Raw genomic sequence first — 144179 nt, 5'->3', positions numbered from 1 at the left:
GGCTATAAAGCTTCTAGGGCCAAAGCGCAATTGGTCCAATTGAATGTTAGGTATTTGGGATATGATATCCAGCAAGGGCAAAGAACTTTGGGACATGAAAGAAAGGAAGCCATTTGTCAATTACCAGCCCCAAGAAATAGGAAGGAATTAAGAGGCTTTTTAGGGGCAGCAGGATTTTGCCGCATCTGGATTCCTAACTTCGCTTTGTTAGCAAAACCCCTTTATGAAGCTACAAAAGGAAATGAAAAGGAACCTTTGCGATGGGAAAAAGAGGAACAGAAAAGTTTTTTAAACTTGAAACATGCTTTGACTCAAGCCCCGAGTCTGGGACTGCCTAATTTAGATAAACCTTTTCATTTATTTGTGGACACTAAACAGAATATGGCTGTGGGGGTGTTAACTCAGAAGATGGGAACGTGGTATCGACCAGTTGCATATTTGTCAAAACAATTGGATCAGGTAGCAAAGGGGTGGCCCACTTGTCTTAAGGCTGTAGCAGGCACAGCTTTACTTACTCAGGAAGCGAATAAACTTACTTTTGGACAGCAGTTGAATATCTACACCCCACATGCTCTTCGGGCTGTTCTGGATCAGAAAGGCCATTTGTGGCTTACCAATCCACGTATGTTGAAGTATCAGGGGCTTATTACCCATAACCCCCTCATCAAACTTGTTCAGTCATATGCTTTGAATCCTGCCACTCTATTGCCTGAACCAGACTCTGAGATCTCTCATGATTGTCTGCAAACTATTGAGGAAACCTATGCAAGTCGTCCAGATTTGAAAGATGAACCCTTTTCCGACCCGGATGCTACTCTTTTTACTGATGGAACCAGTTTTATCCATGAAGGTGTAAGAAAAGCAGCTTATGCAATAGTTACTCTTGAGGATGTATGGGAAGCTAAGCCCTTACCTGCAGGAACTAGTGCTCAGTTGGCAGAATTACATGCACTCACTAGGGCATTGGAATTAGCAAAAGGCCTACGTGTCAACATTTACACAGATTCAAAGTATGCCTTTCTTACAGTTCAAGTGCATGGAGCTTTGTACAAAGAAAGAGGTCTTATTACAGCAGGAGGAAAGGACATTAAATATGGACCCCAAATTTTGCGTCTATTGGACAGTGTGTGGTCCCCTAAACAAGTTGCTGTTATGCATGTACGAGGTCATCAGAAGGGGATTTCAACAGCTGAAAGAGGAAACCACAAGGCTGACCAGGTGGCAAGAGCAACAGCTTTGGATCCATTCTCCCTGCAAGCTAACTGTCTTACTTTGTGGATCCCGAACCAGAAAGATGAACCCCCCTCCTATAGCCACTCAGAAGTCCAGCAAGCTGAAGCTATAGGGGCAACACTGGTGAATGGGTGGTGGACTCTGCCGGACAACAGGGTGTTTGTACCTCAGCAGTTAGCATGGGAGGTTGTTTCTTCCCTGCATAGGCATTTACATTTAGGAAAAACAGCTTTGAGGAAGGCTTTGACAAGGGAAGTCTATATTAACAATTTGTCTAGTTTAGCAGCTGCTGTTTGTTCTCGATGTCAGGTGTGTGCTGCTAATAACCCACGTCAGGGCCCAAGTCTTCCCCCTGGGCACCAACCTAGGGGGGCTTATCCTTTTGATTATTTGATGATTGACTTTACAGACATGCCAAAAGTGGGATCGTACACTGCTATGTTAGTTGTTGTTTGTACATACACGGGGTGGCCTGAATGTGTTCCCACTAGAACGAAAAAAGCTTTGGAGGTAACTCGAACTCTGTTAAATGTAATTATTCCAAGATATGGATTGCCCTCACGTATCTCTTCAGATAATGGGCCTGAGTTCATTCATGCAGCCACTCAGAAGGTTGCTCAGGTATTGGGGATTACCTGGAAGTTGCACTGTTCTTTCCACGCCCAATCGGCGGGCATCGTGGAAAGGACCAATAGGACTATAAAGAATAAATTGGCTAAAATTTGTCAAGAAACTCATCTAAAATGGCCAGATGCCCTCAGCATGGCGTTGCTAGCCGTGAGGTGCGCACCCACAGGGGAGTTGGGTGTCTCACCATATGAGTTAATGTATGGAAGGGTTCCTAATTTGGTTAGTCCACAGGTGTTGCCTACTACTCAAGTGGCAGACACAGTGAAGATCAAACAGTTGCAAGCTTTGAATACTGTTGTGCACCAATTACAAAAATATGTGCTGTCATGTCGTCCACATGTGATTGTAACTCCAGTACATAATTTCTGCCCAGGACAGGAGGTCTGGGTAAAGGACTGGAAAAAGGTGCCTTTGGAACCCAGATGGTGTGGACCGTATACTGTTGTTATTTGTTCTCCCCTTGCTGTTAAGGTAGCTGAAATTAAGCCTTGGATCCATTGGACACGCCTGAAATTGGCTGCAACCTCGTGCGAGACTGTTTCCAAGGACTCTGTCCAGCCTCTACACCCTGCCAACAGGAGAAGACGGAAAGAGAGAGCCACCTCGCCTGCTGATTCACCGGAGGCAATCGCTCTACGGCCAGGTGGTGAAGAACCCTCTGCAGGTGTCGCTCCAGGTGCCGCCGACACCCATCGCACAGGCAACGCATCGCGTCTTCCGTGGAATCTTCGTCCCCGTCCAACGAGGAGAACCACCCATGGAAACCAACCGCCGTCTACGCCAGACTGCATGCATTAGGAATGGTCTGATCCCAGCAATCCTAGTTGTGATTTTTCTCTTAGCCATTTCTGTTCTTCTTAACTTTCTCTATTTCTATGCTGCCATGAAAAATGCTGCCATGAAGAATAAGATTGCTCCAGGGGCACCACCAGTGCAGATATGGGAGGTTTCCCCTGATTATGTAGACCCATTTCCTACAGGGGGGAATGAGGTTAGTGGGAGTACCTCGCAGCCACCATATATGAGGGAGGAGAGCACCCAACAAACACCAGGTGTCAGGGCCCTCACGGTGAAAAATGACTCCCCTGTAAAAGAAACTTCTGAACCACTGCTAGAGAAAATGGGGCCAGGACCTTTTCCTCTTTGTAAGCATTGTTTCTATAAAGTCCCGAGTACACAGGGACTGGGTTTTGCCTATGTAAAACGCTGGATAGTGGATTGTTATCCAGAGGAAGGGTTATCTCCCTGTTCCGAGGGATCAGGGAACTATTGGCAATGTAGATTGGATCCTAATGCTACTTGGGCACCAAGTGAATACTATAATTCAACCATAATGTGCCATACTTTGAGGCCTGTTCAGAGACCATACCCAGAGCCCTATCCAGAAAGGACAAGGACTCGGGGTAAGCGGACCCCCCTTGATTTTGGTTTGGACATGAAGTATGACATAACGAATGATCAGCTTCCGATCATGGTGAGGATATATTGTAAAATCATAGGAAATGTGAGACATGTGTGGTTGTTGCAATGGTGGTCAGGTGAAGAGAATTTGTCAAGTATGGAACCTCAGGTACTGAGCAAGACTCGGCACATGGGCGTAATACGTAACTATGATGAGAAATCTAGTTACTTGAAGGTCTGGATTACTCATTCTAATTACACAGAATCATACCAGTGCCGAGCTGTAACAATTGGTGAGATTGTAAGCCGAACGGCAACAGTCTCATTGACTGCAGAAGGAAAAGGGATGGTGGTTCTGGAACCGCTCTTGCAACCAGGTAGGAACCTCCATCCTACACTCGTTCTTCCAAGAGATGGGAAGGATGGATTAGATGGGAAGGGACCTGTAACCCCTGCCCCATTGGAATGCACTGAATGCCTAGTAGGAACAAGAGGAAATACTTTGAAGTTCAAAATGGGAAAACCAAAATCCTGTCAGAACTTCAATCTTCCGAATTGCACTTTTGGAAGGAAGCAACCCAGTCTCTATAGTCAATGTGAGGGATCTGAAGGGGTGGTATGTTATCTGCCTGCAACACCAGGGCTGGATGAGTGTGGCCCATGTCTTACAAAAGCTAAGGTGGGAGCTCGTACCATTGTTACAATGATCTACCACACTCAGGCCCCAGTGGACTGCACCCCTCAGAAAAAGACATGTGTATCTAACGGTACCATGTATAACTATTGCATTCAAAAGAACCAGCTTGTTTGTTATCAGCCAACCACTCCAGTTCGCATCAAAGTCAGTGTATGGGCCGGCTTGGCCTTACTTGACAACCCCAAGGAATCCCAGCTTTACCACCTCACAACAGTTACTGCTTTAAAACAAGGACAAAAGCCCATCACCGTATCATTTGGTGTATGTGCTGCAATGGATAGGGTGGCATACAGAAGCTGTGGAAGTCAGGGATGGAGACAAACTTATTACCACAATCATAAGTATCTCTGTCCCCGATCCCATGTCTACTGTCAAGGATGTAAGAATCCAAGTAGGGATTTGTATTCTCCTTGTGCAGATCGCATGGATGAAAGAAACCCGTGCAGAGGATGGGATTGTGTTTGTCAACATACTGGAGGAGGGTATCCTACTTCTCCTCATCTGGGATGTCCATATATTTCCAATTTTCGCAGCCTCCATAATTCAAACTCAGTTGCTTTTGAAGTGTCCCGTGATCACCCAGAGGAAGAAAGTTATGGGATAGGCATTGATGGCGATGGGGCTGACCCACTGGCGTACATTACAATAAGGGTGGAAACTTTGAAGGAAGGGGAGGTAAAATCATTAGGATGGTCTGTATATGACAACCTTAGGAAGCTAGAGGAACCTCTTCCTCTTAGCCCTAAGGCTGTGAATTTGTTTGTAGAAATGGCTGAAGAAGTAGCAAAAGCTTTAACTGTTAAAAATTGTTTTGTTTGTGGAGGAACTAACATGGGAGAAAAGTGGCCATGGGAAGCTCTCGAAGCAACCCCAGAGGTATATAACAATATGACCCAAAAAGGCAACCTTGCTCAACGAACACAGCATACAGGTATTGTTTGGACCCTAACTACAAATTTGGTGGGCCACAGCTGTTTCTCTCGAAATGGATCATACCCTGTGGGTCATCTAATTTGTTTAGGGGAATGGGATGATACTTATACCAAGTGGTCATCACCATCAAATCTCTCTCAACCCACAAAATTTGATCTCTCACTTTTACCATACCTAAAGGAGCCCCAGTATTCATCTGGGCCATGGGAAGCCCCTGAGAACATGTATTGGATTTGTGGCACACTTGCCTATGAAATTCTTCCTGCAGACTGGGCGGGATCCTGTGTTCTTGGATGGATAAAACCTTCTTTCTTTTTATTACCTCTCCAATCACGGCAAGTGTTAGGAATTCCGGTATATGACTCAATTGATCCCATTCGTCAGAAAAGAGAGGTGAACACAGCTTTCTCTAACTTTCCTTGCAAGGAACTTGCTGAATATGAGAAATCAGATACATGGAGTTCAGAGAGAATTGTATGCACGTATGGAAGAGCCACATGGGCTGAAGATGGGTCTTGGGGATACCGCACCCCGATCTACATGATAAACCGGATCATGAGGTTACAGGCAGTGTTGGACCTGGCTGGGGAGAGAATTGACAAATCCTTGAATATTCTCTCCACTGCCACGGACAAACTTCGTACTGCAGTATACCAAAATCGATTGGCTCTCGATTACCTCCTCGCAAGAGAAGGGGGAGTATGTGGGAAGTTCAACTTATCAAATTGTTGCCTTCAAATTGATGAAACTGGGAGTGTTATTAAACAGCTGACCACGGAAATGAGACAGCTCACTCATTTCCCAGGACAAGAATGGAAAGGGTTGAATCTCGCCTCATATTTTAGTTCTTGGTTGTCAAAATTGCCCGGATGGCAGGCTATCATTACTTTTATTGGCCTGATTGCAGCAGGATGCATAATTATCCCCTGCCTTATGCCTCTTTTTGTTCGTGCTATCAGCAGTACTTTATCTCTCATGGTGGAAAAACGGGCCACTGCCAAAGTCCTAACGCTGATGGGACACACAGGAGAGGAACATGAGTATGTGGGACTCATAGGCAATAGGGAGCCTGATACTTATGAAACTCCCCAATAATCTTAGGATTGGGTGAAGTTTCAACAGGGGGGAATGAAACAGCATGGGGTCCACCATTGAACCCCTAAATACTTAATCAGGCTACTTGTCTTAAAAACTGCAAAATCAAAACTCTGTGTATGCTCTTTCACCTAACGAACAAGAACAAGGAACATGCTATTTTGATTGAAACGCAGGAAACGCTTTTTGCAAGTAGGAGAGAAAACTTAACCACAAATCTTAGTCATAGGCACAGCTCATGCTAAGACAAAGTTCATGTCGTAAACAAGCTATAGGTTAACCATATTTTTAGCAATATCTCTAGGTGACATTCTGACATTTTCCTTTTTCTGCATGAATAGCCAAGATTCACTTCTCTTTTAGCTTCACTTTACTTCCCTATTGTGGTTTGGGAATCATGTATTGTAATTTTCCTTAAATATTTGTAATTTTACCCGAAATAACTTTGTGCTGATTTAGGTGAGGAGATGACCTGTATTAGTGCACGCCTATATGACGTCTGTATGATTTGTAATAACCATTTCAAAGGTATAAAACCTCTGTCAAAATGTACCTAGATCAGATCAGTTAGGTGCAAATCTGCTGATCTCTTGGATGCATCCAATAAACCTTTCTTCTTCTGGACAAAAAAGGCAATTGTCTCCTATTCTTACGTAAGTAGAAAGGCAGACCCTGTTTTTGCCATTACAGTCCAGCCTGTCATTCCCACAAAGAGCCTCGCTGCTCCTGTTGTTACTAGAAGTCAAGCAACTTCTAAGGTGGAAGTCACTGAGGACTTTCTTTCTAAGGCCCATACTGAGGATGAGTGGTTCCAGCAACACATGAATGAATGCACTATGAAGGATGGATTGCCTTGGATTGGAGCAAAGTTATACATTCCTGTGTCCATTAGAGCCATTGTTCTTCAACGGGCTCATGACTCCCGGATGGCTGGACACTTTGGTTTTGTCAAGACTCTACACTTCGTCAAGAGGCAATTTTGGTGACCCTCATTGAAAAAGAACATTGAGGCTTATGTTGCTAGTTGTCCCATTTGTGCCGCTGCTAAACGCCCTCGGGGTAAGCCCCAGGGGTTATTCAAGGCGGTGGCTCGCCCAGTGGCCCCGTGGAAGGAGATCTCCATGGATTTCATTGTTGAACTTCCAGAGAGTCAAGGACACACAGTCATCTGGGTTGTTATGGACTTATTCTCCAAGCAAGTCCATTTCATCCCTTGCTCCAAGATCCCTTCAGCTAAATATCTTGCTAAGATGTTCATCTCTCACATATATCGCTTACATGGGGTGCCCGACCGCATCATTTCGGACAGGGGTGTTCAGTTCACCTCCCTATTCTGGAAAGAGTTTCTGAAATGGATTGGCTCCGCCCAGGGTTAAGCCCCTCCCACCACCCTCAGACTAATGGGTCTTGCGAGAGGACTAATTCTGTACTGGAACAATATTTACGTTGTTTCATTAACTACCAGCAAGATGATTGGGTGGAATTGTTGCCTCATGCTGAGGTAGTTTACAACAATTCCATGCACAGCAGTACTGGCTTTACCCCTTTTCGTGTTGTGTACGGCCAAGATTTTGTACCCATTCCTGAAATTCCTCGCGAGCAACCGCAAGTGTCTTCGCTGTCTGAGTGGAGTGATCGCCTTCGGGACGTTTGGCCTTTGGCTCTCCAGACTCTAGATGCTGCGCACCGCACTCATAAGAAACAGGCTGACAAGAAACGGACTAAGCCCTATGAGTACAAAGTTGGTGATCAAGTTTATTTATCCCTAGATTTCTTCAAACACCCCAGAAGTCGAAGAAATTGGGCCCCAAATATGTTGGCCTGTTTCCCATTGTCAAGATCATCAACCCTGTTTCCGTCTGGCTCCAATTGCCTAAGCATCTCAACCGGGTTTACCCTGTTTTTCATGTTAATCTCCTGAAGCCTCTCCTCACTTGTTCTTTGAGAACACCTCTCCCTTCTCCACCTGAACCACTTTTGATAGAGGGAGAGCAACATTTTGAGATCTCTGAGATTCTGGACTCTCATAGGCGGTGAAACCGTGTCCAGTACCTGGTGGCTTGGAAGCATTTTCCCCGGTCTCACACTGAATGGGTTGACGGATCCCATGTTCGAGTGCCTCGTCTGCTCCGCAAGTTCTACTCTGCCTATCCTGAAAAGCCCTGATTGTTGGACAGTCTCCTAATTTTCCTTTCTTTTGTTTTTCTCCCTTACCCTTTCTCTCTTCCATGTGTTGTTGTCTGTCGGTTTGTTTGTGTTCTTTTCATTCCTGCAGGTTTGACCGCCCTTTTCTGGAGGAGGGCCGTATGTCAGCCTCTGCTTTGCTGCTGCTTCGGCTGCCATTGAAACGGGGAGGGGGGGCATGGTATTTGGGATGGGAATCATTATGTGCTGGAGGAAGATTCTAAACTCTGCCTGACCATCTTACTGCGCATGAGGAGGAAGGGAGTTTCCCACCAAGGTTAACTGTCCAGCATTCCATCCTGGTGATGTTTTTTGAAGATATCTCCCACCTGACAGTTGGGTGAATTATCATTGGACTATGGACTGGGGTGCCAAGGGGAGGGGATTGAATTATACATGATATTCTTTGCTTTCGCGCCTAATTAACCAGATTCAGCTTTGCTTCGCTACTGTTCACTTCTAATTAGTAAAAGTACACTTAATTTCAAACAAATGGAGTTGAGTGGTTTCTTTCCTGATTATTAAATGAAGTTGCACTGGACAAGGCCATTTTCCAAGGTATCTGAAGGTCAGGCACTCAGTTGTTCAAATGACAGGAAGCAACTGCTGAGCAGTGGTGAAATTCATTTTTTTTTTACTACCGGCTCTGTGGGTGTGGCTTGCTGGGCGTGGCAGGGGAATGATACTACAAAATCCCCATTCCCTCCCCACTCCTGAGGAAAGGATATTGCAAAATCTCAATTCCCACCCCATTCTGGGGCCAGCCAGAAGTTGTATTTGCCGGTTCTCTGAACTACTCAAAATGTCTGCTATTGGTTCTCCAGAACCTGCTGAATTTCACCCCTGCTAGAGAGGGATTAGATTGATGCCATAGATTACTTCAGCAATGATTAGTTCATTTCTATAGCTTGGATGTTTGCTTTTACATCTTGCTCTAGTCTCAATTTATCAATCATTAATTGACAAGAAGGGCTACTTATGAGTAAGGTCTAAAAAATATGAACTTTATTCTTGAGACACTATTTCTTGAAGGTTTTTTTAAAATTGTAGATATTTAGTTGGGCACACATATATTTAATTTATCTAAGCAATTAAATCATTGTGGCATTTAAACTATACAGTATTTAACTTTATAGTTGGAGGCTTCTTTATAAACTGCTTCATTATTGCCTACAGTACATCACATTTTTTCATAAACATTGATTATTCTATTTACTGAATTTGCTCAGCTATGACAGCCTTTTATTAAATCTTAGATTACAACATTATATTTTTCTGTGATCATTAACAAGTATTTCATCAAATTATAGATGTTTTATAGAATGATACTTGTCTTTTTTTCTTTGCTATAAAGTTTTCACACTCGTTTTCTTAAGTGATATTCATGTAAATCTCTGAGAAAGATAAAATTTTCATAAATAAAATAAAATAAAATAATATTTTATTAATCAAAATCAGATCATCACCTGAAGTAGAATGCTGTTAAAAATTTAGATATGACACATTTCTCAACCTTCACATCAAACTGTCAATTATTTCATCAAATGATACAAGCAGGAAAGTCACTTGATTTAATCTAACTTTAAGGGTATTGGACACCTGGATTTTGTTTTATTAAATACTACAGGTGAGTCATTTTTCCTTTGTGCAATATATTACCTAGGTACTATTCTTACATTGTGCTAAATTATAATCTCAATTTGCTACAATTTAGTTTACTATATGTAAAAATCACCTATGGTAGTTTAAAAAGCACGGTTTATGGTTTACTTTATTTTGAGAAACCAAGTCACCAAGGCTTGTATGGTTAAATTAATTTATTTTGACCTGGGAATTGGATTGCCAGGACTTTTTATGATTCTGAAATCAGAACAACAGTGATTTTATGTCAAAAGAAGGCAACTGTGCTCCCTATCATCAGTTTTCTTGGAAATACCTATTTTCTGTTTTTATCATTTCATAATTTGAGAACACTTGGCTGAATTCCTTACTAAATGTGAAAGCTGTCAGCTGAGTTGGTCCCTTGAAGTTTCTAAGAATTTGTGCCATGGCAGTGATTTTAATTATTCTAACATATTGCTTCATATTTGTCATAACAACATTTAGCTGTTCCAAATTACATTTCTCTGTCTTTATTCATATGTGAACTAGTCATCCTTTGGCAATGATACAGAGCCCATCTATCAAGAATGGAACAAGCCTGAAATTATATGGCTCTACACACTGAAATTATAAGAATATTTGTAAAATGTTGACATGGGGGACTTAGAATTTTTATACATCGTATCATGTTATAGGCCAAGTTAAAATATTTTCAATGTAAAAAGTTCTCAGCTGAATTCCGTGTGTGGCAGCTGATAGGGTCTCTTATGCCTTCAGGGGCAATGTTTCACTGGTGGGGAGGAAGGCAGACAAAACAAACGTCATTATATTTGAAATGAAATTTTATGATGTTGTGTATAATGTAAAGCATTGCAATGCATGTGACGTTGTCAAGTGAAGAAAAAGTACAGAACTGGCATTGTGATACACACTTTGTTATTTTGACATGAACATAGTTGGGAACAGATATCTATATTCGATTGTTTGTATGATTTTCATTTCAGCAGCATTTCCTTTTTCTCATACATACACACCACATTCATGCACACATACACATATACCCAAAAACCAGAAGTGGTATTCAGCTGGTTCTCTCCGGTTTGGGTGAACCAGTGGTGGTGGCTGCAAGAGGCTCGTCCCCCTCGCCGACATAATGCATGAGCAGTGTGCATGTACAGAAGGTGGTGCACATGCTCACATTTGCAAACCTATAGGGAAGGTAAATAATCCCACCACTGCCATATACTCACACATTCCTGGCAATGTTCCATATAATAGCTAGAACATATTTAATTACTTTTTAAATAGAAACATAAAACTATAGGGCTGGAAGGAACCTTGGAGGTCTTCTGGTCCAAATGTCCTATCCCACTCCACACATGCTCATATTGTCTAAGATTGCAGTCTTTATTGGTGCTTTAGTTACTTAAATTAATGTTCTCCTGGAGTCACCCATCACAGGAACCATGCAAACACACAAACTCTTCCATCCCAGATCACAGCACAAGTCCATCAGGCTCTCCCCACCAAATACTAGGTCCATTGACACATCCACAGTCCAAACGCAAATTACCAAGTAACAATCCAAGTATAAAGTTCCAAAAAGCCAAATCCAAAGTCCAAAGTCCAAAAGAGCAAAGAGTCAATCCAGTTCCAGAGTCAAAGCACGAATTCATGATGGCTGAACACACATAAAATGATTGAGTTGCTCCATTGCTGAGCTAAGTAGTTGCTGGCCAGTGCAACTTTTGCTGGTAGTCGGTGCACTCATTCCACCTCATGAGTAGCCTCACTGACTGTCTTCTTTTCACCCTGCACATCCACAGACAAAGTGGATGAGGCAATTCCTTTTCATCTCCAGTAGCAGCTGCAACTGAGCACTTTCTCCTCCCCGTGCTTCCAGTGGGGCCTCATAGCTCTCCAGCTGTAACTGCCTGTCTCCTGTTCCTGCTTCAGCAACCATTCATCTTCTGAGCTGATGTCATACCAACCCCCTGCCCAAGGTAGGAGAACTTATTGTATTCCAGACAAATGGCCAATCTTTTCTTGAAGATTTCCAGAGATAAGAGTACCCACAACTTTGGGAGGTAAGCTGTTCTACTGATTGTTCCTACTGTCAGGAAGGTTTTTCTGAATTCCAAATTGGATCTCTCTTTAACAAGTATCTTGACTTGCCTTCAGGTACTTGGGATAATAAGTTGATCCCCACCAGTGGTGGGTTTCAAAAATTGTTCGAACCTACTCTGTGGGTGTGGCCTCCTTTGTGAGAGTGGCTTGCCACCCCATGTGACCGGATATGAAGATGCCGATGACACTTGTCAGAACCACCTAAAATTACCTCACACACAGCACTGGCATGCATAAGAATATGATGTAAACTTCTTTTTTAAAAGGCATCTTTGGTTTGCGTTAAAACAACTTCAACACACGCAATGTTCTGATTGCACCACAAACGCAGTATCATCCTTACCTTTCACAGAGGCACTGAGTTTTATAAATATGAGCATGATAGTGTAGAATAATCATATCCAAGGACCAGTGGTGAGTTTCAAAATTTTTTGGAACCTCTTCTGTAGGTTTGGCCTGCTTTCCAGGTCCACTGGTGGAACCTCTTCTAACCGGTTCGTTAGATTTGACGAACCGGTTCTACTGAATAGGTGCGAACTGGTAGGAACCCACCTCTGATCTGCAAGTACCAGAAAGCAGCTATCATGTCACCCCTAATCCTTCTCTTCATTAGGCTAGACGTATCTAATATTCTTAACTGTCCCTAGATCCCTTATCACCTTTGTTGCTCTTCTCTGCAATCTTTCCACAGAGACGTCTAGAACTGGATGCAGTACTCCAAGTGTGGCCTCTTTAGTGCAGTATAGAGCAGTACTATTTACTTTTTATAATTATGATGTATTCCTCTGTTGATGCAGCCTAGATTATGTTTTTGGCAGCTGCAGTACAGTGCTAGCTCATAGCTGTTCAACGAGGGATCACCTATGCTATAGCTATACATTTGCAGGATCTTACATTTGTCACCATTGAACTACATCTTGTGGGCTAAAGCCCAATGCTCAAGACTGTTGAGGTCCTTCTGAACCATAAGTTGTATCAAGAAGTAATTGTCAAAATGTTGGCAATTTTCCCATTTTGATGTCATCTACAAATTTGATGAATTCTCTTTCTATCCCCTCATCTAGATCATTTATGAAAATGTTGCAGAATGCTGGGTCCAACACAGCACCTCACTGGATGCTTTCTTCCAGGTAGGTGTAGTTCCATTAAAGACTACCCGCTGAGTTTGATTTGTCAGCCAACTGCAAATCCATCTGATGGTGATACTTTCTATCCCATATTGTTCTATTTTATCAAGAAGTAAGTTGTGATCCATTAGGTCAAATGTTTTACTGAAATTAAAGTAAACTACGTTCACAGCATTTCCCTGATCCACAAATTTAGTCACTTTATTGAAGAAGGTAATACAATTTGTCGGGCATATTCAGTTTCATAACAAACCCATGCTGCCTTCTACTGATCACTTAGTTATACATGAAGTTCTATTATCTTTTTTGATGTCAAGCTGACTGGTATGTACTTTTCTGAATCCACTTTTTCCTCTTATTGAAGACTGGAATCACATAAGCATTTTTTCTAGCCCTTGTTTACCATGTTGCAGGAGCTGTGAACAATTTTGTTCAGTGGATTCAAGATCAGATTTTCCAGATCTGTCAGAACCTAGCACATAAATCACTTGATCTTAGCAATTTGAATTTACCTAAAGGGACTAGGTGTTTTTTTAATCAATTTCTTACCTATGTTGTTCTGTATTCTTGTCCTCCCTTCCCCTCCCATCATTATGGCTGCCTTGCATTTGTCTCCTATTTTACACCCAAGTTCCCCTTCTTCACATCACTCCCTTTTTCATTGTCTGATTGGTTGCCTTGTAGATGATGCTTGTGGTCTGACATTCTTCCCAGTTCTTGTTAGGTGTAGCCTCTTGACAGAAGATATTTATTTTATTTATTTGTTGAATTTATTTGCTACCAATCTCATAACAAAATGAGTCTGGGCAACTCTGGACTCTGGATGGCTATTTATTATTTTATTTAATTCACTTAAATTTATTGGCTATCTATTAAAACATCTATTAGTTCAGTTGCTAAGATGCTGAGCTTGTCAATCAGAAAGGTTGGCAGTTCAGTTGTTCAAATCCCTAGCGCCATATAATGGAGTGAGCTCCCATTACTTGTCCCAGCTTCTGCCAACCTAGCAGTTCAAAAGGATGTAAAAAATGCAAGTAGAAAAATAGGAACAACTTTTGGTGCAAAGGTAACAACCTTCTGTGCACTTTCGGCATTTAGTCATGCCGGCCACATAACCATGGAGACGTCTTCAGACGGAGATGAGCACCGCCCCCTAGAGTTGGGAGTTGATTAGCATATATGTGCAAGGGGAACCTTTACCTTTATTAAAACATATACTGCATTTTCTATATAAAGCAATATAACAGCATTTTTTTACACCTCAGGGAAAAAAATTCAGGCAATTAAACTATAGTCAAAAAGACCTCTAACTGGCAGAGATCTCACACTATTTTATGATTATAATTAGAGCTGCAGTACTAACCATTAGGCTTTGTCTCTTCTTACAATATAGCTGGAATAGAATGATCATGTGATAGTAGAAAATTACCTGGAAAAAGCTGAAACCATTTTCATCTTAAAGGTTATTTGAGAAACATATCCAACTGCAAAGAGGCAATTTCAGATGGTGAATCATTATGTAGCTCCTTGATGATAATTCATTTGTGAGTTAACCCAGAAATAGTCAAATGATTGGTACTATGTTTTTGAAGGTTCAAAAGAAAAAAAAATTCCTGTGTGATGATTTAATAGTTTAAAAATGGTTAGTTTTTTTTCCACCATAAACCTGTTAATCTCTTGACACAAAATTACTGAAACAAAATGTTCATGTAAGAAAAATGCTGGTTTGAAAATGGACTGTCTTCTTTCAGAAGCAGAAATATATGAATTAGGATGAACAAAATGAATAAGCTCTGAATACCTTATTTACTGATTTCTAGCAAAATTAAGTTAATTTGGAAAAAAAATAAGCCATGATCTATTTATTTAAAGGTCAATTAAGTCTGCATATGCTCATTAAGCTGTTAACCTTTATTTCATACATCATTTGATAATCATTTGCCTTTGGGAAAATACTAATATATTATATTCAGCTAACAAGAGGTTAATTTTTCTAAAGGTGTTTATTTATAAATCAACTTATTTCCAAATGATACAGTTTTCTATTTTACCTTGCAAAAAAGAGAACAATCAATTATCTATGTTTATCTGTAAAGGCCCCCAGGCAATAGTAGTCTATGCTATTAGAAACACAGAATAATAGAGTTGGAAGGATTCATTTAGACACTGAATCCAAATTCCTATTTTGTGTTTCCCTTACATTGTACTGGGATAAAATCAAAACAAAATAGAATGGAACAATTACTTCCTGTTATCTGGAAATTATATTTCTCTAGATGCACCATAACATGGCATTTACCTTCTTTACAGCCACAGCATGTTGCTTGCTCATATCCAATTTACAATTAACAACTCTTGCAAGATCTACTGCCAAGATAGGTATCCACACCTTATACCTGTGCATTGATATTTGTTTCCTAAATAAAAGACTTTGCATCTGTCCAAGTTAAAGTTAATATGTTTCTTTCAACCCATTTCTTCAACCCGCAAATATTGTTTTAAAATTTATTTACATTTTATTATTGTCTGAATTTGATAGAACAGCAACACAAAACCAAAATATCAGAACAGGTATGTGATGATTTCTCTTCATCAGGGCCAGATTCAGTTTGCTATTCATTTTCCAGAAGTACACAAATATTTTGATGCTGATAATTGCTTGATTGATTGTGTGCCTTCAAGTTAGTATTTACTCTTAGTGACCACATAGATATATTATCATTAGAATGATCTGTTGCCAAATTGGATTTTTAATAGTACTCTAATTGCCATGGTAACTGAGTCAATCCACTTTTTTTGGTTGTCTTCTTCTCTTTTTTTACTACTTTTCCCAACATTATAGATTTCTTCAGACAGCTAGGTCTTTACTTAATATGCCCAAAGTATAATAATTTTAACCCTGTCAGGGTAAACTCATACATCCTACAACTTTTCCAAATCCATTATTACTACTCAATAAAGTGCTAATGTGAGGTACATTTCTTATCTGCTGGTTGTTGATAATTTATCCTAAAAGGATCTACCACTTCTCTGTCTGTCTGTCATCTACCTACCTACCTACCTACCTACCTACCTACCTACCTACCTACCTACCTACCTACCTACCTACCTATCATCTATCTATCCTGTGGTACTTCCCAGTGCTCCAAGATTTTTGAAAGATATAGCAATAGCAATAGCAGATTTTTATATACCGCTTCATAGGGCTTTCAGCCCTCTCTAAGCGGTTTACAGAGTCAGTATATTGCCCCCAACAACAATCCGGGTCCTCATTTACCCACCTCGGAAGGATGGAAGGCTGAGTCAACCCTGAGCCGGTGAGATTTGAACCGCTGAACTGCTGATCTAGCAGTCAGCTGAAGTGGCCTGCAGTACTGCACTCTACCCACTGCGCCACCTCGGCTCTAGATATGGTACAATGGTTCTGAGATAACATCTGCCAGCTCCTTCAGAACTCTGGAATGTAATCTGTCAGGTTAGCTTTTTTTTTTGGTACGTTAAGCTATACTTTCTTTTTGTGTGAAGACTGATGAGAAGAATGAGTTAAGCAGCTCTGCTTTCCAAGTTGATATCTGAATAGTTAAAGTCTCCCATTATTACTATGGTATGCTTCCTACATAGATTTGTTAACTAGTTGGCAAAGAGTTCAACTATTTCTTCTGATTGGTTGGGTGGCCTGTAATATACACCTATGGCAATGTCACTCCCCCAACTTTTATATTGACATATATACATTCTGGAGGGATTTGTCTTTGATCATGAGCATTTCTGTAGATATGTAGTGATATCTTACATATAGTGCAACTCCTCTTTTTGTTGATCTGTTTGTTTGTTTTTTGAACAATTTATATCCATCCATCAATACATTCCAGTCATGGGTTTCATCCAATCAGGTTTCTGTAATGCCATATATGTCATACCTGCTGTCATGTACTATTGCTTCTAGTTCACCCCAGAGGTGGATTCCTACAGGTTTGGCCCAGTTCGGCAAAGTAGATAGTAAGTCACCCTGCCATGCCCCCAAACTGGTTCTATCAGTGGTGCCATAGGCGCCACCATCTTGTTTTTTTTAGTACTGTGCATGCACCCTGACCCACTCAGTGCCTGCTCTGCAGCTTGCCTGCCTGAAGCACTGCACCCCTGATCTGTCTGCCAGGTAAGGCTGTGATTCATGGATTATCTAGCTGTTCCTGCCCCCTTTCCCACGGCCCACAGCCCAACCATGCTTTCCTGCCTTCCATGCAGTCTTCCTGGTGTCCCCATGGCCAGCTTGCAAAGGCAGGCAAGCAGAAGCCCATGTAGAAGGCAGGGAAGCATGGCAGGGCCACAGGGAAGGGAGTAGGCTGCTTGCTCCCTTTTCTGCAGCCCTGCTATACTTCCCTGCCTTCCAAGAGGCCTTCCTGGCGATCCCCCATGTCTGCTTGCCTTCCAAGGTCAGCATCCCCAGTGGCCCTTGGTAGAAACACAGATGCTGCACTGGGGCTGATAGGGACTGCTGCGGCGGTGGTACGGGAGAGCAAGCAGACATCCTGAGGTTTCTCCCGGGAGGCTTCACCTTTGCTCCACTAGGGAGGCTTTTACTGGTGGGTGGGCAGGGGGAGCTCTGAGCCTTCTTGGCTTCAGGCAGAGCTAATTTTGCACCTTCTACATTTTCCCCGGCAGAGTTACATGCCTACCCACCAGCCAGCTTGTCTTATCTTACTCAAGTTGGTTTGCAGTGGGTGAAAGCCACTTTGGGGAAGGGACATTCCTTCTGCTCAGCTTACACACTTGAAAAAACCCTGTGCTTTCATGTCTGCAGCCAATCCTTGCCTGGCCAAAATGGTGCCTTTTTGGTCCTGGCAGAGCTTCTGGAAGAGAGCGGCTGAAGCGGCTTCTCTCTCCCCCTCCTTCCAGCTGAAGGAAAAGCCCCAGGGAGATGGGCTCTGCACTCTGTTCCAGGGGCACCAGCCAAAGCCTACCGTCTTCCCTGAGCAGCCACTGGCTATAAGAGGCATGAGGGGAGGCAGACAAGCCACAGCTCAGGGGCTGATTTGCGCCACAGAGGTGAAACGTCAGCCTTCATGTTGCAAAGGTGAGAGGCGCTCACCCACTTTGCTCAGCTTTGTGCAGGGGCACCTGATGAACCAAAGAAATTAAGTGTGAATGACTTGGCTCCTCTTGCACTGACTGTGGGCATGAGGGAGTTGCTGTGGGCAGACTCCAGCCTTGCCCAGCCGAGGAGAGTCAGCCGTAAACCTAGCCGGGCAGGGCTAGGGGAGGGATGAGAGATGCCCAGAGAAGAATTAAGAAATATATATTTGATAAATTTCAAATTTTAGAAAAGGGATTTTGCACTTGTGTAATAAAGATAAGGGTAAATATCTAAGGGAAATAATAACATGTCTACATATGTTATTGTATGTTTGGTCAACTAACCTACTTTGTATTCCTTCCATTTTATTTCCAACTTCTTGCTTTTCTGGATGTGATATAACCTTAATTGCACAGAAAAAATTAGACAAATTTAGACAAATAAGGCCAAGCGCTTATTTTGGGGTTCAAAATAAAATAAAATCCTATCTTATTTTCCGGGGGAACACGGTAGACATAAATGAAAAAAAGTATCTTGCACTTAATTTTTATTTTATGCTTTTGTGATTTTTTTAAAAAAAATGTGTAGGTTTTCACTTCTTTGCAGAAAGAATGATCAATATATTGAAAGCTGATAGAGAAGATCATAACATATCAACACTTCTCACTACTTTCTTGGATATCAATTTATGAATGTATAACAATCCCAATGATAGTTTGAATCCCAATTTGCTACTATACAGTAAAAGGTCTATTCAAGATCAATTCCAAAGCATGATTCATCAAATAGAAGTTTCATCTTACAGACTTAAAATAGTTTTGGGAGCACAGAAAATGTTTTACGATTTGTACTTTACAGGAGAATGAGATGAAATTGGTGAGCAAAATAGAAAATAGACGCTCTTCAATGATAAACTCATAGATGATGATAGATAGATAGATAGATAGATAGATAGATAGATAGATAGATAGATAGATAGATAGATAGATAGATAGATAGATAGAGAATGGGGCTTGAGAACTAATCACTTTAAACTCAATCTTTGCAGAAAAAAGAAGACTTTTTTCTCAATGTTTTGGTACCATGTAAAGTGATATATTATTTATTTCTCTAAGTATCAAACATTACCAATTTTTCTTGGTGTATGAAAGAGGTTTTGAAGAAAGAAAAAATGTTCTTTTTTATGGCAACATCTATGAAAACTAGCAATAGAATAGCTATAGTCTTCATAAGTAACTTGTCTACTTGCAGAAAAATTGAAATGATGCAGACAGTTTTCAGCAACCAATTTTCAAAGTAAATTTCGGGCTCGGAAAAAAGTGAACAATGTGAATTTGTTTCTTTGATTATATGCCTGGTTGTAATTTATGGCATCTTCTTGAGTCATCCAGTCACTATTGTGGTTCCATAAAAGAAATGTTGACAGAATGTATATTTCTTCAGGAACAGCTGCATACTGCTATAACATCTTGTAACTTTATGTATTTATAAATTATGGTCGTAAGTTAAGGACTACCTGTATTGATACAAAGTCTAGCTTTCCAAAGCTAGAAAAAATAAGTCTTTTTATGTCCAATATTCATTTCCAAATAATGAATATATTTTTATTGATCTGCACATATGTTCAAAAATTACCTTCTTCTGAACATTAATTATAGGCAGTGAATGTTGGAATGAAACATTACAAGCCGACAACAGTTGCTGGTAGTTAAAAAAAATAAAATATCTAAATAAAGATATCCTTGAGTAAGAAAAAAAAGACATTTTGCTTCTCATTCAAAAAACTTCATTAGTTCTGGCAGGATAATAGGAACTATAGAGGGATTAGTTCTGATAGGAACTAATTTAATACTTGCTGTTTCATTTCTTGAATCATTGGATGTCTTGAAGGTAAAGAAACAAACAAATTTAATAAAGCAACATAGATTGTTCGCCTTTTTGTGCAAGACTACATCATTTTTAACTATTCATATTATACCACTGCAATATTTTGGTGTTGTTTTTTACTCCAGAGATAAAATATGCCTTTTAACAGACTTTAATGTGCATGATTTTTAAATACATTTATCTTCCAATTTTATTTACAGTCTAAATTCATTAAGCATAAAAGCATTTTTGCCCATGTAGCTTTTCAGTACAAATATAATTTTATGCCAGGTATTTGAATTGTGCCGACCGTTGACCTTTCATCGTTTATTAATACATATTTCAGAAAGTGCAGATAAATGATGTTCTCATAAAAAGGAACTAAGTAATTGTATGCATTAACAGCCAGTATAGAACTACCACAAGAAGAAGAAAATCTGTTCATGATATGCATTTTTTTAATTAACACTATCTACATAATATGCCTTTAGAACAGTTATTCTGGCAGAGTTATAAAAGTAAGAGTAAAAGTAAGTGCTGTGAAAGGAGTTGCAAATTTTGCAGGGATTAGACAATACAAGGATAAACAGCCCACAAATGTACAGATCACAAATAGAAAAGAACATTGTGTGAACATTAAAAAGAAATGACTTTCTGGTTGAAATTGTTCCAGCCCTGTATTATACTATGTTAAATAAGAAACAGGTTGTAAATGCTAGATTTTACTTGGATAAGGGTAAGGCCCTGGAGTATAGTTGATATGAGAACCATGACTGCACTGCAGCAAGAGAATGTTAAAAGCACCAAAGCTTCATTTCAGAGTTCATGCAGGGGTTTAGAATGATTATGTACTATGCTTTCAACTATGGATCAAAGAAGATGAAACTGAATATCAATCCATTTGGATGTTTAGTACATCTCTGTAATTCTAATGGATAGAAATTGCAAAAGTCAAGTAGCACTTACCCTATCTGAGGTGATCATCTCTGATGGTTATAGCCTAGCTTCTTAAAAGATATGTAGGAAGTACCGCTGGCTGTGGCTGATCTCAGAACCATTTTGCAAAGTGAGAGAAAAATATTCTGCTTAAAATTAGAATTCTGAAGATGGATATGTTCCTCAAGACTACTTTTTTTTTTTCTGGCCCAATTGCAACCTTTTTGAAAACTATTATTTTTCCTTATCTTTCCCTTTCCATATCTATAATCCTAAATTGTGCCTGTTCTTGTATCTGTTAATCCATATTAGAATTCACCTGCCAAGGATCTTAATGGATTACCAAACATGCTGAGCAAAGAGAAGAGTATGAGACGGTTCATATGTCATTAAAATAGTGTCACTTTTAAATTATCAGTGGTTAATTTAACATGTTTTTATTTTCTGATTACAAATTCTGTGATACTAATTAGCAGTCTGTCAATCTTGCACATGGCTAGTTTTAATGTTTGTGTGACTAATCAATGTAATTTAAGTAAGTGTGTGTGTGTGTGTGTGTGTGTGTGTGTGTGTGTGTGTGTGTGTGTGTGTAGCAGAAAAATAGGAGGCTAGATGACTGAAGTATTTTTGAATAGTTTACAAATATACCAGGCATTCACATCTACAAGATAACTGCAAATATGTTCTACCATTTAATGACTTCCTTATGAGACAATCTACTAGGCAAATTCTGAAACTGTAGTGTGGAAATGATCTTGAGAGGCTTGAAGGGCAAAAAATAGATGCTGCCAAGGGAATAATCAGGTAAGAGGTGGTAGCATGCAACTGTATAAGGGGCAGAGAAAGAAACTCAGAAAGGATCCTCCCAACAAAAATGGGGAGAGATCAGGGGTAAAATTAAGCAGGTTCTGACAGGTTCTGGAGAACCAGTAACAGACATTTTGAGTACTTCGGAGAACCGGCAAATACCACCTCTGGCTGGCCCTAGAATGGGGTGGGAATGGAGATTTTGCAGTATCCTTCCTCTGCCATGCCCACCAAGCTACGCCCACAGAACCGGTAGTAAAAAAAATTGAATTCCACCAGTGAGAGATATTTATATTTTCAAACTTGCAAGATTCATGATAAAATGGGTGGCATATAAATTTAATCAATAAAGCAATAAAATTCTAGAAATATATCCTTGCAATAAATTAGAAATAGCTTATCTGATCATGTTTTCTGTCTGCACTACCTAGGATAAACTGACAAACAGTACAGTAGATGAGAAAAACCTGCCACTGTCACTTTCTGAATGATTTTAGGTTTATCTTATCACTTATCTAGCTTATCACTTGGAAAAAAGAGAAATTGATCTCTTCTCTGCTCTTCTCCTCTACTCTCTTTTCATCTCCTCTGTATTCTTTTTTCTCTTTGAAATAACTATTTATTCAGATATTAAACAAATAAATATTCAAAGTATCAATCCAACATCTTAATCATTATACTGAAGCATATATTTGAAAGGGAAATAGCCTACTTTATGAAACATTTATTCCACTCATTGATAGTTTTTTATTTTTATTTTTTTGCCATTAGGGAAATTCCTTCTAATATCAAACCTGATTTGTTTGCAATTTTAATCCATGGGTTAATCCATGAGTTCTGGTTCTGATTCTGGTATCAGAACTGTTGCAGCCCAGCAGCTGCCACCAGACTCCGACAGCGAGGGGCCCTCTGAGTCGGCTCTGGAGGATGTGGAGGACCCTGGACAGGGTTCCGACTCTGAGCAGGGCGCAGAGAGGCTGGTTGGCCACCAGGAGGCACCTAAGCCTTGGACCAGTGGGGAGGAGACAAGGAAGAGTGAACCGGAGGCCAGCAGTGAGTTGTTCCTGAATGCACGCCATCGAAGAGCTACTAGGCGTCAGGAACAATTACGCAATTACAGGAGGTGATTGTACTCAGCTGGTGGTCATTAGGCTTCTCTCCAGACTATAAAAAGCTACTTGTGCATACGGCTCTCTTTGCAGAAGTCAATGCAGGATTGAATGTCAGAGGACAGTAGTGGGAGCTTGGCAGGCTGGATTGCTGCCAAGCTTTATCTGGGTTTATTGCTGCCTGAGTTTGTCTGAGTTGCTGCCAAGGTCCTTATCTGTTTGTTTTGCTTGGCTTTCAGCCATCGAGGTTTGGTGTCTTGTTATTAAAGGACATTCCATTTAAGCTTGTCTTGACATTCGTAACTGGACAGAGGAGGGGGTCAGAACACAGAACAATAGAGCAAACCAAATATTTCTACATGTAAAGCAGTTAAATATTGGAATACTGACATTAGGTTTTTTTAAAAATCGAATATTATCTTCATTGTCACAGTGTTGCCATATCAAATATAAATTATACCTAGGCAATATACTATATATGAAACTCACTCCTGATATTTTTCAGCAATAAATATATTTGTTAATCTTATACTTTCCTATGTCCCTACATTATGTGTAAAATAAATATAGTTGTCAAGTTATATCTTACTAAAATTGAAGTATTATGTTAATTAATTTGGACATGAACTACTGAAACCAATCAGACCATGAGTAAATCTTTATAGGATCAATTTTTGGTTATTTTCCCTTTAAGCAAAATCATTTGTCATCATCAACTTACTTTAGTAAACAGTAATTATAATAATAATATAAAACTGTTTTTTTTTCTCCTGAAAATTGAATAAAATATTTAGTTTGCTTAAATTTTGTCATGAATTTGCTAAAGATATTATTAAATTAGAAGAATCACTTAACAATGCTTATATTTTAAATTGTACTTTTAACTAAATACATTATATGTAGCCTAATAAGCCTTTTAAAGGAATCTGTTCTGTATTTTCCATTTTATCCATATATTAGTATTTTATATTTTATATTTTGAGGTGGGATGGGGAGGGGTGGTTGTTTTATTAACTGTAATCATTGAAAAAGTGTATGTTTTTGTGAATCTTGTTTTTATAATTGTTTGTTATTTTTACAAGAAGAATAGAAAAGGCATGATAATTCAACTCATGTACTGTATATAAAAGGGACACGGTGGCTCAGTGGCTAAGACACTGAGCTTGTCAATCAGAAAGGTCAGCAGTTTGGTAGTTCAAATCCCTAGTGCTGCGTAACAGAGTGAGATCCTGTTACTTGTCCCAGCTTCTGACAACCAAGCAATTTGAAAGCAAGTAAAAAATGCAAGTAGAAAAATAGGAACCACCTTTGGTGGGAAGGTAACAGCATTCTGTGCACCTTTGCCATTTAGTCATGCCGGCCACATGACCATGGAGACGTCTTCGGACGTGCTGGCTCTTCGGCTTTGAAACAGAGATGAGCACTGCCCCCTAGAGTTGGGAACGATTAGCACATATGTGCAAGGGGAACCTTTACCTTTACTGTATATAAGACTCTTGTAGGAACCACAAAACCTAAGTAGAGGTTGTGTTATATCTTTTTATAGTATGAAATCTTGAAATTACTTGAATAGGTCATACATGGAAAGCTACTAATATTTAGATATATTTCTTGAAAAATGATATACTTAGATTAAATAAGTATGTACCTCCATTTCATAACGTGTATGAATGACACATTTAAGTATCATTACATTTGAGGAACTATCTATCATTCTCATTGATGATGGTCTAGTTAATATGACAGTTACAATAAACACATATTTTTCATCACAGCCCTGACTCTGTAGGTTAACTTGAATTCCTGTCATAATAATTGTTATTAAGTATATTGACTTAAATAGACTGGCTGTCAGGCAACACATCTGAGCCTTATTAATAACTTATATGTTTAATGAACTATCCAGTCTAGTATGACCTGCCTCCTGGTTGTTCATGTAGCATAACAATATTACCTAATGTATTTGGTAAAAAAATACTCTGAATAATTAAAGTTGTATCCTTCTATACAGCCATTATCACCCTCATTATTTTATTTTTATTTCATTTCATTAACTTATTTTATTATTTTATTGTTTTATTTTAATATTTTATTTTATTTTATTATTTTATTTCCGTTTTTAACAATAATTCTTGTTACATAATGGTTCAGTTGATGTAAATTAGTTAACAAATTATATTTCTTATTTGCTGAAGGATAATCAAAAAATTGTGCTCAGATACTGGAACTTTTGCTTTTAATTTATTTGTAAGGAAAACAAAAGCCAAAACTATTTAACTCTTGCATGATGACCATCAGTTTTTACATTAATGCTATTTCAAAAATACCATGACTGGGTTATTAGACAGAATCACGATATTATTTTACCTTACTTATGACATTTTTACATCACACTTTCTTTTTGCTACATCTTGTTAAAAGCAACAATTATTGATGAGAGTCCATTTTTATTTAATATTTCAGTAATTGTTTTATGTTCTGCCATTTGGTTAAATTTGATAGCAATTGTCCTAATAAATGTCTGGCTTATTATGTTGGTTCAGGCCTTGGTCATAATACTAATGCTATGAGACATCACTTTATATCATTAAAACAGCCATGGTGTTGCAATTGTACTGCAATACTGCAGCACTGCAGACTAATTCTGCCAGCAGTTCGATTCTGACTGGCTCAAGGTTGATCAGGCTTCTATCCTTCCAAGGTCAGTAAAATCAGGACCCAAATTCTTGGGGCAATATGCTGACTCTGCAAACTGCTTAGAAAGGGCTGTAAAGCACTATAAAGCAGTATATAAGCCTAAGTGCTCTTGCTGTTGCTCTTGCTATCACTACAGTAGACTTGAACTGCAGATTTTTAAAAGTTTCATTCCTTTCTTTGTGAGATACTGTACTCTATTGTAAGTTTAAGAAAAGGAAATTTCCTGATTTTTCATTTTATAATTTTGTTGAAATGATTAATTTACACACACAAGTTGGAATGGTTTTTAGGTTTTGAGATACCTCAGGAGTCAGTCATACTGATGTTTTTAAAACCATTTTCATGGAGCTTGAAAAATCCTTGCAGTAGTGTGCTGACAGACCTCAAAAAACATAACCTTTAAAAGTTAGTTGATAGAGTGAGATGCAAAAGAATTGTAAGTCTATTCTATTGTTTAAGGAATATTTAAACCACTGAAACGCAATATAATGCCTTGGAAACAACCTCATCACATAAATTATAATTAAAATTTAAATTTTATCTAATGCATATGTCTCCTGCCTTTAACAGGAAATTGGACTAGAAGACCTTTCAGGTCCCTTTCAGCCTAGGATTCTATAATTCTACATTTTAATACAGAAATTCTTTCAGATTATTTTATTACTTTTTTTAAAAAAAAGTTTTTCTCTTTTTATTTTATTAAAGAAGGAATATGATGTAATTCTGTTGCAAATTAAAAAAGAAATAATTATAAATTTATATCTAAAACCAACTTTTATACACTAGTTGGCAGCTGTCTTTATTTGAACAAATATATGTACAATCCTCTCCCCCACTGCCAAGATCCTGGGTCATGGTGTTGGGAAGACAGGATGGAAGTTTTTTCTCCTTTTGAATTTCTACTCTCCCTCTTTTCTGCAGTTTTGTTTGTTTCTTTTTTGTATAAACAAATTCTATTTTTTAGAAGCTGAGGCATTTTATATGTGGATTGGTATTTAAACCATTTCTCTCTCATGTCACATAACAATCTGGATAAATGTCATCTATTATTTCAAATTGCACTTTTTTTGAAAAAGGTTGCTTCTTTTTTTCTTCACTCATCAGTGTTTAATGTTCTTTTAATACCGGTAGTACTTTTTGGTACAGGATATGTACAGTGCTTTGGTCGCACTGACCGATGATCTCTGGAGAGCCAGAGATGGGGGCCAGGCCTCCGTTCTGGTGCTCCTGGACCTCTCAGTGGCCTTCAATACCATCGACCATGGTATCCTTCTGTGGCGGTTGTGAGAGGTGGGGGTGGGAGGCACCGTTTTTCGGTGGTTCTCCTCCTACCTCTCGGGCAGGTCGCAGTCGGTGTTGGTTGGAGGACAGAGGTCGACCCCTAGGCCCCTTAACTATGGGGTGCCACAGGGGTCGGTCCTGTCCCCCCCTCCTGTTTAACATTTACATGAAGCCGCTGGGAGAGATCATCCGACGGCACGGGATAAAATACCACCAGTATGCGGATGATACTCAATTGTATCTGTCCGCCCCGTGCCAGCTCAGTGAAGCAGTTGACGTGATGTGTCAGTGCCTGGAGGATGTGAGGGTCTGGATGGGGGTTAACAAGCTGGCTCTCAACCCTGACAAGACCGAGTGGCTTGTGTTTTTTCCTCCCACAAATTGGCAAGGTATTCCATCTCTCAGGCTTGGGGGTGAAATTATACGCCCCTCAGACAGGGTTCGCAATTTGGGAGTCCTCCTGGACCCACAGCTGACCTTAGATCACCATTTGTCGGCTGTGACCAGGGGGGCATTTGCCCAGGTTCGCCTGGTGCACCAATTGCGTCCCTACCTGAACCGGGAGGATCTTACAACAGTCACTCATGCCCTTGTGACCTCAAGACTGGACTACTGCAATGCGTTCTACATGGGGCAGCCCTTGAAGAGTGTTCGGAGACTTCAGCTGGTCCAGAATGCAGCCGCACAAGCGATTGTGGGTGCACCACGGTACACCCACGTCACATCTATCCTCCGCGAGCTGCACTGGTTGCCTATTGGTCTCTGGATACGCTTCAAGGTGCTAATTATTACTTATAAAGCCCTACATGGTATTGGACCTGGATACTTGAGGGACCGCCTCCTGCCAATTACCTCCCATAGACCCTTTAGATCCCACAGATTAGGCCTCCTCCAAATTCCACCTGCCGGCCAATGCCGGCTGTCGACCACCCGGAGGAGGGCCTTCTCTGTGGCTGCTCCGGCACTTTGGAACGAGCTCCCCATGGAGATTCGGACCCTCGCCACCCTTCAGGCCTTCTGGACAGCCGTTAAGCCCAGGCTGTCCCAGCAAGCCTGGGGTTGAGTTCCCCCCCCTACTCGAATTTGTTGTGCTTGCTGTGCTTTTTTAAATTGTTGTATCACTGTCCTGTTTGTCTTACTTTCTGTATTTGTTTTTCCCCTTCCCCTGGTTTTTGTTCAGCTGCCCCGAGTCCCTTCGGGGAATAGGGTGGCTTACAAATCGAATAAATACCAAATACCAAATACAATCTGGATAAATGTCGTCTATTATTTCAAATTGCACTTTTTTTGAAAAAGGTTGCTTCTTTTCTTCTTCACTCATCAGTGTTTAATGTTCTTTTAATACCAGTAGTACTTTTTGGTACAGGATATGTACAAATGCTATTGTTATTTTGTTCCACATTTTCATAAAATGCTCATAGTTCTGAAAAATAATAACTCCATGTGCATTGGATTTAATCAAATTATTATCAACATAAATAGTTATAAAGACTGTTCTAGAAGTGTTTGTACAATAAAAAAATAAAAAAATAAACAAAACATTCACACAAATTTACTTTTACCTATTTCACAAGTATAATAAATGCTGGGCTAAGCCCAGTAGCAACAATTTTAACACTTTTGTCAAAAATTTAGGGGGAAAAAATAAAAGCAGTTTATTCCCATCATGCTAAATGAGAATGAAAAAAAAAACATTTTTTTTATATTGCACAGAGATGAATATGGCAGAGACTCCATATTGTGAATTATGCCCTTGATGACAAATTGTTTCTGTTTAACATACCATTTTTTTCTTCTGTTTCAAATTGGATTACTTGATAGAATTTCACAAAGTATCTTTTATCCAAAAGGAAAATAGTCTGTGAACCAGTAAAAGTTTATATGTGTATGGCCAGGAATTACTTTTCTTTTTTTCCCTCTTTCCTTTCCTTTTTTCAATAGCTCAACAAAAAATAGGTGGTCCAATTTCACTCAGTGAAATGCTTTTAATGATAACATCACTTTTTCTGTACCTTTACTCTACCATTGCACACAAAGTCCTCATTAGGTTAATGGAAGATCTTCGGCTTTCACCTACAATATATTTCATATAATGAGGTCCTTCCTTTTTAAACAATAAGGGTTTATGAAAGGCAAAAATGTTGGTTCAGAGGGAAGAAATGGATGAATATATTAAGACTCCTGTTGGAGGAATTTATGATGTATATTTAGCATCGCAGACAACATAGTAAATCAATGCCACAGCCAATGTGAAAGATACATTAGTTGCCATTTGTTTTTTACTAGCCTACCTGGGTTCTGTTCAAATGCCATTCAAAAGATTTATACAGTGGCCTCATTTCTGTTTTATTAAAAAGGCTATTACACATTATTCTGAAACTCTAACATATGGAAGATTGTTTCACTTTTCTTTTGTAGTTTCTAACATTTGTGCCATACATACATATATAACAGTGATGATTCCATTTGCAATAGTTGAAAGGCAGATCACCATAGAAAAATAATTTTGAACTATCGTAAGTTTTCTTTCCCAGGGAAGTTGGATAGAAATACCTAAAAGCCACCAACAGGTCTTGGTTATAGGCTAGGGTGACCAGACGTCCCGCATTTGGCAGGACAGGCATGCCTTCTCATAATTTTTCCTGTGTCCTGGACCATTCCCAAATGATCCCGCTTAATTTTGGTGCCTTCTTCGACTCACTCCCCCACCCACCCGCTGCCGCTCGCATGGGCAGGGTAGCGTAGCGAGTGAGCGGGCGGATGGGTGAGGGAGTGAGCTCGCCTTTCCAGCCCCACTTCCGGACAAGCCGTGGGAAAGCCTCCGTGAAAAGAGCCACCTGGGGCTGCCGCTTCTTCTCTGAACTCAGAGTAACTAACGGGCGGGGTGAGTGAGCGGGCGGATGGTGGTGGGATCATCGCCCACTGCACTGCAGCTGACTCGCCCCGGGCTGGGTGGGCTGGGAGGCTTTGGCGTCTGGGCGGGAAGAGCATAGAGGAAGGCAGAGCGGTGCTCAATGCGACTCTGCTACTTCTGCTGGAGGAGCCCCTAGATAGGGAAGGCGGATGGCGGGGTGGAGCAAGGGAGCGCAAGTAGTGGATCCCGGGCTCATATGCAGACAGAGCTCTCCAGGCACAGGAGCGCTGGAAAAGTGCTCCGCTCATGCACCCACCGGGACGGAACACGCTCGCTCACTCGCTCCAGCCCTGCCTGCCGGCACACTAAAGTGCCGGCATGACTTTGAAGTGCTGGCTTGCCACTTGCCTTCCATGTCAGCCCACGCGGAAGGCAATCCAGCACTTCAAAGTCATGCCGACAGTTTAGAACTCGGCCGCCATTCAGCAAAACATGTTTCGGCTTGCCGCGTTTCCCCGGAGCGCTCGGGCACCTTCTCTGGGCAGAGTTGGAGCCTCTCCTCCTCCTCCTCCCAACGGAGGGGCGGCATCCTAAAAAAAAAAAAGAAAGGAGCCAAGCCGTTCCAGAGATGTGAAGGGAAGCTCCAGGCGAGAAAGCTGCTTTCAAAGCTCCGTCGAGCCCCGCGTGTGGATTTGTTTATTATTTGCTCGGGGATCCAGATCCGGGCCACCTGTTCCTCCGGGGGCAGCCCGAGCCTTTGAGCGGCGAGCGGAGCTTTCTCCCGAAACGGCGCTGCTGCTCCCCTTTGGCACTTCGCTCTGGGAGAAAAATGGAGTGCGACGGACTTTCCAGCACGGATCAAAAGCTGATCCGGGAGAGCTGGCAGAAAGTGAGCAACAGCCCCCTGGAGCACGGTGTCGTCCTGTTCACCAGGTAGGGCAAGATAGGTTGCCAGACCGGAGGGCGCAGGTGAGAACTCTTGAACAAGAGAAAGAGGGGTGGGGTGGGGGTTGTGGTCGCCTGGTCAAGTTTGAGGCTGGGCGTTTTAAACATTGAAAGTAGCCCACCGTCCTCAGGGAACTTAATTCAAAGCTCCCTCTGCCAGGAATGTACCCTCGTGGATTGACCAGCCACTGACTTGGGGCTAAAGCCTTGGTTTCCTTCCCATTTCCCTTCTTTAACCTAACCCCTCCCTGTATTGGTTTGGCTTCGGGTGGGGAGGGCAGGGGAGGGAGGTAAACATTTGTAAAAGTTTTTTTTCCTCAAGTTTTCAATAAAAAAAAGATAGGACGCGATGCATTGCCACTTTAAAAGGAAGTGCATGATAAAGAGGAGGAGGAGGAGGAAGAGAAGTTGACTTGCAAAGAACTTCTTGTCCCCCTTCTGAAGTCCCACCGCAGCTGTGGTGAAGGTTTGGGTTAAGGCAGAAGCGGATGCCCCCTCCCCCCACCCTTGGATTTTATTTCCTTCTTCCCATCATCTTCCTCCCCCCCCGCAGTTCTTTCCTCTCTATCTCCCAGTGGAAGCGGCGGGCCTTTGGGCAAACTTGGGAGGGCAACCCTTCAACTTGCTGGCTTTCAGCACCACCGGCTCTCCAGCGGCTTGCAAAAGAGCCAAGGCAGAGGGGGCAAAGCGGCTGAAAGGATGGGGCGTAGTAGCGTGCTCAGCGCCACTGCCCCCCTGCTCTTTTCTGGCAGGCCGCCGGCCCGCCTGGCAGCACGCTGCCTTGCGCGATCCTAAAACGTGGAGCGGCTTGGACTTACGCACTCAGGCTGAAGGGCGCGAAGGTCCTCCGGCCGGCCTCGCCGCCGCCGCTCCGCCAGCAAGTTCATGGAGGCCCCAGCAGGCAGTCCAGCTCTGTCCGTGCTGAAGCTCACTGGGCCACTACTCACCCCCCGGCACTCCGCCCCCTCTTCTCCATAGCAAATCCTCTTAGTTGCATGAGGTATGTATGAGATGAATGAATGTCCCACTTTTTATGATTATATTGTTGTATATTTTGTGTTTTTAACGATTACGTGGGGACTGTTTGGGGGAGTGTATGAGTATGTGTGATTCGGAGGACCTGCCGGGAGTTGCGGGGGCTGGAGGGGTGGTTGGGGGGACTAGAGACACGGGAGAGGGTCGGGGTATTGCGGTCGTAACAGGGAGGGGCAGATACGGCGGGGACTTCAGGGCAGGCCATTACCGGGGAAGGAGGGTTCGCTACATTACAGAGATCCCTCCTTCCGGCCCTGGGAGTCCCACTCCAAGACCAGATGGCGCGAGTAGTCAGGACCCTGGTCTCAGGCTGTTGTCGCTAAATGCCAGGTCTGTTGTTCATAAAGCTCCTCTCGTCCGGGACTTAATTTTAGACGAGAGGGCAGACCTGGCATGTATTACTGAAACCTGGCTGGGCCCAGAGGGAGGAGTCCCCCTTGTAGAGCTGTGCCCAGAAGGATTTCAGGTGCTGCATCAGCCGAGAGCCCAGGGAAGGGGTGGGGGTGTGGCCGCTGTTATCCGGGAGTCGTTAGTTCCTCGCAGGGTCCCTGCTCCGGAGATTGTCGGGTGTGAGTCTTTGCTGCTAAAGTTGGACCTCAAGGGTCAAGTGGGTTTGCTGCTAACGTACCTGCCTCCCAACAGCGTTGCAGCAGCCCTCCCCTCGCTCCTCGAGTCGGTAGCCGAGCTGGCGATTGAGTTCCCTAGGTTGATGGTCCTGGGGGACTTTAATTTGTCATCGCTCGGTGAAAACTCTGATGGGGCGAGGGAGTTCATGGCTTCCATGACAGCCATGGGCTTGACCCAAGTAATTCGAGGCCCAACCCATACAGCGGGACACATGCTTGACCTTGTATTTCTCTCGGAGCAGTGGATTTATGATCTTGGTCTGAGGGGGAGTGACATCATACCCCTGTCGTGGTCAGACCATTGCCTGCTGAGGCTCGACTTCCGGAGGCCAAACCCCCACTGTAGGGAGGAGGAACCGACCAGGTGGTTCCGCCCCAGGCGTCTTATGGAGCCATCAAGGTTCCAGACAGAGCTTGGGGTTATTCCTGACACTTTCGCCCACAGTCCGGTGGAGACTCTGGCTGCTGCGTGGCACTTGGCAGCGTCAGAGGCCCTCGACCGGATTGCGCCACTGCGGCCCCTCCGAGGCGGCGGATCCCGGAGGCCTCCTTGGTTCACCGAGGAGCTCCGGGAAATGAAGCGCCAGAGGAGATGCCTAGAGCACCGTTGGAGGTCCGATAAGTCCGAATCGAACCGAGCAATGGTAACCACCTGCACCAGGGAATATACTAGGGCACTTAGGGCAGCTAAAAGATCACACATAGCCTCCCTGGTTGCATCCGCTGAGTCCCGCCCAGCCGCCCTGTTCAGGATAACCCGCTCCCTATTAAACAAAAGGGAGACGGGGGAACCCCTGCAGGGCAGAGCTGAAGAATATGCCCAATTCTTAGCGGACAAAATTGCTCGGTTTCGGTCGGACTTGGACTCCACACCCGCAGTTCCAGCCGAGGCACAGGGGGACCAAGTAGAACAGCTCTGGGTTGAGTTTCAGGACGTTATCCCCGGGGATGTGGACAAGGCCATGAGAGCTGTAAGTTCCTCCACCTGTGTTCTGGATCCGTGTCCCTCATGGCTGGTTGTTAACTGCAGTGAGGTGACACGAGGCTGGATCCAGGCGGTTGTAACCGCCTCCCTTCGGGAGGGGAACTTCCCCGCCGCATTGAAAGAGGCGGTGGTGAGACCCCTCCTGAAGAAACCATCCTTGGATCCAGCTGTTCTTAACAGCTATCGCCCGGTCTCCAACCTCCCCTTTCTGGGGAAGGTTGTTGAGAAGGTGGTGGCCTTCCAGCTCCAACGGTCCTTGGAGGAAGCAAACTATCTAGACCCCTTCCAGTCAGGCTTCAGACCCGGTTACAGCACAGAAACCGCTTTGGTCGCATTGATGGATGATCTTTGGAGAGCCAGAGATGAAGGACATCCCTCCATCCTGGTCCTCCTTGACCTCTCAGCGGCTTTCGATACCATCGACCATGGTATCCTTCTGCGACGACTGCGGGAGGTGGGAGTGGGAGGCACCGTGCTACGGTGGTTCTCCTCCTACCTCTCGGACAGGTCGCAGTCGGTGTTAGTGGGAGGGCAGAGATCGTCCCCAAGGCCCCTAAATTATGGGGTGCCGCAGGGTTCGGTCTTATCCCCCCTACTATTTAACATCTACATGAAACCGCTGGGAGAGATCATCCGCAGGCACGGGATTAGATACCATCAATATGCGGACGATACCCAATTGTATCTGTCCGCCCCGTGCCAAATCAATGAAGCGGTTGACGTGATGGGCCGGGGTCTTGAGGCCGTCATGGACTGGATGAGGATTAACAAGCTTGTGCTCAACCCAGAAAAGACCGAGTGGCTGTTGTGTTTCCCTCCCAAAGATTTGGCCAACATTCCAACACTCAGGCTGGGGGGTCAAATTTTACACCCCTCAGAGAGGGTTCGCAATCTGGGAGTCCTCCTGGATCCACAGCTGTCATTCGACCACCATTTAGCGGCTGTGACCAGGGGGGCATTCGCCCAGGTACGCCTGGTGCGCCAGTTGCGACCCTACCTGAACCGGGAGGCACTCACAACAGTCACTCGGGCCCTTGTGATCTCTAGGCTGGAATACTGCAATGTGCTCTACATGGGGCTGCCCTTGAGGAGCATCCGGCGACTTCAGTTAGTGCAGAACGCGGCCGCGCGAGTGATCGCGGGTGCACCCCGATTCACCCGCATAACACCTATCCTCCGCGAGCTGCGCTGGCTACCTGTCGATCTCCGGATGCGCTTCAAGGTGCTATTACTCACCCATAAAGCCCTACATGGCAGTGGATCTGGATACTTGAGAGACCGCCTTCTGCCGATTACCTCCCTACGACCTATAAGATCGCATAGACTGGGCCTCCTCCGCATTCCATCGGCCAGCCAGTGTCGGCTGGCAACTACAAGGAGGAGGGCCTTCTCAGCAGTAGCCCCGACCCTTTGGAACGAGCTCCCCGTGGAGATTCGTACCCTCTCCACCGTCCAAGCCTTCCGCATAGCCTTGAAGAACTGGCTCGCCCGTCAGGCCTGGGGATAAGGACCGTTACCCCGCCCGAATACTGAATGTATGGTGTTGATTTTATTATATGTTGTCATCTTAACGTTGTATTCCCCCTCCCTTGGTTTCTGTGAGCCGCCCTGAGTCCCCTCAGGGAAAAGGGCGGCCTACAAATATTAATAAAAAAACCTCTAGTTGAGCCGCGGAAAAATGGAGTGCGACGGACTTTCCAGCGCAGATCAGAAGCTGATCTGGGAGAGCTGGCAGAACGTGAGCAACAGCCCCCTGTAGCACGGCATCATCCTGTTCACCAGGTAGGGCAAGATAGGTTGCCAGACCAGAGAGCACAGGTGAGAACTCTTGAACGAGAGAGAGAGGGGTGGGGTGGGGGTTGTGGTCGCCTGGTCAAGTTTGAGGCTGGGCATTTTAAACATCGGAAGTAGCCCACCATCCTCAGCGAACTTAATTCAAAGCTCCCTCCGCCAGGAATGTACCCTCATGGATTGACCAGCCGCTGATTTGGGGCTAAAGCCTTGGTTTCCTTCCCATTTCCCTTCTTTAACCTAACCCCTCCCTCCCCCACCTCTAAATGCCTTTTCAGGGCATCTGCTCCCTGCTCAGTGCCCTCCAGATGTGCTGGATTACAGCTCCTCTCATCATCATTTCTAATAAATTGCTGCGCTGGAGAGGATGGGAATCGAGAGGTGGTACTCTGAATAAAGGCTATTTGGGAGCACCACATGGGGCTTTGGTTGCTGGACAAAGGTTAAAAACCAGGCTGGTCTTCTCCTCTCTTAGCTAGCTGGGAGCAGGCTCCCTGTTCTGTTTTCCCCATTTCTTGATTCTTTAGTGTCTCTTGTCCTCATTCAAATAATTCTCTATTGCTCTCTATGGGAAGCTAGCAAAACAAAACAAAAAGTCTGGGGAGAAAAACAGAAACTGTTCTTCACATTTCCCATGCATTTGTGAGTTTGCTCCATTGGTTGATTTTAGAGCAGGATGCACAGTGGAGAGAACTCTGCCTGGCTAAATTCATATACATGACAGCAGAATCTTCAAACGTTAAGAGAAAGGAGGTAGCTGGTTTTAACCAACTTAGAGCTTTAAGACAGAAGAGATTCCATTTCCATGCTGTGTTCTTAAACTGAGAAACCTACAAACACAAAATGTAGTTTTTGCAGTCTGCAGACCTCCCAAACTCTCTGCATGCCTCATTTTTTTGTGAAAAACAGGCATGCAGAGTTTGAGAGGCCTGTAAAGTTCTCCTGAGGGTTGGGGGGCAGATATGAGCAAAAAACAGGCCATTTTCCACTTGTTTTTACCCTCTTCAGTCCCCAGGAGCACTTTGTAGGCCTCCCAAACCCTCTGCACATCCATTTTTGTGAAGGAGGTGGGGTTTCAGGAGGCCAAAAATGCTGTATTCAGTGTATAAGATGCACCCAGATTTTGACCCTCTTTTGGGGGGGGAGGTGTGTCTTATACTCTGAAAAATATGTTTTTTTATTTCTTTGTTAATTTGTCTACAGTTTTTTTAAAAATGGGATAGCATTACATAAACAATAATATTCCTCAAAAACAGTAAGACTAGGATGGAAGTAAACACTACTAAATTTAGTCAGAGATTTCAATTGTCACACAAAAATCAAACAAAATCTGAAAAAATATGATTGAATGCCCAAAGTCAAGCAGTTTAAATTGATATTAGGTCTGTAAAGCCTTTTTGAAGAATGTGAACTATAGATGAAAAAACCCTGAAAATATAATGCTTTGCCACTACCAAACAATAGATAAATCACATTATGACTAGATAAACTGTTATCATGGGTTTTTTTCCCTTTGGAGATTTCCAAATACTTATATTAAATAAAAAAAGTTGCTATTGATAACCATCGGTTTAACGTCAGGACAAAAAGCAATGGATGGAACCTAATCAAGAAGAGAACCATCCTAGAACTAAGGAAAAAAATTCTTGACAAGTAGTCAATTAATCAGTGGAAAAACTTGCCTCCAGAAGTTGTGGTTTCTTCAACACTGGAGGTTTTAAGAAGAAATTGCACAACCATTTGTCTGAAATGGTACAGGGGTTCTTGCCAGAACAGTGAGTTGGACTAGAAGATCTCCAAATTCCCTTCCAACTCTATTATTCTGCTAAATATGAGATCCATTTTACTTTTGATTTTATTATATCAATGTGGCTTGAAAGTAACTAACCTTTGTATAAAGTGCAGTGATCCTTTAGTGAACAATCTCTAAATTACTGAAATTAATCAATTTAGCAACTTTATTTGTATGCTGAAATATATATGACTTTCTTTAAATAGAACCTATTGAATGACATTGAATAGAGTTTACTACCATGTAATTTTATATAATTAGGACTGTAGTCTAAATCTGACATTCTACGGTCACTTACTAATGTGTCAATTCTACTGAACATATTAGGTCTTACTTTAGAAAAAGAATTTTTCTGCACAAATGGCAGAAACATTTTGTATTCTTGTTCTTCTCTATATTTTATTCTTATTAATTGATATCAGTGATAACTTTATTGCTTTTTGGTGACCTGAAATATTTCAATTAGCAAAAATGGATTCTGCCTGTAAAAAGATTCTAAGAGATTCTGTAGATATTGCAAGTACAGTCTTATCCAAGCACCAAATAATGGTAATTAACTTCTTTAAAATTAAATGCATCAGCTGTGATCTCACTTTGATTCTGCTAATGTAAAACTTTAACAAGTCATGAAGATTTTGGTTAAGATTATATAACTATGAAGTTTAAATCATATTATTATATAGAAGAGCAACACAGTGTTGAATATATGGAGGACACTTTACTAAATGTGATATTTCCTGAGTTATGAAATTTATAATTTAAGACACAGAAGTAGCACATAAAGGAACTGTTACAAGTGCTGGTGGGTAGGAAAAGCAAAATAATATGTGATTATTCTACTTGGCTTGGGTACATGTACTGTAAGTAATAAATGATAACTTTAATAGACAAGAGGGGAAGAACTTTGAGTTCTAATTACTTGGATTGGCTAAGATTACCTAATTAGACATTGTCAACATCAAAATCATACCTTGCAGTTCAAATAGTCAATTGCCCAACACTAATATAGCTTTCAAAAGTTTCATTTTGGTGATCCAGACAGAAAGTTATAAAAGAAAAGTAAATGTTACACAACACAGATATTAAGAAGATATAAAATCTGATATTTCTGTCTCCATACTCACTCAAATCACATCACATTCAATCTAATCTTTATTATATTAAGTAATGTAAAATAATGATGAGGTGCAGTAATTAAAAAGCATAGAAGATACTTCTAAGTAAAAATCCATAGTTATAATATATATCTAGAAGATCTAAAAGATATATGAATTAAAAACAGGAAGTGCATATATAAAAAACAAGAATCTAAATCATGGGTGTCAAACTCAATTTCTTTGAGGGCTGCATCAGGGTTATGTTTGACCTTGGGGGTGGGTGGGCATGGCCAGGGTGGGCATGGCCAGCTTGACATCACTTGTATCTGGGGTGTCTGTGGTGGCCCAAGTGGTCTGCCAGAGAAAACACCTCCAGAGCTCCATTTCAGCTGTGATGGCCTCCTGTTGTGCTCTGCCAGTGAAAAGGAGCTCCATTTTCACTGGCAGAGGGTGGCAGGAGGCGGTTGCAGCTGAAAAAGGAGCCTGGGAGGCAGCATGCTGCCCTCCTGATTTCCATTTTTTGACAGAAGCACTGCAGGCCATTCCTTTACTATTTCTCTCAATCTAGCATTCTTCCAGGAGTAGCTCAATTCAGTTATTGTTTGAATGTAAATTGGCAATTTATGCAAGGAAGAAAATATGAATCTGAATTGCAAATGGCAAGATATAGAGTTTTTGATTAAGTTGTATGTGTTTGTACGAGCTATAATTCATAATTCAGTGAATTTCCCATCTATAGGACTGGTGAGGAAAAAACAACAACCCCCACAATAGTTTTGCAATTCTTTCTGTCACTTTGGGCTGAAAGTGGAATTTACTAATTTCAATCAGGTTATTTTCATAAAATCAAACAAATGACCAGTATTTCTGCTGAACCCATTAAAATCTGAAAACAAAATAAATAACAAACACAAAACAAAGGAATGGTCAGCAATTTCACAAATACTGAAAACAGTAAAGTGCAGCCTTTCTTGCAGGTAGCCCAGCAGAAATAATGCGGATGGAGCTCAAAAAGCAGGTGGTGGCACCTAGAAGACATACAAGCTATAGTGTAAGATGGAGTGTTAGTGTTAACAAATAGAGCTGGAGAGAGTGGGGGCAGAGAGGGAGGGAGAGGAAGAGAGATGGAGGGGAGGGAGAAGAAGAAGGAGAGAGAAGGTGGAGAAAAAAAATACTTTTTCTAGAAAATATGGGGTTGCTTTCCCAGTTTCCCAGACTTAAAAATGACATTTCATTTCTCGCAAGTTGGCAAATGCCTAGTTTCAAACTGGGATAAATCTGAAGAATAGATGAGCCCTAAATTGACACCCTGTTAACTTATTCATAATATTGTAAATATGCTGCTAGTCAAAGAAATAATAATGAAATATATGGATAAGATGTTGAACAATATGTATATAAAAACTAGAGTATTATTTATTTTGAATTTCTTGAATGGGGCAACAGCTAAGAGAACTATTTATTTTGGTAGAAAGCGTCTAATTAATCTTATCTAAAACTTTGGCAGGAAGATATGACTACACTATCTAGGAAATAATTTTCTGTCAACACTGTGATAAACTAGATTTATGTGTTTCTGTGTGGACAAGTTTTAACTTGTTATTTTAGATGTATCAATGAATCTATAATTGTTCTAATATTTATTATTACTATTTTCCTTCTTAGTCCATTAATTCATTTCATTTACTGATTTTCTTTCTTTTATATTATTATTTATAATGGTACTTTGATTTTTTTTATATTTTTATATTTTTTTAAAATATAAGTTTTATACGTTTTATGGATTTTAGATATGATTGTTAATAGATGCATGCTAACATATGCCAGAAAATATCAATTGCTATTATCACTTAAGTATTCATTCTTCAGAAATATAGATTTCATTTTTAATTGTTTATCAATATTCCATGAATACCATAGAAAGGCAAGTACAGGATTTATTCTAAGATATTGGTATCTTTGTCAGTGGTTTCTCTAAATCTAGTTATGCAGAATTATGTCCATGTGAAGACCTAGATATAGTAATCACATTTTAATAACTAATTTCCATTCTTCATCTGCTGATTTAAGCCATCCCTGTTGATTTACAGCTTGTTGAAGATAGATGATGCCTATAATAAAACTTTGTACATTTGTACAACCCTACAAGTAAGACCTATTGATTCACTGTTATATTTATGAAAGTAACTTCAGAAAATTAGATGGCTCCTTATGATTTGGCAATGGTTTATGATTATTTGAATGCATTCATAATAATTACATCCTTCTTGGACAACTATATTAATATATAATGTATGATCCTTAAAGACTAATAAACTAACCAATTGACTCATTAGTAGGAAAAAATGTTCAAGACTTGATAAACCTGCTCTGTTTGATCTCAGTGAAGAATAATAGCAACAACAAATATTTTAACATCACAACTGGTATGGCATTTCTGGATAAAATCACAATGATGTTAAACTGGGCGTGGATTTGCCTACATGTTGGAGTTAGTATTTGACTGACAATGCTGAATTGCCAAATTATTTCTGCTTTTCACTCCATCTGCGGAAGTCTATTAATTCACATTTATGTCTTCGTGTTAGCACTTTTCTTTTCCAGATGGCGTATGCAGAAATCAAAGTCTTCATGGTGTGATATGAAATAGTAATGTCTAACACATTCTACAATAAATTAAATCCATTATAATAAATTTTAAAAACAGACAGCAAAACTGCAGTTTAGAAAAGTTTCATTTAAAAATATATATGTGTAGTAATGAAGTTCATTACATCTGGCTTTGATTTATACTTGATTTAACATTAAAATGTTGTTTATTAGGAGCCTTTTCCTAATGGGTTTTTTTCTAATTTGCCCAAATGAACAGAAGGTAAATAAAAGACAATTTAAGCAAAGAAATATAATATCTAAATGGAAAAGTTTGAATCATGCCCTATGGAAGTATGTATAGTGTAGAAGCATAGAGGTTTCCAGAATTTTAGAGCTTTCCCCTCTTGTCCCCCAAACATCAATATATAAATGGAGCATGAACTTACATGAAGTATATTTTTAAAATTTATATCACCCATTAATAAGTGTTCCAATCAGAGGATTTAAAGCAAAATATATCATCTGCCCTCTCAGACCATAAATACTGGCAAATTTGTAGTTGTGATATGTAGACAGAAGGACAAGAAAGTGATCATTTATATTTTGTAAGGACCAATATTTGCTGTTTGTTTCTTTGATAAGTAGTAGGCTATAGGACAGGCTTTGGCAAATATTTATATATGTATAAAACTATAGTTTATAGGTTTAATGTATAAAACTATGTAATTTTGATGAGTTAAGTTAAGTTAAATTTAGAATTGGCATCCTAAAATGTTGGAAGATTGAAACACATTTTTTAATTGTGACTTTTGCTTAACCATAATATAGTAAAAACAAAGAATGGTGAAATCCTTCCATAGAAACAGTTGCTGAATGCCTTGAGTGGTTTTAAAAGGATTTTAAGATGAGTCGAGGCGGCACAGTGGTTGTAGTGAAGTACTGCAGGCTACTTCTGCTGATCACCCGCTGCCAGCAGTTTGGCAGATTGAATCTCATCAGGCTGAAGGTTGACTCAGCCTTCTATCCTTCTGAGGTCGGTAAAATGAGGACCAATATTGTTGGTAAAGCACAGGCGGTTGGACTAGCTATCCCAGGAACTCTGCCCACGTATAGTAAGGTAGCCCCATCTGATCTCTTGTGCTCAGTTTCACAAGTTGGGTCTCATACCTATTTATGTCTCTGTCAACTACCAACCATTGCTGTAGCCATTCCATCACCTCTGGATTTATGTCATTTACTGGGATAAGGGAATGTTCCCTTCCATTACTAAACCATTCTCAGCTATACATAATAGAACATATTTCTCTTCCATTATTAAACTGCAAATATTATGGGCTTTGTTTACCAACATAAACAGTAATACCATTGTAGTAGTGGTGATAATTAAATTTAACTCTTTTTAACTTTTGTAGTGGGTTTTATGTATATTTGATTTTAAATGTTAAAAGATGGATTTTAAAGTTGTGTGTTCATGTGTGGGCTAGTGGTGGGTTGCTAACGCATTTACTACCATTTTGCTTGTGGTTGCACGTGCGCTTGTGGTTCAGCCGAACTGGGCCAAACAGGCAGCAACCCACCTCGGGTGTGGATGTGAGTATCTGCCAATGCTGATACTTGGATTTATTATATGAAGTGGGAATATAAGCATGCAAATATATAGTCATCCTTTTAAAAGCAAACCAATTCCGATTAGTTGCTAATATATTTTGTACAAAACAGTATATCATATATTGTATGATATAAAATGCCTAGATTATCACAGAATGCCTGTATTATCACATTTTGACAAATGTTATCTTGACTTTATTTCTGTGTGCATACAGTATAACCAACCAATTATAGTATAAGTATAATTATGCAACAGCAAGTTTAATGTATAGCATTAGTATTCTATTGACCATAGAGACTGATAGAAGGAAAGTAATTAAAATGTCTTTTATAGACTGATGCTAGCTACTGATTAAGATCAAAGTTTATCTTTTCAAAGTAATATAATTATCACAACCATTTATTTTCTTTTATAAATAATATAAATATAATAATTTAATCTAAATATAATACTATATATATATGTGTGTGTGTGTGTGTGTGTATGTATGTATGTGTGTATATATATATATGTGTATGTACGTATATATGTGTGTATGTGTGTGTGTATATATATATATACATACACATACATACATACACACACACACACACACACAAACATATATCCAATAGTTCTAAAAGATTCCATCTATGTTTATTCAATTTAAAATGCACCATAAAACAAAAGACAGTTTTAAAATATTACAAATGCTAAACTGTTTCCTATTGCAGTTTTGTCTTTCTTTCTTAATTGAAACCATAATTTATGAATATTAAAGCAGCTATTCTGAACAGGTAAAAATAAATAGAATATGGATATATGTTATGCTTCACCAAGGTCACTTTTCTTATTCTGAAATTTATATAATGTCTTTCAGTGGGGATGTACTGTATTAATCTGAAGCAGGGCCTCTGGCATCAGCTTTTGAATGTAAAATAGTAAACAAATAAGGCCATAAAGGATTAAAAAAACAAAGGGAAAACATAAAGGAATAAGCATACAAACTATAGAATATTTACAATTAATGGAAAAAGCAAAACCAACAAATATGAAACAGTATTACCTGATTGATTGGGTCCCTGATTACTTTTATTATGCAAAATGAGCTTGCACTGTAAAAGTATATTTGCAGGCGTGCTCTTGGATAGGTGTTTGTCAAGGTTGGTTTAATTGGTTCCCTAGTGCAGGAGATTGAACTAAGTGACCTTTGTGATATCTTCCAATGCTATAATTCAAGAATTCTATGATAACAGTAAGGAGCTACCCAAAGTCCAAACCTTCTCCTCTAAGTGCTTGTGAATATACGGTAGGTCCTATTTTTGAATTATTATGATATAATGAAATAATAATATATTTACTGTTCATCAGGCATAAGCAATATTGGCCTTAAAGAAAAGCTGAAGCCTAAAGAATAAAGAGCCCCGCGGTGACTGGAGAAAGAGAGAGATCTACAGTTTTTTTCTATTTCTTTTGAATTCAGTTTACATTTAAACCTGTCAATGAAAAGTTGAGAAGTAAAGAGCAATTTACAAACGTGATTAAGAAATGAGTCTTGGAAGAACTTTTTGTCCACAATATAGGTTGCAGCTATGAACTTGGTGGAAATTCCTCAGCTTTCATTTGCTCAAGTCATGAGCCAACTTCAGAAACCTAACTTCCTGCAATTTATTCCCAAGGAATAGCTGTCTGGACTATAAATGGGTGATCCCTTGATTTCGTTTTCTTCCAGTAGATTTTGCTGACTTGATTTCCCCTTCTGGCCACTGAGCTTGACATAATGCTGTCTCCACACCTTTGAGGTTTTTAGTTCACCATGAATTTTCAATGGGATTACAAGTAGAGTATTCCTCTTCTAACAGACTAGAGAAATGTCAAAGCTGATGACAGTTTCAGTGCTGAATAATGTATATGAGTGGACTAAAGAGAGTGTAGAACAAGAACATAATTCAGTCAGAAGTTTTTGCTTCTGCATAAATTCTGCTGTAAGAACTCTGATCCTCTGATCATTTAAATATAAAATAAAAAAAGAGCTTTGGCATAAGAAGTTCATTTTGGTAGTTGAAATAATAAATAGGAACTAACATTTCACTTTTCCTTTTTTCAGACAAGAAAAAATGCTAAATGTTTCATTTTACAAAGAATGTTGTATAACATTTTAAATGTCATTAGATTAATTGTGGCATAGAAATACAAATATCTCACACTATTTTCAGAGGACAACAATGACAAGTAGAAGTCACTTTTTTGGATACAGAGCAGGAAATTACAATTTCTATTATGAAAGTTTTCTGATTGTGTTTTTATTCAGAAAATAGACACTCTATATATTATATGCAGGCATATGAGAACAACATTTAGATTCAACATCTTAACAAGAAAATTCAAATATATAAAACAATGCCAATGCCAGTTCTTGCTTCTTGACATGGAAGACCACCTATTCCTTGTTCCAAATTGCAGTTATCACATATTGTAATCATTTATAGGACTCCTCCCATTACTGCCAACCTAATGAAAAATGATATCAAGTTAAGTCTTGAAGCTGCAGTCATGAAATTTATGCCATCCGTTTAATAGCTACAATTTTTAAAAAATGGTAAACAGATTGTTTAATAATTTTATCTCTGTATTAATTCTACTTTAGGTTCCAATTCCAAAGTAAAAGAAGTTGTTTCCTGTCTTAACTCAACTTTGAGATTCAGTATTTCCAAATGTTTATGTGATAGTTCATTAGAAGAGGTAAAATATCTATGACTTTCTGAGTGTTTACATTACCTTTTTATCTCTCGGTAGACTTTAAACTTTAGATCATGTCAGAATCTCTTTCTCTTTTTTGAAAAAAAAAACTTCGATAGTTTGAGCTCTATCTGGTTTTGAATTCCTAAAATGATTTAACATGGCTTATTTTATATTTTATTACACAGCCTGAATTGTCTGTCTAATGCTTTAGGATGATTTCAGATGATTTATCAACAACCCATTCGCATGATGATAAGCTCATCATGGGCAATCATTTCTTTACACTGATTGCTATTGTTTGCACGTGAGAGAACAAGGCTATCCTGGGGAGAGTCAGCCCATAAAGAATGCTTCAATCAGTGTGTCATGTGATAATTGTAATCACCACACAAATAGCATCAGCAGTAGATTATCTCTTCCCATTTCTAAAAGCTTTGATCATTTTATAGCAGAGGAAGCATTTACAAATGAACATGTCTTTTTTTGGGGGGGTGTTATCAGTTCATGTGCTATTTGGGAAATTCATGGGGTGCAACTTAAGTTGCCCAATTTATAAGCTATTCAAGAACCTGGCTATAGAAATTTCTGTAAATATCAATTCTGGCATGGGGGAGAGAGAATGGATTATAAATACCAAAGATGCTTAAATAAATTAGGGGTACATGTGTTTCAAGTCAATTGGCATAATCCATGGAAATGGAATGCAGGGCATAGTTAGGAAACCTACTAATACATTATTTTCAACGCATTCAATGAACCTGTTGTTAAATCCCAGCCCTGATTATTTTGTATGTGTTGGTTGGGGAGAAAGGGAGGACCTTGAAAAAACTATGAAAATGCTTATTTTGGAGATGCATATTTTTTAGAGATCTTTATTTTACATGCAAAAGATGAATACAAATAGATACACATTAGGGAAATATTTAGTGGAGGAAGAACACATGTTAGGTAAAGCCATGTACATCAATTTGTAATTGTTAAAATTTTGATTCGCAAACATGCAGTGTAATAAATTAATCCTTGAATGTAAGAATTATATAATGTGAGCACTTTGATCAAATGGATGGAAGAAATATTGCAAAGATTTTGAGACAGTCAAGCCCAAATGTTGTGTCACATTCAGAAAGCACAAGGCAAGATTATTTATGGGTGACAATGAGTAAATGGCAATATGATGGAGGAATTCATTGCTGTTGGAACTACTCTTAGTTTCTATATATGCCTCTTTCCATGTTAATGGATGGAGTTCTAACGGAAATGTATAATTACAAATGATGTTTGCATCAATTGGCACTTAATATTTTTCCCTTCAAATTTTGTTCACTACATCTTAGTGCACAAAAATAGGGCATGCTTTTTTTTAAAAAAATCTCTGCTTTGGTTATATAGCACTTGGGGAAAATTTGTTCTGCTGATAGACTGAATATTGTACTCTTTCCCTGACATAACAGAGTCATTCTTGTGGCCCCATTCCTTTTTCAATGTGGAATAAGAAAAGCCAATTCCTAAGCCTATAAAATGCACATTTAAAAAAATCTCCAAAGAATAGACACTGATCACAACATCTCTGCTCTAACAGACCAATAAACTATTCCTAGATATTTCTCCTCTCCCCATCTATCCATTTCTTTTTTTTCTTTTTAAATTCCATTTTATCTGAACCAAGAAGAGGTTTGCTCCATGCTGTTCTTTACTTATAAGGCATGTGATAGAAGTATTCTACAACATCCACAGCACTTGGGAAATACTTAACTGTTATATTCTTTGGGAAATATTCCATTGCCTTCTGTCTGGTAAGTAAAAGAAGAAATGTAGCTTGTCTGTCTACAAATATAAGTGTTACTTCACATAAGAGAGTTGGAGGCTCAGTCTAGATTTCTTCTAGAAAGAAAGAGAGAGGTCATTTTAAAAACACTGTTTTAAACTCCACAGACTCATTATTTCATACAAACACTATTTAAAAGTCACAGCTATTTCCACTGTAATTCAAGTTACTAGTTAAAATGGTTGCCATTTTATTATACTTATTTACTTCTCAGGTCTTAGATGATATCATAACCAAAGTGAACACCCATTGTAAAACTAAAAACTGAGGAAGAGATGAAGAGGAAGAGAAATTAAATGCTTAGATGTGGTATATGCACTACTTTCACCAATTGGGAGGGGAAGGTATAAAAGAATGCTGTGGAAATTTGGGAGTATGGTCACCAACAGGAACCAGAGGTGCCAAACTGAGCCATATTCCTTGAACTTGGAAAGGAACATGATTGGACTATTCTCACAGGGGAGGAAGGACTTTTAATATATGACTTTCACAAGGTTTTCCTTGTATTTGACTTGCTCATTCTGCACTCAACATCTCTAGTAAAAGTACATTTTCTCTAGCACCTATGGAGTCAAGAGTCATTCTTTCTTAGGAAGCAGTTTGTGGCCGGTTAAAAAAAACCCAACAACTTTCAGACTGATATCAGCCTGTTCCTTATGAAAGAATGGTACTTTTATTACAGATAATGGGTACAAGTGAATACAGGGTTATCTGAAGGATAACCAGTTGAAAATCATATATTGAAAGCAATTCCCAATGTCCAAAACCCTCCCTCCTGGAGTGTAGCCCAATCACTTTCCGTTCCAATGTTTTGTGAACCCAGCGCCTCAGGTGCCATTGTACATTCCTTTCCCAGGACCGGATCCTTGAAGACTGGAAGATGCTCAGTTTGGAACCTCTGGTTCCTGTTGGTGTCTTTACTTCACAAATTCCCACAACATTCTTTCACATATCCAGCAAGTTTCCCTTCTCAAATGTCCCCTCTCCATACTTATGGCAGTTGCTAGCAAACAAAGAAAATGAAGATAGGCTGCTGACATTGTGTTTCTCTATTAGCTTTCTGTTTTATATTGTGATTTGCCCAGAGTTTTTCTGGAGTCAGGATGTATCAAAATTAAATTAAATTAAATAAATCTCTCAATAATCAATGGGTACTTAAGCATGTAATCTTCAACCTTGAAATTAAAGCAGGTCCATCAGAGATAGAAGAGATAACTTTTAATGTACAATCATTAATGGGCATTTAAAGTATCACTGCAATTGTAACAGGTAATAATTATTGTATGAGGAAAATCTTTCAGTTTTGAAACACTGATTCAGGCTTTGTGATCTCTGGCCCAAAGGAATCTTGTGGTGGTCTCTCATAAGGAATAAGACACACAGGCAAGATGTCTCGGGATGAGAGCTCAGAACAGACTCTGAAACCCCCTTTTATTCTTATTACACTCATTAGCATACAATGTTATCACTTAGTGCCAGAGCTTGCCTGTGGCCAGTTACTTTTATGAGTCATTTATCCTGTTTTCCACATTCCCATGCGCTTTCATTGTTTCGTGTATACTATGGCACATCCTGTGGGAGCATTTCTCTGCAATTATTCCCACATCTCCTTTTTTATATTATCAACGGAGACCTCCTATAAGTTCAGACGGACCTCGGTTTTCATGACCAGAGCGTCCGCCCTATTAGAGGGAAGGAGGCTTTTGGACATTTGTAGCAGGGATGGGAGGCATTGGATACAACAACAAAGTAACACCAGCAATACAATGATGCTTATTATCACAGGAATCAGTGATCTCAGCCAGGAGCCATCAGGTAGCCATGACCACAGAGCCCCCCATAAGTCGATGGTACCAGAACCATCACTATGCAGGGGGTTGTTACGTACCAAGGACTCCATTTTTTCCACCGTGGCAGAAATATTAGGTTGATTATCATGAATGTACATGCAACAATGTGAATGAATCAAAGCACAAACACTACCTTTTGCAGCCAAAATAATATCCAAAGCAAAACGATTCTGCAATGTTACACTACGTATTTCCCCCAGTTCCTGATTAATTAATTATAGAGCAGTAATAGTTTCATTAAACATAACAACAGTCCAATTATTTAACTTATACAAATCTCTATAATTCATAGCAACACCTAGTGGAGGGAGAACACCTCTAGAAAATTGAGTCCATGATGATCCTCCCGACGTCAGGGGGGATTCGGAGAAGGTGTCTCGTTTATTTCAAATTCTTCCACTAGGTAATTCTTTCATAGTATATATAGCCGGGGCCAACAATCCCAACATCCATACGCCTTGCCAATTTCGTGGAGTCTGTCGGTAAGCTCTTCTACCACATATGAGCCACATATTAGGTATGTCATAAGTTCCTTTTTTCGAGGAGTTGGCAAACTGTACTATGGCCTGCATTTGACTACAAGCCCAGTATTTATTGACTCCATCTGGCGCTGTTGTATTGATGGCATTACAACAAGTAGCCAATACATTCCACGGAATCAGAGTCTCACAATTAGTGTAAGTGCCAAGATATGTTGCATTCCTCCATCGGCCTGTGCTGGAAAAACAGTAATGAGCAGGTTCCTGCACATGGGTGGCTACAGCATATGTGATGTCGAGCAAACTTTGCGTTCTAGGCCAGGTAGCTTGTTTCCATCCTGTTTCATTAAAGGGAATAGCGTGTAACACCATGCCACCTTTGCTATCAGCCGGGATATGCAAGCAAATCCAACAATTAGTTAAATTAAAAAGGTGTGAAACCTTCTTCAAGTTCTGTAAATAAGAATTGGGACCCCAGGCCCCCAAATCATGTGTACTACACCGAGGGAACATCAGCAGGCACCATGTAAGGCCGATCACAGTGAGCAGGTGTCCAGATAATTTCACCATGGTCTTCAACTGCGGCGTAACCATGGCCCCAAGTAATGAGGGAGGCAGGACCTTTCCAGGACGGGTCCGGCAGACGTCGGTAGTACACTTGTGGACATGGAGTGTCTGCGGGAGAAGCAGAAAAATGCCTGCTGGCAGCCGTGAGACCCGGGGTGCTGGTAACATTAAGAAAGTTGAGAGTGTAAAGAGTAAGATTTAAAACATTTTGTATTCCAGGTAAGCCGGGGTTATTTTCCCCTTTATTTTTGGAGTGTGCAGCAAGAGCAGTTTTTAAAGTTTGATTAGCTCGTTCCACAATGGCTTGACCAGTGGAGTTATAAAGAATACCAAATTTATGGATAATGGACCAGCGATGGCAAAATGCCGCAAAGGCGGAACTAGTGTAAGCTGGGCCATTATCAGTTTTCAACTCTGTTGGGTTATCCAAAATACAGAAAGTCCGAATGCAATGATTAATAACATGTTTGGTGGCCTCACCCTTTTGAGGGGTGGCCATAATAAAGCCTGAATGGGTGTCAATGGAAACATGTAAATATTTCCAAGGGGCAAATGGCAAATATTGAGTCACATCCATTTGCCACAATTGACAATTTTGCGTCCCCTGAGAGTTGACACCTTGGGGAACTGCATGTGCTTGAAGGCTACAGGTAGGACATTGTTGAATAATAGCTGATGCCTCCTGAGCTGAAAGGGAAAATTGTTTCATATGAGCTTTTTTATTCTGATGAAAATATGCATGACTTTCCCATGGAGTAATCAGGGAAAGGACTAAAATGGAGGAGGCTGCAGAAGCAGCTCCATCCACCCGGGCATTGCCCTCTTGAAGCATGCCCAGAAAAGGCAAGTGGCTACGAATATGGGCAGGGAAGAAGGGACAAACACGACGTTGCAAAAGGAGTTGAAGGGTAAAAAAAAGGCTTAAGAGAGAGTCATCCAAAAAGGGAGAAACATAGGAATTTGGCAAAGAAATAAGAACACGATACACATAAAAGCTATCCAAAATCAAATTAAAGGGTAAATGGGGAAAAGTCTGAAAAGCCAAAATCGTAGCGGCAAGTTCAACACGTTGAGCAGAGGATTGAGGCGGGGTGATTTTTGTGTGCCAGGATCCATCCTGTTGCCACACACAAGAACCATATGTTTTTCCCCCATCCACAAAAAGCATCAACGTATCCGAGAGAGGGGAGGTTACCAAGGAAGTAGACAAGGAAAGGGGAACGTTGAGAAAAAGTTGAAAACGGGGATCAGAAGGTAAATGACAAGACACAAAACCTGACCAATCGGCCAAGGAAAGTTGTAAGACATCAGATGTGGCCAAAAGGGGTTCCCAAACAGTAAGAGAAATGGGGACATACAAACCAGCAAGATCAAAACCAATAAGGCATTTACCTCGAAAGCGAGCCTTATTTATTAAAAGAGCCATTAAATGAGGCTGGGAACTGATGGACTTACGTGGGGTATAAGGGAGGTGTAACCATTCTACAACGTAAACTTTTTTGTCATGGCATTGTATAAGCACCCCAGTGGGTAACGGAGGAGTAGCAAAAATTGCCAATGAGAGTGGGTGATCTGGTAGGGCTCGATCCACCCAACAGGTGGTCATTGCCTCATTTATTAAACTAAACACTTGCTCCTGGGACGAAGTAAGAATTACAATAGAAGAGGGGCCTAAAGTTCCCTTTAATGCCATAAATAACGGGATTAATTGCATGGTGGTAAGAGCCAAAAAGGGTCTTACAAAATTTATGGTGCCTAAAATTTGCTGCAAGGCAACCAAAGTCAAAAGTGAGGGTATTTTGATGGAGGGTACTACTGGAGATGAGTATGAGGCCAAAACCTTATGGCCTAAGTAGGAAAAGTTCATGGGTCTGAATCTTGTCTGGGGCAACTTGAAGACCAAACGTGGCCAATAATGTAACAAGCTCCGATAGCACATGTTGTACTGTACCCTTTGGGCCAGAAGCCGCAACCAAAATGTCATCCATATAATGGTAAACCAAAAAAGTAGGATGAGATTTACGGAAAGGTTGTAATGCAAAATCCACAAAAACCTGACACACAGTATGGCTATTAAGCATTCCCTTTTGTACTCGGACTCAAACACCACATACTGGGTTCCATTAAGCAACATCCGAGCCAAATCTTTCCAATCCTGCAGTAGCAGTTGATAGGCACCCGCTAGAGAATTAAGAAGTCCTCTGGAGTAATGACTGGTAATTCCATAATTCTTTACCACAGTTTTTAATTCTTTAATCATTACCAGAGGCATGGGTTCCCAGTCAAAAACAATACCTGCTTGTGTATTTTGGTATGTGACTGGAAACAATTCAGTATCCTGCAAATCGGAGGCGTCTAAACCTCCTTCTTTTATTGCTTTTTGATAAGCTCCTCTAATAATTCCTGGCTGGGCGTGGCCAGAGGGGCTGTCAGCAGTAGTCTGACAGCACGTGGGTTGGGAAAAACCCTCAGGAGCCGTGGGTTGGCAAACCCGTAAGTCTGGAGCAGGAGTTGTTAACATAACAGACGTTGTTTGATAAGGAGGTGGATTCAACAACGGCTGAAGAGCGGATTCAGCATGTATCTGAATCAATGTATAGGCAATTTTCCACAGACAAAGAACATCTGGGGGAGCCCTCAGAACTTGGTGGAGGACTGCACCAATTTTCCTCCATGTGTCGGCTTTTAAGGAGCCATGTTCTGGATAAGATGGACAGTTAGCCCAAATGTAAGCAAGCAATTTGACAGCCTCTGATTTAGAGAGAGGCTTGGTAATTTTTTGGTCTTGGGTGCTTAAATATTTTTTCCTGCCTAACTTTCTGAGCTGCAGACATTCCACCCCCCCATACTTACGAATTAGAGTCAGTCACCAGCGACGTCGTCGGGTGCACTGAACCTATTCCAGGCGGTAAGCAGAGGGTTAGCAGGGACATATCCGTCAGCACAGGATCACGTCGGGGTCACCACGTGTTGTGGTCTCTCATGAGGAATAAGACACGCAGGCAAGATGTCTCGGGATGAGAGCTCAGAACAGACTCTGAAACCCCCTTTTATTCTTATTACACTCATTAGCATACAATGTTATCACTTAGGGCCAGAGCTTGCCTGTGGCCAGTTACTTTTATGAGTCATTTATCCTGTTTTCCACATTCCCATGCGCTTTCATTGTTTCGTGTACACTATGGCACATCCTGTGGGACCATTTCTCTGCAATTATTCCCACAGAATCTTAGTTGGTATGTTGCATAATTGGCAGGTTCCTATAGAAGAACATAAATAGTGTTTTAATTACATTCTACACCCAGACAATATACACACATAATTTATAATATCTTCTTTAAATAAATTTGGTAACTATGATACTCTTAAAGTACATGTGAAGTAATAAAAAGGTAAAGGTACTCCTCACACATATGTGCTAGTCGTTCCTGACTCTAAGGGGTTGTGCTTATCTACATTTCAAAGCCAAAGAGCCAGCGCTATCCGAAGACATCTCCATGGTCATGTGACTGGAATGACTAAACACTGAAGGCGCACAGAACACTGTTACCTTCCCACCAAAGGCGGTTCCTATTTTTTTACTTGCATTTTTAAATGCTTTTGAACTGCTAGGTTGGCAGGTGAATTTTTGAGATCTTCCACAACTGTTTTGTGATCTCTGACAACACCACTACTCCAATTGTACTCAGAATCCCTGCATATGTTTCCATTTCAAATAGGAGTAATAACAATTCAACTTAATAGGGAAGATCTGTCAACCCTGTGTTCACCAGAGCTGCTGACCTGAAAAGAGAACATTGAACATGAATTGATTTTAAACACCCTAGATGTACCTGAAATCATATTTACCCAAGAAAGTTGTCCTGGATTAATTGCTTCTGACTCATGTACTATAATATAGCTTCAATTCACAATCTGCAACAAAGACCACAAAGTGAAATTCATGATTTCTGTGGAATTTTGTAATTTTTCCTAAGGAAAAAAAAATGTTTACAAGTGTTAGATAAACCAGACCAGCTAATTCTATAAAACTGAACATACCGTACATAGGCAGCTGCAGTAGAGCAGACAACGAGAAGCAGCAAGGAGCTATCAGAAACAATATGCTGGATGATTTTCTCTTAAGAAACTTTCTTCTTCTCTTCCTGATAGCAATCAAGAAATGGAAGATTGTTTGTCACAGCCAGAGTTCTGAGTAAAAGTGCACCCAAGTGCCAACAATGAATGTATGGGAGTAATGTAGGGCATTCTGTGCATTTTTGGTATGTTCACTTCAAATGCATTACAATATGTGAAACGGCATTGATTAATGACATCTCATCAGCTGTCCTGCTGAAACCTGCATTTTGAGGAGAATGTCAACCATTGCCAGCTGATATCTTAAATAAGACAATTTCTTGCAAATGGTGTGGGTAGAATGCCATTATTATGAAACTCGTGTTCTTCAATTATACAAATTGTGCAGAATAATTCTGAAACAATATTGTATACAATATAATATTGTTAACAATATTATGACCTTGATGCTCTCTGAGCTTGCTTGTTTTCTTGAAGATGTTTCATTACCCTAACTAGGGAACATTATCAATACTAGTGATATTAAGACCTGTTCCATATCATACCAGGACATGGGAAATAGATCTGAGTTAAAGAAAGGCAGATTCTGACTGAATTTTTGCAAGAAAAAGATGGGAACACCATGGTCAGTCATAACCTCATAGCCATTTAAGACCTGGCACTTTCTCAGACTTTGGGGTCAAGTTGAGTAAATTCCCCAGTAGGTGAGTTATAAAGGTTTTCAGTTCTTTTCACCATTTTATTTAGTAATAAATAATTAATTATTTACTAAGTTACTTCTGTGAAATGAAAGGGTACCTAAGAGGTCATGGATGCAGAAAATGAATACATTTTGGAAATACTCAAGCCTTACTTTTTTCCTTCCGTTGACTATTCTTGAAAAAAGAATGAGATGCTAGAAGAAATGGTTCTTTATTTCTCCCAATCCATAATACAATTTTATTAATTATTTCCACAACATCCATGCAATTTGTTTTATTCCATATCATTAGATAATGATAGATGGACTTGTGAAAATGCAAAGATGGTATTGAAGAGCAAAGCCATAACTCAAGATGCCTGACATTCTATATGAAATGGATTTGGAATAGGATTAAATGCCTAACTGGACACAACCTGCAAAAAATTTTGTGTCAGATTTTTCACATAATCTTTATATCAATCACATAATCAATTCTAATGAACAGTACATTGGATTAAAAAAAAAACCTTTAAAAATAAAAGTTACAGTTAAAAATGCCCAGAGTGATGCATTAAAAATGGAGATGGTGCAGTATTTTGGATTCAAAGCAAAAAAATAATTCAGAATTCTCAGGTTACAAATATAGAATATATTTGAAATTATTTAAGAAATTGCTCTTTTCTCCACATTGCATTGCCATCCGAAACAGTTTTTTGCTTCTGAATTGAAAATATTTCATCATTCTTTGTAAGAGCTTCCTCTTAAATTTCAATTTCAATCTCTTCACACGGATATAAAATAATTAGAAAAGCCATATTTATACAGATACTTTCTGTCTTCCACTATATGAGTAAATTACCAGAGTTTAGACTAAAGGTTATCTTCCAGATATACCCTTGAAAGAAAATTGATAGTTTGTCATTTCCACTTGCTACAACCTTTACCATGAGAGTAAGTTTTCCGCAATGTAATATGTCATCTGTTCCCTGAGTTATAGCATGGGTCTTCTTTTATGCTTTTTTAGTTCTGCTTTTGATTGACTGTGTTTCCTGCCTTCTTTTGTTTCTCAGTTTACTACTCAGTAACCTGGAAGAAACGGACAAAATATATGGCCAATCAGAACCAGTATCATGTTTAAAGGTCATAGCAATAAAACACTGTTCCATTTTGTAGATTACATTACTTATTTTAATTCAACCATTGACGAGGCTTGCATCAAGGAGGAAGAAATTTAAAAACCATTTTCAGAATAACAATACAAGATGGCTTCTTTTGTGAAAAATAATTGCCTCAATTCAACATCCACTTACTTCCTGTTGATTTCCTGCTGTACTATGCATAAGATTGCCATTCACGTACTATGTATAAGATTGCTATTCACATTATTTTATGCTTTTTAATTCTGTAGTTTTATCTAAGAAATGCACATTTTCAAAATTACCTGTAGGCATTAGAAGATGCTTTGGAGATCATTTAGACTAGCTATGACCAATTGCAGGGGTGATTGTTATAGCATATTTGGCAGTCTTGCTTCTGCTTATATGCCTTCATATGAGAAAAGTGCATCATTTTGGAGAAAGTTTGTTCTATCTACTGAATGAACAACTTCCACTGTCTGGTCTATGTTCGATTTGTCCTCCACCAAGATATCTAGTTCTTTTTTCACACACACTGATGCCCAGTATGTTCCTTCCATCTACATCAGTGGTGGGTTTCAAATCCCATTCCAACCGGTACGGTTGGAACGGAGGCAGCATCGATCTCATAAACGCACGCAGTGCACGTGCACACACGTGCAGTGCGCACATGCATCTTAGTGCCTCTGCAATGCTCCAGCTGCTCCGCATTGTGCGGGCGCTGTATGTGCCATGCATGTGCACAGCAGCGCAGAAGCTTTCTGGTTCAAAAGTTTTATTTTCTTTTAAAACAAATATTTCATCATTCCTCAATCAGTAAGACATCGGAGTACAATTTTTTTGTGTGTCAAAATAGTTCTAGTTTACCACCAAATTCTTGTCTAGCCTAATGTATACCCCTCCCTCCCTCCACCCTCCCCCCAACCCCCCTCCTCCTTCTCCCCCTGACTTCCCAGAACCCGTACACGGTATGGATTTTAACAAACACAGTCTAAAATCTATTGAGAAAAAAGAAATAAAGAAATTAATGACATCTCTACATTGATCTTAGCTTCTTCTTGCTGAGCTAACTTTAAACAATTTAAATCTTTTCTGATCTTAAGCACAGGCTAACTGGAATTTCTTGGTCCCGTATTTATTTTGTATATAGTCAATCCATTTTTTCCAGTCTCGTTTATATCTCTCATTTGAGTGATCTTTAAGATATGCCGATATTTTAGCCATCTCGGCTAAGTTTGTAACTTTCAATGTCCATTCTTGAATTGTAGGCAAGTCTTCCTTCTTCCAGTATTGCGCCACCAACAGTCTTGCTGCCGTTATTAGGTGCAGAATCAAGTTAGTCTCTACCACTGTAAAGTCAGTACATATACCTAGTAAGAATAACTGAGGAGTAAACGTTATCCTTCTTTTAAAGATATTTTGCATAATCCACCATATTTTTAACCAAAATGCCTTAACCTTTTGGCAGGTCCACCATATATGAAAATATGTAGCATCGAGAGAACCACACCTCCAACATTTAGGCTGTACATTCGGATATATAGAAGCCAGCTTTTTAGGATCTAAATGCCATCTATAGAACATCTTATAAAAATTTTCTCTCAGGTTTTGAGCTTGTGTAAATTTCACATTTGTTACCCATATTCTTTCCCATGTATCCAACATTATTGGTTCTTCAATATTTTGAGCCCACTTTATCATACAATCTTTAACTAATTCTGTTTCCGAATCCATCTGTATTAATACATTATATATCCTCTTTATATGCATTAAGCTTTGATCTCTTATTTGTTTAAACAAATTATCTTCAACTTGGATAAAACCAATTTTTTGATCTATTTTCCACCTGGCCTGTAATTGCCCATACTGGAACCATGTTTGAACTACATTCTCCTCTTTTAATACCTCTAAAGATTTTAGTTGTCTTTCCAAAATGAGAAGCTGTCTATAGGTAGTTCTATCCTGTTTTTGTGCTATGTTCATGTTTTCAATTGCGTGTCTAGGAATTGCCCACATGGGTATCTTGTCATTTAATTTATATTGGTATTTCTTCCAGACCCGCAGTAAAGCATTTCTTAAAATATGACTTTTAAAGTTCTTATCCAATTTTTTGTTGAATAACAGGTAAGCATGCCAACCATATACCAGATCGTGTCCCTCGATATTCAGTATTCTATCATTAGTTAAATGAGTCCAATCACTAATTACAGATAGCGCCACTGCATCATAATATAGTTTTAGGTTAGGTAATTTCAAGCCTCCTCTCTCACGTACATCTTGCATTATTTTCATCTTTACCCTCGGCTTCTTTCCTGCCCATACAAATTTGTTGATACCCTTCTGCCATTCTAAAAGATTCGCATCTTTTTTAAGTATAGGTAACATTTGGAAGAGAAATAAAATTTTGGGTAAGATGTTCATTTTCACTGCCGCTATCCTACCCAGCAAAGATAAGTGCAATTTCTCTCATTTTTCATCTCTATCTGTATACTATGCCAAAGTGGTTCATAATTATGCTTATATAATTTCCCGTTTGAGGTTAAAATATTGACTCCAAGATATTTGACTTTTTTGACTACCTCACATCCTAGCATCCCTCCTAGTTCTTCCTTTTGTTTAGTATTCATATTTATAGCTAATATTTTTGTTTTTCCTAAGTTTATTTTAAAACCAGACACTTGACCATATTGATTAATCGTATTCATTAAAACCATACTGGATTCCTGCGGTTGTTCCAATATTATGACCAAATCATCCGCAAAAGCTCACACTCTGTATTCTTGCTGCCTAATCTTGATCCCTTTTAGACCATCCAAGCCCCGTATTTTATTCAACAATACTTTCAAAGTTATAATAAACAATAGCGGGGATAAAGGACAGCCTTGTCTTGTACCTTTTCCAATTTGAAAAGAGTCTGTTAAACTTCCATTGACTATGATTTGTGCTGTTTGCTGTTGGTATATTGCTTTAATTGACTGTAAAAAATTATCTCCTATCTGCATTTTTTGCAATATCTTCAACAGAAATTGCCAGTTAACTCGATCAAAGGCCTTCTTAGCATCCAAAAATATAAACGCAGCAGGGATCTGGTTGTTCTTTCCCAAATATTCTAATGCATTAATAATTAATCTGACATTACTTTTCATCTGTCTCCCCTGTATAAAACCTGTTTGGTCGGTGTGTATCAATTGTTGAATAACCAGCATTAACCTATTTGCTAGTATTTTAGTAAAAATTTTATAATCTACGTTAAGTAATGAGATAGGTCTATAATTTTTTGGTTGGGTAGTATCTTGATCTTCTTTGGGTATCAAAGATATAAACGCTGTCTTCCAAGATGGAGGCACTTTACCTTCCGTTTGAATCTTATTAAATAATTCTCTAAGAGGTTCTACCATTTCTAACTGTAAATTTTTATAGTAAACCGCTGTCAAACCGTCTGTACCTGGTGCTTTCCCTAACTTTAATTGCTTAATTACCTGCAAAATTTCCCCCGAGGTTATTGGTTGATTCAATTTTTGCCTGTGCTCTTCTCTAACTAAGGGTATTTTCTCTTTATCTAAATATTTGTCTATATCTAGACCATTAATTTTATCCCCTTTATACAATTCTGTAAAAAATTCCCGAAATGCCTTTTGAATCTCTTCCTGTTGAAACACCTCCTTCCCTCTGTAAATCAGTTTAGATATATTTCGAGTTTTCCTTTTTTTCCTAGTCTGATAAGCTAACCATCTGCCAGGTTTGTTTGCATTACAAAAGGTATTGTGTTTTGCATATAATAAATTAGTGGCTACCTGGTCAGAGATCAACATGTCAAATTGAGATTTTAATATGGTGATAGCTTCCTTAACCTTTGTATCGCCTGTATTCATTGTTAACTCCAACTCTTTTCTCTTAATTTCCTCTTCCAATTCTGTTCGTTTTAGCCCTTGTTTATATCTATGTGTTTTATTTATATTCATCAGCACTCCTCTCATATACGCTTTGCTTGCATCCCATACGAATTCCATAGATGTACCCTTATTCATATTCAAAACAAAATATTCAGATAACAATTTTTTACAATCATTAATATAGTTTTCATATCTAAATAAGTTTTCATTCAATCTCCAAGACCTTCTTGCCTGCACTACCCTTCCCAATTCCATCCAAACTGGGTTATGATCCGAAAGGACCCTAGCCGCAATCTTTGTCTTCTTGACCCTAGAAAGCAAATCATTAGTGATTAGTATAAAATCAATCCTTGAAAGGGATTGATGTCTATCAGAGAAGAAAGGGAAATCATATTCCTCTGCATTTCTTTCTCGCCAAATATCTCTCAATTCAAAGTCATCCATCATGTCAAAAAAAAGGTTTGGGTAGCTTTGCTCGCATCTTAGTATTTGGGCGAGAAGTCTTCTTATCTCTTTTAGTGTCTATCACACCATTCCAATCACCCAATAGTATACAGGACCTATAGTCCCACTGTACTAATTTGGCATGAAGATTTCTATAGAATCCGTCTTGCTGTTGATTAGGAGCATAAATTCCCAAAAGTAATGTCTTTTTCCCTTCTAGGATTAGATCTAACGCGATATATCTTCCGAAGGGATCTGCTTCAATTAATTCAGCTTTCATGTCTTTTCTTAAGTATACAACTATACCATTTTTCTTTTCCATAGCAGAAGCTACAAAATGTTGACCAAGTTTTGAGTTAATCAGATATTTTTGATCAGTTGATTTGATATGAGTTTCTTGCAAACAAATTATGTCATTCTTAAACTGTTTAAGATAGTGAAGTATTTTCTTTCTCTTCTGTAGAGAATTCAATCCATTGACATTCCATGTTAAGATCTTAGTTGTCATCTTTGGTTGGCTGAAGCTTTTTTAGAGCTTCCTGCATGGTCTGTTTAACCTTAGGCCTAGCTCCTCCCACTGCTTCCAGACTTGTTACTGTAGGTCCTTGATCGATGGCCAGTGATTGTTGAGGTTGTTGCCTTTTAGCTTGTTTCTCCATTTGTCTAGTAATCATACGGCTAGGTCTTTGTTCCATAACACCTTGCGCTTCTAGAAGAGAGAGATGCTCCATCATATCTGATAGTTGTGTAGTTTGCTGTCTGTCCTGTCCTTCTTGTGGTCTTTCTCCAGGTCCAGATGATGCAGGATATCCAGCCTTCAAAATATTATGGTAAAAATCTCGGGCTTTCCATACAGAGTTGAGGTGATATCTTTGCCTATCAAATGTAAGTATAATACCAAATTGTGCATCCCATCTATACTGTATCTGACGGTTTCTGAGTTCTTCGACTAAAAAAGCGTAGTCTCTCCTGGCTCTTAACATTTGAGGTGGTATCTCTTTCAAAACAATCAGGTCTTGACCGCCAATTTGGAGCTTAGTGTTATAAGACTCTTGTAGTATCATGTTTCTGAGCTCTCTTGTAGTGAAGTATATAACGATGCCTTGAGGAAGCTGTTTCTGCTTTGCCACCCAGGAGTTAATGAGATAAACTTTGTCGATCTGCCAGTCGACCTTAGTCCCTGGTCTTCCCACCAGACGGTCAAAGGCTTCTGATAGGATCTGTTTCAGGTTCTCCTGTTTCTCCTCACGCAGCCCCCTTACTCTTAATGCCAGTTCCATTTGTCTATACTGTATCATAATAATTTCTTTTTCAGCATTTTCAACTTTTTGTTGCACCACCTCTGTTTTCAATGTCAAGTTGGTATTAGCCTCATTAAGATCCTCTAGACTATCTTCAATTCCGGACACATGTTCTGTCAATACAGTTACAAGTCCCAGCATTTCATCTTTAATTTTAACAACCCTAGCATCGATTTTATCATACAACTCCTGTTTAAGTTCTTTTATTTCCCCTTTTATTTCTTTTATTTCTTCTTTTCCCTCCTGTTTTATCTCCTGTTTTATCTCCTCTTTAAGATCTCTAAGTTTATCTTCCATTTTAATTGTCTGAGCATTGAGAGCCACACTTAATTCACTCAAGGAGAATTCTTTCGTTAACAAATCTCCAGCAGGGGGCATAGGGAGCGGAGGCTGCAACCTTGTGCCAGGCACTGAGGATGTGCCCCTGGGAATAGAGGGTGATGGTTTCAGATTAGGATTTGGTTTTGAGGCCATTCCAAAATTTATCTTCCAGCAGTTAATAAAACTCTACTGGCTGACTGTGCAGCTATAGGAAGAGATGCTGAATTTCTCCCGTTGTTTTGAAATTTGAGGCTTGGCAAAGCTTTACCAAGGATTTCAGAAAATAAGCATTGTAACAAGACAGTTCAGCAGATTCATCACCATTTAAATTCCAGTTAAGCAAGATTAATGAGAGAAAGGAAGTCTTGTAAAAATGAAACTAATTAAAAAATTTCTGCTGGCCGATTGTGAAGCAGCGTGATAAATCACTCCTTTGAAGTTTTAAAATTCTGTAGCGTTTAACAAGGAGATTAAGAAAATAATCATTGTTACAGGAGAATCCAGCCGGCTCGGCGCCATTTTAAAAGCCTCTAAGTAAATAAATTTTCAGAAGAAGATCTTGTAAAAAAAAAAGAAGAAGCTAGATCTTGGTAAACAATTAATGTCCTCGTAAATGGATTCAGCTTGCATTAAAATCAAATAAATCAAAGCTGTGAACTGAGTGGGAGAGATCTTACTTTGTACTGCGCAAGGCAGTTTGAAGTTCCCAGCACGGACGCCGTTCTGCCTTGGGCTGGCCCCCCTCTCTCTGCAGACACAAAAGCTGCAAAAATCGAAGGGCATTTGCCAGCAAAACTATATCTTCTTCCCTTCTTGCCTGAAGGATAAGAAACCTGTTAGACATCAGATAGATGATCATCTAAACAGATACGTGACCAGGAATTCGGGGGCAGCTATTTTAAGCTGCCACCATCAGTAAGCTCCGCCCAGGAAGTCCAGCAGCGCAGAAGCTTTCAAACAGAGGAAAGGACCTTGAGCGGGCAGGTGGGTCCTCTGGAGCACCGGACTGGGATGGTATCCTGTGCTCCGGGCTGACTCTGATATGCCCGTACCAGGGAGTACCACCTGCAACCCACCACTGATCTATATCTAAGCATCTGCTTTTTCCTGTTCTTAGAATAACTTTATTATTGCTTTGAAAGTACACTAATCAGTATACATTAAAATGATTTTTTGTTGCATGCAGCTCTCAAAGCTCTTTAATATACAATACATTATACATTAACATGACTAAATAAATAAATAAATAATAATAAATAAATAAATAAATAAATATGCATATATCAACTGGGGTGGGTTTCAACTGGTAAGGACCGGTACACCGTACCGGATGGTGAAATTTAGCATGCCTTCTTGTACCCATTGGTCAGGAGGCCCTGTACTGGAATGCTCCCTCCCTCCTCTTTCTCACCTCACCATGCTGCTGAAAAGTTCTCACAAGAAGAACCAGAAGAAGAAAGAACTGGTGAGTGGCTGGGGTCAGGGTGGGGAGGATGTTGGGGAAGAGGGAGGAGGCAGAGGGGCTGCTAGAAGAGTGTGTGCATGTGCACAGGCTGTGGGTTTTAAAAAATGTGTGAATGAATCCAGGAAGAGGGAAGAGGCAGAGAGGCTGGAAGATACACATGCTTCCAGCCCCTCTGCCTCTTTCCTCTTTCTGGATTCACTCAGACTTTTTGAAAACTCACAGCCTGTGCATACGCACACATTCTTCCGCTCTTTTAAAAATGTCTGAGTGAATCCAGGAAGAGGCAGAGGGGCTGGGAGTGTGTGTGTAAGGTGGCCAGTAATGTTGAAGACTGGCAAGGATAATAGCAATAGCAATAGCAGTAGACTTATATACCGCTTCATAGGCCTTTCAGGCCTCTCTAAGCGGTTTACAGAGAGTCAGCATATTGCCCCCAACAATCTGGGTCCTCATTTTACCCACCTCGGAAGGATGGAAGGCTGAGTCAAGGATATCCATATTTCCTCTGTAAATAGCTGTTTTATTGTTTTGTGTATTTATTTTATTCTTATTTAAGTAGTAAGGGCACAAAATAATAAATTTCCTTCTTTATATCTTCTTTTTGTAGATCATTCTTTGGGGCAAAGAATTCAGTGACATCGACTTGGCCACTCCCATCCAGTCACATGATGGCCAAGCTACTCCCACCCAGTCACATAACTTTGCATTTCCCCCTGTTGAAAATTATGTTCCTAATTCCTATCCATTATTTCTTTCAGGATCCTCCTGAATTTTTATAAAGTCCTCTAAGATTTGTTTGCCTTCTCCCTATATTTGCTTCATTTACAAATTGTATTTTCTAATCCCTGGTTAAACTCATTTATATACATTAAACAGTAGAGGCTCTAGAATGGACCCTTGCATACTTCACTCATCATTATTCTAGTTTGCTACAGACATGTATAATGTATATTCACTGATATGATCATAGATAATTGTTATATGTCTATCAATAGTAATGTCGAATCATATTTTCCCATCTTCCCTATTACTATTTCAAGTGAAATTTTCATCTGTTTGGCTATGACTACTGTCTTCCATTCCTCAACTAAACTACAAAAAATGGAAATCAGGTTAGTGTGGCATGATTATTTTTTCTTAAAGCCATACTAATCCCCCCCCAAATACTCACACTCAATTGCTTTACACTCTGTTTCTAAAATTTTGTCCAGTGTCAATGTCAATCCGATAAATCTATAGTTAGCAACCCCTCTTTTTTCTCTTTTAAAAATAGGAACAACCTTCTCAATCTTCTATCATTATCACCATACATATTCATAAAACTGATACACTGATTGCACAAAATGGGAATAGTACAATGCTCAATAAGTGCTTCTCCTGTATTTTATAGATGTGTAGTTATCTCCATGAATACATTGAACACTGATTCTCAATATATTTCATTTCCAAGAAAGAAAGAAATCTGAACTTGGTGTGACTCACAGTTCTTTAAAAAAATTAACAGCCAAAGATTATAGTACCAAATACTTTCATTCACCTAAGATTATCATTCATTTCAATGAGGTTTAATCCTGGTCAGTGAGAGTATTTGGTACTAGAGAAAGTAATCAGTTTTACTATATGAGAAAGAAATCAGCAATAACAATTTAAAGATTTTTGTAGCTCCGAATAATTTCTCTCAATATTGGCTGTGTTTTATGTAAAAAGAACTGGAAAGGGAATCTTTGTACATCACAGAAATGCTTAACTGTCAACTAACAATCAAAAGACAAACTGACTAATGAATTCAATACCACTTCTTAGATTGAAATGTAGTTGGAATGTACATATACTTTGACTATGTTGTTAATATCTACATGTATAACAATATGTGCATTTAATTGACCAGAAACCTAAACATATGTATGTACAAGCATTGCATGATCTTCTTGTATACCATTTGAAATACATTTACTGAGAGTAATCAAACTATATGGATTAAATCTAAGATTTACAAGAAAACAAACTGTCCTGTTGCACTGCATGGCACTGAATGCTGGGCAGCAGCAACAGGGACTGAAAGTTATCTTCATGCCATGGAAATGCGAATGCTCCCTTGGATATTGAATATCTTCCTTTTTGACCATATCACAAATGACACCATTCAATAACATTTTGGTGTAGCACCAATTATAGAAAAGATGAAAGAAGGCCGACTCTGCTGGTATGGACATGTCCAGAGAGCAGCACCTTCCACCATAGCCAAGTAGAAGTCAATGGCTGGTGACCTCGCATGCATCCAAAACAGAAATGGCAAGACACCATCAACAAAGATATGCAAGCTGCAGGCCTGCACCCTGGAGACACAGCTAACTTTGAAAAGTGGAGTTCAAGGATCCAAAAAGCAGATTCTGCACCTGCAGCAATAGGCTAGGAGGAAAAAGAATTGAAATATATAGGTTGTTATTACTAGAATGTTAAATACAGTACTGGTGAGCACAACTATCTCAGTGATTTTTTTAAACAGCCAGGCCTCCTTTAAAATCTCAAAAATGGCTGACGATCACTCCTTCTGCTTATATGCAGTACAGATCCTCACAAAGCAAATTATTATAGAATTGTAGCTTAATTGGAGCAGCTGCCTAAACAATCAAGACAGCTGCTGGTACATCTTTCCAACTTGTGCTTGCAAAGAGTTTTATAGTGAATACAGAGCTGAGCAATGGCTCCAAAGAAAAAGGTCAGTTTCTGAATAGCCAAAAGGTTGTTCTTTTCTTCCTTATGCTGAACATCTTGTTCTTTTAGTCTCTGGTGACCAGTTCATATTCTGCCATGATATTTTATACTATCACTTCTACTAGTCCTGCTGCACTCCTAATTGTTTCAAAGCATTTTAATGCATTTTTTGCAATGCAAAACAAAACAAATGAACAAAAAGAAATGTAAGCATAGTAATATACACCTATCCAAATGATAATCTAGTGGTTAAGATACAATATCACAGTAAACAAAAATAAACAATATAACTAAAAAACCTCTGTGGGAAGTAATTTGTTAAATTCTGTAAATAATTTAAATATATCACATCTATGTTTAATAACAAATTGTACAAGATCACATATAAAAGCTGTGTGTTCTTGTAAAATATAAAGAAAATTGATTAATATTGTATCATTTTATTTACATAAAAATGGTGTTCAAAAAGCTTGAAGATAACTGCACTATACAAAGATGGCTTCCAGGCCTGACAGATACTTCACAATCTCAGAGATTTTCAAGCGTTCTAGGACATGATGCAGTTTTCCTTCGAGGCTCTTACACTCTTCACAATAATTTGATTGCTGACTCTACAGTCAAATTTAAATGACCATAACCCTTGTTTTACCTTGTCATTCTACTCTTGAGATCCCCATTCTATTCAATCTGCCTAATCCTTCTCTGGGAATGCTGATTATTTTCCTGACAAACATATTCATTTATCCTTTCTTATGTACATGGAACATAGTTGGATGGCTACCAAAGCTCAGATTGTTTCTTTAGCAAATATTAATGAAAATTTGATGTTGTATTTAGGCAAGAAACCTGTTTAGTTAGCAACAGTGATATAGATTATTATTATTCTCAGTACACCAAAGCTTTTCCAAGGGAAAGGGGATGCAGAGTCAAAAATGGTCTGGTCATGTTAATGGATATCAGCTTAATTCTGAACATTACTTCTCTTCCTTTTTCTACCCATGGGACAACAGCATTTTTATTACAATTCAGCTAACTTAAAATAATTTAAATCAACATTTATTTAGTACCACTTCATTCTCAAAAGCAGATCAACATTGATGAGATCATAATGTATGAACCTTTATTCCCTAGGTCACATTTTAGTTGGGGCATAAATTAATGAGCACATATGATCACATTTTGTATGCAGAATCCAATCTGAGTAAGGTTTATTTGTCCAATCTTTGGACTTTGTTGGAGCCTATCCTCAGGGGATTTTTCTCTCCAAAATATATGTGAAAGCTTGGAAGAATAAACCTCTCATCCCAGTGACTGACTCAGATTGGATCCTGCAACTTTATCCTTGGACACATAATATATTTGCCTTCATTCGTAAAAGATACAGGCAAACCAGCACATCAAACAAATGTTTTATGCCCATTTCTAAGACTTTCATATGGAGGGCTACTATGTCCCTATACACTTTGCCAAACCAACCACTCATTTTGCAAATTATTGCCTAACCAAATTTCCCAATCAGCTTATATCCTGCCAGAGCTGCTGAAACTTAATGCCATATGGTGGGCAAGTGGAATAATATTATTTCATTCCAAAGAAACCAAAATTAGACTAAATCATATGAGTTAACCCAGACTCAAATTTCTAACATCACCAAAAAAGATGCTCCATTATGAAACATTTTTGAAAATACACTTGATTAATTAATTTCAAATCCACTTTTAGGTTCAATTATCAGATATTACAACTTTTTATTTTGCATATGATAAATAACAGTAATTTCAACTTTAAATCTATTTTTCTTATTTATATTTGTAATGTTGAAATAAATTATGTGCCAAAATTACATTTTATTTAATACTAGCAAATTTGAAGTGACTAAGGTGGGACTCTGTAGTGAACAATCAAAACATGTTTAAGTTGGTTATATTACTATTGATGTATATAAGATAACAGTAATATAAGTTAGTAAAATTCCTTAAAATAATCACACCAAAAAAACGGATAGAAAGTAACGCTTACAGACTCTGCCCATATTTTCTAACAGAACATCTTATCACCTATTTTTAAATTGGATTTTTTCCATAAAGTTAAGAATTGTATTAATATCCATATCTATGTCCAATAGGGCCCAAATATATTTAGCTTCATGCTTACCAGAAAAATGATATACTATTTTTATTAAATGTTGAATCAAGTAATTGGCATAATCTTAACAGAAATACAACATAAATTCATCCAATAAAGCCAACAAAAGTTTTTATTCAATTAAATTCCACATAAATATTGATGATTAAATAATTGTTAGTGATGATTTTAAATGTTTGATAAATTAAAACTTTCCCAAAAAGATGATCTTAGTTTATCAAAATATATTCTTGATGAGTTGTATTTCCATATTTTTTCAGTAGTCTGTTGAGCTAGACAAAGCATCTGTTCTAAACTGTTTTCTTGAACAAAAATGATGGATTCATAAATAAGTTTGATGAGCAAGACAATCTATCTTTTTTTAAAAGAATGGGCAATGTAACATTGTGAATCCAATTTCAAAAAAAGCTTCAGAGTGCAGGAAGGTCATGAATGTAGTATCTGTGTGTAATATATAAAGCAGCTATTTTTTTCTGGCATTTCATGACTGCCTTCTGCAACTGCCACATAATTTGAATAAAATATGCAGCTGTTTTAAAGAATTGCAGATAGGTGCTGTCAACTTTCCTGTCCAAACTGAAGCACTGTGGATTATTCTTAAGAGTTACAATATGTAACTTTTGGAATGAAACATGAACAGTTACAGCATAACATAAAAACATAAACAGTTGTTTCTTTATCCTGCAATCTTTTTAATATAATGTCCATGATTTCCTAGAGATCTTTCATCTTCCCCTTTTCTTAAAGAAAATTTCAATTTAATAAAGTTCCATTTAATGGATTGTGGTTCAATGGATAAAATTGGAGTCTGACCATTACTACACATATAGGCAGGATTGGCTGCTGAGGGTTCATAGGGTTTCAGGATAACCTCTAGCTAAGGTTCTGTGCAGTTAGGATAAGGTGACCAGACATCGCGCTTTTGGTGGGACAGTCACGATTTTTCAAAATTTGTCCCGTGTCCCGCTGCATGTTCAAAAAGTCTCGATTTAAAAAGGACGCCGTTAAAAAAAAAGTTTTTATTTCTCTGAAGTGTCATTCCCGATGTGGCCTTTAGAGGGCAGTGGTTTCCCCCACTCCATTCGGCTTGCTCGCAGCCCTCCCTCCCCTCCTGCTCTTCCAAACACGATCATATATCTCCCTTCCTTTCAATCTGGTTGCTTTTCTCCAATCTGGTTGCTTTTCTTCGGTCTCCTTTTGGTGAGGGGGGGCGGGAGGGGGGGGGGAAGAAGATCTGTCATTTTCCTTCCTTTAAAAAAAAGGGGGGGAAACCCAGGATTTATTGCAAATAAAGAAATCCACCCCAAATGGATCGGGAGGAGGGATGGGGGGGGGAGTGGAAATTAGGGGAAAGGGGGATTTTCCTCCCGTGCCTTGGATTTCATTTATTTCTTTATTTATTTCTTAAAAAGTTGCTTTTTAAGTGAGTGGAGAAAAAAAAGAGAGAGAGATCTGGGAGCTTGAATTGGTGCAGCTGGAATTAGGGCTGCGGGATGGGGAGGGCAGTGTCTGTGTGTATAATTTGGAAGAGGCAGGGGGTGGATGGAGGAGATTTCCTTCTCTCCACTGCTCTTCTCTCGTCTCCTTCTCTCGGATGGGGTTGGGAGTGGGTGGGTGGGGGCGTACGATTCCCTCTTATTTTTTTAATCTATCCCTTTCCTACCTTGTGATCTCTGATCCCCCTCCCCTGCGCCCCCTCCCCAGATCTCCTCCTGAGATCTTGTAATTGCTGTAACCGAGCACTTAACAGCTGCAAATAAAAGACCCTGCTAGCTGCTAGCAATTCCCCTTTTGTTGCTGGTAAAAATCGTACACACTCACTCACACACACACAGACACACAGACACACATTTTGACTACTCTTTTTGTACATCCAGTGTGAAGTGAGCAGGAATGAAGGCTGGACACACACACAGATTAATAACCCCCGTTTTGCAGCCCCAGACTCTTAAAAACTCATCCATCTTTCCCCCTTTTCATCCATCCATCCCTCTTCATTCTTTACATTTCTCTACACATTTATCTATTTATCGTATTAAGTCTATCTCTTTTTTTAAATTATTATTCTGCTGGTCTTCCTGGGCAGCCTTGACGCCCCCCCTCACCCCCAAAAAAGAGGCAAGCAAGTTAGAAATTTAAATTTTCATCCAGCATGACTAAGGTGTGCTTTATCCAATTTTCTCCTCTTGAGCTTCTGTGGGCAAGGGCAGTCTACCTGCCAGCATCAGGAGTCATGGGAAAGGAGCAATATAGGGGGATTTACAAACTATATTCGTGTAGACTTTCTAAAGAGATTTAGCGATGATGGCATAATAAGATGTGACAAGGCTTGCATGATGCCATATAATGAACTTGGCTGCATTGAGTCATTTAAAAAAAACTTATTTTAAAGGGGGCGTTCTATTTAGGAACCGTCTCCCTGCTTCTTCTCCGCAGATTCTGCTTTAAAGCAGTGGTCCCCAACCAGTAGTCCGTGGTGGACCACTGGTGGTCTGTGAGAAAATTTTGGTGGTCTGCAGATATTAACATCTATATCATTCTGGATTGACTTGAAGTGCCTGCCTGCTGGTAAGTGAGCCAGGTTTTTTTCTTTTATTTTTTAAATGTATTTTAAAATAATATTTTATTTATTGTGCATAGGATTTTTTTAAATAGTTTTATTCTGTGTGGATTCTTTTTTAAAATTGTTTTAGACTATATTTTAAATAGTCAGGAGTCATTGACACTGAATTTGCACTTTTAATAATCAGGAAGCACATACTGAGTTTCTTTGAAAAAAAATCCAATAATTTAAAAATCCAATAATTTGTTTCCTAGTATAATTTGATTGCTTATTAGTAACCTATGACTATCACTAAGTGTTGTAGCTTATGATTCTTGATCAATGTATTTTTTTCTTTTATGTACACTGAGAGCCTATGCACCAAAGACAAATTCCTTGTGTGTCCAATCACACTTGGCTAATAAACTATTCTATTCTATTCTATTCTATTCTATTCTATTCTATTCTATTCTATTCTATTCTACTCTACTCTACTCTACTCTACTCTACTCTACTCTACTCTACTCTACTCTACTCTACTCTATTCATTTCTATTTCAATTCTAATAAGAAGTTTAGCTTCTCTCTCTTGAAAATGTAAGCCAGCATAAGGCATTATAATCCAAGCTAGCCTTAGCTTTCAAACAGTTCATTTAATGACCAAAGTTACAATGGCATTGAAAAAAGTGACTGATGACCATTTTCACACTTAGCGACCATTTTCACACTTAGCGACCGTTGCAGCATCCTCATGGTCACGCGATCAAAATTTTGATGTTTGGCAACAGATTCGTATTTATGATGCTTTCAGTATCCTGGGGTCACTTTAATTGCCTTTTGTGAATTTTGACAAAGTCAAATGGGGAAACCAGATTCACTTATGTTACTAACTTATCAGCTGCAGTTATTCACTTAAGAACTGTGGCAAGAAAGGTGGTATAGTGACCAAAGTTACAATGGCATTGAAAAAAGTGACTGATGACCATTTTTCACACTTAGCGACCATTTTCACACTTAGCGACCATTGCAGCATCCTCATGCTCACGCGATCAAAATTTTGATGTTTGGCAACAGATTCGTATTTATGATGGTTTCAGTGTCCTGGGGTCACTTTAATTGCCTTTTGTGAATTTTGACAAAGTCAAATGGGGAAACCAGATTCACTTATGTTATTGTAATCTTTTTTACCCCCCAAAAAATATTTTATTCATTTTCATTTTCATTTTATACAATCACTTATATACTGTGCATTTGCAAAAAAAAAAGCAGTAAACACAACTCATCTTCCACCATGGAAAACCAACATAGCACTTCCATCCTCCATACACCCTTTCTTCTCCCCCTCCAACTTTCATTTCTCCCTTCCAACATTCCCCTCTTCTACTTCCCTTCCCCCTCAAACATTCCTTTCTCCCCTTCCCTCCATCTCGTCCTCCTTACATTCCCCTCTCTCTCCCTCTTTACTTCTCCCTCTTCTTTCCCTCTACTTCTCACTTTGGTGTATTTCTCTATTCATTAATCTATTCAATTTATATCTTACACTAAAATTAAAAAAATGAAAAAAAGGGGGGAAAATAAAAAGAAAAAAGAAAAAAGAAAGAAAAAAGAGCAACAGTATACGAGTGCATTCTTCTTATTCTATAAGTTGAAACTATATTTCCACCCTCCCCCCCTCCCCCCCATAAACCCCCCTCCCTAATCCCCTTCTGACTTCCCAGGTCCCATACCCGGCATAACTCTTTATCAAACACAGTCTGGAGTATATTAAAACCAAATAGATTAAAAATTAAAAAATAAAAGATAAAGGAAAAAAAAAAGAATAAGGAAAAAACAAAAAAAAGGAAAACAGGAAAAAATCAATAAACTCTCTACATTAAGCTCAGCTTCCCATCATTATTAAAACTTAAACAGTGTACATCATTCCTAATTTCATTTCATTTATTACTTGCAGGATTTCAAGCTATGTTGAAACCAAGTAGGTTAATCAAATGGAATTCTCTAACTAGGGGCCTTGTCTCTTTATCTAAATGTCCAAACTTTTAATTTGTCCCTTATAAAGCAACTTAAACACCTCAAATATTTCTCTCGGTTTCTGTTCCAACTCCTCTCATCCTGCCTCTACCCGTGTCCATATATGTATTTTATTATCATCCATACTCCTCTCATATTTGCTCCACCTTCCTTCAAACCCCCTGAGTATATCCTTCCAAACATTATATTCAAATAAAAATTTCTATAAAGATCAACTTGCTTTCTGGCTCAAAATAAACTCTAATTAAACCTTCACTACCCTCCCGTCTACGCCTCCCTTCCCAACTCAATTCGACCAAAACCACAATCCAAAAGCATCACAATCTCCGCCTTCCTCACCCTAGAGAATAAAACATAAACAGTTTATATGAAAATTCAAAGTTGTCCATCAAATCTTTTTTTTTTTTAAGTCCCATACAATATAATTTCCGAGGAGATCAGCATCGTTTCTTTCAGCCTTAATGTCTCTTCATCGGTATACCACTATACCATTTTATACAAGACAGAGTCACAAAGTTATTCAAGTTAAAATTAAGCAAATGTTTTGGAAGCATAACTAAGTACTTATTCTCTGTTCCTCCGCCCCTCCGGAGGGGAAAAACAACACCTCCCGCCTTGTAGCTGTGTGATTGGTTGTCTCTCTTCTACTTCTCCTTGTCTTTGTACAAGTCCGGGTAATTCAAGAGGTCCCGCCTTTAAGATCTTATTGTAAAAGTCTCGAGCTTCGCAAGGTGAATTAAGGCGATGTTTTTGATCATCAAGTGTAACTGTAATACCAAATGGCACCTCCCATCTGTACTGTATCTGATTATTTCTAAGTTCTTTAGTTAAAAAGACATAGTCTCTCCTGGCTCTTAACATCTGGGGTGGCATTTCTTTAAAGACAATCAGGTCCTGTCCATCAATTCGCAGCCTATTATTGTAAAGCTCTTGTAGTATCAAGTTTCTGGATTCTTTTGTAGCAAAGTATATAACTACATCTCTCGGGAGCTGTTTCTGTTTTGCTGTCCACGAATTATGGCGGTAAATTTTTTGGATCTGCCAATCAAAGTTGAGTCCCGGACTTCCCACCAAACGATTGAGAGCCTCAGAAAAGGTCAGCTTCAAATTCTCCTGATCGTTTTCACGCAATCCCCTAACTCTTATTGCAAACGCAGTTTTTTTATAGTTTGTCATAACAAGTTGTCTCTCTGCCTTGTCAAATTCCTGTTGCAACTTTTCAATTTTAGATGTCAGATTAGAGTTGGCTTCTTCCAAAACTTCCAGTTTATCCTCCATTCCTGCAATATAATCTGTCATCACATTTATAACCCCGATGGTATCCTCCTTTGTTTGAGCAATCTTGGCATCAAGTTTGTCACATAATTCCGAAATAAATTGCATCATTTCCTCTTTAAATTCTCTGAGAGTTTCAAAAAGAAATTCTTTCGTTAACAAATCTCCAGTAGGGGGCGTAGAAGACAAAGACTGTGGCTTTATAGTGATTACTTGGGAAGCATTGTTAAAAAAACGTTTCGATTGCTTTGATTTGGGAGCCATGATAAGAGAAAAAAAGAGAACAAACAAAGCCTCTGCGCACCTTGATTTGAGATAAAATACTTTCAGTAAACTTTGGCAGTTAATAAAGAGAGATCTTCAGGAGAACAGGGTTGGTTAATTATATCATATATCGACTGCGAAGGTTGTAAATCGCCATTTTGAAAAACAATTAAACAAAGGAGTTTTTTGTAAAATTGAAGCTGGTATTTTAAATAGAAAAAAAAAGGTTCACCGGTATGGTCGCTGCTCAGATTTATCTTTAACAAGTTAATTACAAAATCTTGTACTGAGAGGGGGGGTAACTCGCCTTGAGCTGAAAAAAGACAGCTGAGAAGCTTTGGCCGGAGTAATGACTCAGCTTTCCGTTGAATCACTCTCTTTCATTCACAGCCAAAAAAAATAAAGACTGTGAACATCAACTCTAACTAGCTGGGGTCCCTCCCTGCTTTTTCCTTGCCTGGAAAAAGAGATATCTAAGATTTTAAATAGATATACGAACCAAAACTCTGAGAGCAGCTTCGTTAAGCTACCGTCGGCGGCAAGCCCCTCCCCTGGCGTCCAGATTCACTTATGTTATTAACTTATCAGCTGCAGTTATTCACTTAAGAACTGTGGCAAGAAAGGTAGTATAGTGACCAAAGTTACAATGGCATTGAAAAAAGTGACTGATGACCATTTTTCACACTTAGCGACCATTTTCACACTTAGCAACCATTGCAGCATCCTCATGGTCACGTGATCAAAATTTTGATGTTTGGCAACAGTTACATTGTAAATTGTAGTTATAAAAATATTACAATACTATTTTTGCGTTATATGAAAATTTTTGTTGCTCCATATAAAATTTTTAATCAAGCCCCCCCCCCCCCCTGGTCAAAGGTGTCCCTCTTTACCAATCTGAAAATCTGGTCACCTTAAGTTAGGAGAACCCCCAAATTCCACTTCTGGCTGGTTCATGCCCACCCTTCCCCTTCCCCTCCCAGCAGGAGTCCCCATGTAACCCATTTTGAATGCAGGTAAGTGCAGGGTGTGTGCGGAGACTTGGGGAGGGCAAAAAATGGGCCTATTGGAAGTTCAGGAAGGCCAGAAATGGGCCTGCTTCTGGCCTCCAGAGGGCCTCTGGAGCATGGGGAGGCTGTTTTTGCCCTCCTGGAGACTCAAGGAAAGCCTCTGGAGCCTGGGGAAGGCATCCCCACCCCTGCCATGGGGCAAAGGCTGACTAGGCCATGCCCACCATGGCCATGCCCTCACAGCAACTGGGCAGAAAACCCCTTGCTAAGCTTTTTGAAGCCCACCCCTGTATATAGGCTTCCACAGAGGCCAGTGCATATTGTACATTACAGAATTCTCAGAAAGAATATAACTTCCATTGCATTGGTGAAAAGCAGCTTTTATGCAACGATTTGTCTGTAGTTGCTCTGCTTTCTGGGAAAGCCACTGATCATGCAACAGTAAACTCTTAATTCAAAGTTTTACTGATATTTCTGGAAAGACACTGGGAGATTGGAGGTGACAAGGGCAGTAACAGGAAGCTTCATAGGGAGATATTAGGAAGATAGAGATGGAAAGACTGATGCAAAAATTGGTTTAAAAAAGTCATGGAAAATTGGAGTGACTAGGTGGATCAGCAGCAATAGAAAAATCAGCAGGGAAAATGGGAATCTTGTTCTTATACTCTTGCTGTCAAATACTTTGCATCTTTTGGTACACAATTGGTGATTGTAAAGCATCTTCCATTTTTGTCCTTCATTCGATTTATTTTGATTTCCCCTAGCACATGTTGTATACAAGCACATGCCAGAACAAAACTCCCATATTTTACAGCACAAAGGAAAAATAGGCATGAAATTCCAAACTGGAGATTGAAGAACTTTTGTTTTGCTAAGCACTGTCTGTTATATGAACTCTGAAGTGAACAAATAGGAGATAATTACTTCATCCATTTTGTGCCATTGTTCTGAATCTATGGAGTCATATATCCACAGTTTATGCTTCTGCAAGCATCTGGCTGACTATTCTCAGTTACATCTTGGTTTTAAAAAAAATAAAAGGGAAATGGCCTCTAAAATTTGATTTTGAATCCTGAAACTTCCTTCTATTCTCAGACATGAATGAGTATTTAAACCTTTTGATATTGTTGTCACATAACAACTCAAGCAATATGTAATAAAATAACAAAGGATCCATGGTCCTAATTGTTTGGAGTCCATCTGTGTTGCCAGTATTTGCTTTGCATTTGCCACTGAATATGTTATGAGGCACTGAGAGTCCCATGGAATTGGTATTCCTGCACTAGCCAATTGAATTCAGCTAGTGAGCACTTCTGGAGAACATGCTATTTTCAGGGAAGGATTAGAAGGTGTCAAGTTGTTCTTTCTTATTCAAGAGTGCTTCAGTTTTAAGTTGCTATTCATGTACATTCTTTCAAGCAAGGGTCATAACTGACTTGGGAAATATCCAAAGGCAAATTAAATACAAAAATACAGCCATGTTTGAAAAGACAAAAGACTGGAAGGCCAGGTCAACAACTAGCCAAATTTCTTTCCTTGGTTTCCCAGAATATCTCATTTCTTAATGAATACAGAAACACAATATAATTTTTGAATTTATTTTAATTCTTCATATTTATTTTTACCTCTTCTTTCCATTTGGAGTCATTAATGTACAATATATCAAATATATCTTCAAATATAAACTATATTTCATTTTGTATGTGCCCTAAACAAATATTGTAGTAGATCAATTTTCAGTTTTGCCCTAAGACACAGTTGAGTAACAATTAATACAACCAATCAGGAATGCTGATGCAACAGCTTTTTCTAAAGATATATTAGAAATAGAGCGGACTGGTTCAAACTGGATGTACCAGATAAAAGCTAGCTGTATTATACATGAAATTATACTCAAGAATATTTTCTTTATGATCCAAAAATAATGGACCTATTATTAAAACCCTAAGTTTCAGTTGTATGTATCATTTCACACATGAAATATCTATATTTGTTTGAACCTTGATAGTAAAATAAGATTTGTTTGCAAATTTCTCATCTGTTGTGAATCAATATGTAAATATGTTTAAAATAAGTTAAATTATTTTTAAAAAGTAGATTTAAAAAGATCCATAAAGGCTACATTTTTCTTTAAAAAAAACCTTTTCTTTGCTAAGTTGCCATACTATTTAATTTCCACACAATTTACTTGGTATTAATACAGAAAGTGTCAGAAAAATAATTCTTAATGAGGTAGACAAGGAGATTATGAAAAATAAAAAACATTTATTGTTGGCTTTTGCACAAAAGGATTCAATCTCAATCAATCAAGTATAGATGATAGACAGAGAGAGAATGTCTGCTTCGGTCGGTTTAAATGCAGTATATTTTGGGGTACAAGTTATTGGTTACATAAAGGCGTTACAAAATACATGTTATATAAGGGTACTTGGTCATTATTCAACCAGCTGTTTCTTGTAAACATCCCCCTTAACAAAAAGTCCCCATAATTTCACTTCCTGTTACAGAAAGATCATAACAATCAATCAACCCATATCAGCCTCTTGAACTGATACTGATGCCAGTTTCCTTCTGGCCCATCCACATTTTCTTTAGTTAAACTTTCCTCCTGGAAAGCCCCTAATAGTTTCATTGTTCATTACATTCTTAGCTGAGTATTATAAAAGGTCACTATGACCTTATGAGACAGCTGTCGCTAGCATTTCAGCATTTTAGTATTTAGCTTTAAAATTGAGTCTATCAAAATGGAGTCTGTCGTGTTCTTTCTAATTTACATGAATAACCTTAGTTTATTTCTCTCAGAAAGGATAGAAGCTATTAGAGTATGTTATAAGCCTAGGATCACTTGATGCCTCAGCTGCCCTATGTAAAGGGGCAAACAAATAGTTGAATGTAGTTTGAATGGACAGAAACTACCATAGCCCAAATGGATAACAGCAGTCAAACAAACATAAAAAGAAAGGTGTTTTCAAAAAACAGACATGAAGGATAAGTACCTACTGGGAGAAAATAACAACATTATTTTCTAAACTGCAGAAATGGTTGGTAGACAATTCAGATAACAGAGGAAAAGAAATGTAAGATATAACTTAAGAATAAAGAAGAAAAGGAATGTCTGGAGTTGTATTTAATTGTATACATCATTATTTAGAATCACCTGTATATTAAATACTAGTCCTTTGTTTGGTAAATATTATTTTGTTGGGGAACCTTTGATAATAAGAGTCAAAGGTGAAATGTGAGATGGGAGGGTGGCAAATAAATTTAATAAATAAATGTTTAAAATTATTTTGATTTTGATTTTGTTTCATTTATTCTTTAATTCCATTTTGGATACATTTTATGAGCAATTACAAATGTAAAGTTTCAGTGTGTGTGTGTGTGTGTGTGTGTGTGTGTGTGTGTGAGAGAGAGAGAGAGAGAGAGAGAGAATGGATGGATGGATGGATGGATGGATGAATGAATGGATGGATGGATGGATGGATGGATGAATGAATGAATGAATGAATGAATGAATGAATGAATGAATGAATGAATGAATGAATATGTTTTGGTATAGTAATTGTAGTTTATACTGCTATTCCAAGTTCATATTATCCAGATCTTTAATTTTAATTTCTTCTTGTTGCATATATATAGACTGAGCAAGCTCTTTAGCATATTTTTGAATTTTGGACTGCCTATTCCCTTGTGCTAGTTAATAACCTCAATAATATTAAGTGTTTATTCATTTATATTTGTATCCCCATTGTTGACTTATGGTGTTTTACTGTACATGTAAGATACCTAGAATACATAAACACAGGTATGTCACAAGGACAGATTTATCGTAAGAGGTGGGGGAGAATGAAAGATATGAGGAAATTTCAGCTGAAGTCAGCTAGCCAAATTGATGTAAGTGTGAGCTATAAATGGTGTAGGAGTTTTTGTTGGTTATAAAAAATTTTTTTCTGAACTATTCGTCTGTGAACATGGGAGAAGCTTAATGTGATTAAACTAAAGTTTGCTCCCTAAATATGCCTCAAGTCAGCCTTAAAGCAATAAAATATAAAAAACATAGAAAATGTAATTAAAAGAACAAAGTTAATCAATTAAAATCTATTAACCAAATGTTGAAGTAGAAAACACTACTTAAAATTTGTTTTAGGAACCAAGCTATGAACAAAGTATTATGATCTTTGTCAAATTCTATATGATGAAACCATTGAGATGTCTTTATCGCTTATATTATTTTTTTCACGATTCTATAGTTGTTTTTCAAGTATATGTTTATCACATTAACATGATGTGCAATCTAATATACTATGTTGGAATCTGATCCCAAATTAATAAAATGATTTGTACAACATATTTGGATGTAATGTGATTGGTTAATTTATATACTTCCATGTATAAACATGACTACAATAATTTAAAATTATCTCTGCATGTTTCTCTTTCATTGCCATTGAGTTCCAAAATGTCAAGAACAAATCCCAGGATTCTTCCTTCACTATTTGGATGCTTGCAGATGCTTACTAATAGCTTTGTTTTGAAACGTATTTATCAAATTGTTCAACTACTGCAACTGCTTTACATAACCTTTTTTATTTCTTTGTCAATTATGCCCCCTCCGAAATACTATTTATGACAAACAAACAAAAACTTAAAACATTATTGAAGGATGGACTTGTGAAGTAGAAAGCTGATGAAGATCCAGACTTCTATCTTCACTTTAATTTGGTTTATGTGCAATAATTTTCTTATGAAAATCCAGTAAGTCTCAAGAATATATGCAACTTAATTCTCCTTTCCTCTTCAGTTTCAGCTGAAGAATCTCTCTGATTACTGTATTTCTCAGAGTATAAGACGTACCTTTTTTCCTCAAAAAAGAGGCTGAAAATCTGGGAGCATCTTATACATCAAATACAACATTTTTTGCCTCCTAAAGTCCCGCCCCTTCACCCAAATGGCAGTGCATACCCTTATGGAGGCTTTCAGAGAGCTCCTGAGGGCTGGGGAGGGCAGAAATGAGCAAAAAATGGGCCGTTTCCCCCCCCCAGCCCACAGCAGCACTCTATAAGCCTCCATAAGGCTATGTATGCAATGTTTTTTTACACAAAATGGGTATGTTTTTGCAAAAAACGGGCCATTTTTTTGGTCATTTTTATCCACCCCACCACTCAGGCCCCCCCCCCAAGGCTATTCATACCTTTTTTGAAAAAACAAATTGGCCCATTTTCATGAAATACGGGTCATTTTTGGGAGGTTTGCAGATTGCAAAAACTTTTTTTCCCCTTTTGGAAAGCTCTTTAACTGATTGATAAGAATTACATTGATCAAGTGCTGTGCCAGCAGAAACAAGTCTTAGGTGCTGCAGATTGTCAGTGATTTCTCCAGCACATGGATAAATAGACCTGGAAACATCTACCTTCTTACCTATTATTTCTCTCCCTACCTACCTACTGTATTTCTCTCTCTCTCTCTCCCCCTCCCACTCTATCTACCTACCTATCTATTCTTCCTCTCCCTACTGTATTTCTCTCTCTATCCCTACACACACACTCTCTCCCTACCTACCTACTGTATTTCTTTCTTTTTCTTTCTCTCCCTCTCTATCCCTCTATCTATCTACCTACTTTTTTAATTTGCCTCTTCAAAACCTTGGTGCATCTTATACTTCATAAAATACGGTAGTAAATTTTCATAATAAATAGCATCACGATATTCTATACGATTTTTAAAACCTCTATCTACCTATCTGCTACTGATCTTTTGAACTCCCTGTGTCTCTCCGATATGGACACTTAAACATGATTAAAAGGTTCAAATCTATCCTGACCAATTTGTATGTGACAATTGCAAATTTAAGAGAGTTTTGAAATCTGAAGATAAAATATCCAGTTGGTTGGAAAAATAAACAAAATAAACAGCCTGTAAAAAAAACGTAAACATTTTCAAAACAGATTAATTTCTACATGTCTGCTACTCATTTTTTGAATTGGAAAGTAAATTATTATAGGCACTAACATTAAGCTATTATAAAAACTGTAGGGTTAAATTGATAGCAAGTTTTTAAGAAGACCCAACTTTCATAGAACTCTTTCTATTTATCAGCTTATCTGCTGACCTTCAGATGCCATTTACATTGGAAGTAAATAGGGAAAAAAAATTAAAAAATAGAAGAAGCAGAAGAAAATTCATAAGCCAGGAAAAAAAGTAAGAAAAATGTTCCTTCTCAGAAAGTTTGGGTTATAAGATTAGATTCTACCAAGCAAAAATCAAGGACACATAGGCTTGGTATATGATGATTATGATTTATGGGAGCATTATAATGGAAGAAAAATCAGTATATATTCCCAAGTCTTTTCCATCCCTCTCCCCAGATTAATTTGATCCACTTTTCCAGGTTCAAGATGACAGAAAGAGGTTTTTGAAGATAAAAATGTTTTCTTCTTGAAATAGTTGTAATAAGTCTTCTATTTTGAGTAAAAATGTTCTGTACACTGTATTTGAAGAGAAACATGTATAGTATATATGGTATTGATAGATTTCTATACACAAACACATATACATCTTCATGCATGAATATGTGTGTGCAGTAGTTTATTATGTAGGCATCCACACAGACACAGTCACACATATAGTCTCCCTCCCTCCCTCCCTCCCTCTCTCTCTCTTTCTCTGTCACTCTTACACCCCCTCCCCACACACATCTCCAAAGTAATTACCAGGTCAGAAATAATACGTTTGAGATCTGGTAAATTTAAATGCAGCATACAACGTAGAGTTTAGTGTTTATATTCCTGCAAAATTTAATTTGCAAATTAACTTGATATTAGATTAACTTAAATGTAATCAGTATCTGGATATAAGTATGATTATATCTATATATATATAAAAAAACATTCACTTTGTCACAGAAGTCGGAAGACTTTTGTGGGTACTTTTTGTTGCCCAGTTATAGGATTCTGACTATTCATGCATGACGGAATTATGTGCAACTCATACTTTATCGGAGTTGGATTTGCTTTCCTTATATTTTTTCATGGTTCAGATTTTCCACTGGTTACTAAACACTGTGAATACTGTATTTGCCATATATTATGTTTTTTTAATGTTTTTAACCACAATGCACTTGAAATTGTAAGGAAACAACGGTGTTTTGTAAAATTGTCACATGAATCATTATTTTATTGAAATAGTTCTATACTTGAAGAAGAAATTTTAGATGCTTTTTCTTATAAAAGGACATCAGTCTGAATCTCCTTTTGCATAATGTTATGAAGTGGTAGCCAACTGAATGTGCTCAAATGTGAATGTGTTGAAAGAAAAAGGGTTGATGAAATAATATAAAATTCATAGATCAAGCTTATTTTAAAAGATTTGCTTTCATTGTAATATATCCTGCTGTGTGTCTTATCAAATCGCTAGATTTACAAATGAATAAAATTTAATAATATGCAGAGGTAGATTCAGGAAAAATATCTTTTTTTTGTAAATTTATGATGGTTTAACCAATAGAGTGCCAGAACCTCCAGTGAAAATTCATGACAAACTATTGACACCTATAGCAAGATCAATAGCCAGATTGGCTGACTGTGTTTCTCCAGAGATTGAGAAGATAGTGAGATCATTGACTTGTACTTTGGACATCTTATAATCATGACTAAACTGCAGGAATTAAGGTTTCAGTCAACTTGGGAGATGAGGTGTTAAATATTAATGAGCCATGTAAATTAGGCTCAGCTGGTTATACTTCATTCAGCACCTTCTCGGAGGCCAGCAACAGCCTGCTGCTTCCTGATTGGCCGGGATGCAGCAGGAGCTGTTGCCGGCCGAAAGTTACCCTTTGATTGGACCGGGACTTGACAGCAGTTGCTGCCCAAGTCCCGGGTTCCTATTGGTTGTACAGTTAATATAAATACCTTGGCGCGCACCGCGCCACTTTGAATCGCTGTCAGAAGTTGCTTGTGAATAAAGAAGTTAGTTGTTCACCCTGGTTGTCGCGTCCCTCCTTCAGACTTCAAAACTGGCAACGAAGGTGGGATTGGCGATTCCGCGACGCTAGGGTAGAGAGAGAGGGGGGTAGTTAGCTGCCGCCGCGTCAGGCCGGCAACGAATACTGCTCGGAAGAAGAAAGAATTTTTTTTTCTTTTCTCCCTCCCCTTCATCCATCTCTCTCACCACCAAGATGACTTCTGCGCTCCCTCCGTTCGCCCCCTTTGGTTCTGCCGGAGAATCCTGGGAGGGCTTTATGGAGAGGTTTGAATGCTACTTGATAGCATCAAAAAACCAGGCACAGACTGAGGAGGAAAAATGCAGCTTCTTCCTCTCCTGTTGTGAACCCACAATGTTCGCCTCTGCAAGAGCCCTGGCCGCCCCGAGGCCAGCGTACAAGCTGGGGTGGGACGAACTTATGTCAAGACTAAAAAACCACTACGCTCCCACCCCATCTGTCATCGCACGCCGCTTTGCTTTTCGCCGCCGGGTCCAGAAGAAAAATGAATCCATAAGTCAATTCCTCGAGTCGCTGCGCACGGTGGCCGCTCAATGTGACTTTTCTAATTTAGAGGAGAATCTTGTGGAACAGTTTGTGTGCGGGGTCCGCGACGTCAACCTGCGGAGCCGCATGTTCCACAACCACCATATCACCTTGCTCCAGGCCGTGGAGACTGCCAGAGCAGCCGAGCTCTCGGAGCAGTCCACGGCCGATATCGAGCGGCTACAGCTTGCTGCGCCTGACCGGCCACCTCCGGAGCCACCAACGCAAACCCATATGATTGACGACGAGCTGCCCTTCGAAGACCCGGAGGAAGACGTTGTGGGACAAATGAGGGCACAGGCTAAACGGAAGCCCAAGCCGCAGTCAGCAGCGCAACCCGCTACGAATGTGCCCTGCCGCGGGTGTGGCGGCCGTCACACCCGCACGGCCTGCCCTTTCCGCACCGCTATCTGCCTCAGATGCAAGGGGGAAGGCCACCTAGCTAAAGTCTGCAGGGCCCTCCTGCCGGCACCGTCGTTCCTGCAACCTACGGGCCGGTCCCAGGCGCAGCCGCGCCGCCAGCAGCCACGGCCCGCTCGGCGGGCTGAAGACTGCTACTCCACCTGTCAGCCGAATGCATCTGACTGTTTAGCTAACCAAGCCGCTGCGGGAGCCCGGAAGGTCGCAGCCTCCGTCCAGCTGGAAGGTCAGCCTTGCCGGATGGAGGTGGACTCCGGCTCTTCCTGGTCTCTCTTGCCCTGGTCCCTTTTCTCCCGCCTCTGTCCAAAAGTTCCCCAGAGCCACTTGCTGCCAGCTGAGGTTTCCCTGCGGGACTACCAAGGGAAATTAATTCCCACTCTGGGCTCTTTCCCCATATCAGTGCGCTACGGGCCATTCCAAGGGAAATTGTCCATCCTAATTGTTAGGGACGACCTACCGGCCCTCTTGGGCCTGGATTGGTTCCCAGCCCTGGGATTTTCCATTGGGGGGGTGCATCGGGTTGTCCCCTCTTCCATCGAAGACATATTAAAGGAGTTTGCCGACGTCTTCGATGGCCAGCTCGGCTGCTATAAAGGCACCCCCATCTCTTTAAGCCTCGATCCCCAGGTTGCTCCCATTAGGCTGAAAGCCCGCAGGGTGCCCTTTGCCTTGAGGGCCAAGGTTGACGCCGAACTGGATAAACTTTTGGCGCAGGGAGTCATCGAGCCCGTAGACCATTCTCGTTGGGAGACACCCATTGTCCTCCCAATCAAGCCGGACGGGTCGGTGAGGATCTGCGCCGACTACAAGTTGACAATCAACTTGGCCCTTCAGGCAAACCCCTATCCAGTCCCTGTAGTGCAACACCTGCTCCACTCCCTGGGGCAGGGTTGCACATTCGCCAAACTGGATATGGCGCAGGCCTATCAACAGCTCCCGGTGGATGACGATGCGGCAGTGCCCAGACCATCGTCACCCATCGTGGGGCTTTTCGTTGTTGCCGCCTTCAATTCGGCGTTTCCGTGGCCCCGGGGATCTTCCAAAGCCTCATGGAGCGGCTGCTCCATGGGCTACCGGGCGTTGTACCGTATTTCGATGATGTTCTGATCGCTGCTTCCAGCCGCTCAGAACTCATCGAAATACTCAGGAAGGTCTTCAGTCGTTTCAGGGGCGCGGGCTTAAAACTTAAACGCAGCAAATGCTCGTTTGCTGTCCCTAAGGTGGAATTCTTGGGCTTCATGATTGATGCCCAAGGCATCCACCCCACGCCTTCAAAGGTTGCAGCCATTAGGAATGCCCCGGCACCCACCTCCAAGGCGGAGCTGCAGGCGTTCCTAGGGCTCCTGAATTTCTACGCCCCCTTCATACCTCACAAGGCGTCACTAGCCGAGCCGCTTCATCGGTTGCTCGACCGATCCGCGGCCTGGCGCTGGGGGAGCCGCAAAGCGCATGCGTTCACGGCTGACAAAGAAACTCTGACGTCAGCGGCAGTCCTGATTCAGTACAATGACAGGATGCCTCTGACGTTAGCGTGTGATGCCTCCCCCTACGGGGTCGGGGCGGTCCTGAGCCATGAGCCTGAGCTTTTATTCCCGGACACTCTCCTCGGTGGAGCGAAATTACAGCCAGATCGACAAGGAGGCTCTGGCTGCAGTGTCCGGGATTAAGAGGTTTCACGATTACCTCTATGGTCGGCCTTTCACTCTTGTCACTGACCATAAGCCACTCCTTGGGCTTCTGGCAGGTGACAAGCCGACCCCCCCCATCCTCTCCCCCCGCATGACACGTTGGACGGAGTTCCTTGCGGCGTACTCGTATACGCTGCAATACCGTCCGGGCAAGCAGCTAGGGCACGCTGATGCCCTGAGCCGCTGCCCCTTGCCGGAGACTGATACCGCCCTTGTGCCTAGCCTCTCTATTCTCACCATTGCGTCTTCTGGCCTCCCCATCTCCGCCGCGGATGTCGCGGCCTACACTAAGGCCGATCCAATCCTCTCCCAGGTCGCTTCCTGGGTCTTGAGGGGATGGCCTACAGACAAGGTGGCAGAGGGCTTCCGGCCCTTCAAAACTAGACAAGCGGAGCTCTCCCTCCACGGGGGGTGTCTCGTTTGGGGGGATCGAGTAGTGATCCCCAAAGCACTTTGGCCACAAGTTCTGACTCTGCTCCATAAGGATCATCCAGGCATAGCATGGATGAAGGCGTTAGCCCGTAGCTATGTCTGGTGGCCCTTACTGGATTCAGATATAGCGGCCTATGTAGGCCGCTGCAACCCTTGTCAACAGTCCAGGCCCAATCCCCCCGCCAGGCCTGCTCGTGAGTGGGAGGCTCCGAGAGGCCCATGGTCACGCCTCCATATTGATTTCGCTGGTCCCTTCCACGGCCAGAATTTCTTGATTGTGGTGGACGCCTACTCCCGCTGGGTGGAGCTGGTCCTGATGGGCTCCACCACGGCCGAGAGGACAGTCCGGGCCTTGAGAAGGCTATTTGCAACACATGGGTTGCCGGACCTGATAGTTTCGGACAATGGGCCCCAATTTATGTCCACCACATTTCAAGAGTTCCTGGCCGAGCAAGGGATCCGGCATGCGCCCATTGCACTGTACCACCCGGCCAGCAATGGCCGGGCGGAGTGGGCGGTCCGCTCAGCGAAGGAGGCCCTGGGCCGCATGGACCGGGGCGACTGGCAGGCGAGGGTGGCGGCTTACCTGTTAAGCCAGCATTCCACCCCCTGCCCAACCACCAACAGAAGCCCCGCGGAGCTCTTGATGGGCCGGCGTCTGCGGACTCCCCTGGATAGGCTTCATCCGCTATATTCAGGGGATCAGCCGAGCAACCTGGGGGTCCTCCCTCCCCATTCTTTTAAACTGGGGGACTCAGTCTGGGCCCGGGCATTCTCAGGGGCTACTCAATGGGTTCCGGCCACCGTAACCGCCCTGACAGGCCCCTGTTCTTTTAGGGTCGGACTGGCTGACGGATCCCAATGGAGGCGCCACCTGGATCAATTAAGGAGGCGCCTCCCGCCACCGGCCGGCAACCCAGACTCTGCCGAAGACAACACCGCCTTTCCGGGGTTGCCGATTGAGGCCTTCACCGAACCAGGCCTCGCCTCTCAATTATCCGGAGCTCAAACCGAAGAATTGCATCCTCGGGCCTTCACCACACCAGGCCCGGCCTACCCGAGCGCCCCCTGCAGGGAACACCAACAGAACACTCAAGCCGCCACAGAGAAGGCCCCTCCTATTGCTCCAACCTACCCCAGTGACTCTCCTCCCATGCCTTACACTGTTGTTAAGGACGCGCCACCTCGTCCCAGCTTACCATTGTTGTTGAGCCCGCCTTCTGGGCCTTCTCGAGAGGGCGTGCCTTGGAGTTACACCCCCGTCAGGGAGGAGCTACTACAAGCGGGTCCACCTCCGCCGACGACTCCTGTGGAAATGCGAAGGTCTGGGCGGGTCCGGCGCCGCCCCGCCTATTTACAGGACTACGCATGCTCCACCCGGGAGCATGCATGGAGCCGGGGGGAAGGGGTGTTAAATATTAATGAGCCATGTAAATTAGGCTCAGCTGGTTATACTTCATTCAGCACCTTCTCGGAGGCCAGCAACAGCCTGCTGCTTCCTGATTGGCCGGGATGCAGCAGGAGCTGTTGCCGGCCAAAAGTTACCCTTTGATTGGACCGGGACTTGACAGCAGTTGCTGCCCAAGTCCCGGGTTCCTATTGGTTGTACAGTTAATATAAATACCTTGGCGCGCACCGCGCCACTTTGAATCGCTGTCATAAGTTGCTTGTGAATAAAGAAGTTAGTTGTTCACCCTGGTTGTCACGTCCCTCCTTCAGACTTCAAAATGAGCAACAACACTTCCATAAAATTTACAGCCACAATGTTTACTTATGTCCCCAAATTGCGCCAAGCTAAATTTCTTGATCACTTTTGAAAATTGCTTCCTTAGTGTTTTTCAAATACTAAGAACTTTCTGATCAATAAGTTTTATAATTATAGCATGTAGGTTTCCCATGGAAAAGTGCTTAGGTTTTGAATTATTAAAAGAAAACATGATAAATGGAAAGTTCAAGGAATCAACTATTAGAATTAAAGAGAATTCTTAAATTGGACTAATTTGCAGAGTGGACAAAACACTGGATTAGCAATGGAGGAATGGTGAGCAATTGAAAATGTCTGCCCTTATAGACAGATTTGTTCAGATATTAAGGAAGAGGAAAGAGTTTACCAAATAAGACTGAACTGATATGAAAATTGAGTTAAAAATGACAAGGTACAAGAATGATATTAAAAACAATGTTACACTGTAAGTACAAATGAAAACTGAATGATGCCGTAATCATTCAAAAGGACATATAAATGGCAAACCAAAAGACTGACTTTGATAACTTTCTCATATTGAATTTATAAAAGACAGATGTTAAAATTCTGAAGGATTTTGTAAAACGGAGCAAAGAAAAAATGAAAAGGAAACAAGCTCTAGGACATTAGGGCATCTAAGGCATTATTTGAAGGGATTAAAGATTAAGATTGTTAAAGGTTAAAAAGAAGAAAAATAAATTGGGTTTATTTAGTCAAGGTTACAATAAATAAGCTGTCATTTTTGTAACCATTAATGAACTTGTAATACCAAGAGTGAATGATGAAGTTTCATAGATTTGTTTATATACAAGAAATTTGATATGGAATAAGATGAACATTTCTTATATTTTAAGAGAAGATGATACCTTGTTAAAACTGTTTATACTTTTTGTTACAAAGTAAGTTCACTTCTTTATATTTCCCTTTTCTCGTTATATTATTTTTTCTATTTTTTTCTTTATACCCCCTGCACTTTCTATTTATTATTTTGTATTGTTTGTACTGTGTATTATTTTTATATGTTTAACGGTAATATTTAATAAAACTATTTAATCAAGAGACGGAAGCATTCACTCCTCCCGTTGTACGTATCGTAACATACAGAAAATCCTTGTTATACCATAGTAGGCTCACTTTCAAAGTCAAAGTCTCGGAGCAGTGGATTTGTGATCTTGGTCTGAGGGGTAATGAGATCATACCCCTGTCGTGGTCAGACCACTGCCTACTGAGGCTAGACTTCTGGAGGCCAAACCCCCACCGTAGGGAGGAGGAACCGACCAGGTGCTTCCGCCCCAGGCGACTTATGGACCCTTTAAGGTTCCAGACGGAGCTTGGGGTTATTCCTGATACTCTCGCCCACAGTTCGGCGGAGACTCTTGTTGCTGCCTGGCACTCGGCAGCATCGGAGTCCCTTGACCGGATTGCGCCACTATGGCCCCTCCGAGTCGGCAGATCCCGGAGGCCTCCTTGGTTTACCAAGGAGCTCCGGGAGATGAAGCGCCGGAGGAGACGCCTAGAGCACTTGTGGAGGTCCGATAGGTCCGAATCGAACCGAGCACTTCTGACAGCATGCACCAAGGAATACATCCGGGCACTAAGGACAACTAAAAGAACACACATTGCCACCTTGGTTGCGTCCGCCGAGTCCCGCCCAGCCGCCCTGTTTAGAATAACCCGCTCCCTCCTAAATAGGAGGGAGGCAGGGGACCCCTTACAGGGTAAGGCTGAGGAGTATGTCCAGTTCTTGGCGGACAAAGTTAGCAATAGCAGTAGACTTATATACCGCTTCATAGGGCTTTCAGCCCTCTCTAAGCGGTTTACAGAGAGTCAGCATATTGCCCCCAACAATCCGGGTCCTCATTTTACCCACCTCGGAAGGATGGAAGGCTGAGTCAACCCTGAGCCAGTGAGATTTGAACCGCTGAACTGCTGATCTAGCAGTAGCCTGCAGTGCTGCATTTAACCACTGCGCCACCTCGGCTCGGTTGCTCGGTTTCGGTTGCTCGGTTTCGGTTGGACTTGGACTCCACCCCCGCAGATCCAGCCGAGACACAAGGGGATAACTTGGCAGACCATCTCTGGGTTGAGTTTCAGGATGTTGCCTCCGGGGATGTGGACAAGGCTATGCGAGCTGTGAGCGCCTCCACCTGTATACTGGACCCGTGTCCCTCCTGGCTGGTTGCCAACAGCAGTGAGGTGACACGAGGCTGGATCCAGGCGGTCGTTACCGCCTCCCTTCGGGAGGGGCACTTCCCCGCCGCACTTAAAGCGGCGGTGGTGAGACCCCTCCTGAAGAAACCATCCTTGGATCCAGCCGTTCTTAATAACTACCGTCCAGTCTCCAACCTTCCCTTTGTTGGGAAGGTTGTTGAGAAGGTGGTGGCCTTCCAGCTTCAGCGTACCTTGGAGGAAGCTAGCTATCTTGACCCCTTCCAGTCTGGCTTCAGGCCCGGTTACAGCACAGAAACCGCTTTGGTCACATTGACCGATGATCTCTGGAGAGCCAGAGATGGAGGCCATGCATCCATCCTGATTCTCCTTGACCTCTCAGCGGCTTTCGATACCATCGACCATGGTATCCTTCTGCGACGACTGCGGGAGGTGGGAGTGGGAGGCACTGTTTTGCAGTGGTTCTCCTCCTACCTCTCGGACAGGTCGCAGTCGGTGTTGGTGGGGGGCAGAGATCGTCCCTGAGGCCCCTAACTTATGGGGTGCCACAGGGTTCGGTCCTGTCTCCCCTCCTTTTCAACATATACATGAAACCGCTGGGTGAGATCATTCGGAGGCACGGGATAAAATACCATCAATACGCGGATGATACACAGTTGTATCTGTCCGCCCCGTGCCAACTCAATGAAGCGGTGGACGTGATGAACCGGGGTCTTGAGGCCGTTAAGGACTGGATGAGAGCTAACAAACTGGTACTCAACCCAGACAAGACCGAGTGGCTGTTGTGTTTTCCTCCCAACAATTTGGCCAACGTTCCATCACTCAGGCTGGGGGGGTCAAAATTTATACCCCTCAGACAGGGTCCGCAACTTGGGAGTCCTCCTGGACCCACAGCTGACTTTTGACCATCATTTGTCAGCTGTGACCAGGGGGGCATTTGCCCAGGTTCGCCTGGTACGCCAGTTGCGGCCCTACCTGAATCGGGAGGCCCTCACAACAGTCACTCGAGCCCTTGTGATCTCCAGGCTGGAATACTGCAATGTGCTCTACATGGGGCTGCCCTTGAAGAGCATCCGGCGACTTCAGCTAGTCCAGAATGCGGCTGCGCGAGTGATCGTGGGCGCACCACGGTTCGCCCACATAACACCGATCCTCCGTGAGCTGCGCTGGCTACCTGTTGATCTCCGGGTGCGCTTCAAGGTGCTACTCACCATTCATAAAGCCCTCCATGGTAGTGGATCTGACTATTTGAGAGACCGCCTTCTGCCAATTACCTCCCTTCGTCCCATCAGATCGCATAGAGTAGGCCTCCTCCGAATTCCATCCGCCAGTCAGTGCCGACTGGCGACTACGTGGAGGAGAGCCTTCTCAGTTGCAGCTCCGACGCTTTGGAACGATCTCCCCGTGGAGTTTCGCACCCTCACCACCGTCCAGACCTTCCGCACAGCCCTCAAGATCTGGCTATCCCGTCAGGCCTGGGGATAAGACCCTAACCTCGCCCCACCCGAATGCTGAATGAATGTTGTGTTTTACTGGTTTATTTTTTTATTCACACGTTTTTTTTCTTGTGTTTTGTCTTGCACCCCCTTCCTATTTATTGTAAGCCGCCCTGAGTCCCCTCAGGGAAAAGGGCAGCCTATAAATGTCATTAAAATAAATAAAATAAATAAATAAATGAGATCCCCTCCTCTCCCCTCCCCTCAAAGATGAGATGCTAGAACCAGCAAATGCTGACAGATGAAGAGCAGTCAGCTCCAGCATCACCAAACAATCTGTCCCCTGAGCAGGCAAAGGAGGTCGGACAAAACAGCAAGCAGCAGATAGTGCTCTTTGAAAATGAGAATGCAGAATTTCTGCCTACTCCCAATGTAAGAGCTTTGAAAAACTCTTCAAAGAGTAAAGTTACTCTGTGAGACTACTTGTGTGAAAGGAATCCCATCTAGCTAAATGAATGATACACTGGGCTTCTTTCTCTGTAAATAGAACAAAAGGCACAAGCTCCATTGACAACAACCATGTGCTAACTCCTACTCTATGTACCTTGACTTGTGAACCTTGCAACCTGGACTTTGAACCTGGACTGATTGACAAATCTGCTATAATCACTGAGCCTCAGAGTTCGCCTGATTACTGTTCTGTGTGCTGCTTTAATTTGGAGCATTCAGCAAGTCAAACTTGCTGAATTTAGAGTGGGCTTGTGTGTGTATGTATGTGTGTGTTTGTTTGTTTGTTTGCAAGCCTCATTTGGTAAAGAGAAAAAATCCACCCCTTCATGTATTCCTCTGTGCTAGGGATAGGATTCAATAATCTTCATAGAATGTTGACATAACACATCAGATCACAGAGCACTGGCGCTCCATTAATACTTAAAAGTGTATTAGTTGGCTACATTTATACAAGCTGAAGAATGCCATTGTAAAAACTCCATCCAACCAAGTTACACAACACACATCATTAGACATCTTTGAAAATTAGATATGGGCTGAGAATTCTATGACATAGTCCTGAAGTTGTAAAACTTAAAGGTTCTTGGAGCATTGAAATTTGCAGTATTGATTAGTTCTAATTTTACTATTCTGTACCTTTAAGAGGCTCACAATCAAAAGCAAACTGTTACACATGAGCCATCATATTTATATGAAGATTTTCCATCGGAATAATCCTGAAATTTGAATGAAAAATCACAAATAATCTCTTTGTTTTACCATTGTAAATACAATAATTCTGTGAAATATAATTTTAAAAAATAAACCCAATAGTTGTTCATTTTGTCATACCTTAAAGTGTTCTTTAAAGTCTGAATATTTTACACAGTTTTCTATTCTTTGAGATTAGCAATTCTTAACATCTGATTGATTTTATTATACTGGATGGACAAAATTGGAGATGAATAGAAATGGTTTATCTTATATAATATCTCTTAATAAAAGTTTCTTGGCTTCAACATAAGTATCACTTACTAAATCAGGCACCACAATCTGAAAGAAGGATCCAGATGTATTTCCAAGGATGAACATTTTACAAATGTAACTTTATCACAAATGGGGCACTGCAATCTTACAAAGGATCCAATGTACATCCAGATACAAGCATTTTATTCTGTAACCTTATCACTTGTATGAAATAGGAAAGCCTTACATCGTGGTATATCAGAGGAGAGATTGCTCCTTAGGTCAAGAAAGGTTGCAGACAATCAGCAGTTTGTATGAGTGGGCACCCCCTGAATGGAGAGAGAAAAATAATAATAGACAGTGCAGACACCTTCTATAGAAAATGCTAACCTTATATATTTTAAAGGGATTTGGCTGTAGAGAAGTGATAGATGTTTGTGCATTTGCTTTAGCTCAGTTAATGTTTACCTATTTCATGGGGTTTTTTTCTCCATAGAGTACTTGAAGGCAAATGAGTATGAAGAAATTGATAACATTTTCCTGCCAATTTTTTAATTGTTGGCCAATTTAGGAGAATTTTAAAGAAAGAAAGAAATAAAATTGTACAATTAAACTTTATTACTAAGAGGTAATATCATTTAGCAATGAATTCTTGCAATGCCAATGAACAACTTTTTTTTTTTAAAAAGAAAGATGCTATTTTTTAAAATAAATGAAAAGCATAAAATAAAATACAGATTGTCGAGATTATGCAAACTCCCAAACTAGTATGTTAGATAATCGTCTTGTAGAATGGTTAAAATATATTCGACCTGATTAAGTCATGGTAAAAGAGCTCCTTTCTATAGCATTCTGAAGGTTGTGTTAAACAGTGATTCAAATCTCTTCACAAGCTTGACTAGTTAGATTATGCTTTTCATTATGTGGTAGGTGTTCAGAGTTCACAGATTTCTAGGTATAATTTCCTCAGTTTGTCTTGCTTCAGTAATGTACTTTTCCTAAAAACAAAAAGGTTAATTATAAAAAAAGTAAATCTTTAGATTAAAGGTCTGCAACCTTTTGAAACAAATGAGATGTTTTCAGCTTTAGGAGCATTTTATAGACAGACTCAGGTATAGAAACACTCACTTAATTGTAGATATGGCCAACTGCAATATATAAAAAAACAAAGTACTGGGCCAGCCACTTTTAAAGGTAGCTGAAAAAAATTAAACAACAGTAACGTTAAGGAGGATTAAGAATTTGGTGGGCACTAAGAAAATATTGATATCTTAGATTTTAGAAATCAGGAGAAATAATGCTTTGTTGGATTTTTAATAATTTAGAAGGTTCCTAGACAGAAGCTTTCCAATATTCTCAGGGAAAAGGTATTTTGCAGTAAGTCCATTTTTTTCCTATTAATTTTCTGTAGTATGAAAAAGGCAGAGAAAAGAGAACACAATGTTACAAATTGAAAACTATAGTAGTAATGAAACCACATAAAGATCTGTGATCTCTGAATAAGGCAGTGTGATTCCACAATATAAGCCTGATGTGGAAGCCTTAGCAAAACCAACAATTTGGTCTGTGCTATTTCTGGAATGAGTTCTGAGTAGTGAGTATATTTGTCCTTTCTTTGTATCTTTTTTATTTCCAAACTTGGACAAATACATCTCATAAATATATGAATTAGTTAGTTTTATTGTTCTTTCTAGCAAATTATGATTTATTGATAAGGATTTAATCCAACCTGTTATTTTTCACCAAAAATGAACAGCTATTTTTAGAAAATGTATAACAGGTTATAAAAACAAAAACCTACATCAATTGTTCTCTAGCAATTTGTATACTTAGCCTCTGAATAAGAGAAGCCAGTTATTTGTAAGAAGGCTATTTAGCTATACATATTTTTATATGAACTTATAGAATCAAATCTTACAACAACCTTATTCAATGGCTGCTAAAATAAACTGATTGTGATGAATTGGATGGAGATAATTGCTGAGATATGGTTTGTTAAGTCAAGAGTTTATTGGAGGTCAAAATATGTAGAAACTGAAATTTATCAAGTGAAACAATTTAGAAGGCTAAAGTCTGGGTTTGATGAATAAGGAAATAAAGATTTGAAATATATAACAGACATAAAACAGAAGTTCTAACAACAGTTGTCTTGCATAATTATTTGTTTTCATTCTTAATGACAAAAAAAATCCCTGCTATCCTACAGGTTTGTCTTTCATGCAATTCATATGTTATTAATTATGTTCTATCAAGTTAGTATTGATTCTTAGCAGTCATATAGTTACATTTTCTTCATGACAATGTGTCCCTAAGTTGGTCCTTCAGGGCTTCCAATGGTGCTCTCATTGTCACTGTGTTTATTCACCTGGCTGTTCTTCTCATTCTTTCTACCTTTCTCAGAATTAGAATTTTCTTCAGATAAATTCATTTATGGCTGTTCAAATTCACTGTGGAATCATCATCAATTCATTGTAGGACTTATTATGCCAATGAATTCACTATATTATTTCTTGAACAAAGAAATACTATTTATTTGCCATTAAAAGACTAAAAATGTATGCTTTACCTATGGATCACTGAAATGATGTTGAACTTTTATTATCCATATGAATCATTCTTCATTTACTATAACTTACATTATTACTGCTGAGTGCTTTTTTCAAGTTACATAGTGGTCAGTCTGCAAACAACCCATTTTTTTATATTTCCTCCTAGCAGTTATGCCTAGCTCTTCCCTTTTAGGTTCATATAATATTACAGTTTTTTAAAAATGTATCATGATTAGACATTGAAAGGCAGTTGATATTTTAATATACATAGTTTTCATAAAAAATAGTATGAGATTAAACATTTTCTAATTATTGGTAGCGAAATTGTAGGAGAAAAAAAGGCAGAGCCTGGGGGAGGGAATCAAGAGAGGAATCAGTCTGGAGTCATTGTGTTGACATAACTGATTCAAGTCCAAAGTTGAATTCAATTGATTCTTAACTATGGCTAATTTAATGCTAATTGTTATTTAACAAGATTCTTGTATGTAGACTTGAGCAATAAAACTTCTTAACTGGAACTTAATGTGCAGTCCTTATTTTTTTTTTGTACCTGGCATTAATCTAATTAATCTAACCTTAATTACACCACTATCTGGTCTTTTAAAGGCAAAAACGCCCAGTCTGAGGAGTTTCCTGTATTATTGGTAGAGAACAATAAACTAGCTACTTTAAACTCTACCTGTATGGGTTTCGTTATTCGTACCTGTTACTATCTTTTGATACATTATTTGTAAGTCTTTTCAAATTTAAATAGTCCTCCAATTACATTTATAAATCTAGAATTTCTATCTCTTCCATAAGTTGTAATTTTTAAGTCAACCTTAAAATCCATCTCAATTATCTTTAAAGGAGTTTATTCTCTTGAGTGGCAACGTTTGTTTCCAGCAAAGAGTTAAAAAGCTCTAGGACTTCACAAGCCCAAATAAAATTTCCAGTAGGGCAAATTGGAGCTACCATACTCTGGCCTGTAAATGCAGCCTTTCATGGATTCATCATATGGTCAAACCTCATAATAAAAAAAAAACTACTTTTGGTTGATTCTTTAAGAATAAATCCTCTTTGAAATAGCAAATTTACTTGTCATTGAATGAGTTTCTCTTCAATCCATTTATAAAGCAATAGAATTTCTTTTCAGCTTTGTAAAATCCAATCCAAAATAATTGGAAATTCTATTCAATATAGAGCAAAGTGGAGTTACTAACCCTTCTTTCTTCAAGGCTGATCTGATCCAGAAACTTGGATTAGTCTCCAGGGGGAGTCTGCTAACTTCGCATTCACCGCTGTTCCTCTTTGAAAAGGCCAAATTACCAAAGAGGAAGACCCCTAGAAGAAATAAACAGGAGTAATTTACAACATACAGCATAATGATTGCAACAACCATTACATAGGACAAACAGACCAAGGGCTGCCAGAACACATCCATGAACACCAACTAGCAGTCAGAAGACATGAAAACAATTTTTTAATTTCACAACCTATGGACAGACTTAAGCATAATTTCAATTGGGAAAGTGTGACCATCCTAGACCAAGCCAAGTCTAAAAATGCTATGGAATTTCTAGAAGCCTGGCATTCTGACAAATTAGCCATAGACACATAGACATAAACAATACCTATAGACTATGCAAAAGAGATACTCAACAAGCCAAAAAGGAAACAAAAGACCTTAACATCTGTCCACCAGCAATTAGAACCCATAGAGCATAGGTTAACTGCAAGATTAACATCAGACTAATAATCAAGTAAACAATATCCCAATCAATAACTGCCAAACAAAATAAGCACCCCAACTGAAAAAAATAAACAGCCCAACTGAAAAACGTCTAAGACTATCTTCACCAGCACTGACAGGGCAGACCTCTAGAATGTAAATTAACAGCATGTCCACTCCACTGATGATGTTACCTAGGTTGGGTAAAGAAACTTCTGCAAGAAAACAACCAAGCTGAGCACCCTCATTTCAACCCTGAGCTACAATGTTCTTCTTTATTAGAATGTTACCATTTTATGAATGCATTGTTTGATCTCTATGGAATTGATCTCTATGGAATAATGCCTAGTATCTGCATTTTTCATGAAATCAGAGACAGAACTTTCTTTAATAAAATACTAGTGTCAAGGGGAGGGATTGAATTATACATGATATCCATTGCTTTTGCGCCAATTTACTCAGACTCAGCTTTGCTTTGCTACTCATCATTTGTAATTAGTAAAAGTACACTTAATTCTAAGAATGGAGTTGAGTGGTTTCTTTCCTGATTATTAAATGAAGCAGCACCTGACAACTAGTCTACTATAATTATTATATAGTTTGTACAGTATATATGGAGAAAAAAATTAAAATGACATTTTACATCTGTTTAGTAGAAACTATTTTGTGACAAAGTAGTCCTTTTCTCTACTGCTTAGGCAAATCGCCCTAATGGGAACTTTGATCATAAAAGAGTTGTGAGATGAAGGCAATATGACTGCAAGTTGGAACTTGTCTTTTCAAAATGTACATTATGGAAGCCCAGTGATACCCACACGGAGGAGTTTGCTTAATTAGCTGTCTACTTCATATGGTGAAATGTAGCAGTATCTAAAGACTCATAAACATCTCTTACTCCAGCTGGACTAATTTGGACATTTGCATTTGTATTAAAAATTCAAACATTCTCCTTGAAAGTCAGTTCAATTCTAAGGTTGGAATTAGGAAAAAAAATGCAGCAGAGCTGCTTTGATACATATTAATTTATTTATTTTCAAACTGTGCTTCCCTAAAGCATTTTATCAGCTGTTAGAAGGCAGTAATTTGCTAGGAGGATATTGGGTAGGAGGATGTCCAATTTACAGGTATCTTTTGAAAAACAAGTTTTTCTGAGTTTGGTCTAAATTAGTTTATCTGTTTCCAAAGGAAACAAGAAGGCTACATAAATTTTTAAGTGATTTGAGGCTGAGAATGTAGAACACAGGTGTACATTGAAATATAATTTGTTTTGATTATTAAATATATTTTTATAACTTTCTTGTTAAAAAAATCTTTTAGGTTAACTCATTTTTACACTAGTATTTTTTGTGAAAAAAGATAAAATGGAAAATCACCCAGAAGTTTTAATTCAGCTGTGAATTGTAAAATTGTTTCAGTATATGCTTTAGGATAAAACCTTTGGTTTCCTGTTATTTTTTAATTTAATTATTACTCTTGAAACTTTGCTGCTCATTGTTTGATAACTAAGACATCCGAAAAACTAGTCCTGGCTGATTTGTGAATTACAGATAGAGTCTAGATCAGGGCTGTTAAACTCGTGGCCCGCAGGCCAGATGTGTCACACGCTGGCCATGCCCACACACCCGGTTTAGGGAAGAGGAAAAATATGAGATGCGGATGATGCCCCTGGTCTATATGGTAGAAAAGTGTCTATATATCCTTCTTCTCTAGAGGAACTAAATAACAATGCTGGTTCATTGGAAATCTGAAATATCCTATGTTAAAATCTGAGGGGTGACAATTTGTCTATTGCAGGTGTGCTGATGGATTACAACCCATTCAAATTGTTCATTCAATTTGTTTTACTTATTTACTTATTTACTTTGACCATTGCATCAATTATGAATATGGAACTGAGTGCAATTTGGAAAATTGATTCAATCTTTTGTATCAGTTTTTAAAAAGGGCACGTGAAACATACAGGCTCATCAATCTATTCAGAGATTATAAAATTGATGCTGTGGACCTTGGCAAAGATCGGATTATTCCAATATTCCTAAATTGGTGGGAAATTTGATACAACACTAGCTGACAATTGATAGAATGACTTGTTTTAGAAAATTTAAACAATATCTCTGAATGGTATGTAAAAATTACTTTCATCCTTCCATGGATGGATTTCTTTTTCCAAATTTTTAGTAGCTTTATGCAGGAAAACCTGCGTATTTTCAATAACAAGATTTACACATCATTTTATACATGTTGATTGGCTCTAATAATCTATGGTTTCTAGATTTTTATCCCTTGGGGGTGGTATGTATTTTCCTCAATGTCTGGTCATCTCTGAGAGGCCTGAGAGTTTGAGGGTTCTAAACAATATCTTAACTAACCTCTTCTGATCAAACAGCACTGATATTGTTCCTAGGATCTGTTGGAGCCATTCTTCCAGTCAGTGACGTGCGATGAAGCTTCTGGCTGGTGAGGCAAAAAGAAATAAAGCAGCTCCCCCCCCCCCCCGCAGCAGGCTGGAGCGAGAGCCGCGGAGGTGAAAGGCAAAGAGGGGGGGTGTTTGCAGCCCTGGTTCCGTCTCCCAGCAGCCCCAGGAGGAAACGGCGAAGAGGGGTGGGGGGGTGTTCCAAGAGGCCCCCTCCCATTTTGGCACTCCGCAAGGTCTTCCAGAGCTCTGGGAAAAAGCGGCGGGAGTGGAATGCTGTCCTCTATTGCCGGAAAGTCCGGGGAGGGAAGCGGGGCTCGTGGAGACTCGCTCGCAGCCAGCTTCTCTGGAGCGGAGGGGGGGCAATAGAAGCGGAGCGGATCCTCTTGCCGCTTTTGGCACTCCGCAAGCCAGGCCCGCAGCGGCAAGAGGATCCGCTCTGCTTCTATTGCCCCCCCCCTCCGCTCCAGAGAAGCCGGCTGCGAGCGAGTCTCCACGAGCCCCGCTTCCCTCCCCGGACTTTCCGGCAATAGAGGACAGCATTCCGCTCCTGCTGCTTTCTCCCAGAGCTCCGTCCATTTGCAAACCACTTAACTGCAAAAGAACTTGCTGGAGAACTTCTTAAAATCATTATAAGAAGCAGAAGAGAAAATGTAATCTCCCATTATATTCCAAAAAATATTGTCAAATTGAGAGAGAGTTTGTTTGAGTGAAGTTAAGAAACACACACACACACACACACACACACACACACACACAGACAGACAGACAGACAATAAAAACAAATGACAATTACTTAAATTACAAATAAATTGAATTCCTCCCCCCTGCCCCCTTCCTCTGACCAACATACCTTCCAGCTACGCCAAAATTCCAGATTCGGTCTAGCCAGGCTCCAGGGCCAGGCAGGCTAGGATAGTGGCTCCTAGAGCCACCACGTGTCCTCTGCAGGAGGAGGCCCGAGAACTATGGGCCTCATTTGCATACTAATTTTTTGCTTTTTAACCCTTAAAAGGCAAAAAAATCCTTATGCAAAGGAGGCCCCGAGTTCTCTGGCCTCCTCCTATACTTAAACACTATGTACACTCCAAATCACTGTGAGTTGAAGTCTGGTAGCAACTAGCTTGGCCTTAATTATTTTAGAAAAAATCTTTAAAATTCCTTCCTTTTCCTGAGGAGACTGGTGAGGCCCCGCCTCCCCTGCCTCTAGTGAGTGCACGTCCCTGCTTCCAGTTTAGGAGTAACAGCCCTGAGTGCTCCTACCACCATAGGAGTCAGTTTGGCCTTTCCTTTCTATATTCTCTATTTGTTTGTTTGTTTGTTTGTTTGTTTGTTTGTTTGTTTGTTTTGTATGCCGCTCACTCCCAGAGGACTCCGGACGGCTCACAAAAGACAAGGGAAAGGGGGGAACGAAACAAAGACAACATATTAAAAACAAAACCACCATTCACAATTTCCGTGGAGGTAAATGCTTCTCAGCTCCCCCCAGCCTCCTGGAATAGCCAGGACTTGGTGGCTTTGCGGAAGGCCGGGAGGGTAGTAAGGGTCCGGATCTCAACAGGGAGCTCGTTCCAGAGGGCCAGAGCTGCAACAGAGAAGGCTCTCCCCCGGGGAGTCGCCAGCCAACATTGGCTGGCAGATGGAATCCGGAGGAGACCCAACCTGTGCGATCTAATTGGTCTGAGAGAGGTAATCAGCAGGAGGCGGTCTCTCAGGTACCCAGGTCCGATGCCATGTAGGGCTTTAAACAAAGGAGAATATCTGTAGGTCAAGGTTGAGCTTGGTTGTTTTCTTGCAGATATTTCTTTATCCAAATTACATAACATCATCAGTGAATTTTGTTTTTACATTGGTTCCAACTAATGAAAAGAAACTCCTATGGAGCATCTGCTTCCCTTCTTGTTCATTTGTTTTCTTGAACACAGTAATAAAAAGACAGTTACAGCAAAGGCAGAAACTAATTCCATATACATGTGAAGTAACATCTTTTCTAACTGGAAATGGAAAGAGAGGTGTTGCCAGAAAATATTTCATATGAATTACATTTATACATATGCAAAGTAATCCGGAAGGATCTTGAACTCTGTAGTGCAAATGAAACCGACTTTTGCATGACAATTTGGACAACAGGCATTTCTAAGTCACTAATCAGGGAATATTTTTTTCAAGCACTTATAGATAATTTTTAAAGATAAATGTTATTGTTATACATATATGTTTAGCGCCTGAATGAAATTGTCCTAGCCATAGATACTTGCATATTTCTGGTTTTGTGCTTATAACACATAACTCTACACTGGATTATGATAGATTAGAGTAGTATCAAATCATTTGTGGAACCTACTGTATGATTTAGAAAGTCAGTGCTGAATTTACCAGTAAGTTACAGATCTCTGTAATTTTATTAAAAATATTATAAGACTTTTATTTATTACCTAGGTTTTTGAACTTGTAAAACACTAGTCAAGTCACCAAACCACGATTTTCACTCCTATAAATTAGAAATAAACCACATACATGAATACCGGTATATATAATTTCACTGATTAAAACTAAACAAAAACAAAGACAAAGAGAAACAATGTATCAGGAAATCCAGATCTTGAAAGCTAAGTAATTTCATAGTTAAATGGAACTTATTGCTGATTGTCTTTTTTTCACTACAGTTGCATCCTTTTGAAAATAACTTGCAACTTTTGGTGGGGGTGGAGACATAATGAGGTTATTAAGCCAACCAGCTAAAGTAAATTTGAACCATAACATAGGCTACCCAATTACAAGTTTGTCAGTAAATTGTTTTTATTTAAAATGAGAGGAGGAAGGAGAAATACATATATTTATATCATATTTAATACATTTCATGGTATTACCATAAAGCTTCAAAACCTATAAACCAGCTTGTAATGTGAGATTCTTCATTAAAGCAGAAAATTGCATGAAAAAAAATGTTCCACTCCAGTGCCACAGTTTCCAATATGATTGATTGCTGTGAATATGTAGTGGCAAAAGCTAATGTGGTACATTCTGTGAATAAAAGCATTAACTTTTACGGAGTACAAAATTCAAAGTGACAGTGTATAAGTATAAAGTTTTGAACTGATAATTTATAGCTATATTTACAAAATTTGTGTTTCTCATTCAGTTTTTCTTATATACATATTACTCTGACAAAGAAACTGCACTATTTTTCACATGTAATTATCATTTCATTAATTTATTATGATTTATCTATTTATACTGAAGAAATAATTTTAGATGCTGTATCAGTCTATACTCATTTATTTAAATATTTTATATTACACATACATATTCTTTTACTACATATTAATATATGTTATATATCACAAAAGTTAACAACACTATAAATCCAGAAATACTGAGTTCAGTTAAACAAGTTCCATGAAGAAGGATACTAGAAAATAAATTATGGGATTGTGATCAATCAATGTTCAATTCATCACATTTTTAGTTGTCATTGGGAATTATACTCCCCGGGAACTTTGCTTTTTGCATAGCTTGTTGCTATTACTCTCTATTTAATATATTACCATACTATGCCATGCCCTGCCATGCCATGCCATGCCATACACCATACATCATACCACATCACACCACACCACACCATACACACAACACGCAAGACATTTTTAAGATAACATAATTTTTATACATGTGTTATGTTTAGTGGATGAAATACATTGTCCTAGTCATAGATACTGTGCTTATTTCTTTTTTTGTGCTTAAAACACATGATGCTAATCTGGATTATGATAGATTAGAGTAGTTTCAAATCATTTTGCGGAATTTAATGTATGATTTAGAAAGTTAGTATTGAATGCAATGCAATGCAATACATAGCCCAATAGTAGTTTTATAACTTTTACCAGAAATGTTGCAATTTAATCTTGTTGCCATACTTGCTATCATCTGAATAAGAGCACAAATCCAAAACTATTGGAAGTTAAAAGAGACCGTCTATTGTGGAATAGATTTAGCATTAAAGCACCACGCTTAAATTAAAAACTGTAGTGTTAACATAGTGTTGACAATATTCCAGGTATATCTGTGTAGGTGTGCATGTATGTGTTTATACACACACATATACACACATACAAAATTAATGCAAGACTAAAAAGTATGTTTGTTATTGCTATTGCTTATATATTAAGTTCTATTTCCAAAGGCACACTAGTTTTTCAATAGATACAAGTATTATTACATAAATATTAATAAACATAACAAATAACTTTGATCTCATCAGTGCACCTAGAACAAATTACAATAAAATAGAGATATAACCTGTCAGCCTCTGCTTTGCTGCTGCTTCGGCTGCCATTGAAATGGGGAGGGGGCCATGGTATGTGGGAAGGGAATCATTATGTGCTGGAGGAAGATTCTAGACGCTGGCCTGACCATCTCATTGTGCATGCGGAGGAAGGGAGTTTCCCGCCAAGGTTAACTGTCCAGCATTCCATCCTGGTGATGTTTTTTGAAGATATCTCTCACCTGACAGTTGGGTGAATTATAACTGGACTATGGACTCGGGTGCCAAGGGGAGGGGATTGAGGCCAAGAAAAACCCCAGCTGCTGACTGGAGTGGCTCTGGAGAGGAAGATTACAAAATGTCCCAAGCCATGAGACTCCTCGAAGAGGCATGGAGTGAACGCCGGATTTGAGAGAGAGCTGTGGAAAGGGAACCAGCAGAGGAACTGGAAAAAAGGTACCAGCTGCATAGCTTAAGGGAGACTGGAGGGGCCGAAGGGCGATGTGCGCAAGAAAACCCAAGACCGACCTCCCCCCCTGCAGCTAGAGACATTCAGAGAGCAGGGGGGGCCCAGGCGACGCCGGATGGCTAAGGTCCCACCCTTAAGCGTAAAATACGATGGAGAACCCAGCGGTCTCGGGTTGTTTATTATTCAGGTCTGGAATTATATGGAAATATATGGGCCTGATTTGGTTACTGATGAATCTAAAGTGAGAATAGTGTTAATGGCTTTGGAGAAGAAAGCAGCTGACTGGATGGTTGGATTACATAATAGTAACTCCCCTCTCTTGAGGAATTTTGATGACTTTATGGCAGCAATGAGGAGAAGGTTTGACGACCCCTTGACAGAGCTTCGAGCTAGATTAAAATTTACAACCCTCAGACAGGGAAAGAAAACTGTGCCTGAATATGTGCAGGAATTCCGGGAGTTGTCGGCCTATATGAGGGGATAGAGAAGAGGCCTTGTTGGATTGATTCGCTGATGGCCTGAATAAAGATGTTTACCAACAATGCATAAACAGGCGCATTCCCCGCCGTTTGGAGCCTTGGTATGAGAGTGCTGCAGCTATTGAGCTGGACTTAACCAGGCTTCGTTGCATGGATGAGGGAGAAATTGAGAAATCCCCTCCACCACCACCCCCTAAAACCTCCCTCCCAAGGAGTGAAAAAGGGGGTAGGGGGAGGTTTTGCAGGCAAGCTCAAGCCCTCTGCTCGTTTCCGCTGTGGAAAGGAGGGGATCATGCTGTAAATTGCCGAGTGAAGCTGACCCACTCCACTCCACACACACCCCCCCAGAGGGAGAGGAAACCTGAGAAGCCTCCAGGCAAGAGAAAGGAAGCCGCCTTTGCTGGGGAAGATGTTTCTCGACGCTTTCAGTCAGAGGAGGGGGGAAATGAAAGTCCCAGCTTTTCTGACGACAGTGATTATGAGGATTCTCATCGCTGGGTAAGTTCGTGCTCTGGCCCCATGCTTATTCCAGTCGAGCTTAGGGTGCCCTCTTCTGGCGCAAAAGAAAAACTTATGGCTCTATTAGATTCTGGGTGTTCCCGTTGCATGATAAGCCCTGAAATGGTTGAGAAGCTGGGCTTGAAACTAAAGACTTTAAAAATCCCTATTGCTTTTTGCCAAATAGATGGCTCTATTGTGGGGGGCGGTCCTGCTCATTTTTCCACTGAACCCATCGAGACTTGGATGGGTACCCACCAAGAAATAATAACTTTTATTGTAGCACCTGGGATGGACCGGCCCCTTATTTTAAGATTCCCCTGGCTCCGTAGATGGAACCCACGCATTAACTGGAGAGAGGGGTGGTTGCGAAATCGGACAGCTACACCCCCTGAGGGGAAAGTTGAAGCTCCAGACTCTGATACTACTACCCCCACACTAGCAGCCAGGGGGCAGGAGAAAATTGAGGGGGAGGAAAGAATTCCAAGGGAATATTGGGACCTCAAGGATGTTTTAGTGAAAAATCTTCTGATAAATTACCCACTCACAGACCCACAGATTGCACCATTGATATTTTACCTGGAGTAAAGCTTCCAAAGCCCCAAATATATTCAATGACCCCTAGAGAAATGGAGGAAATTAGGAAATTCATTGATAAAAACTTGGAAAGGGGATTCATTGAACCAGCAAGGCCCAAGCAAGGCTCCAGTATTGTTCAGAGAAAAGAAAGATGGCTCCTTCAGATTATGTGTTAATTTCAAAAACTTAAACTGCATCTCTGCTCAGAACCTCTACCCCTTACCACTGATGAAGGACATGCTGGCCCATCTGGGGAAGGGCTGGATTTTCACTAAATTGGACCTAAGTGAAGTGTACTATAGGGTCAGAATTAAAGAGGGGGACGAATGGAAAACTGCTTTCAACTGCCCCTTGGTTGCTTCCAATTTCGAGTAATGCCATTTGGCCTCCAGGAGGCGCTAGGAGTCTTCATGCAATTGACTAATGAGGTTTTACATGACCATCTTTACAAAGGCTTAATGGTTTATTTAGACGATATCCTTATTTACACGGAAACACGTGAAGAACACATGAAGCTTGTTCGCACGGTTCTGAAGAAACTCCAAGCGGCAGAATTGTATGCCAAGTTGTCCAAGTGCGAATTTCATGAGGAAAAAGTTGATTACCTGGGCTATCGGATCTCCCACAAGGGGATAGAAATGGACCCCGCTAAGTTCAGGGCTGTCACTGAGTGGGAGGCCCCACGTACACGTAAGCAATTACAGAGATTTTTGGGATTTGCTAACTTCTATCGTCAATTTATTCCCTCCTTCGCTAAGATAGCTCTCCCTATAACTAACCTCCTTAAATCAAAAGGAGGGGCTAAGCCTAAACCTAGCAAACCATTGGACTGGACTATGGACTGTCAAGCTGCTTTCGAGAAATTGAAACACCTCTTTGCGAAGGAACAAAAAAAGGAAAATCCTCAAGCACCCTGACATGGACGCACCGTTTGTGGTCCAAGCTGACGCCAGTGATGTGGCAGTGGGAGCTGTACTACTTCAAGCAAATAGCCAAGGTAAATTACAACCCTGCACTTACACCTCTCACAAACTGACCGACACAGAAAGACGTTGGGCTATTTGGGAGAAAGAGGCTTTTGCTGTTCTTTGGGCTTTATCAACCTGGCGCCATTTTCTAGAGGGTGCCAAGCACTCTTTCGAGGTGGTGTACGTTCAGGATTTTGTGCCCATTCCTGAGATTCCTTGTGAGCAGCCGCAAGTATCTTCGCTGTCCGAGTGGAGTGATCGCCTTCGGTATGTCTGGCCTTTGGCATTCCAGACTCTAGATGCTGCACACCACGCTCATAAGAAACAGGCTGATAAGAAACGGACTAAACCCCATGAATATAAGGTTGGTGATCAAGTTTATTTATCCACTAGATTTCTTCAAACGACGCAGAAGTCGAAGAAGTTGGGCCCCAAGTATGCCAAGATCATCAACCCTGTCTAAGTCCGGCTCCAGTTGCCTAAGCATCTCAACCGAGTTTACCCTGTTTTTCATGTTAATCTCCTGAAGCCTCAACTCACTTCTTCCTTGAGAGTACCTCTTCCTCCTGTACCTGCCCCACTTTTGATAGAGGGAGAGCAGCATTTTGAGATCCATGAGATTTTGGACTCTCGTAAGCAGTGGAACTGTTTCCAGTACCTGGTGGCTTGGAAGCATTTTCCCCCATCTCATGCTGAATGGGTTGACAAGTCCCATGTTCGAGCTCCTCGTCTGCTCCGCAAGTTCTACTCTGCCTATCATGACAAGCCCTGATTCTTGGACAGTCTGCTAATTTTCCTTTTTTTGTTTTTTTTCTCCCTTCCCCTTTCTCTCTTTCGTGTCTTGCTGTCTGTCTGTTTGTTTGTGTTCTTTTCGTTACTGCAGGTCTGACTGCCCTTTTCTGGAGGAGGGCCGGATGTCAGCCTCTGCTTTGCTGCTGCTTCGGCTGCCATTGAAACGGGGAGGGGGGCATGGTATGTGGGAAGGGAATCATTATGTGCTGGAGGAAGATTCTAGACGCTGGCCTGACCATCTCATTGTGCATGCGGAGGAAGGGAGTTTCCCGCCAAGGTTAACTGTCCAGCATTCCATCCTGGTGATGTTTTTTGAAGATATCTCCCACCTGACAGTTGGGTGAATTATAATTGGACTATGGACTCGGGTGCCAAGGGGAGGGGATTGAACTATACATGATATTCTTTGCTTTTGCGCCTAATTAACCAGATTCAGCTTTGCTTCATTACTATTCGTTTGTAATTAGTAAAAGTACACTTAATTTCAAGCAAATGGAGTTGAGTGGTTTCTTTCCTGATTATTAAATGAAGTAGCATCTGACATAACCTTTAATAAATAATAAAGACCAAATTCAATGACAAACTACAAAAAAGGGCTATACTAGTGCTCATAGTAAAAGGCTCATATGGTAACTAAACATATGTTTTTATGCTCATATTATTCTAAATATGTTAGGGTTAGGGTTGTGTTGTGTCCAGCAGGATCGGGTTGAGCTGCTGATGGACTCGGATGGTGAGGACCCATATGAGTCTGCCCTGGACGATGTGGAGGACCCTGGGCAGGGTTCAGACTCAGAACAGGGAATGGTTGGCCACCAGGAGGTGCCTGAGAGAGGCTGGTTGGCCACCAGGAGGCGCCTGAGGCAGGGAGAAGTGGGGAGGATCAAAGGCAATTTGTTCCTGATGCTAGATTGAGAAGGGCTCCGTAGGCAGACTCACAGAAGATAATTAAGCACAGGTGGTTGTGGATTGGCCCCTCCCAAGAGAGATTATAAGTGATGCATTGGGAGGGGACATTTGCAGGAAACAACTGTTCAAATTAGTAGTTAAGAAAATCTATCTGTGTATTCTAGCCGTGTCTATTTGTTTGGACTATCTGCGTTGCTTCATTTGAATTATCTGGGTTGCTGCAGAGCTACTCTATTGAATGTGAGTTGCCTGGGCCCTCAACCAAAGGATTCGTTATCACAGTAAATTAAACAGTGGCAAACAGCCAAGCCTGTGCTCTGGTTTATTCACAGGCCAGGGGCTCAGAACAGCATTGTATACAGGTATGTATGTTTGTGTTCTTCCTATTAGAAACATTATTATTTATTGTATTATGTGAACAAAAAGGATGAAAGTCGTTCTTCGTTCTTGGAAAGTGAAAAAGCATTGAATACTCAGGCTGACTCCTCCCTGACTGATTAGTATGTAAGAGGAAGGGAACAAAAAGGGAAAGATTCTGTTATTTTACCCCTGTGAAGTCAGTTGACAAAATGAGAATAGCCTAAAATAAGACTCCACTTCAAGTTTCATAGTAAATAAACAATTGAATCTGAGCTTCTTTTGACTAACCCCAACACTTGATCACACACCCCACATTATAGTAGTTCAGCTACAGCCATGGAAATTTCTATTATACAAAGGCATAAATTTACCTCCTACAGAAAGACAAATTGTAATTGAACAAATTTCCAATTTGTGGAAGAAAAAGACTTCCTTGTGTCAATGATGCTCGGATATAGAGGTAATATGTTTTTGGATGTTGCATCATTTGTAACATTCTTTTTGTTCATTGTCAACAATCTTTCCTTCTTCTCTAACTTTACTAACATATTATGTTCAATGTTCATTGTATTTATTTATTTTTCTTTCTGTTCAGTTGTGTCTGATTCTTTTAGACTGTTTCGGGAAGTCCTGCTGTTTTTTTGACAAGATTTTTCAGAAGTAATTTGCTATTGCCTCCTTCAAAGGGCTGAGAGAAGATGGCAGGCACAAGGTCACCCAGCTGACTTTGTGCCTAAGGGTGGATTAGAACACATGAACTCCCAGTTTTTAGCCTGACGTCTTAATCACAAATTAGCTGTTGTAGTGCTCATATTAAATGATAAATATACAGCAAAAAATCAACATGTTAGCTTTTAGATAAATATATAAAATAAAAATACATACAGCATAGGCAAGGATATGCAATTAAACATTTAAAACCAAATGTGAACATTCCATAGCAATCCTTGTATTGTATATTTGTTATGATATTAAATTTATTTTTTACATAGTTTTTTGCTGCTCCAGACTGACTGACTCATTATTTGTGCTTCAGGTGGAGTGCACTGACACTATTATAGTTATGTCTGCAACTACTGAATTCCACTGAAAAAGACCATTATATATCATTATATATCAAATGGAAGTATTATGATTTCTCTTTTTATTAACAACTTATTAACGATATGATAGTAAAATATTTACAGCGGCATAAAGTATTTGAATGATATGAGCTGAAAAAATGAACAATTTTATTGGTAATGGAATATATTTATTGCCTCTTCAATTCTACTAGCAAAACTAATGTGTTTTTACTTTACAAACAGACTTTAGGCAGGCCAGTTTGTTCACATCCATCACATACAATATAAAGCAAGACATTAATGGATACTGTAGTGAGCATTCAATAAAATGGAACATCTTATCCTTTATATATTTACTTTATAGTTTTTTAAAGAGTTTAACATATATACTATAACAATATACCAGAAAGTATCAAAAATGATGGCTAATAATTAATTATTAATATTATTAAGCAGGGTTATGGGGCACTTCAGATTTAAGTTCTAAAGTATTTTGGAGTACATGGGAATTTGAATGTGGCACCCATCTTCAATATCTTAATGCAAATATCATTTTAGTACCTCTGAAATATTAGTGCTTTTGTTCTACTTAGTTTACTGACAAATATAAACAAGCAGCATCAGATAAACAATATATAAACATAGAGGAGTATGCAACCTCTGTGTCTGCATATATTCAAAAGTGCATTGGGGATATTTGTGTCCTTAAAAAAATATTGTTGTGACTAATGAAAAATCATTAAAAACCATGTCAAAACCTGACATATGAGGTTTGCAAGATGTTGAAAGCCCCGGAATGTGGCTTTTAAATTCAGTGATATGCTGGTTTAGAACACTTAGAACAACCAGAGCTAATTTGAAAAGTGCCATAAAAAGAGCAAAGGAAGCCCATTGTCAGAAACTTCAAAACTTTTTTCAGGACCTGACAAACTCCAGACATACTGTATGTGGCAAGGAATCCAAGCCCATTACAGATTATAAGGTGGCTCCATTGAGTTGCAAGGGCGACAGAGTTTTTAAATGAGCTGAACACATTTTTTTGGAAGATTCAAAGCATCAGTTAGCACCCCTGCAAGGAAATCTGTGCCCCATCCCAATGACCAAGCACTTAGCTTTGGTGTTACCTCAGTCCGAAGGATGCTGCAGAAAGTTAACATTTGGAAGGCCACAGACCCTGATAATAACCTTGGGCATGTTCTTAGGAAAGGTGCATCTGAGTTGACTTGTTATTGAAATTTTAAAACTTTCATTGCAGCAGGCAGCGGTCCCATCATGTTTTAAGACAGTAATTTTGCCAAAAAAGTCTACAATTACAGGTCTCGATGATTACCTTCCGGTTGCATTGACATCCATCATTAATAAATGTTTTGAGAGGCTGATAAAATACATTATTATATCTAGCCTCCCTCCGATATTTGACTCGCTTCAATCTACTTACTGTCCAAATCGAACCACAGAGAATGCTGTTTCTTCTGCTCTCCATCTGAGTTTAGCACACTTAGAGAAAAGAAATGCTGTGAATGCTATTTGTAGACTTCAGTCTGGTATTTAATCAATTGTTCCTCAGCATCTAATAGACAATCTGGGTCTTTTAGGCTTTAATACTTCTTTGTGCAACTGGATTCTTTCTTTTTTTATTGATAGGTGCTAGCTGGAACTAATATTTCTAACATTATTTTCTTGAGCACAAGTTCTCAGGCCTGCATTCATTATTTTTCAGCCTGTTGACCCATGACTGTTGTGCGATATTTGTCACCAACTATATTGTGAAGTATGTGGATGATACAAGGGGCCTTATTCAGGATCACAGAGTGCTTACCGTAAGGAGATAGAGAATTTGATGAACTGATGTAATAAAAACAGCTGTTTTAAACATTGGAAAAACTAAAGAGATCATTGTTGATTTCAGAAATGCAGGCACAGCCATATACCTCTAAGTATTAATGATTCACCTGTGGAGGTGGTTAGCAACATCAAATTTCTGGGTGTGCAGCTAATGGGTAGGCTAGCTTGGTCACTCAACAGCAAGACACTGGTGAAGAGGGCATAGTGGTGCCTGCATTTTCTTAATCACATGACAAAAATACATCTTCCTTCCCCTGTCCTTATCCCTTTCTATAGAGGGACAATTGAGAGCATCCTATCATATTGCATTACAGTCTGGTTTAGAAACATTACTGCTTCAGACAGGAAGGGGATGCAGAGATTGTAAGCATAGCAGAGAAGATTATTGTCAGTTCACTTCCATCTATCCAGGACATAGCATATAAGTGATGCTTGACCAGGATCCGCAGTATTGTCTGGGACACTATACATCCTTTTCATGATCTTATTACCTTTTGAGAGGAGGCTTTGTGGTATCAGAAGCAGAACATCCAGATTTGGTCAGTTTTGTTCCATATAGTATCAGTCTTGTGAAATCTTAAGCTTCCTCTTTCCAATATGTATTCAAGATGGAAAATAATTAATATATACAGTATATGTATTTATGTTTGTGTGCATTCATATGTATATAGCATGAGTGTATGGATAAAATGTATGGGTACACTTTTGAGAACAGGCAACAGAATTTCATTTTTAATGTGTGCCAGTATGTGCACAGTAAAAGATGAAAATAAAGGTTATCTATCAATAAATACACAGCTAAAACATCAACTGACACAAACATTGTGCAATCATAGCAGTTAGTAAATCTCATACTTCAACTTAGATTTTCAACCAAAATCTAAGTTTGCCTACCAAATTTTTCCAGTTTTGAAATATAGTCTCCCTAATAATTAATTAATCTTAGATTCTTTTAAACATTTCCACATTGTTGTATACATTGCTATACATTACATATTAGTTGCATAAATACACATATCTCCATAGTATTTTTATGCACTATTTGCTAAAACCCTGTGGCAGCTTATACATTCTTAACAACATCTTATAAAGGCATCTAAACAAGGAAATCATTATGTAACTTTAGACCACATGAATTGGTTATTGGATCATATTACCATTTTGTAACATTTCATATTCTTGAGAAACTTGACAAAGCTACAATAGTATTGTATATCATTTTTTATCTAAGTCAGAACACAATCAAAATCCAAAATAAAAAATAGATACTTTTAAATAACTGCAGTAACCAGAATCTTTAAAAATAACATCAATAAAGGAAAAGGCACATCCATCTATAGCCTAAATTGTTAAATAATCTAAATTGTAAAATAATTCACCCCTCAGTTAAACTCCCAAATCTTTGATATTTTTCATTAAAAAGACTTGATTAAAAATAAAATATGACTCTTGGTTTTGGGTTTTTTTTAAAGATGAAAACTAGGCCTGGAGGCAGCATAAGAAACAAGAGACCTTTTCCAGGGCAAAAAGATGGAAAATATCAAAAAGCCTTTTCTATATAGTGAGTTGGTTCCTTAAAATAAATTTTAATTACTCTTAATTGTCCCTATCTTTTTATCTGCTACAGTTCAATTTCTTTAAAAAATGTTCCCATGTTTCTTTTAAAATATTTTCTTATTAAAAATAAAATTATAATAAATAAGCTTGATAGTTATACTTCTACCATCTTGTTTATATATTTGAAAATATTAGAATAAAAGATTTGGAAAAAATAACTTAAGGTAACAATTAATTAAGGGACATGGTATCTCAGTGGCTAAGACCCTGAGATTGTCGATAAGAAAGGTTGGCAGTTCAGTGGTTCAAATCCCTAGTGCTGCGTAAAGGAGTAAGCTCCCATTACTTATCCCAGCTTCTGCCAAACTAGCAGTTTGAAAGCATGTAAAAATGCAAGTAGAAAAATAGGAACGGTGTTCTGTGCACTTTTGGCATTTAGTCTAAGGTGACCAGATTTTCAGATTGGTAAAGAGGGACACCATTGACCGCGGGGGGGGGGGGCTTGATTAAAAATTGTATATTTTGTCAAAAGGTCACAAAAGGCAATTGCATGACCCCAGGACACTGAACCCATCATAAATATGAATCTGTTGCCAAACGTCAAAATTTTGATCACGTGACCATGAGGATGCTGCAACGGTTGCTAAGTGTGAAAATGGTCGCTAAGTGTGAAAAATGGTCGTCACTTTTTTCAATGCCATTGTAACTTTGGTCACTATACCACCTTTCTTGCCACAGTTCTTAAGTGAATCTTAAGTGAAGATGTTATATCTTAAGTGAATCTTAAGTCTTAAGTGAAGATGTTATACAGTAGAACCTCTGGTCACAAACCCTTCTGACCAAAATATTCACATTCTCCCCCCCTCCCGCTGCTGATTTCCCCTTCTGCACCATTTTTTTTGTAAGCGCCATACTGGACATACTCCTGGAGCCTCACATCCTCCATAAATTTACCACTGGACCAAAGATGAGTCCCTACATTTTGTGTTTGTAGGTTTCTCAGTTTAAGAACACAGCATGGAAATGGAATCTCTTCTGTCTTAAAGCTCTAAGTTGGTTAAAACCAGCTACCTCCTTTCTCTTAACGTTTGAAGATTCTGCTGTCATGTATATGAATTTAGCCAGGCAGAGTTCTCTCCACTGTGCATCCTGCTCTAAAATCAACCAATGGAGCAAACTCACAAATGCATGGGAAATGTGAAGAACAGTTTCTGTTTTTCTCCCCAGACTTTTTGTTTTGTTTTGCTAGCTTCCCATAGAGAGCAATAGAGAATTATTTGAATGAGGACAAGAGACACTAAAGAATCAAGAAATGGGGAAAACAAAACAGGGAGCCTGCTCCCAGCTAGCTAAGAGAGGAGAAGACCAGCCTGGTTTTTAACCTTTGTCCAGCAACCAAAGCCCCATGTGGTGCTCCCAAATAGCCTTTATTCAGAGCACCACCTCTCGATTCCCATCCTCTCCAGCGCAGCAATTTATTAGAAATGATGATGAGAGGAGCTGTAATCCAGCACATCTGGAGGGCACTGAGCAGGGAGCAGATGCCCTGAAAAGGCATTTAGAGGTGGGGGAGGGAAAGGTTAGGTTAAAGAAGGGAAATGGGAAGGAAACCAAGGCTTTAGCCCCAAGTCAGCGGCTGGCCAATCCACGAGGGTACATTCCTGGCGGAGGGAGCTTTGAATTAAGTTCACTGAGGATGGTGGGCTACTTCCGATGTTTAAAACCCCCAGCCTCAAACTTGACCAGGCGACCACAACCCCCACCCCACCCCTCTCTCTCTCTCGTTCAAGAGTTCTCACCTGCGCCCTCTGGTCTGGCAACCTATCTTGCCCTACCTGGTGAACAGGACGATGCCGTGCTCCAGGGGGCTGTTGCTCACGTTTTGCCAGCTCTCCCGGATCAGCTTCTGATCCGCGCTGGAAAGTCAGTCGCACTCCATTTTTCCGTGGCTCAACTAAGAGGATTTGCTACGGAGAAGAGGGGTGAGTACTGGCCCAGCGAGCTTCAGCACGGACAGAGCTGGACTGCCTGCTGGGGCCTCCATGAACTTGCTGGCGGAGCGGCGGCGGCGAGGCCGGCCAGAGGACCTTCGCGCCCTTCAGCCCGAGCACGTAAGTCCAAGCCGCTCCATGTTTTAGGATCGCGCAAGGCAGCGTGCTGCCAGGCGGGCCGGCAGCCTGCCAGAAAAGAGTGGGGGGGCAGTGGCGCTGAGCATGCTACTATGCCCCATCCTTTCAGCCGCTTTGCCCCCTCTGCCTTGGCTCTTTTGCAAGCCGCTGGAGAGCCGGTGGTGCTGAAAGCCAGCAAGTTGAAGGGTTGCCCTCCCAAGTTTGCCCAAAGGCCCGCCGCTTCCACCGGGAGATGGAGAGGAAAGAACTGCGGGGGGGGGAGATGATGGGAAGAAGGAAATAAAATCCACAGGGTGGGGGGAGGGGGCGTCCGCTTCCGCCTTAACCCAAACCTTCACCGCAGCTGCGGTGGGACTTCAGAAGGGGGACAAGAAGTTCTTAGCAAGTCAACTTCTCTTACTCCTCCTCCTCCTCGTCTTTATCATGCACTTCCTTTTAAAGTGGCAATGCATCGCGTCCTATCTTTTTTTTATTGAAAACTTGAGGAAAAAAAAACTTTTACAAATGTTTACCTCCCTCTCCTGCCCTCCCCACCCGAAGCCAAACCAATACAGGAAGGGGTTAGGTTAAAGAAGGGAAATGGGAAGGAAACCAAGGCTTTAGCCATAAGTCTGCGGCTGTTCAATCCACGAGGGTACATTCCTGGCGGAGGGAGCTTTGAATTAAGTTTCCTGAGGATGGTGGGCTACTTCCGATGTTTAAAACATCTGGCCTCAAACCTGACCAGGCGACCAAAACCCCCACCCCACCCCTCTCTCTCTCATTCAAAAGTTCTCACCTACGCCCTCCGGTCTGGCAACCTATCTTGCCCTACCTGGTGAACAGGACGACACCGTGCTCCAGGAGGCTGTTGCTCACTTTCTGCCAGCTGTCCCAGATCAGCTTCTGATCCACGCTGGAAAGTCCATCACGCTCCATTTTTCTCCCAGAACAAAGTGCCAAAGGGGAGCAGCAGCGCCGTTTCGGGAGAAAGCTCAGCTCGCCGCTCAAAGGCTCAGGCTGCCCCCGGAGGAACAGGTGGCCCGGATCCGGATCCCCGAGCAAATAATAAACAAATCCACATGCAGGGTTCGACGGAGCTTTGAAAGCCGCTTTCTCGCCCGGAGCTTCCCTTCACATCTCTGGAACGGCTTGGCTCCTTTCTTTTTTTTTTAGGGCGCCCCTCCGTTGGAAGGAGGAGGAGGAGAGGCTCCAACTCTGCCCAGAGAAGGAGCCCGAGCGCTCCAGGGAAACGCGGCAAGCCAGCACTTCAAAGTCATGCCGGCACTTTAGCATGCCCCTCAGCTGCCATTCAGCGAAACATGTTTTGCTGAATGGCGGCCGAGTTCTAAACTGCCGGCATGACTTTGAAGTGCTGGATTGCCTTCCGCGCGGGCCAACATGGAAGGCAAGCGGCAAGCCAGCACTTCAAAGTCATGCCGGCACTTTAGCATGCTGGCAGGCAGGGCTGGAGCGAGCGAGCGAGCATGCTCCGTCCCGGTGGGTGCATGAGCGGAGCACTTTTCCAGCGCTCCTGTGCCTGGAGAGCTCTGTCTGCATATGAGCCCGGGATCCGCCGCTTGCGCTCCACCCCGCCACCTGCCTTCCCTATCTAGGGGCTCCTCCAGCAGAAGTAGCAGAGTCGCATCGAGTGCCGCTCTGCCTTCCTCCGCGCTCTTCCCGCCCAGACGCCCAAAGCCTCCCAGCCCACCCAGCCTGGGGCAAGTCAGCTGCAGTGCAGCGGGCGGTGTTCCCACCACCATCCGCCTGCTCACTCGCCCTGCCCATCACTTACTCTGAGTTCGGAGAAGAAGCGGCAGCCCCAGGTGGCTCTTTTCACGGAGGCTTTCCCACGGCTTGTCCGGAAGTGGGGCTGGAAAGGCGAGCTCGCTCCCCCACCCATCCGCCCGCTCACTCGCTACGCTACCCCGCCCATGTGAGCGGCAGCGGATGGGCGGAGGAGCTAGTCGAAGAAGGCACCAAAATTAAGCGGGATCTTTTGGGAATGGCCCAGGACGCAGGAAAAATTATGAGAAGGTGTGCCTGTCCTGCCAAATGCGGGACATCTGGTCACCCTAATTTAGTCATGTTGGCCACATGACCAAGGAGATGTCTTTGGACAGCACTGGCTTTTCGGTTTTATAATGGGGATGAACACTGCCCCCTAGAGTCGGGAATGAGGTTTTAAGGTTTAAGGTTTTAATGGATTTGTATGCCGCCCAATCCCGAAGGACTCCGGGCGGCTTACATAAAAACAATTTAAAAACATTAAAAAGAATTTAAAATACAAGATAAAATGAATTAAAAGAACACAACATGCACTCAATCTTGGTGGGACTGAAGTTCAGTCAAAGATCAGCAGCCCCAGGCCTGCCAGAACAGCCAGGTCTTAATAGACTTTCTGAAGACCGAGAGAGTGGGGAGGATCCGGATCTCAGGGGCTAGATCGTTCCATAGGGCCAGAGCAGCTACATAGAAGGCTCTCCCTCGAGGAGCCACCAGACAACATTGTGTGGTCCAGGGACGTGCAGTCACTGGAGGCAGGGAGGCGTGGCCTCACCAGTCAGGAAAAGGAAAGAATTTTAAAGAATTTTTAAAAAAATAATTAAAGCCAAGGTAGTTGCTACCAGATTCACAGTGACTTGGAACAGTGCTTTGTGTTAACCATAGGAGGAGGCCAGAGAAATAGGGGCCTCCTGTGCATAAGCAATTTTTCGCCTTTTAAGAGTTATGCAAGGGTTAACAAGCAAAAAATTCCTTATGCAAATGAGGTACGTATTCTCTCACCTCCTGTAGAGGGCATTTTTAGAGGCTTTTTAGAGTTCTCTGGGAGCAAATAGCTCAGTCTGACTCAGAGCTTTGGCCTTTCATGAGGGGAGGGCAGGGCAGGGCAGGGCATGCAGAAGCAGAAATCGTCTCTGAAACAGCTGGAAAAGGTGCGTGTGTGGGGAGGGGGGAGGAATTCAAAAAGTTTGATCGGAAGGCAGCAGGGGAAGGGGGGGTATGGCAGAGGAGCTGCTTTCAAGCCTTTGGAAAATATATCCAATCCAACTTCTGTGTTTGTGTTTGAGAGTGAGTAAGAGAGGGATCCAAGTTCTCTGTGTGCGTGTGTCTGTCTGAGAGAGGGGGGAGGGAGAGAGGGAAGAAGGAGGGGGAGGGAGAAGAAAAAGAATGGGAAAACTTATTTTGCAAGGGGGGGAAATGCTGTCATTTTAAATTGGAACTGAGCATGCCTGGCTGTGGAATTCTGGGAGTTGAAGTCCACAACTCTAAAAAGTGCCTCACCAGGGCTAAAGCTGACCGCACGTCACTGGTGTGGTCAACAGCACCCGGAGAAGGCCCATCCTGTGAGATCTTATTGGACGCTGGGAGGTATATGGCAGGAGGCGGTCACGGAGATATCCGAGTCCTAAGCCATGTAAGGCTTTAAAGGTGATAACCTTGAAGCTTGTTCGGAGACCAATAGGGAGCCAGTGCAGCTCACGGAGGATAGGTGTAACATGGGTGTATCTAGGTACACCCAGTATCACTCGTGCGGCTGCATTGTGGACCAATTGTAGTCTCCGAACACTTTTCAAGGGCAACCCCATGTAGAGCACGTTACAGTAGTCGAGTCCTGAGGTGACGAGGGCATGAGTGACCATTTGGAGTGCCTCCCAGTCCAGGTAGGGCCGCAATTGGTGCACCAGGCGAATCTGGACAAAAGCTCACCTGGTCACAGCTGACAAATGATGTTCTAGTGTCAGCTGCAGATCCAGGAGAACACCCAAGTTGCGGGCGCTCTCTGAGGGGTGTAAGATTGCAGCCCCCAGGTTTAAAGGTGAGATATCTGGACTGTCTTTGGGGGCAACATCCATAGCCACTCGGTCTTGTCAGGGTTGAGTGCAAGCTTGTTCATTCCCATCCAGACCCTGACAGCTTCCAGGCACTGGCACATTACTTCCACCGCTTCACTGAGTTAGCATAGGATGGACAGATACAACTGGGTATCGTCCGCATACTGGTAGTATTTAATCCTGTACCGGCGAATGATCTCACCCAGCGGCTTCATGTAGATGTTAAATAGGAGGGGGGACAGGACCGAGCCCTGCGGCACCCCGTATTTAAGGGGCCTAGGGGTCGACCTCTGTCCTCCGACCAACACCGACTGCGACCTGCCAGAGAGGTAAGAGGAGAACCACCGTAAAACGGTGCCTCCCACTCCCACCTCTTCCAGCCACCGCAGAAGGATACCATGGTCGATGGTATCGAAGGCCGCTGAAGCACCAGGATAGAGGATGTCCTCTATCCCTGGCTCGCCAGAGGTCATCAGTCAGTGCAACCAAAGTGGTTTCGGTGCAGTAACCAGGCCTGAAACCAGACTGAAAGGGATCTAGATAATGACTAGAACATATGTGCAAGGGGAACCTTTACCTTTTAACAATTAATTTTTCTTCTCAATAAACCATTATTTCTACGTTGAGAAACTTTTCTGCATCAAGAAAAGAAAGAAAAACAAGAACATATTGCAGAAGATATGCATTTATATATGAAATAACAAAATAAGTTAATTTTTTTTAAAAAAAGCAAAAGCTTTTACTGCTACAAAATTTCCTTGTAATTTAGGAAGAAATGCATAACCTTGCTGATTTTTGCAATATTAGAAAATGGTCTTTCGTATGATTATCAGAATAAAGTAACCCTTCAAAAGCTCAAAACATTCAGCTTGTTTAATCAGCATCATAATGTTAGTGGGGCCTATGAAAATAAAGCACAAAAAATATGAATATTTTTTGAATATGAAAATATGAATACAGCACAAAAACAGGACAGAATTACTTACAGACAGCTTCTTACCTCGGAAAGGGGGGTATTACAATTAAAATCTTTAGAGGTATTAAAAGAGGAGAAGGTAGTTCAAACATGGTTCCAGTATGGGCAATTACAGGCTAGGTGGAAAATAGATCAAAAAATTGACTTTATCCAAGTTGAGGATAATCTGTTTAAACAAATAAGAGATCAAAGCTTAATGCATATAAAGAGGATATATAATGTATTAATACAGATGGATTCGGAAACAGAATTAGTTAAAGATTGTATGATAAAATGGGCTCAAAATATTGAGGAACCAATAATGTTGGATACATGGGAAAGAATCTGGGTAAGAAATGTGAAATTTACACAAGCTCAAAATCTGAGAGAAAATTTTTACAAGATGTTCTATAGATGGCATTTAGATCCTAAAAAGTTGGCTTCTATGTATCCGAATGTACAGCCTAAATGTTGGAGGTGTGGTTCTCTCGATGCTACATATTATCATATATGGTGGACCTGCCAAAAGGTTAAGGCATTTTGGATAAAAATATGGTGGGTCATGCAAAATGTTTTTAAAAGAAGGATAAAGTTTATTCCTCAGTTATTTTTACTAGGTATATGTACTGACTTTACAGTGGTAGAGACCAATTTGATTCTGCACCTGATAACTGCAGCAAGACTGTTGGTGGCGCAATATTGGAAGAAGGAAGACTTGCCTACAATCCAAGAATGGACATTGAAAGTAACAAACTTAGCCGAGATGGCTAAAATATCGGCATATCTCAAAGATCATTCAAATGAGATATATAAATGAGACTGGAATAAATGGATTGACTATATACAAAATAAATACGGGACTAAGAAATTCCAGTTAGCCTATGCTTAAGATCAGAAATGATTTAAACTGTTAAAAATCAGTTCAGTAAGAAGAAGCTAAGGTCAATCTAGAATGTCATTAATTTCTTTATTTCTTTTTTCTCAATAGATTTTAGACTGTGTTAGTTAAAAATCCATACCGTGTACGGGTTCTGGGAAGTCGGGGGGGGGGAAGAGGAGGGGGGTGGGGGGGTGGAGGGCGGGAGGGGCACACACAACAAAAAAAATTGTACTTCAATGTCTTAATGATTGACAAATGATGACATATTTGTGTTTTTTTTAAAGAAAAATAAAAAAAGTTCTGTTTTAAGAAAATAAAGCACAGAGAGAAGCAACAGGTTGAAGGTTAGCCAGAAAGTCAATGTTTAATCTAGTAAAAAAAATAATCTTTGAAATAGCCTTCTCAATTAAGCCCTATTTCTCTTAATATCAATTACAAAAGTAAATTCCTCAAGCAATCATGCTGCTTAGGTTCTGGGTCATATTTGCTTTGAAACTCTGTGTCAGCCTTCAGCTCTCAATCATCTGTGGATGTTTTGTTTCCTGAGCATTTGAATCATTGGTTTTCTCTGACCTTGCCTGAACTCCACACAATGCATTAGTGGAAGAATGATACTTGAACATTAAATGTTTGAATGATGCACAGCATCAGACACATCCATCTGATTAATCTCTAATCACCGCTAACTGCATCTGAGTCACCATACACCAATCACAGCAGAGTCTACTGTCTGAATCATATTGAAATAATTAAGCCTAATTTACAATTCGGGGTTAGGAGTCGTGTTACATTAAATAATTAGATTTTAAAGGTTCATCTTCAAACACTTGCAACAAACTGAATGGTGAAGTGAATTCTTCATGACAATTGCTGGTTGGGTAGCTGTGTGACAAATGCATTTTATCATAAGCTTGGTGTAACAAGCTCTGTTCACATTAGTACCATGTGGACATTTTATGCTTATTTTTATACCTAATCTTTCTACTATCATTCAACTGATGAAAGATTTTTATTTTTTTTAAGTTAAAAAGAATTAAAATGAAATTGAACATATTTTCCTTTTATTATTAATTACGAGGCAATAGAATTAGGCATGAATATTCTAGTGTTCATTATAATTATCTTTTTGTTGCTCTCAGTCTTCCTTGCCTTCCATACGTTAAAATATAACAAATGAATATCTCCCATGGGGGTATTTTCTCATTGGACATTGTGTGCAGCTAGAGTAGTCTCAGAATGGGTTAGAAATAAAATAAAAAAATAACAAGACAGATAGTACCAATTTATCGCCAACAATAATGAGTTAAAAGACCACAAACAGAAATTCAGAAGAAATTATCAAGCACAGAGATTAGGAAGAAAGCAGAAGCCTATTTCACAATATATATTTTTTAGAAATAATTAGGCAGATTTAAACATGTTGTCAATTCTGTCATTAGAAAATAGTAAGAATGATGAGCACATCAAGCTTCGTAGACCTGTCTTTTCATTTTAACAACTCCTGATATTGTCAAAAAGTCTAGAAAAAAAATGTTAGCTTTTCAACTCCAGGATTTAAAACTTTAGTCTGCCAACTTTAAGCCATAAAATAAGATAGTGATTAGGTTCAGTTGAACACTATTGAAGATTCTGCCTAAAAGATGCTTCTCTTTGGAAAAAAAAAGAACTACCTTTTATATACTGCTTTTATAATTTTCTGAAAACACCAAGTTAAATTTATGATAAAATAACCTGTTATTTTTTGTTTTCCTACAAGTAAACCAGATCCTTAACTCACAAACCACATGAAGATGTGACAAGAGAACCTGGAACTGATGGAATGGTATTATAACAGTACATCTAATGAGAGGAAAATATGGCTCATATGAGGAAACTATAGATGGACAGAAGACCTTCATCCACTCTAGCCAAGAAAGGTATCCAGCTAGGTACCCATTACTTCAACATAGTGAAAAGAAACTGTTTTCACAACTTGAGATAGACAAACTATAAATCCTGGACTCAATAAGACCTTGAAGAAGAACTGGATGTGCATCCAATACATGAAGCTGCAATGTCACTATAACCTCCTGTATTACAGAGCATACTAACGGACAAGAGGTATAAGATCATAGATAACTATCAACACTCAACCCTTGAGACTAATTACAAGAACTCAGTGGAGAAGTATCATCTGGTAGTATGCTAAAAGATGTCAATAGAGTCGTCATGACAATCTCTACTATAACTCAATGAACTGGCATATGCTACATCCACTGTAATCCTGTAGATTCTTTGCTATACAGAATAGAATAAAATAACGGAGTTGGAAGGAATCTTGGAGGTCTTCTAGTCCAACTCCCTGCTTAGGCAGGAAACTCTATACCATTTCAGACATGATTAAAAGAAGAACAATGCACACCGCCACCAGCACTGGCCATCAGAAAATGAGGTTGGATGCTAATATCAAGGCAACTTGATCACATCAGCACATCAGTTGGCGGAAGTGCAGAATGGTATGGAGCTTAAATATGTCTACTAAAAATATAAGAGTTTGATTCCATCTGAAGCTCTGGAGATTCCTAAACAAAGGCTCATAGCACTGTTCACCAGCCTAAGAAAATACACCAGAGAAGAAGATTAATGCTGTTTTCTCAAAAGAATCAAGTTTGCTCCTAACTGCAATGCAATAACAAAGTAACAGCAGAGCTTGACCAAAAACTGACCATCAAAATAAGTAGTAGGTTAGAAATAAGACATGTAAATAGAGGTATTATATAGAAATAAGACATAGATATAAATAAGAGAAGAATATAAAAAATATAGAAACAAATATCCTCATATTTTTTAAAAAAGGAAATGTATATGCTTGTGTAATAAATCAGTCCTTCAATAAGAGAGAAAAGAAATCAAAATTGATTTTCTGTACTCTATATTATCCCCCAGAAGCATCATGATAGTACTGCAATGATTAAAGTACTAGACCTTTACTGGGGGCATCCATATTCAAGATTATACTCAATCATAGAGTTCTTAGACTATGAGCTCACATAATTGTTGTTTTGTCTATGAAATACAGTGAACTCACCATGCATGCAAACTTGAAGTCTCAGATGAATGGTAGGATATAAAAAATAATAGATACAATATTCGGTAACGGTAGATACAGAATAAGGATGGTCTAGCAGTAGCAGCAAAGTCCTATCCCTTTGCACTGCTCTTTTTAACAAGACTATATTCACATTACATTAATTCTTTAAGTTTTAACTACAGTTTGTTAGACAAGCAATAATGGCATCTAATGCTAAACCTAACCTTAACCTTAATCTTCATCCGTTAAAACAGATAAAAGTATCAATTATGAATATTTTGGCTCTATGGATTGGGTAAAGCAACTGAATATCGTATTTCATGTATACAAATGAGAACCCAGCAACTTATAATAAGTGATAATAAACCCAATAAACCAATTGCTTCTACCAATCTTACCTTATCTGCCAAGAAGATCATGCTCTGTATACTACCAGCTAGAGATTGTTGACATTCTGATGTGAGAATACTTCCTATGATGTTTGCATGCACAGGTAATTTTTTAAAAAATATTTGGGATACCCCAAATAGGACATCTACTTGAAGTGTTTTTCCCCTTTTGAACTCTTGGCTTGAGACAGATTGAGGCCTACAGCACTTATGCTTAATTGGACCATCTGTGTTTCATACCTCAGTTAGGATTTTGACTATTAACTATGTATAAGTGAGCTGCAAAGTAAATAATTAGCATCCCAGATCTACTTTTCATTTCCTGGAAAGGCTGGGTGATGTATTTGGCTGGCTGATGTAACAGTAAAATGGATAATGAATTGTATTTTGAACCTGATTTATTGTTAAAACATTGACAATACATTGTTAAAGATTTAGAAAGGGAGAAAGAAACCTAGGACCTTCAAAAATATTAATAGTAACCCAATCCTGATCTGGCTTTAAACTAAAGCCAAATAGGCACTAATCTAGGGTACCAAAGCTTAGGGGGTACTAATGCTTCTTGCTTTCCCAAAACAAAGGCTATTATAATAATACAAATACAAACCTTTGCATCAGCGAAAGATGGTACTATTGGTTAATGATAACTAGGGCAACCATATAATTTTGTGGAAACCTTCTCTTTGTCACTGGGTGATACGAGCACATACATAATAATAAACAATTCATTTAAAAAGCATAAAGTATAGGATGTTCGTATTAAAATACAGCATATCATCTTTGTTGTAGTGAAGGATTTGTTTTGCTTGTATTTTACATATCTGCATCCAAATGTGGCTTAAATTAAGTCATACATCTAGAGCTAAATGTGATATTTCCCAATTCACTATAATTCGCAATTCGCAATTTAATGAGTTTATATGCCGCCCAATCCCGGGGGACTCCGGGCGGCTTACAAATATGAAATGAAATAAAATAACACATAGGGGAAGAATACAAACAATACAAACAGTTTAAAAAACACAACATACATTTGGTTTAACTGGGGGTTGAACCTGATTTGAAAATCAGAAACCCCAGGCCTGTCGGAACAGCCAGGTTTTGGTGGCTTTTTGGAAAGGCCACGAGGGTGGGAAGAGTCCGGATCTCTGCTGGTAGCTCGTTCCACAGAGCCGGAGCAGCTACAGAAAAGGCTCTTCCCCGAGTGGTCGCCAGTCGGCATTGACCAGTCGACGGCACCCGGAGGAGGCCTAGCCTGTGGGTTCTTATCGGATGTTGGGAGGTGTGTAGCAGGAGATGGTCTCTCAGATATCCAGGTCCAATGCCATGTAGGGCTTTAAAGGTAATCACCAGCACTTTGTAGTGCGCCTGGAGACTAATAGGGAGCCAGTGCAGCTCGCGGAGGATAGGTGTAACATGGGTGTACCGAGGTACACCTGATATCGCTCGCGCGGCTGCATTCTGGACCAACTGCAGTCTCCGAACACTCTTCAAGGGCAGCCCCATGTAGAGTGCGTTGAGCCTTGAGGTGATGAGGGCATGAGTGACCATTTGAAGTGCCTCCCGGTCCAGATAGAGTCCCAACTGGTGCACCAGGCGAACCTGGGCAAAAGCCCCCGTGGTCACAGCCGACAAATGATGTTCTAAAGTCAGCTCCGGATCCAGGAGGACACCCAAGTTGCGGGCCCTCTCTGAGGAGTATAAACTTTCACCCCCCCAGGCTAATAGATGGAAAATCCAGACTATCCTTGGGAGGAAACATCAAAAGCCACTCGGTCTTGTCTGGATTGAGTGCCAACTTGTTTACTCCCATCCAGACCCTAACAGCCTCCAGGCACTGGCACATCACTTCCACCGCTTCGCTGAGTTGGCACGGGGCGGACAGATACAACTGAGTATCGTTCACATATTGGTGGTACTTGATCCCATGCCGGTGAATGATCTCACCCAGCGGCTTCATGTAGATGTTAAATAGGAGGGGGCACAGGACCGAGCCCTGCGGCACCCCATATTTAAGGGGCCTAGGGGTTGACCTCTGTCCTCCAAACCAACACTGACTGTGACCTGTCAGAGAGGTAAGAGGAGAACCACCGTAAAATGGTGCCTCCCACTCCCACCTCCCCCAGTCTTCACAGAAGGATACCATGGTCGATGGTATCAAAGGCTGCTGAAAGGTCAAGAAGCACGAGGATAGAGGAAAATTCTCTATCCCTGGCCCGCCAGAGATTATTGGTCAGCGCGACCAAAGCAGTTTCGGTGGAGTAACCAGGCCTGAAACCCGACTGGAAGGAATCAAGATAGTCAGCTTCATCCAAGGACCGTCGGAGTTTAAAGGCCACCACCTTCTCAACAACCTTCCCAACAAAGGGTAGGTTGGAGACTGGACGATTTTCCATTCTTTTCCATTCTTTTTCCATTCTTTTCCATTCTTATCTATGTGCATCTTTTAGAAACAAATTGATTTAATAATGTATCTCTAGGCGTTCTTTATATTTTCTTTGTTCCAATAATTATGAATTTCCAAGTCAATTGTTTCATAAAAGACAGATTTTAAGAATAGCTGGATCCAGAGAAGGTTTCTTAAGGAGGGGTCTCACCACTGCATCCTTTAGGGGCTTCAGGAAAGATCCCTCCTGTAGAGAGGTGTTAATAATTCTCTGGAACCAGCCTCGTGTAACCTCCTTGCTGGCGGAAACCAGCCAGGAGGGACACGGGTCCAGTAGGTAGGTGGAGGCACTTACTGCTCCCATGGCCTTATGCACTTCCTCAGGAGTAACTGGTTGGAACTCAATCCAAGAAATCTGATCAAGGCCCACCTCCAGCATCTCGGCAGGAACTGCCCAAGTGGAGTCCAGGTCCATCCAAATCTGGGCGGCTTTGTCCAACAGAAACTGAACAAATTCCTCCGCTCTTCCCTGCAAGGGTTCCTCCGCATCCCTCCCCTTCAGAAGGGAGCGGGTAATCCTAAACAGGGCAGCTGGGCGAGATTCTGCGGACGCCATAAGAGCGGGAAAATGAGCACATTTTGCCGCCCGTATCGCCACGAGATAAGTCCTAATATAGGCTGTTAGCAGTGCTCGGTCAGATTCAGAGTTACTAGCCCTCCAGCGTCGCTCTAGGCATCTCTTTTGGCGCTTCATCTCCCGGAGTTCCTCGGTAAACCAAGGAGCCCTCCTGGATCCACTGCCGCAGAGAGGCCGCATAGGTGCAATCCGGTCAAGAGCCCCAGCGGCCGCTATATTCCAAGCAGCGACAAAGGACTCTGTCGGGCTGCGGGCAAGGGAGTCAGGTATATCCCCAAGCTCCGTTTGAAATCCTAAAGGGTCCATCAGGCACCTGGGGCAGAACCACTTAATCAGCACCACCTCCCTGCAGTGGGGGAGTGGTTTCCGAAAGTCCAGCCTCAGTAGGAAGTGATCTGACCATATCAGGGGCGAGATCTCAATGCCCTCCAATTTCAGATCACGTCTCCACTGCCCCTATACACAATGCCAGATTAGTAAAAGGAAATGAGATCTGTGTCAGGTGCAAGGAACCAGAATGACACAGGTAGTTAATCAGAAAAGTAGATTTATTGATGCTTGCCTATTTACAATAATCTTGGCAAACTCAGGCACCCACTAGAGAAACTATTAGATAAATACTGCAGGTTCGGCAATTTCAAATTATTCAGTCTTTTAACACCTTATTTCAGGCTATTTCTGAGAAGTACAGCAGTTATTTACAATATTTTGGGGAGCATGCTTCATTCCAAACTGTAAGAAATATTAAGAAATCCTTAAGATTAAATACCTAGCTGTTTTAACATCCTAATGACATGATAGTGAGGAGGGGGATAAGCAAATCTCCAGTGCTAAAGAAAAAGAATACTTGCTCCTTAATCCTGATCACCTTACCCTTACATTGGAGGAAAGACTTTTTACTGGGCTATCTTCTTAAAGAAAAATGTTTCACAGTTCATTAGAGTTCAGTAACACGTCTCCCTCTTTGGAAATTCTCAGACTGGCTTGATGGCCACCTGCCAAGGGTCTTTTAGTGGATATTTGCACTGACTTTAACTAGAGGGCTAAAAATAGATAACTTTTTATGATTTTATATTTTTTTTATCAAAAAAACCAACATTTTTTAGCAAGTGCAAAGAGTTGATAAGACAAGAATTTATAGTAAGAAAGTATGTAGGCAAAAGCTAATTATATTTAGTCTCTGAATATTTAAATATGAAAATATATTGGAAACATTTATATGGTTTGACTAATAAAACTTCTATGATTAAGGCATGGTAAATAAATTGTCAATTACGATGATATTTACTATGTAATTTGATTACAAAATCATCTAACAAACTAAGAGGTTGAAGACAAAATACAGTAACATTTGTTTTCTGAAGGAAATTAAAAATTAGAATCTATAAAAATGTGATGTGTGGAGTATTATGACCATTTGTAAGGATGCAGCATAAAAGACTTAGTCAAACCTATACACCAGAATCTGACCAACTAAAGTTCAACATTAATTGGCACCAGATAAGGCTCAACAGAATTCAGGAGGGTTGGACTTAAAGCAGAGGTCCTCAAACTTTTTGAACAGGGGGCTGATTCACACTGTTGGGGGGGGGGTCAGAGCAGTTGAATGGGCAGGGCTAGGTCATGTGACTGGGTGGACATGGCTGGGTGATCATGTGACTGGGTGGGCATGGACAATTTAGCAGTCTATTTTGCCTTTCTCCTTGCTGTACTTGTTCAACCCAAGGAATCTTTTTATTTAAGATCCCCCACCCCAAGGGAAAAACAGTGCAAACTTTCTTGCCACTTGCCTAACTTCATTACAACAGCAGCTTCAGGCTCCATAAAATAGGCCATTAAAATAAGCCATTAAAACAAACAGGATTTCCTTCAAAATACCTCTTGATCATATGTTTCAAATGACCATACAATAAACCAGACTGAAAACTGCACCAATTAAGACTGCAACTAAAACCCCCAAGATGGGCATTGAGAAACATTGGAAGCAGGTGGAAGAAGGCGAGAATCAACAGATACACCCAGCCTCCAATGGTGAATTTAGGAGGGATAATTCACCCTCAGATTGTTCAGTGGCGGACTATAGTTTGGAAAATAGATGAACAATTTTTTATGAACACTGCACATTTTTTTCATTTGTAGTGCAAAAAACCTTAAATAATACAATATTTAAAATGAAGAACAATTTTAATCAACATAAATATACTACTAATTCAATGGGAAATGTGGGCCTGCTTATTTGGGATTTCAGAGCTAAAGGTCTTTTAAGCCTGGAGGAGAATTCACAAACTGATTTGCTTTTTGCCCCACTTCTGAATATAAACACATGAAAATCTACCAAAATTGTTCAGCAACCAATTTGTTAGATGTACTACATATATATATATACATACTCTGTGTTTGTGTGTGTGTGTGTGTGTGTGTGTGTGTGTGTGTGTGTGTGTGTAGGTAGGTAGGTAGGTAGGTAGGTAGGTAGGTAGGTCGGTCTTTGGTTATTTGGGTTTTCTCCCGCGAGAATAACCAAAGACCTACATACTAACACCCGCGAAAACCTCAGAAAACACACACACACACACACACACACACATACACACACACACACACATATACATACATACATACATACATACATACATGAATTTGAATTAGTGTTAGCCAACTTCAGCTGATTTTGAAAAAGCTAGGAGACATGGAGACTTTTAATGACTTTTAAAGACTTTTAATGGAACACATGACTCTGAAAAACATCTGAAAGGCTGTTTTTAAAGACTTTTACAGACTTTCAAAGCACTTCTTTAGAAGTGCTTCATCCCACCACTCCATGGGCCCACCGCTCCATGGCCTGGATACTTTGCATTGGTGGGCTGTATCTAGCCTGCGGGTTGTAGTTTGAGGATGCCTAACTTAGAGTGTTTATGGCAGGCATGTCAAACTCATGTCCCATGGACAGATGTGTCACACAATGGCCACGCCCACCCCCATGAAGACGGAAAAGGCACAAAACATAATGTGATGACACATGTTTGGTACCCTGGTTTATGGGAACACAGCAACTCTAACTTGATGGCATGCTTAACTTTGCTCCTCAGTTCTGCCTGCTTTTCTCCTACATAAAATTGATAGAAATTCTTTAACTTTTATTTAGTTTCTCATGATTTTTATTCTAATTCAAGCTAATGTTCTTTCTATGTATATCAAGTAGACAATATATCCATTTTCTTAATGTATTTTAAAGGCCTATTAACCTGACCTTTACTGATTACATGTGCCAACATTTTTGGCATGTATGGAATAGTCCATGAATCAATCTGTTTATGTAATTATTATCAACCAAAGGCTTATGTTAGCAAAAATGAGCTCTTGATTTATCTCTATAAAAATCTAGCTAATTATTTCATATAAAATTTTGTTAACTATATATTTCCAATAAAAATTGTAGTCTAGTTTTTTATAGATGATATCTGATTTATTTTCAGTCAATTGTTCCATATTCTGTGCATTTAATCTAATTTCATAAGATATCTGCAACAAAATACTATTCATAACCCTATTACCCTTCTACATCAATCTCTCACATGTTTTGAGAAAATAATTACTATATTTAGGACACGTTTACTAGCAATACAAATATAAAGATTTCATCCTGAAAACCAAAATCAATGTAGTTTCTTGCATCACTAGTTTTGTAAACAATTATCTGTAAATTCTTTGGGCACCAACAATGGTTTCTACATTAAGCAAATATTCACAATGTATTTTATTTGTTCTGATATAGTCTCTACTAAACATTAACTAGATGCACATTAGATCTAGGGTAATGGGGAATTCTTATAACATTGTCCTAAGCAAACTATTGATTTAAGCAAACAATTGACCTGATCAAACTCATATGTTGTACTTTGTGTATTTTCAAAAATACAGTTGTAACAGTATGCTAAAAAAGATTTTCTCACAATAGTATTTTTTTTTAGAATACTTATAGAATCTTAACTTTAAATTCCAAAAGATCAGAGGGATTGGCTATATCACTGCAAGCTTTTGACCCTTGGTTGTAAGAATGATTATAATTTTACAATGCTGTCCCACTCTCCAAATGGGTGTAATGAACTCCTGCCAGTAATTTTTCTGCTGAGAGCAAAAATAAAACAGCACAACATAAATACATTCAAAAATATATGTCAAAACAGAAACCTTGCCTATAAGTAATAAATGAATGTGCTATAATCCGTCAGAGTAATAAATCAGTGTTTTGCAGCAAAGAATGTGAAATTTGTATGGAAAAAGAGCAACAAAAATATTTAGAATGTAGATTCTATGTTCTTTGCCAACTATTTTCCTTTCCAAGAGAGCACCCAAAAGAAAATTAGCATTTCATTATTTTATATAATTTCAACTGCATATCTTTACATTCAGATATATACATGTATTAATTACTGCCTTTTCTTAGCAGTATTTGAATGATGAATTTCCTCAGAGCTCCTATGGGAAAAAAATTATGCCGTTCATAGCATCCTGTGGTTACATTAATACAATTTATGAATTTTTTGCCCAAAATTGGTGTTTATTTTGGATTTTCAGCAAACAAACCCCATAGAAAACAATGGGTTTGCTTAGAATCAGGAGTTTATTTCATGTTTCGCTTAAATACCACCACAAAAAAAGGGTTTTGAAATTGGTTTATGAGCATCACAATTTACAGCCATAATGGGCAGGCTCCTTTACAATCATAAGTTGAGAACTACCTGTATAACTTTTCAATTAATGAAGCCATGGTGAAACAAGATATAGACCATGATAATGAAATGGAAAACTATACATGCTTTTACGATCATTAGGAAATACAATTACTAAATCTCAAATGTATACTTCAATTAGAATGTTTGTATAATATGATTGTATAATTATTATAAAGCATTTTTAAAGTTCCAGAATGATACTTAGCGGAAACAATTCTTTTTGTCTAAATACTTTAAAAAAATTGAATGAAAGACTTTTTGATAAAAATATAGAAATGCATTCCTTATTTTCATAGTTTATTTATTATTCAATACTTTCCAGCACAGGTAAGGTTAATGCTGCAAACCAAATTTTCTGCTAGGAGATATTATCTATGAAGATGCCAAACATTCAAAAAGTAAAGTGTTGAGAAAGTATGTCCTTTTTGACATATGAAAGGAGCAAAATACACAAAGCATTGAATGAGGCAAATCCATATTCTCTTAACTTGCAAACACTGCACTTTAGCAAATTATTTTTTGCCAGCAGGGATGCACTATAAAAAGGATATTTTTTTCCTGATTTTCCCCCCAAGGTTACTAGTAGCTTTACTTGTACTAAATGGATTTTAAGCCTTTTCAATAAGAAGAATTACACACTATTTTATGAATTTTGATTGGCCTAATAAACATATTATCCACCTATTGTTTCTAGATTTTTATCCTTTGAAGTAAGTATTTGTGTGTATATAAGATAGATAGATAGATAGATAGATAGATAGATAGATAGATAGATAGATAGATAGATAGATAGATATCCATCGATGTACACACATACAGTACATACAGATGTAAAATACATACATACATACATGTGTGTATTCTGCACATACACATGGCAACACAGCAACACACAAAAACATCTATGTATATATGCATAAAATGTGCAACATTAGGGGTCACTTCAATTGAAGATGTAAAATGCTCAAGAGGTCTCTGAAACATGGGGAAAAGGAAATTAAACAGGTCCCTGGGGAGGAGGAAAACTGGTTTTATTCAGCTTATACTACATGTTTGAAATCAGAGATCAGAGAGAGTGAAGTCATTGAAAAAGACTGGATAGCAGAGGTTTGTCAAGAAATCTTGGTTGAAGTTGGTTGAATTCAGAGCTAAAACCAGTATCAGTCCATGCAAAACTGAAATTGTTTTAGAAAAAAATACACCACATGAAAGGGAAGTGCCAGACTTCTGTAGATGGTCCAAGGATTAATTTGAATTAACTGGTAGATATTGGTAAACCTGAAAGGAGATCAAATTTGACTCTACTATAACAATGTTTACTTCATTATTCAGTAAAACCAGAAGTGGTATTCAACCGGTTCAGACCAGTTTGCCCAATGGTAGTGGAAATCGTGGATGGTGGGCCTGCCCAGTCATCCCGGCTCTATGCCATCCTAGTTAGGCACGTTTTCAAGATACATGCATGTGTGCAAGCTGTGCGCACAATCAACGCACATGCGCGGAAGGCCAAGCACATATGCACACTCAAATTTGCGAATCAGTAGGGAAAGTAAGTGCATACCACTCCTAAATACAACTCACATCACATTAGCATTGATACATTTTTGGGTAAAATTAATTCTATTCTAAACTCTATTTAAATTTGAATGGGAGCAGGTTAAATATTCTTAGACATATTAAGGAACACATGAAATATATCTGAAAAAAATGCAAGCAACAATCACTCTGTTCTTCAGTAAGATTTGGGCCATTGATTATAATATAAATGATTCCTTTGTTCCTTTGTTGCATTAATGCAAGTATTAATCTATAACCAATTTCTTTTGTCTTCTGCTTGATTTTCCTGAAAGAAACACAATTCATAAAGTTTATAACCTTTCTTCAAATATCTGAAAGCATGGCACAATGCAATTTGAAAATTCAAATTCATCCTTGTTAAACACTGCCATAATTATTCTCTCTCTCTCTCTCCCTCCCTCCCTCCCTCTCCTCTTTGTGTGGTAGATAATAGCTTGTAAAAATGAACCTTTCATTTTAAGAATGGTTCACAAACAAATGTATTTCTTAAGTGGTTTGGTTAATTCATTGTACTTGCAGGCCTGCAGCTGTGTTAAAAGATATAAACACCACATTAAAATAAGACATATTTTCACTACCACACATTCATCTGCTATTTCTCTAATACAAGGAGAAAAGGGGGGAAAAAAACAATTTTTTCATGAATATTTTGTTCACATTCATCTATTCCAATTTTTTTCCAGAAGTATGGTATTATGTTCTGCCTACTGAAATTCTTTAAGTTGTAAAACTATACCTTCACAACTGCTAGAACAAAGAGATACTTTTAGATACCTATCCAAAGAATTTTAATTTCAAAATGTTCACATAAATTCAGATTAGATTTACTTTGCCTTTTCACGTTAAGTATACTGATTGCTAGCCAACTAAAAGCATTTCAAGCCTCTTATTATTTTTTTAGTATTTTTTCAATGAAACAATGCACCAGAATTTTAGAGTAGAAAATATAAAACCTTGCTGAATCTAACCAAAAGCTATTTTTTTCTCAAATTTATTGTTTTATTGTATTCAACCACATGATCATGCACTACTTTGCAACTTTAGAGCAAATTATAGACAAAGGCGCTCAGGCTGTCCTCACAATTAAAGAAATTCTGTTCTCGAAGGTAAATATATCAAAATCTAAATATATTTTCTTCTTGAAATAATATGTAAGATACTTTAAATAGGGAACAATTTTTGCATGGATGAATTATTTAGGGGAAATGGTTAATAATGCTTTATATAAATTAATTATAATCTTCAGTATTCTGCTTTTCAGATGGCTACATACAGAATAAATTATTACTCAATGATGATTTCCAAACTGAACTCCAAATTGAATCCAGACTTTTGAAATTCTACATATTATTAGTGGGCTGTATTTTTCACTATTTAAGTTTATCTTAATGAATTGAAAATGTTATCCAAATGTTTTTTAGTTTAAAATTCACCACATAATTGTGACTTTTGACTAGAGAAGGGATATGAACTATCCCATAATTATATAAGCTTGTAATACAAAACTCTGTACACAACATATATGAGTGAATATACACCTATATGTGTGTGATCATATGAACAAGTAATCATTAAGTAAATACTGCATTTTATTAAAACTGATGAATATTTTCTCAGATTTTGTCAAGATATTGAACTTTATATAGTCAGCATAGAATATTAAACAAAGTGTTGTAATAGACGAAGAAAGACAGTTTTTCTTCTGTCTTATCTACGGAAACAACTTTCGGCAGGCACTCTTTCACACTCAACCCCCTCACAGAATTACTGATACATTTATATATTCATGTGCATATTCGTGAAATGGAAGAGATGCTATGTGTGCCACCTTGCCCTCTTTATGGAAAGGAATGTTATAAATCTAACAAACAAAAACATGGGAACACTATAGAGAGAAATCAGGTACTTATTTTAATCCAGCATAACACAATTTCATTCCTCTTGAATATTTAAATTTACTATAAAAATATGCTTGCTCTAAGGATGGAAGGATAGAAGGATAAACTGATAGAGGAAAAAAACACCCAGCATTCTTACAGAAAATGTAATAGTTTAGAAACAGTTTTCTGTCATGATTAAATCTATTGCTGCCATCATTTTCTTTTTCTTGAAATAAAGGTCCTTTCAGAATACTTCTTCATGGTTTATCCAGATATATGCCAGGAGAAGGAAGAGGGAGGTGCCCCTGTACTAAAAGTACCTCTGCTAGGGATTTGCTTCTATTTGAAGGTTCACCAAAAATGGCAATTATGTTGATATTAACTAGTGATGACACACCCTAATGACATTAATAAAGAAGCAAGACACCATACAGGAAGTAGTAGCTGATTGATTACTGAAGACCCTCTTCAAATACTACTTATCACCCGGACCTCCCAAACTCTGCTAGAATTAGGCATTCTATTCTTTCCTTTCACTTTGCAGGTTAACTTATCTGATATAGAATGCCAACTGTTCACTATTACTCTCTGTACAAAGAAGAAAATATCTAAAATGACAAAATTAGCTTCATTAAGATTTTCTTTAAAGTACATATGGTTAGCATGTTTTTGAGGAAAAAACACTGTTGAAACTGCTGCATGATTTATTTTTTTATCCATAGCGAAGACAAAATAAAAATACCACTTCTTTATATAAATTGTTGCACTTCTGCCCTTCTCTCAGCATTTCAAGTTTTTTTCAGATCCATTAATGCTTCAATATTATAAGGTCACATAATACACTAGACACTAAACTCAGATTAAAAATACAGAATTTCTGAATTCATATAACTTGCTATATTAATGAATACTGTTTGTTATAGTTAAGTACAGTCTGCTTCAGATCACATGTTAAGAACAGGTTTCCTCAAGTTTCCAAACTTCCTTTGACTTAAATTGTTGTATTATGGCAACACAGCCTATATGCTTGATACAAATGTTTGGTGTTTAAACTGTTGTTTTATTCCACTGATACTGAATCATGGCCCTGCTGGTTGGTTTTCTTCTTAATGATTGGAGACTACCCCAGACTTCAGAATCATAAAAATGATTGTGTATGAAATGCCCAACACTCCTGATCTTTATAGTTGGGCTGTTGTAAGTTGTTTCAAATTTAGGCAATCAAATTATTTCTGAGTCCTTGTATTATTACATCCAGTGCCCCAAAACAGTTTGTTCCTCGGTCAACATTTTACAGATCTTTTTTGCAATTTCTGTTTGCAAAACATTACTGCTTCTTCAAATGATTACATCTATAAATCAACCATGGTTCATTTCAATGATAACAACATCTGGTGGCTTATGTTCTTTTTATTAATTTTATTAATTATTCTAAATTTTAAACACCCATTACATGTTTGTATCATCATCATTTTTCCCACCTTGCAAACACACACACACAAGAGAGAGGGGGGGGAGGGAGGGAGGGAGAGAGAAAGAGAGAGAGAAATTGCAGTGGCAGAACAAAACAAAACAAAAACACTTTGAGTTAATGTGTTCACAAGGGTTATGAGATGATTGGCTATCAAGTGATCAAAACAGATATAATAACTAGGTGGGAGAAGGATACTTCTTCAGTTCCTCCTAATGAAAAGCTAGTGTTTCCTATGGGCTTTTCCAACAAAACAAAAGATAGGTGTCATCCATCTGAAGAAAAAAAAAGGCTATTAGCTAACTGATGGGGAAACAAAAGAATCATTGTTCATTCTTATTTTCATAATGAGTTATTTAGTGCCTTTTAAAATTTGGTATATCCCATATACTGATTGCTTTGTTTTAGCTGGATCTTCTATCTATTCCTACATTCTAAATTGTAAATTGGGCTAACCCTGACTGTCAATTCCTTCTTAGTATCTCCAGAACTAAAGCACGTATTTTCCTAACATTTTAGGAATATCAAAGACAATGAGGCAAGGAGTATTTTAGTCTTCAACTAGGAAGTAGGAAAAGGAAAGCTTAGTTCATGCTGAGATGATGCTTCCATACATAGCTGAATCAGCACAAACAATGCAGGCAAATGTGTAGATTTTAGACAAAATGATTGGTTTTCCCATTTTCCTCTGTCTCTGCAGCTGTCCTCCAGCATTTTACCAGCTATCAAGGAAAGTATCTACCAATCATGGCATGAGAGCAGAAATGGGAAAGCCTAACTTTGGAGGCTTCTCTTAGCTGGTTTGCCCATACATCATTTGGACATCCCTCAAGGCTTCATTTCCCCTCTATAAAATAAAGAAAGTGTTTGAAAAGGTGATATTCTGTCATGAACATATTACTGTTAAAACTATGTAGGACAGGATATTAAAAATATTAGATGGCAGCATTTAAATTCCTTCATTCATAAAGGGAAAAAAATGAATGGAAAAATGTAAGAACTTGACAGAAAAAGTCCAGGTAAGTATAAATAGTCAATTTCTGATGTTTGTATTTGTATTTATTAGTTTGTCAAACATGTACAAGATAGCAGGTATTAATATAAACATGGACATGAATGAAAGAAATGAATACCAATAAATGGTGACAGTAGGACAGGGATGGTAGGCACGCTGGTGTGCTTATGCATGCCCCCTTTACGGACCTCTTAGGAATGGGATGAGGTCCACCGTACACAGTTTAAGGTTAAAGCTTTGAGGGTTTAAGGTTGAAGCAGTGAGGAAAATTGGTACTCCCCCACCCTTCTCCTCCCTTCAAAACTGATCCCTTAAATCAATTGCTTGCTTAATGTGAATGTTAATTGGATGGCAGTTGTGAATTGGAACATGTTTCTCAATAGTACACTATGATAAGAGTGCCTAAGATCCTAAATGTATCTTTTCTCCTCTTGATTGTGACTTCTCTTGATTTTGTTGGGTATTTCCAGAAGGGATAACATTTCCTTTAAAAGAAACAGAAAATTCATTGCATTGCTTTAGAAATTTACAGTTACATACTTTAAATGGTATACAATAGGGAAAAAATCAGACTTCAAATGTGGTAGTCAGAAATAGCTTAATGGCACTTCTTACAATATCTAGTACTGATTTTCCTTTAAATTGCAAGTAAAGTGAAAGAGGTAAAGTCCACAGAACTGCTCAGCACTTAGCAACACTGGCTCTAATAGATAATTTCCCTATGCCTCAAGCTGGATGGTTAAGAAGAACTTTTATTATAAAAAGACTACGTTCTCAATCTCAATTGACTTCAAGAACCTCTTGTATGTATTTATAGGGGTAAGATAAATGTAAAACAACATCCAGCAGAATACTGTTGCTAAGGGGGAGGGCAGATTTAAGGAGAAAGAAAAACTATGAGGTTTATAGGACTTAGGTTTATTCAGAATTTCCACTTCAAAAATCCAGGAAATATGAAAATAAGATTAATATGAAGACCAATATAATCTGTGCAACAGAAGCTATTGAAATCTCTGAAATCATAATTTATATAGGTCTTTCAAATTAACCTTGGGGTGTGAATGGTATGCCAAAGAAAAGATACAGGTTCCCTTTGATTGTGATATTCCTAAAGACCTTAAATAACAGTTTTCTTTATGCATCAGGCTCCTATAGTATTTATGAAGAAAGCAGTTCAGTCTACCTCAATCACTTTCTATTGATATAACTAATGGATTTGAGAAATTGTCTTAAAGCCTAGGTTTACTTATGAGCATGTGTTTGAGTGTGGCAATGTGGTAAGATCTATAAAACATTTCTTCTAGATATTAGAACACTTACAAAATAAATCATATACTCAATAGTTGTAAGTCAGAGATGAAATATCAACAAAATATATTTTTAAAAGGACAGGAAAATGTTTTTCCCCTATCAGATTCTCTGGGATAGCACACCATTACACAGTATCCCTATAAAAAGTCACATTAATACTTAATCGGTATTTAAAGCCATAGCTTCACTTGGGAAGCTTCCAAGACTTTGAAAATAATTTAAAAGGTTGGTTCAACAGTTGAACTAGATTGCCTTAATCACTCTCTTGAAAGGCAACTACAGGTAGTAATTTTATATGATCCATTTAACAGAATGAATCAAAGGTGACTGTGAGGTGATTCTTAACAGACTGTATTGATCAAATTGTACTGCACAGAAAACATCTAGTAAATAGATTTACTTACAAGATGGTAGAATTATTCACAATCACACAAATAATTCATAATACGGGGAGATCTGAAATACATGGGAAGATAGTCTATAAATATAGTCATATTGTAATTTTATTTATATTTTCTAAGTGAGTAGGTGTTTTTTAACCAGCTGTGTTTCTGGGAAATATATAAGGCAGAAGAAGTGGCAGCTGCTTATTACCCACCAAAATGAGGAAACCTGTTGGCCTTACACAGATTTCAGGTTACCTATAGAGCCTGATAAATCCTGTAGGCAAAAAGAGTGAATTTTACGCAGTAATGAATGTAATTTAAAGCTGCCACAGATTCTACCAGGAATAAACCTGTTTCTATTTAATATTGCAATGATATGAACATTTCTAGCCAAAAAAAATCTGCCAATGTTACTTTATTGTGAAAAATTTGGAGCAGGGAACTGTCCTTATTTTATTAAATGCATGAGCTGAAAAGGTCTTTTGTAGCTATCTTTTTATTTGTAAAATATGCTTTATGAGTTCATTGTGTTATAGAATTCTTCATAAATCTGGTTTTCCTAATATTAGGAAAGCTTCATTCATGATTATAGCAAATGTGGGGTTCTCTAATTGAATATCCTATGATGTGGCAATACAATGGCAGCAGTATATTGAGGGTTACCCTGGCATAGTAAATGGGTTAAATCCAGTTTAACACTACCATGACAATTGTGCAAACTATATTCTGTCAACATTACATACCGGTAGGTGCCTATGTAATTGCTAACAGATACGTTTGTGTAGGACTGCAGCTTTAAACCAAAATTCCATGTTTATATGAAGCAGAAAAATTATTTTATTGGGATTAGGGGAAATGTGATTTATTTAATATTTGAAGCACTTAACTCCTGTAAATATCCCATGTGCTGGATTTTTATGTTTTTCTTTTTAATTCACAAGCTATCTAATTCAAAAAGCACTGGGTGATGGAAGATCATATATGAATTACAGCACTTATTAAAATGTTCCTTTACAATTCTAACATCACATAATAAAAAAAAAGAATACTTTGACCCTTTTTACCAAAGTGTAAATTAGTAATCTAATGATGCTATTCAGATGGGCAAAAAACTCTAAGCTCCCTTTGATGAAAAGTAATATGAGGAAATGTTTTCCTGCTGTGAACCATCTCAACTTGTGAAATAGTATTGTGGTACAAATGATCTTTGTGAAGCGTATTGCTTGCTGGTACATGCAGCAACAAAAGGCAAAAGTTATTTCAGCAGCTCTGTCCAGCATTCTTCCATCTTCTGTGATTGAAGCTCCCAGCATGGCTTTTAGTGATATTAGCTTAACACCAAGTTACCTCAAGAATGAATATTATTCTTTTTACCCAGCTAGCTTGCCCTTTGTTGCTAGATTCAAGATCATAAAGAGGTATATTTCAGGTGCTGTAATTTCTAAGAGTAAAATACAAAAATTGATATCTATGAAGGAGATTATGCATCAAATGATTTTTAATCAGAGGAAACCTGGGAAGATTTATGCCCTGCATCTAGAATAACTTAATTATATTATAATGCCAGAATACTAGTTTATTTAAATAACAATTAGGAATTTTTTTTAAAAAAACTGTAGCTAAAATCAGGCCGCAATTACCTATAGCTCATGAGACAAAACATGTCACTCAATGTTCTTTTTCATTATTAAAAGTAGAATAACATGAGAATGAACTAAATATCTAAAAATATGTAGGTTGCTGTTTTATGCTAACCTTATTATCCACCCAAAATAGCTGCCCACTGAGTAGGCTTGCTTCTCTTCTCCCTTGCCTTTATTATGTGGGCCTATATTGTTATTGATGCAAGATGCCTATCAGTTTAGAAATAATGCAGAAATGTATAAACCTTCTTCCCTAGACTGAAATTAAGATAAGTCACAAAGTTTGGTTTTTATTTTAATCTAGAAGGAGAAAACTGGTGTCACAGGCTGACCAGTGTGAATAAAGTGGGTTCACAAACCAGTGACATGCAGTCAGGGGAGGCAGGGGAGGCAGGGCCTCACCACTGTCATGATGAAAAGAAAAACAAAATTAAAAGGAAAAAGGCAGAGGTAGTCGCTGCCAGAGTCACAGTGGATGACTCTGCTTAGTGATTAACTGCAGGGGGAGGCAAGAGAATCACGGGCCTCCTTTACTCTAGCTTTATGATTACTTGAGCAGAGTTAAGCAAGGGTTAAAAGGCGAAAAATTCCTTATCCAAAGGAGGCACGTGGTTCTCTCACCTACTGCTCTGGGAGCAGCAGGTCTTGCCTTTTTCTTTTTACATTTTTTACATTTTCATCATGGCGGACGAAAGGAGAGTTGAAATCCTCTAACACAGCAGGGGGGAGGAATTCAAAAGTATTTGTAAGTAATTGTAATTTGTTTTATTATAAGTAATTTGTGTGTGTGTTTGTGTGTGTGTGTGTGTGTTTTACCCGCCTCTGCTGGAGTGCAGGTTGGCACATTTTTTTAATTATTTATTTATTTTTTATTTTTTAAAGCCATGCCGCCTCGGCCCGCCATAGAGCAAAACATATCCTGCTTTATGGCCAGGAGGCACGGTGACACTTTAAAGTGCATGCCGCCACCCTGGGCCCAGCCACGCTCATGAGCATGGCTCGGAATGGTGAGCTCTCTGGTGGTGGTGGTGCCAGCGGCGGCAGCAGCAACAGCAGCGATGGTAAGAGCCCCGCCGCCCAGCTGGATTCACCAGAAGCAGCACCAGCAGCAACGGGACATGCTCAGGGAAGGGAGAGCCAGAGCCGGATTTGTGCTCCAGCCACCGCTGCCGCTTCTGCTGCTGCTGCAGCAGCAGCCACCAGAGACTCCCTCCCCTCTGCCTCCCGCAATGGATGGGGAGTGAACACGTGAAAGGTACTGCTGAATGGCCGGCCCGGAAGGCACGCCAGCACTTTAAAGAGCCCCGCCGCCCAGCCAGATTCACCAAAAGCAGTGCCAGCAGCAACAGGACATGCTCGGGGAAGGGAGAGCCAGAGACGGCTGCCCAGATTTGTGCTCCAGCCACCGCCGCCACTTCTGCTGCTGCTGCTGCTGCAGCCACCAGAGACTCCTTCCCCTCTGCCTCCTTGGGATGGGGAGTGAGCACGCGAAAGGAGGAAAAGGAAAGGGCGACGGCTCCAGGACCCAGCGACCCACGGGAGCGCCAGAGGAACCGGCTGGAGGTTGGGATGGAAAGGATTTCTTTGCCTTCGTCCCACCCTCCGGCGGCTTAAAGGGGCAGGACCCGGTTACCAGGCAGCCAGCGCTGCAGTGGCAACCACATTACCACGGGCTTTGTTACATACACACCTGGGCTCGGCCCAAGAAGCTATGCCTCCAAAGGGCTGTCACCTGAGGCCATCTCGCCTCGTTCCCTCTGCCCTGCCAGGTTGCGGAAAAATGAGCAGCTTGATTCTCCGCTCTCATTTTCCTCAGCCTCTGCGCTATTGGTGTGTGTGGGGGGCGGGGGTTTAAACCATTGCATTGCGCCAGAATTGATAGGAAATAAAAGGCTGAATTGTTTTTAGCCTGCTTACTTCCCCAATATGCAAAAGATCACTTGGAGTTAAGTAAGACCTTTAAATGATATTTGCTTCAAAACGCTTAAGAAACTTGGTTTCCCTACATTTCAAGGAAGACTTGGTGTTTAACTAGTTCTAATCCATCTCAGTAACAGATGATATTTCTTCAGGCAACCGGCAAACTATGATTTAGGTTTAAGGATTGGATTCTGAAACTTTTGCTAAAATGGCATATCTGCCAAATCAAGGAACAAAATCATGCCCCCTCCCCCAAACAATTTTGTCCTCTTTAGTTTTGTTCTGTTCTTGGTTATTTTCTGTGAGGTTGTATTTTATCCCTTGAATAAAAAAATGGAAAAATATGTGAAGTTACTTAGCATAATATACTAATGTAACACATCTTGTTTACACATCATGATCAGTTCTAAACTATGGATTTATAGATCACAATTGCTGTGTTCATACAATAGGTTAAGCCAAAAACAAATCATAGATTAGTTGATTGAGCCAAACCAATATGTCCCTTGATTTATATTTTATAACAAAATGAAGCCCCTTTGCCTTAGTACATGTTCATACATCTTATTCAGCCCTAGGCAAATGAAAGATTATTTCACTACTTGATATATGGAAAAGAGGACGTCACCATGAAGCTTTAAGACACATTAACTTGCTGTCAGGAATCTTTCCAATATCCCGCAAAGAAGACATGATTTTTTGTTAATTTGTTTAAGCAAACAGTTGAAGTTCCTTCAAGTGTTTTGGAATAGATTCTTCTACATATAGCTCACATTTCTTATTTAGCTG

The sequence above is a fragment of the Thamnophis sirtalis genome, unplaced genomic scaffold (genome assembly GCF_051295495.1).
Source record: "Thamnophis sirtalis isolate CommonGarterSnake01/CBP01778 unplaced genomic scaffold, rThaSir2_p1.2 scaffold_10, whole genome shotgun sequence".
NCBI lineage: Eukaryota > Metazoa > Chordata > Lepidosauria > Squamata > Natricidae > Thamnophis > Thamnophis sirtalis.
The sequence above is the reverse complement of the archived record's forward strand: the minus strand, read 5'-3'. Positions refer to the sequence as shown.